The 144,179-nt window shown below is 32.9% G+C and overlaps 7 protein-coding genes and 1 long non-coding RNA gene across 15 annotated transcripts; 3 read left to right on the forward strand and 5 right to left on the reverse strand.

Annotated features, from left to right (window-relative positions):
* Positions 1-26,296: 26,296 nt before the first annotated feature.
* LOC120090534 (protein MODIFIER OF SNC1 11-like) lies at positions 26,297-28,959 on the forward strand. The gene is made up of 4 exons (XM_039048260.1): positions 26,297-26,645; positions 26,941-27,018; positions 27,105-27,377; positions 27,823-28,959. Exons 1-3 carry the CDS (start codon positions 26,347-26,349, stop codon positions 27,187-27,189), a joined length of 462 nt encoding a protein of 153 aa, XP_038904188.1. The 5' UTR covers positions 26,297-26,346; the 3' UTR covers positions 27,190-27,377; positions 27,823-28,959.
* Positions 28,614-31,660, reverse strand: LOC120090533 (probable protein phosphatase 2C 38). 3 transcript variants are annotated; one of them, XM_039048257.1, is made up of 5 exons: positions 30,688-31,660; positions 30,050-30,353; positions 29,567-29,934; positions 29,219-29,455; positions 28,614-29,094 (listed from the first exon to the last, which is right to left on the reverse strand). In XM_039048257.1, the coding sequence occupies exons 2-5, from the start codon at positions 30,327-30,329 to the stop codon at positions 28,867-28,869; spliced, it is 1,113 nt and encodes a 370-aa protein (XP_038904185.1). In that variant the 5' UTR covers positions 30,330-30,353; positions 30,688-31,660; the 3' UTR covers positions 28,614-28,866. The 3 variants fall into 3 exon arrangements, with proteins under 3 accessions (XP_038904185.1, XP_038904184.1, XP_038904186.1); XM_039048256.1 differs by having other exon boundaries at positions 30,050-31,658; XM_039048258.1 differs by lacking the exon at positions 30,688-31,660 and having other exon boundaries at positions 30,085-30,226.
* A 4,987-nt stretch (positions 31,661-36,647) lies between these two features.
* On the reverse strand, positions 36,648-39,234 carry LOC120092141. Its single transcript, XM_039050352.1, has 4 exons — positions 37,825-39,234; positions 37,634-37,679; positions 37,420-37,540; positions 36,648-37,301 (listed from the first exon to the last, which is right to left on the reverse strand). Exons 1-4 carry the CDS (start codon positions 37,841-37,843, stop codon positions 36,768-36,770), a joined length of 720 nt encoding a protein of 239 aa, XP_038906280.1. The 5' UTR covers positions 37,844-39,234; the 3' UTR covers positions 36,648-36,767.
* A 6,766-nt stretch (positions 39,235-46,000) lies between these two features.
* Positions 46,001-53,025, reverse strand: LOC120091750 (pentatricopeptide repeat-containing protein At2g37310). 4 transcript variants are annotated; one of them, XM_039049868.1, is made up of 4 exons: positions 50,180-53,025; positions 49,905-50,087; positions 48,061-48,142; positions 46,001-46,132 (listed from the first exon to the last, which is right to left on the reverse strand). In XM_039049868.1, exon 1 carries the CDS (start codon positions 52,990-52,992, stop codon positions 50,995-50,997), a length of 1,998 nt encoding a protein of 665 aa, XP_038905796.1. In that variant the 5' UTR covers positions 52,993-53,025; the 3' UTR covers positions 46,001-46,132; positions 48,061-48,142; positions 49,905-50,087; positions 50,180-50,994. The 4 variants fall into 4 exon arrangements, with proteins under 4 accessions (XP_038905796.1, XP_038905794.1, XP_038905795.1 ...); XM_039049866.1 differs by having other exon boundaries at positions 48,061-48,184; XM_039049867.1 differs by lacking the exon at positions 46,001-46,132 and adding an exon at positions 46,958-46,978 and having other exon boundaries at positions 48,061-48,184.
* On the reverse strand, positions 46,007-47,036 carry LOC120091752 (E3 ubiquitin-protein ligase SGR9, amyloplastic). Its single transcript, XM_039049870.1, has one exon. It carries the CDS (start codon positions 46,882-46,884, stop codon positions 46,033-46,035), a length of 852 nt encoding a protein of 283 aa, XP_038905798.1. The 5' UTR covers positions 46,885-47,036; the 3' UTR covers positions 46,007-46,032.
* Positions 53,026-64,181: 11,156 nt separating the features above from the next.
* LOC120089745 (protein ALUMINUM SENSITIVE 3) lies at positions 64,182-76,215 on the forward strand. The gene is made up of 3 exons (XM_039047120.1): positions 64,182-64,615; positions 67,595-67,840; positions 75,725-76,215. Exons 1-3 carry the CDS (start codon positions 64,382-64,384, stop codon positions 76,037-76,039), a joined length of 795 nt encoding a protein of 264 aa, XP_038903048.1. The 5' UTR covers positions 64,182-64,381; the 3' UTR covers positions 76,040-76,215.
* A 3,742-nt stretch (positions 76,216-79,957) lies between these two features.
* LOC120090132 (ABC transporter G family member 20-like) lies at positions 79,958-82,777 on the reverse strand. The gene is made up of 2 exons (XM_039047651.1): positions 82,349-82,777; positions 79,958-81,770 (listed from the first exon to the last, which is right to left on the reverse strand). Exons 1-2 carry the CDS (start codon positions 82,761-82,763, stop codon positions 80,023-80,025), a joined length of 2,163 nt encoding a protein of 720 aa, XP_038903579.1. The 5' UTR covers positions 82,764-82,777; the 3' UTR covers positions 79,958-80,022.
* A 50,018-nt stretch (positions 82,778-132,795) lies between these two features.
* Positions 132,796-135,794, forward strand: LOC120091657. 3 transcript variants are annotated; one of them, XR_005485769.1, is made up of 3 exons: positions 132,796-133,424; positions 133,505-133,920; positions 135,222-135,794. It is a non-coding gene; the product is annotated as an uncharacterized LOC120091657 (long non-coding RNA). The 3 variants fall into 3 exon arrangements; XR_005485768.1 differs by having other exon boundaries at positions 132,800-133,424; positions 133,528-133,920; positions 135,222-135,793; XR_005485770.1 differs by having other exon boundaries at positions 132,809-133,424; positions 133,713-133,920; positions 135,222-135,791.
* Positions 135,795-144,179: the final 8,385 nt, after the last annotated feature.

The raw sequence follows: 144,179 nt of genomic DNA on the forward strand, positions 1-144,179 counted from the left end.
CTAGCGTTCTATTCTTCCGGTTCTAAACTATTTGGATTCCAATAACATACTGTGCATCTCCTAAACAGTTTATTTGAAATTGCGATGCTAGTCATCTCTTGACGTCAGCAAGGAATCCTATCTCATTTCCAATAAGTAGGATAACATCAACATATAGTATTAGAAAAGCTACAGTTTTGTTGACAATTTTCTTGTAAATAAAAAGTTCATCAACATTCTGTTCAAAGCTATAAGATTTGATCGCAGTGTCAAATCTTATATTCCAGGATCAAGATGCTTGACCCATAAATGGATCTATTAAGCTTGCAAAATTTTTGCTCTTATCCTTGTTCAATGAACCCTTCTGGTTGAGACGTATAGATACTTTCTTCAAGATAACCATTCAGAAAAGCTATTTTGACATTCATTTGTCATATTTCATAATCATAAAAGGTGGCAATGGATAAAAATATTCTAATAGACTTGATCAAGGCAACAGGAGAGAAGGTTTCTTCATAGTCTACCCCCCTCTCTTTGGGTAAATCCTTTTGCCACGAGTCTAGCTTTGTAAGTCTGTACCTTACCAGCTTAGTCTCGTTTTCTCTTGTATACCCACTTACAACCAATAAGTTTTACCCCATCTGGTTGATCTACAAGTTTCCAGACTAAATTGAAATATATAGACTTCATTTCAAGATCCATGACATTTATCCATTGGTCTTTATCTACATCCTTCATTGCTTGTTTACAAGTCAATGGATCCTCTAAACCATCATCAAGTATGACGACCTGAGTTTCTATTAAACCCATGTACCGGTCAGACTGTTGAACAACCCTCATATTAGGTTGAGATATTTTCAATTCTTGAGAAAGATGTGACAGGCCAGTTTTATCGACAACTCTTGTTAAAAGACCAACATGATCTACAACTTTAGTTGATTTGTCTGTAGTTTCTCTGGACATCTCATTCAATACTACTTTACTGTGAGGTTGAATTTCTTATGTGGTCTTCCTCTAAGAATGTAGTGTTTATCGATACAAGCACTTTATCATCTTGAGGATTATAAAACATACCACATTTTGTTTCTTTGGGGTATCCTACAAATAGGCATACTTTAGAACGTCGTTCCAATTTCTCTGGGTTTTGCACCAACACATGTGTTGGGCATTCCTAAATCCTGAAGTGACGTAAACTACCTTTACGCCTTTTTCGTAACTCATACGGTGTTTCTGAAACATTTTTTGAGGGAACCATGTTTAAAATAATTATGGCAGTTTGTACTGCATATCTCCAAAAGGATTGAGGTAACTGGCATAACTCATCATCAAACGAACCATGTCTAACAGGATTCTATTTCTCCTGTTTACTACACCATTTTGTTGTGGTGTACTAGGTGCAGTAAGTTGGGATTGAATTTCATGTTCTATCAAATAGTTCTGAAATTCTAAATCCATATACTCACCACCTCGATCTGATCGAAGTGTCTTAATCTTTTTACCTAATAAGTTCTCAACCTCTACCTTGTACACTTTGAACTTTTCAAGAGTTTCGGCGATGCATTAGGTAAGCATAACCATATTTCGAATAGTCATCAATAAAACTGATGAAATATTCAAATCCTCCTCGAGCTCTAATATTCATTGTGAAGGAACTCTTATTCAAGAGTACCTATGAGCGGAAACAGATCTTTAAAAAAAACATTGTGATAGAATTACCATATTTACATTCTCACATACAGATATGCATTAACAACGCTAAATTACTGGCATGCTTAAAGGATAAATAAACAAGAGACCGAGAGAACATACCAGTTGAAGATTTTCTTCACAGTAAATCTCGCTTTCTTTGGAACGACAAGCTATCGTTCAGCAACACCCAATCATCTACCACGAACAATCTCCACACAAACACGACACCACCACTTGGAACCCTCAGTATTCTCGAAGTGAGAATCCAAAGAGTGGACTCTGTTCGGATTTGGTAGAGGGGAGGAGAAAAAGAGATCGTATACAACGATCAAACAAGTGGGAGAAAGACTCGTCTATCGTATAGACAAAATGCATGATCGTTTAGGTGAAGTATACGATTGTGTAGGAAAAGCTAAGTGATTGTCTATACGTTCGTTTAGTAAAGCTCGAGCGCTAAACGATCATTTAGTAAAAGATAAGTGATCGTTTAGTAAGTAGCACGCGTGGATGTAAACGATCGTTCAGTAAACAGCACTATCGTATAGGCTCTGATTTACTGAGCGATGACCTTCTCGAATTGCAACACATCATGAGCTATTTAAGCGTCTCAAAACGATTCTTCATCTTACTCATCAGTTACGAAAAACAGAAGAGACATGGGCCAATTATCCCATAACTATCCAATTAATAAAAAATAAATATAATCACATTATATTAATAACCTATGGTTTAATATCATATATTAACCATAGTATTTTTCCTCCACTAGATATAAATTATATTTATATCAAATTTCCTCCAAATAAATGTATCTCATACATAATGTCAATTATATCATATATAATTAACTAGTTCAATTATATCATATATAACCGAACTCCCTCTTATCAATTTGAACATTTCAAACTAACCCAAAAACTGATTCTCAACTTGTATCCAAGCTACCGAGGGGACCTTATGGACCTATGGCTCGAAGTTCCAACAGTACATGAATAATTGACTAAACTCTTTAGCCACGATATCCACCATCCGTTAACTGTCAGACATTCCACTAAAGACCCGTAGCTGAACTCTTCTTACCACAGATATATTTCTATATCCATCGAATATAACCAATCATCAATACGATGGCCCTTCACAGATGCTCGTAAGTAAAGTTGGGCCAATTTACCGTTTTGTCCCTGTAGTTACATCTTACTCCTTAAGTACCACTGATCCCTCTAATCAACAATCAACATATTCCTACTATGTGTGAACACCTCTCGGGCCATGAGAAGGGGTGTGGCGCTACATTGTTCAAGCCCCGGGATCAACTCTTTTAAGGAGCAATTTATCTACTTATCCCTACTTTGGGGAAGGAGTGGACTCCATCTTGTGTAGTTGAGTTCTCAGCTTCCAAATCAAATGAATCCTCAAAGTTGTTGGATCGATATGGCAACCCTAGAGAGGGTGAATAGGGTTTAATTAAACTTTTTTTTTCTAAAATAACCCAATTAAACTAATTAATACACTTTTTATAAATAATAAGAAAAATTCAATTTATGCAACAAATAAGATGACAAATAGTTTGATGATTTAATTCTATCAAATTTTAGCAAATAAATAAGAACAAACTAAAACATACAATAAATTGCTTAAATTAATTGCAAAAATAAAAAAAAATAGTTAGAGAAGAAGACACCATAATTTTTATAGTGGTTCGGTCAAACTCGACCTACTCCACTCTCCAAAGTGCCTCTTGGAAATTTGAATAAAATCTTTCCGACTTTTTCCATGGATTAGAGCCCAACCATTACACCACTACTCCTTTTACGGGTTCATGAGCAAACCCGATCCTTTCCATGGCTTAGGATCAAACCGTTACAAATGTTGGAATTTTTGAAGAACACAATACAACTCACTAGAGTGGATTTACAAGTTTAAGCACTCAACAAATTTATTCTCACAATACAATAACACTTTCTCAAGAATAAGATGAAAAGAAAAAAATTGGGAGCTTAAAGAGAGCAACAATGGAGAATTTTGAGTTTTGGAGGATTATGAAATATAAAATTTATTCATATAAAATTTGGAGAGGAAGATGGTTTATATAGAGATGGAAAAGGAAAAAAATTGAATTTAAATTGGACCATTGGATTTTGGAAAAGAAAAATCAATGGTGGAGATTTTAAACTAAACTAGTCGTTAAATACAAACAAAATATAATATTAAATTCCTTTTCTTTTGAAATTTATTTTCTTTTTAAAATTAATCCAAAAAATAAAAAACATATCATGTGTAAAAAATTAGCCGTTAGACACAAGCATAAAATAATATTAAATTCATTTTCCTTTTAATTCATTTTCTTTTTAAATTCATTTCTTTTAAAGTCAATCCAAAAATAAAAAAACATACCATGTGTAAAAATCTAACCGTTAGACACAAACATAAAATAATATTAAATTTCTTTTGAATTTCATTTTTTTAAATCAATCCAAAAATCAAAAGTCTATCATATGTTAATCTCTTAATGATCTACCATTCAACCAATATGCTGCCACATGTCTATATGCAAATGGTCTGGTTATGCCACGTCATCCACCACGGTATTTTCTTTATAGACTTGTTTCGGTCATATCGTTTTCATTTTAGCTCCGATTTGATTGATTCAAGAGGTGTTGGAATCGTTATTCTGAGCTCTACGCTATGGACAATAAAATTTACAGTAATTAAAAATTGAGTTTGTTATCATCAAAATATTGATTAATTAATTAATTAAAATTAATTAATTTGAGATTAAGGGCCAAAAAGCCAAAATCTCCCCATTTTTTATGATGACAAACCATTCAAGAAAAATAGCTTGAAATACATGTAAACCATATGTAGCACACAATAAAATTCAACATATCACCATAAAAATCATTCTTGAAATTCACTCAAAAAAATAAATTCTCTCCCTAATTAATACAATCAAAATCATAATAAATTTATATCATATTTTTCTTAAACTTCTCCCCCTTTGAAATCAGCAAAAAGAATAATTAAGAAAAATTTAGAACTACATAAATGTTCCCTTAAAAACATGAATATAAATTTAGCACAACTTCCCCTAAGAATATTAACACATACTTTCCATATCTCCCCCTATCAAAATGCCTTCTAAAAGATTTAACAAGTAAAATTATAAAATCAAGAGGCATCACAACGAATAATACGAGCTCAAGCCTATTTTTTGCAAAAGTTTTTCTTATTCAAAAGGCTTGGTAAAAATATCGCTAATGATTATTAGAGCCTACAAATTCAAGAGTAATATTATCATTTTGCACATGCTCTCTAATAAAGTTTGATGTCTCATATCAATATGCTTAGTCCTAGAATGATGTATAGGATTTTTAGTCAAATTAATAGCACTTAGTATTATCACAAAATATAGGCACATTATCAAACTTTAATCCAAAATCACAAAAGAGTTTATTTCATCCAAAGAATTGAGCACACAATTAGCAACTGCAATATATTCGTTCGTAATGGATAAGGCAACCGAATTTTGCTTTTTTACTAAACCAAGAAAACTAAGGAACTACCAAAATTGACAAGTCCCACTAGTACTTTTGTGGTCAAGTAAACTACCCACAAAATCCGCATCGGAATATCATACCAAATTAAATTCAACATTTCTAAGATACCATAAGCCTAAATCAAATAGTACCAAGCAAATATTTAAAAAATTATTTTAACGACATGTAAATGTGATTCCTTAGGACAAGATTAAAATCTAGCACAAAGACATACACTAAACATAATATAGGGTCTACGTAGCAGTTAAATAAAAGTAAAAATCCGAATCATACCTCTATAAAGTTTTTATATTCCACACACTTACCTTTTTCATCCTTGTCAAGCTTCGTGGATGTGCTCATAGGAGTTTTTGCAATTTTACCTTCATTGAATTTGAACCCTTTTGACAGCAATCCCTTGTGTATTTTTCTTGACTTATGAAAATAACCATTCTTGAGTTTTGGATTTGGAGTCCAAGAAAGAAGCTAAGTTCTCCCATTCTTACTCATCTCAAATTTACTATGCATACACTTAGAAAATTCTTCACACAAAAGATGGATTAGTAGAACCAAAAATAATATCATCCACATATATTTGTACTAAAAGCATATCATTTTTCTTTAGTCTTGATAAAAAGATAGTATCAATTTTACCCATTTTAAATTCATTTTCAAGCAAGAAATTTACTAAGTCTTATCATACCAAGCTCTTGGAGCTTGTTTTAAGCCATAAAAGAGCCTTTTTCAACTTATAGACATGATTAGGAAATCAAAACTTTTCAAACCCAGAGGTTGTTCTACATAAACTTCCTCCATGATATAACCATTTAAAAAATGCACTTTTCACATCCATTTGATACAAAATGAAATTCTTATAAGAAGCAAAGCAAGCAACATTCTAATAGCTTCTAATCTAGCAACGGGTACAAAAGTTTCTTTATAATCTATTCCTTCCTCTTGACAATACCTTGAGCTACAAGTCTAGCTTTATTTCTAATGATATTTCCATTTTCATCCATTTTAATTTCTAAAGACCCATTTAGTTCAATTATAGAAGCATGAGAGCTGCTAGGGACTAACTCCCAAACTTTATTCCTTTCAAATGATTTAATTCTTTTTGCATAGCTAATATCCAAAATTCATCATTTTTCGGCATCTTTGAACTTTTTGATTCAATTGAGAAAACAAAAGCAACATATTAAGAGAGGAACTTGTTTTCACACCTTTGTTCGGGATCACCAAGAATTAATTCTTTGGGAGGGAAGGAGCATACCTCCACTCTTTAGGCATGGATGAAGAACCAACTTCGTTCTTTTTTATTAAGCTCACCTCTTGCTTACTTGAAACAATTTCTTGCCTTTGTCACTAACAAGTAAATCTCCAAAATTTCCTTCTTTTCTTGTTGTCACCAAAGGTTACAAGACCGCCATCCTTTTTTTGAAGAGAGAGGACAAACTTGGATGGTCTTCCCGTTATGTGCCTCGAGCAACCACTATCCAAGTACCAGTTGTTTTTCTTAGAGGCTTTCAAACAAACCTACAAATACAAATGTTCAAGTTTTGATTCTTTGGTACCCACACTTGTTTGGGTCTTAGATGGTTAGCATTGACAAACTTGGGAATCCATTTTCATTTTTTGCATAGACATTTAAGGCATTGGATTTGACAAGTAAACAAGTATCTCTTACAACTTTTGGGAATCTAACTTGCCACATGAGAAACAAACATTATGGCAAAAGATTTATCTCTTACAAACAAATTTATGCACTCTACTTTTCTTGGGGAAATTATTCCTTGGAGCATTGTGAAACTTATTCCTTGGAAAAATTTCTTCTTGGAGGAAGTAGATATGAGCATATTTTCAATTTAAAACACTTAGGTCTAATTTGGCCTTCAACACCACAATAATGATTATAGGCACAAAGTTGATTTTTAACATGCTTAGACACAACTTTAGGCATATTAAGCTTAGACATATTATGAGATGCTTTAACAAAAGATAGTTTTAGAACTGAAGAGTAGAACATTCATCAATATAGTTTTTTAGAACTTGAAGGAGTAGAACATTCATCAATATAGCCTAAACCTCTTTTTATCACCAAAAGGCTTGCCTACTTCAATTATTCTTGTCTAATCTCTTGAAGCACCTATTGTCAACTTTTTAATAGATTCTTTTAGTCTTATCAAGTTCTTGCAAAGCACTAAATTCCTTTTCTTTGAGTAATTTAATCAAATTATCTTTTTTCAACAACTATCATGCTCAAGAAATTTAACTTTGTCAAGAAAGCATTTTTTTCTCACAATCAAAAGCATGCTTGTCACAAGAGATAATCATTTCATCGATATGCATAGCATCATGCTCATTCTCTTTTAGCAAGCAATTTCTTCAAGTAAAGGCTTATTTTTACTAGATAAAACATTGTATTTCTTTTTAAGCACAACATACTTAGAACTAAGTTTTTTCTAAATCATTTTGCATATTTTCAAAAGCTTCAAACAATTCATTATAAGAAAGAGGTTCTAGAGTTACCTCATCATTTTGTTCATCCTCTTTTGTCACTATGAGCCGTAAGCAAAAATTTGGCCACTTCTTCATTATCACTCCCACTTTCGCTTTCATCGCTATCATCCCAAGTAGCTTTCATTGCTTTCTTCTTGGATTTCTTGGATGATTTGAGAAAAGGACAATCGGTTTAATATTGACCCGGCTTCTTGCATTCATAGCATATTACCTCATCCTTTTTGCTCTTTTCACCTTTTGACTCTTTTTGGTTGGAGAGATGCTTCTTGAATTGCTTCTTTCTCTTGATGAAGTTCTTATACTTACGTGAAAGATAGGAAACATCATCTTCATCAAGGTCATCTTCATCTTGGGAGTCAACTTCTAAAGAGATGGTCTTTAAAGCTTACTCTTTTTTTCTTTTTTTCTTCTCATCCTCCATGTTTTTCTTGATCTTTATCTCATACGTCAACAACGAGCCCATGAGTTCATCAATAGAAAGAGATTTTGAGATCCTTTGCCTCTTGAATGGCGGTGACTTTAGGCTCCCATTGTTTAGGCAAAGACCACAATAGCTTCTTTATCTTCTCAAGATTTGAGTACTTTTTCCCAAGTCCTTCTAAAGCATTGACAATGTTAGTAAATCTAATAAACATATTGGAAATAGCTTCATTTTCATCAATTTTGAACATTTCATATTGATGAACTAACATGTCAATCTTTGTTTCTTTTACTTGACTAGTTCCTTCATGAGTAATTTCTAATTTATCCCATATCTCTTTAGCGGTTTTGCAACTAAACACTCTATTATACTCAACTTCATTCAAAGCACAAAATAAACAATTAATAGCTTTGGCATTTAAAGAGCATGCTTTCTTTTCATTTATTAACCATTCTTCCTTAGGTTTTATAGTGCTAACACCATCAACATCTTTTGTTGGAATTTTAAAACCTTCCTCAACAATATCCCATAAATCATAATCAATAGAAAGCAATAAAAATCTCATTCTATTTTTCCAATAACTATAATTAGTACCATTAAAGAAATGAGACTTTGTAATAGATTGATTATCGATAAAAGGGATAAAACCTAAAGTTGTCATAGCTAAAAAACAATTAAGTTTATCAAGAAATAAATATTTCAAGAAGAGCAACCTGCTCTAATACTAATTGTTGGATCGATATGGCAACCCTAGAGGGGGGTGAATAGGGTTTAATTAAACTTTTTTTCTAAATTAACCCAATTAAACTAATTAATACACTTTTTATAAATAATAAAAAAATTCAATTTATGCAACAAATAAGATGACAAATAGTGTGATGATTTAATTCTATCAAGTTTTAGCAAATAAATAAGAACAAACTAAAACATACAATAAATTACTTAAATTAATTGCAAAAATAAAAAAGAAAGAGTTAGAGAAGAAGACACCGTAATTTTTATAGTAGTTCGGTCAAATTCAACCTACTCCACTCTTCAAGCGCCTCTTGGAAATTTGAATAAAATCTTTCCGACTCTTTCCACGGATTAGAGCCCAATCGTTACACCACTGCTCCTTTTACGGGTTCACGAGCAAACTCGACCCTTTCCACGGCTTAGGATCAAACCGTTACAAATGTTGGAATTTTTTAAGAACACAATACAACTCTCACTAGAGTGGATTTACAAGTTTAAGCACTCAACAAATTTATCCTCACAATACAATAACACTCTCTCAAGAATAAGATGAAAAGAAAAAAAAATGGGAGCTTAGAGAGAGCAATAATTGAGACTTTTGAGTTTTGGAGAATTATGAAATGTAAAATTTGTTCATACAAAATTTGGAGAGGAAGATGGTTTATATAGAGATGGAAAAGGAAAAAAATTGAATTTAAATTAGACCATTGGATTTTGGAAAAGAAAAATCAATTGTGAAGATTTTAAACTAAACTAGTCATTAGATACAAACAAAATATAATATTAAATTTCTTTTCTTTTGAAATTCCTTTTCTTTTTAAAATTAATTCAAAAAATAAAAAACATATCATGTGTCAAAAACTAGCCGTTAGACACAAACATAAAATAATATTAAATTCATTTTCCTTTTAATTCATTTTCTTTTTAAATTCATTCTTTTTAAAGTCAATCTAAAAATAAAAATACATATCATGTGTAAAAAACTAGCTGTTAGACACAAACATAAAATAATATTAATTTATTTTCCTTTTAAATTTTCTTTTAAATTTCATTTTTTTAAATCAACCCAAAAATCAAAAGTTCATCATATGTTAATCTCTTAATGACTCCACCATTCAACCAATATGTTGCCACATGTCTACATGCAAATGGTCTGGTTATGCCACGTCATCCACTACGGTATTTTCTCTATAGACTTGTTTCGGTCATATCGTCTTTGTTTTAGCTTCGATTTGAGTGATTCAAGAGGTGTTGGAATCGTTGTTCTGAGCTCTACGCTATGAACACTAAATTTTCCAGTAATTAAAAATTGAGTTTGTTATCATCAAAATATTGATTAATTAATTAATTAAAATTAATTAATTTGAGATTAAGGGCCAAAAAGCCAATAAAAGTGGTAGGTTTGAGTCGGTGCTCTGACCACTCGCACCCAAGCAAATCAAAAGACCACTTTTAATGGCAGGAGTTCCCAACTCACTCAGGATTGAGGTTATGTTACCTATGATTATCCTAGTGAAGTGAAGTCTCTGTCATGAACAGGGTTATATGATGAGATATTAACACTTCATGGTCAGGTCTTGTACAAACTCTTTGTATAGGACGGCCCTGCTCGCATGTCCCCTACACGAATGATCAGGATCAGACCATCTGTGACAAGTCATAACACTTATAACTATTCAACAAAGCAAGTCACATCCGTAGCGTTACCAGGATACGGTTTTCCTTCTATATCTATATACTACATATCATTTTGGTAATCACTTAAGACATGATCTACTTGTATGTCACCATATACATGCTTAAGTTACATAAAGACAATCAGAGATTTTAAGTTTATTGGTTTGTGGTAAAGCAAATAAAACATCTAAATGTGCAAAGTCAAGAAGTGAAGTAAATACAATATATTATACATCACAAGCGTTCGTACAAAATCTGTTTACAAACTACAGGACACGAGACTTTAGGGCATCAACCTCAATACATTGGACCACAGAGATCTAAGTGTACAAGCTCTAGAGGTTCTTTGGCTCTTAGATCTTTTTTTGTAAAAGATCTTTTGGTCATTTACCCTCAAGGTATGATTCACATGGAGGTATGAATTATCTTCTAACTTATTTAGAAGTCCATTCTTTACTAACCTCTCAATCCTATTGAGATTTATATGTCTAAATCTTAAGTGCCTAAGATAGGCATTAAGAGAAATTTTTCCTTTCTTATTTTGAGTTTAAGTTGTTTTAAACATCTCTATATTTAAAATAGCTTTTTTCTCAGTTGGTTTTAACATATATAGGTTATTTTCAAGTTTAGCATAACATATTTGAACACCTTTTGAACTAATGAACACATTGATATATAAAGTTACTTTATGCATATGTTCTAATAAACATGAGACTGAAATTAAATTTCTTTTCATTTTTGGTACATAATATACATTTTTAAAAAAAAATGTAAGCATCTCTAAAAAATAAATTTAGATCTCTCACTACACGAGCCGAAATGACTTCACCTGTTCCCACCTTGAAAGTTATCTCGTTCTCTATCAGCTGTCTCTAGGAACTAGTTTCTTGAAAGAAAGTGCAAATATGGTTAGCAACGTCTGAATCTAGTATCCAGGTCAAATGAGAACTTTCCACTAAACATGTCTACAAGTAAATCAAATTTACCTTGGTTTGTCTTTTCAACAAGTTATTTAGGGCAATTTCTTTTCCAATACCCATCCCCACTACAATGGAAACATTTTCCTTTTGCAACCTTCTTGTTGCTTTTCTTTGCATGAGTCTTCTTTTTTCCCTTTTTCCTTCTTTTTCATTTGGATACTTTTATCCTTAGAAGTTCTGGCTTCTTATTAGAAGGTTTCGTCTTAGATGACGATCCCTTCTGGAATTTTTTTTGGGTAACAACGTTTGCTTCCCCTTCTTGATTCTTATTTTTCATCAGGGATTGGTAAGTCTAAAGCTCATTCAAAAGAGTAGTTAGATTATATTCTATTTTATTCATCACAACATTTGTGCAAAATATCAAGAAACTCTTAGGAAGAGATTCCATGATGAATTTGACTTGTCTCTTTTCATCTATGACAGCCTCGTTTGCTTCCGCTATATTGAAGTGGACCATAATGTCCAAGGTATGTTCTCTAATAGAGGTCTCCCCCTTCATACGGGAATTGTAAACCTATTTAATAGCATCATGTCGAATGGATGAGAACGATTGTCCAAACAGCGGATGTAACGACTTCATGATCTCCCTTGCGATGACCATGTTTTCAGGCTTCTTAGTTAACACATCAGATATTCTAGCTAAGATGTAGGCTCAGGATTTTTCATTTTCCCTGACCCACCTGTCATATGCATCCAGAACATTTCGGTTTGTAGTAGAGCTAGGAACTGAAGGATGTTCCTCCATTAAAATGAACCTTAAATCATCTACAACTAGTATCATATTGATGTTTGATTTCCAGTTTGAATAATCCTCGCGGTTAAATTTTTCGGAAGCTAAAAGTTGGATAATTGGATTTGACATGCTGAAACATAAACAAATTCTACTAGAAAATTGTATCAAAATCCAAATTTAATTTTAGGAAAAGTAATAATATATCCATATTTCATTATTTATATGCAACGATACTTTAATGAGTCAAAATAGATGCAAACGAGGGGCAATCAAATATTCCTTCACTGAAGCAAGACATTCTTGTCTAAAAAACTAATTCCAGAATAACTCTTTATCCCTTTAGTTATTTATTTACCAGTTTTGGTCAAGAACTTACTAACACTTAGTAATTCTTGTAAGTGTGACACTCCCTTTTCATTTTTTTATAGAACGGTATCAACAAGCCCCTGAAATGAAAGACAACGCTGAATATGGACTAAAAAAACCCTATTCATTTCTGAATTAAGTTGTTCTGATTCTTATGTTACAACCCTCAAAGGGGATAGACACTGGAAAAAATGACTAACTAATGCTGCCTAAAAGCGACAGCAAGCGCAACATAAGAATCTCATGGTTCAAACTAATGGAAGAGACCGTAGGATATGTTAACACATTTCCTTCACCCACTTACTATGAACAACTCCCCCTATTCACTTTGTTATTGACCCATGCAAACACTTTTCTAATGGAGCAGTCGCGGTAAAAGAGACAAGAAGTCGAACATGGATCTTACGGTGTGAACTTTTAGGGGACGTGAAAGCTAAAAACAATACATCATATATCATGTTAATCTCCCACTAAAGTGTTCTAATTGATTGGGTATATCATTAACTTAGGTATATGTAGGCTAAAACATCCAAAGTCTAGGTGATTATCCAAATATAACGATTATATTTGGATTTAACCTACGATGTCTAAGTGGTAAAACTATTTTATTACCCCAGACTGCTCACGCATGCTCATAAAACTGGGTTAACAATGCTCAATAATTCGGCTATAATCCCCAGGTAGCAGGTGTTTCATAAACCGTCAACTTAAGTACCTCTAGCCTTAGACAGGATTATAGTTCGATTGAGTTTGTAACCAAAGTTTTACACGATAACGACCTAGTTTAACTATTAAAACAAGTTGTTATTTATTAAGCCTAGGTGAGCATGCATCTTATCTTTGTTATAGATTTTAAATGTCTAATTCATTTTATAACACTTTTATAAAACTATATACATATTATAACATACACTAAGCATTCCATAATTTAATATAACAACTTATATTAAATACATGAAATCCTAGATCATGCATACTATATATTATAACATATTATAACATAATTTCAATGCATGAAACAAGCTTCCTATGGTGGGATTTTAAATCTATACGACATACTTTATGCACATACAAGATTTAATTTAATTAATCATACATTCAAAATACATAAATAATTAAATATACACTGAAATGGATTGATTTTGGCATTCTAAGCAAGAAAAAGCTTAAAATTATTACAAAATAATTTAATACAAGTCTTGAACTTCCCGAACCGGCTTCAAACCACCTGAACCTGACCACCAAGGAAAAAAATTGGGTTGAACTGGTCTGAAACAGGTTGAACCAGACCTCTAAGATACAAACTGGTCGAACTGATTTTGTTAAACCGTCGGTTGGTTGACGCGCATGCCTTCTGGGCTGGGATGAACAACGTTGCAACGCTGTAAGGCAGAAGCTTCACCTACTGTTAAGTATGCTTCGATTATTGTTCACTTACAACCTAATTGCAACTTTATTATCTCTAACAAAGTTACAGACTCTTAATCATACATTAAGGTTCATAAAAAAATTGGCCAGTTACAACAATTACTTCATAATTGAAGAGAAATCTAATGCCAAAACCATAATTTATCCATTTTAGCACCCATTTCATGCAACTCATGAAAAACATCCACCAAGCTAAAATTAACGTGAATTGAGTGCTTAAAACATGCTTTGATACAAATTGATAGAGTTGACGTTCAACATGTAGAAGAGATTTGGATCTTAAACACTCTAATTACATTAATTTTAGTACTGGTATGCATGTTCAAGAAAAACAAGAATAGAGTTTGTAGAATACAACCTTTGATGAATCCTCCAATCGACGCAATTTTCCCGTGAATTCTTTTCTACAACTTGTTCTAGACCACCACAAGGAACTTCTCTACTATTCACAGGCCTTGGATTGGATTGTGGGATCCAAATTGAGAAAGATTTGGATAAAAATTAAGAGTTGGAGTGAAGGAAATTTTTCAGAAAAATCACATTTGAAATTCAAATTGCATGAATCTAATTCATTCAAATTGACTTGTATTTAAGAAACTTGAACATACAAAATGACTTAATTGTGGTATTGACACTTAAAATTCCACTCAATTAATGGATTAGGTGTTTGAGTTAGTGGGAAAATCTAATTTTTCCCACTAATCTCATTTTATTTTAATTTTAAATGAAATTTCAAATTACTTCCATAAAATGAAATTCAATTTAATTTAATTTATTTATTTATAATTAAGTTAATTTAATCAAATTAAATTATATATCTTGAATTTTTTAAATACAAAAAAAATTTAATAAATAAATTATTAAGTAATTAAACAATTTAATTAATTAAATTATTAAAACACCTAAATCAAACATGAATCCCAATTCATGTTATGAATATTTAAATCTAATTTAAATATTTTCAACTCTTGAAAATTTGTTTAATTTTTTTTATTAAATGCTTGTTATATCGAATATAATAATCTAAACCCTAAATCAAATTTGAACATTTCAAATCCTCTCAACACGTTATTCTAAGGTTTTGATCCTTTTACGAGCTAGTAGCGGGACTTAATGGATTTACAGATCATGAACTCCAATGATTTGAGATTAATTGGCTAAACTATCTAAACTGAATTAATCAATATTCGTTAACTACCAAGATACTCCACTATAGCTTAGTAGTTGTCCTCTCCTCACTGTAGATATATTTTTGTCCACTTGATTTAACCATAATCAGTAAGTCGATCCTTCACAGGTTGTTCGTATTTACAACTAGGTCAAATTACTATTTACCCCTGTAATACATCTTGCTCTTTAAGTCTTCATTGATTCTCTAATAAACAATTAGTTTATGGTCCTACTAACAAACCAACTCCCTCTCAGCCAAAGAGAGGGTGGGGCCCCTTTTGTGCAAGACTAGGAATCAGTACTTAAGGGAACAATCTATCTGCTAACCCTAAAACAAGTAGGAGTGAATTCCGTCTTGCAAGACTATGTCCCTAGCTATCTATCTGATCTTAACCCTAAAATGGGAAGCTTATTGAGCGGCGATATTGAGCCACTCTCACCTATGCAGATTAAAGAATAATCTCGAATAAACATGAGTTCATAATTAGCTTAGGATTGAGATCAAATTACCTTAGGTCATCAAATTGAAAATGGTCGTTATAAAGAAAAGTGATTATTTCACTGTCCAGTCTTCATTTGCATAGGATGCCTCCACATGAACAACTTTGGGATCACATCGTTTGTATCATTATACATAGCGAGTCGTATCCATAGTGTCCCCAAGATAAGGTACCCAACTCTATCCATATACTTATAGACCGTTTTGGCTATATACTTAAACTTGATCATTTTTATGTTTATACATAAAGTTTAAGTATTCATGGTATAGCCATGAGTTCATTTAGTTATTGGATTTAGGAGTCTATAAATACAATTTATATGTTCAATAATAACTTTAATGAACTAATCTCAATAACATCTTTATTGAAAATAGAAATATGTTAAAGTTTATAAACTGTGGGTTTCATGACATATAACCCAACATACATGACACTTAATCAACTACTATAAAATTGGATTGAGTGGGAAATGTGGGAAAACTCCACTTTTCCCTTAATTTTCAGTTAATCTTAATTTATCATTTGAATTCTTAAATTCAAATTTTTAATAAAATTAATACAAATTATTAATTTTAAATAATTTAATTAATTTTAAATTAATTTTAAATAATTTAATTAATTTAAAATTAATTTGATATCACATATTTCATTATTTTTAAAAAACCAATAAAAAAACATGAATCCTTATTCATGTGGTCAATATTTAAATCATTATTTAAATTTTTTCTAACTCTCTGATACGTTTAATTTCATAATTATATGTTTAATTATATCAAATATAAGAATCCAAATCCTACCGAATTTGAACATTACAAATTCTCTCAATACATTATTCTAAGGTTTAATCCTTTTATGAGCTAGTATAGGGACCTAATGGACCTACAGATCATAAGCTCCAATGATTTGAGATTAATGGGCTAAACTTTTTAAATCAAATTAATCAATATTCGTTAACTACCAAGACACTTCACTATATCTTGGTAGTTGCACTATCCTCACTATAGATATATTTCTGTCCACTTGATTTAATCATCATCAGTAAGTCGATCATTCATAGGTTGTTCGTATTTATAGCTAGGTCAAAAACCATTTTACCCCTATAATACATTTTGCTTCTTAAGTCTCCACTGATCCTCTAATGAACAGTTGGTTTATGGTCCTATCAATAAACCGAGTCCCTCTTAGCCATAGAGAGGGTAGGGCCTCTTTGTTCAAGACTTAGAGTCAGTACTTAAGGGAACAACCTATCTGCTAACTCTAAAACGGGTAAGAGCGAAATTCGTCTTGCAAGACTATATCCCTAGCTATCTATCTGGTCTTACCCCTAAAATGGGAGGCTTATTGAGCGGCGATGTTGAATCATTTTAAAATTAATTTGATATCACATATTTCATTATTTTTAAAAAATCAATAAAAAAACATGAATCCTTATTCATGTGGTCAATATTTAAATCATTATTTAAATTTTTTCAAACTCTCTGATATGTTTAATTTCATAATTATATGTTTAATTATATCGAATATAAGAATCCAAATCCTACCGAATTTGAACATTACAAATTCTCTCAATACGTTATTCTAAGGTTTAATCCTTTTATGAGCTAGTATAGGACCTAATGGACCTACAGATCATAAGCTCCAATGATTTGAGATTAATGGGCCAAACTCTTTAAATCGAATTAATCAATATTCGTTAACTACCAAGACACTTCACTATATCTTGGTAGTTATACTCTCCTCACTATAGATATATTTCTGTCCACTTGATTTAATCATCATCAGTAAGTCGATCATTTATAGGTTGTTCATATTTACAGCTAGGTCAAAAACCGTTTTACCCCTATAATACATTTTGCTTCTTAAGTCTCCACTGATCTTCTAATGAACAGTTGGTTTATGGTCCTACCAATAAACCGAGTCCCTCTTAGCCATAGAGAGGGTAGGGCCTCTTTGTTCAAGACTTAGAGTTAGTACTTAAGGGAACAACCTATCTGCTAACCCTAAAATGGGTAAGAGCGAATTTCGTCTTGCAGGACTATATCCCTAGCTATCTATCTGGTCTTACCCCTAAAATGGGAGGCTTATTGAGCGGCGATGTTGAATCATTCTCAACTGTACAGATTAAAGGATAATCCCAAATAAACAGGAGTTCATAGTTAGCTCAGGATTAAGATCGAGTTACCTTAGGTCATTGAATTGAAATAGACAGTTTTGACAGTAAATGGTCGTTATAAAGAAAAGTGTCTATTTTGTGGTCTGATCTTATACAAACATCTTTTACGTAGGATGTCCCCACTCGCATGTCTCCACATGAATGACTTAGGAATCACATCGTTTGTACCAATATACAAAGCGGGTTGTATCCATCATGTCCCCAGATAAAGTACCTAACTCTATCCATATACTTATAGACCGTTTTAACTATATACTAAAACTTGATCCACTTTTATGTCTCTATATAAAGTTTAAGTATTCATATTGTAGTCATGGGTTCATTAGTTTATTAGATTTAGAAATATACAAATTCAATTTACAAATCTCAATAATATTTTTATTGTGAAGCAGAAAATGTTTAAAGTTTACAAACCACGAGTTTTAGGACATTTTCCAACAAACTCCCACTTGGACTAAAACTCTAGTGGGTTAAAATATATACAAATATACAATGTAGAGTATGAGAGAATAAATACAATAATCTAGGACATCGATATACCCATGAATTCTCCCACTTGCCCTAGATTTTTGTAGCTCGTAATGCTAGTCTGACTAGGTGACCCTCAAACACTTTAGTCGCATGGGTCTTTGTAAATGGATTAGCTAAGTTGTCTTCTGAGGCTATCTGTGTGACAATCACGTCTCCTCAGTGTACTATCTCTCTGATGAGATTATACTTGCGCTCGATGTGCTTTCTGCGCTTATGCCTTCTTGGTTCTTTTGAGTTGGCAACTACTCCACTGTTATCACAATAGAGGGTGATTGGTAAATGCATATTTAGAACCATTTCCAAATCGATTAAGAACTTTCTAAACCATACTTCTTCCTTGTCTACTTCACATGCAGCTACATATTCCACTTTTATGGTGGAGTAAGCAATACAACTTACTTCTCCATACGATAGCTCCTCCATTTAGAATGAATATTGATCCCGAAGTAGATTTCCTGAAATTCACATCAGTCTGAAAATCAGAATCAGTTAAGGATCAAATCCTTAGAGCCATACACGAGCATATAGTCTTTCATTCTTCGAAGATAGTTGATAATGTATTTAATGGCACTCTAATGACTATATCCACGGTTGGACTAAAACCTATGGACTATTTCAACTGCAAAGTATATATCTGAACATGTACACACCATGACATACATTAAGCTCCCCTGCTGAAGCATAAGGAATTCTTTTCATATCCTCAACTTCTTAAGGTGTTTTAGGACATTGTTCCTTAGACAAATGAATTCCATGCATGAAAGGTAACATATCTCTCTTACAATTTTGCATTTTATTTCTAGACAACATATTGTCTATATATGATGCTTGAGGTAGTACTAGCATTCTATTCTTATGATTCTGAACTATTTGGATTCTAATAATATACTGTGGATCTCCTAAATCTTTCATTTTAAATTGCGACGTTAGCCATCTCTTGACATCAGCAAGGAATCCTATCTCATTCCCAATGAGTAGGATATCATCAACATATAGTACTAAAAAAGCTACAATTTTGTCGACAATTTTCTTATAAACACAAGGTTCGTCAACGTTCTGTTCAAAGCTATAAGATTTTATTGCAGTGTCAAATCTTATATTCCAGGATCGAGATATTTGTTTTAACCCATAAATGGATCTTTTAAGCTTCCAAACTTTTTTCTTTTGACCCTGTTCAATGTACCCTTCTGGTTGAGACATGTAAATATTTTTTTCTAGATAGCCATTCAGAACGGCTTTCTTGACATCCATTTGCCATATTTCAAAATCATAAAATGGACTTGATCATGGCAACAGGAGAGAAGATTTCTTCATAGTCTACCTCCTCTTTTGGGTAAATTCTTTTGCCACGAGTCTAGCTTTATGGGTTTGTACCTTGCTAGATTGGTTTCGCTTTCTCTTATAGATCCATTTACAACCAATAGGTTTTACCCATCTAGATGATCTATAAGTTCCCAGACTAAATTGAAGTACATAGACTCTATTTCAAAATCCATGGCTTTTATCCATTAGTCTCGATCTACATCCTCCATTGCCTGTTTAAAGATCAATGGATCCTCTAAGCGATCATCAGGTTTAACGACCTGAGTTTCTTTTAAATTCATGTATCGATCAAGCTATTGAACAATCCTCCTACTATGCCGAGGTATTCTCAATTCTTGAGAAGGATGTGACGAACCAGTTTCATCAATAACTCTTGTTGAAGGACCAACTTGATCAACAACTTTTGTTGATCTATCTGTAGTTTCTCTAGACATCTTTTTTAATATTAATTTACTGCGGGGTTGATGATTTCATATATGGTCTTCCTCTAAGAATGTATACAAGTACTCTATCATCTTGAGGATCATAAAACATACCACCTTTTGTTTCTTTGGGGTATCCTACAAATAGGCATATTTTATAACGCCTTTCTATCTTTGGGTTTTGCACCAACACATGGGTTAGGCATCCCCAAATCCAGAAGTGACGTAAATTACCTTTACGCCCTCTCCATAACTCGTACGATGTTTTTGAAACAATTTTCAAGGGAACTATATTTAAAATATATAATGTAGTTTGTACTGTATATCCCCCAAAAGACTGAGGTAATTGCGCGTAACTCATCATTGAACGAACCATGTGTAACAAAGGTTCTATTTCTCATTTCTACTACACCATTTTGTTGCAGTGTACCAGGTGCAGTAAGTTAAGATTGAATTCCATGTTCTATCAAATAGTCTTGGAATTCTAAATCCATATACTCACCACCTTGATTTGATTGAATCATTTTAATCTTTTTACCTAATAAATTCTCAACCTCTGCCTTGTACTCTTTGAACTTTTCAAGAGTTTCGAACATATGATATATCAGGTAAATATAACTATATCTTGAATAGTCATCAATAAAACTAATGAAATATTCAAATCCTCCTCGAGCTCTATTATTCATCAAACCACAAAGATCTAAATGTATAAGCTCTAGAGGTTCTTTGGCTCTTAGTCATTTTTCCCTCAAGACATAATTCTCACGGAGGTAGAGAATTTTCTTCTAACTAATTTAGAAGTCCATTATTTACTAACCTATCAATCCTATCGAGATCTATGTGTCCAAGTTTTAAGTGCCAAGATAGGCGTTAGGAGAAATTTTTCGTTTCTTATCAGCGCCTGAATCTAGTATCCAAGTCAAATGAGAACTTTTCACTAAGCATGTTTCAATTACAAGTAAATCAAATTTACCTTGATTTTCCTTTTCAGCCTTTTTTCAGCAAGATATTTAGGGCAATTTCTTTTCCAATGCCCATCCTCGTTGCAAGGGAAACATTTTCCTTTTGCAACCTTCGTCTTGCTTTTCTTTGCAATAGGTTTCTTTTTCCTTTTGCTCTTCTTCTTCATTTGGATACTTTTATCCTTAGAAGGTCCAGACTTCTTGTCAGATATACTAGCTAAGATATAGGCTCATGCTTTTTCATTTTCTCTAACCCATTTCTCATATGCATCCCGAACATTTCGGTTTGCAGTTGAGCTGGGAATTAAAGAATATTCCTCCATTAAAATGAACCTCAGATCATCCACAACTAGTATCGTATTGATGTTTGATTTCCAGTTTGAATAACCCTCGCCATTAAATTTATCAAAAGCTAAAAGTTGGATAATTGAATTCGACATGCTGAAACATAAATAAATTCTATCAGAAAACTGCATTTAAATCCAAATTCATTTTACCAAAAGTAATAAAATACCCATATTTCATTATTTATTTGCAACAATATTTTAGCGAGTCAGAAGACATGTTACCGAGGGGCAGTCAAATATTCCTTCACTGAAGTAAGACATTTTTTACTAAATATTAATTTCAGAATAACTCTTTATTCCATTAGATATTTAGTTACTGTTTTCGGTCAAGAACTTACTAACACTTAGTAACTCTTGTAAGTGTGACCCACCATTTTCAGATTTCATAGAATGGTATCAACAAGCCTCCGAATTTGAAGACAATGCTGAAGACGGATCTAAGAAGCCCTATTCATTACTGAAGTTTGAGTTGTTTTGAATCCTATGTCACAACCCTCCAAGGGGATAATTGCTGAAAAACAACTAGTTAATGTAGCCTAAAGCCGACAATAGGCGCAACATAACAATCTCACAGTTCAAACTAATGAAAATGATCATAGGATATGTTGACACATTTCCTTCATCCACTTACTATGAACTACTTCCCCTATTCACCTTGTTATTGACCCATGCAAACACTTTCCAAATGGAGTAGTCGCGGTAAAAGCGACACGAAGTCGAGCATAGATCTCAAGGTGTGAACTCTTAAAGACGTGAGAGCTAAAAACAATATATCATATATATTACTAATCTCCCATGAAGTGTTCTATTTGTTTGGATATGTTTTTACTTAGGTATATTCTGGCTAAAAACATCCTAAGTCTAGGTGATTATATAAGTATAACGATTTATTTGGATTTAACCTACGATGTCTAAGTGATAAAACCATTTTTATTATCTCATATTTCTCATGCATGCTCATAAAACAGGGTTAACAATGCTCAATAATTCGGCTATAATCCCCAGGTAGCAGGTGTTTCATAAACCGTCAACTTAAGTACCTCTAGCCTTAGACAGGATTATAGTTCGATTGAGTTTGTAACCAAAGTTTTACACGATAACGACCTAGTTTAACTATTAAAACAAGTTGTTATTTGTTAACCTTAATTGAGCATGCATCTTATCTTTGTTATAGATTTTAAATATCTAATTCATTTTATAACACTTTATAAAACTATAGACATGCTATAACATACATCATGCATTCCACAATTTAATATAACAACTTATATTAAATACATAAAACCCCAAATCATGCATACTATATATTTTAACATATTATAACATACTTTCAATGCATGTTACATGCTTCCTATGGTGGGATTTTAAATCTACAAGGCATACTTTATGCACATACAAGATTTAATTTAATTATACATACATTCAAAATGCATAAATAATTAAACATACACTAAAATTGACTGCTTCTGAAGAATCATCAACAGCAGAAACATGCAGGTGAAGTTTCGACATCACAACGTTGCAACGCTGCCCTTGGAGCGTTATAGTGTTGTTCTTCAGCCAGCCTAGAAAAGAAGAAAAATCCCCATGGCGTTGCAATACTAGGGATGAAGCGTTGCAATGTTGTTCAATCCTTAGCCCAAAACGCACGCGCGACTACCAATGGTTCAACTGAACCGATTCAACCAATCGGGTCATGGAGGTTTATGTCTCAGACTGGTTCAACCCAAATTTCTTTCTTAAATGTCTGGTTTGAATGATTTGGAGCCAGTTCGGGTCGATTCGGGCAGTTCAAGACCTGTATTAACTTTTTTTTATAATAATTTTAAGTTTTTGTTTACTTAGGATGCCAAACATATGGAAGCTATTAGAATCCTAAGCATTCTAACTACATCAATTTTAGTGAATTAGCATGCATATTCATGAAAATAACAGAATTAGGATTTCAAGAATATAACCTTTGATGATTTCACGTGATTGCTTCAAATCTCCTTGAATTTCTCCCTCAATCTTTGAAGTAGACCACCATAAAAGTTTATCTACTATTCTCAGGCCTTATATTTGATTGTGGGAACCAAATTGAGAGCCCTGGTTTTAGTATCAAACTGAAATGAGGGAATAATTTTGTATGAAAAATCCGAATTTTTCAACCTCAAACCAGCTACAATTGAATTACATGATTACATGACACTTAATCAACCACTATAAAAATGGATTAAGTGAGAAATGTGGGAAAAAATTACTTTCCCCTTAATTTTCAATTAATCTTAATTTATCATATAAATTAAATTAAATAAAAATTAATTTAAATTTTGAATTCTTAAATTCTAATTTTAATAAAATTAATATAAATTATTAATTTTAAATAATTAATTAATTAAAAAATAATTTGATATCACATATTAAATTATTTTCAAAAAACCAATCCATAACATAAATCCTTATTCATATGTTCAATATTTAAATCATATTTAAATATTTTCTAACTCTTCGATATGTTTAATTCGATAATTAAACATGTCATTATATCGAATATAAGAATCCAAATCCTAAATTGAATTTGAACATTTCAAATTTCTTAATACGTTATTATAAGGTTTAATCCTTTTACAAGCTAGTCTAGGGACCTAAGGAACCTATAGATCATGAGCTCCAACGATTTGAGATCAATTGGCTAAACTCTTTCAATCGAATTAATCAATATTCGTTAACTACCAAGACACTCCACTATAGCTTAGTAGTTGTACTCTCCCCACTTTAGATATATTTCTGTCCACTTGATTTAACCATAATCAATAAGTCAATCATTCACAGGTTGTTCGTATTTACAGCTAGGTCAAAATTTTCGTTTACCCCTGTAATGCATCTTGTTCCTTAAGTCTCCATTGATCCTCTAATGAACAATTGGTTTATGATTCTACCAATAAACCAACTCCCTCTCAGCCAAAGAGAGGGCAAGGCCCTTTTGTTCAAAACCAGGAGTCAGTACTTAAAGGAACAACCTATTTGTTAATCCTAAAATGGGTAGGAACGAATTCCGTCTTGCAGGACTATGTCACAAACTATCTATCTGTTCTTACCCCTAAAATGGGAGGCTTATTGAACGGCGATGTTGAGCCACTCTCACCCATGCAAATTAAAGGATAATCCCAAATAAACAGGAGTTCATAGTTAGCTCATGATTGAGATCGAATTACCTTAGGTCATCAAATTGAAATAGTCAGTTTTGACAGTAAATGATCATTATAAAAAAAAGTGACTATTTCGTGGTCCGGTCTTATACAAACATATTTTGCATAAGATGCCCCTACTTGCATTCTCCACATGAACGACTTAGGGATCACATCATTTGTATCGATATACAAAGCGGGCCACATCCATACTGTCCTCATGATAAGGTACCCAACCTTATCCATATATGTACAGACCGTTTTGGCTATATACGAAACTTGATCCATTTTTATATCTCTATAAAAAGTTTAAGTATTCATGTTATAGCCATGGGTTCATTAGTTTATTGAATTTACAAATCTATTAATGCAATTTACAAATCTCAATAACATTTTTATTGTGAAATAAAATACATTTAAAGTTTACAAATTGCGAGTTTTAGGACATTTCCCAACTTTCAGTCCTGGGCTCATTTGGTTCATTTGATTTTGGTTTGTTTGATTGCTTTGGTTCATTTTACGTTTGCGAATTTATGTTCCATTTCAAATAAGTTGTTCAAGGGTTTTTTTTTTAGATCTCTCAATGAGATATTTGTTCTTGCCCAGTAGTTCTTATTCATTCTTTGTAGGTTTTGTTATAGATCTCTATATAAGGATCTATGTTAATAGTCCAGAAGGTTCTTGGTTTTGCTCTTCATGGGTTTTTGTTTCAGTCTAGAAGTTTCATGTTTTGGTTCTCCGTGAGTTTTTTATTCTACCCCAAATCTGCTAATTTGATTCGGAAGTTTTCTTCGCAAACTCAAGTTATTCGTCATTCTACCACCTTGAGTTTGAGGGAGGGTGTTAAAAAGAAATTAGGGTTTTTTTTCCTAATTATTTTATTTTTTTATTATTATTTTCTTTTTGGTATTTTTTATTTATGTATTTTCCTTTATTTGTTTATTGGTATCAATTTATTCACCTTGCAAAAGGATGATTGTGTACTCTCAATTACTCTGATTTTATTCAAATACAAATTTAACCGATACAAAATAGATAGCACGTATATACTTGAAGATGGCATTCGATAGTAAACGAAGTTTTTTTTTCTTTTAAGCATTATCACTTTTATTACATTAGTTTTTCTTTTACTAAATTTTAAACTTGCAAACTATATCATTACAGATCAATGATCATATTTATAACTCATTCCTTATCAACATAATTTTTGACCAATTTTTTCAATTAACTTAAACTAGTTATGATATAATTAGTAATTTATTTATGAGGCTTTTTTAGTATAATGAATTAATTTGAGACATGCTCAGGTTCAAGAGTTCAATGTCGTATCCGTAATATTTATTTTCTTTTGATTTAGTTTGGATTTTTTTTCAGTAACATATTACTATCACTTGTTTAGCGATTATCTTATTTTTAAAAGCAGTTTTACAAAATTCAACGACAACGTTGGTTTAACGCCGTTATCATATCTGAAAATGAAAAACGCCGTTATTTTTCTGCCTCAAAATACAAACCGCCAAAAAGAAAAGGAACGAACCGCCAAAATGGATCACAAACCGTTAAACCGGTCTGGCGTTGAAATGTATAAAGAAAAAGGGAAAAAAAACCGCTACTGCATCGAAAAGCTCACCGTCTTTATATTATCGATTCTAAATTTCGCGCAGGTCTCGATCTTCCTTCTTCAATGGCGACCAATTTCACAGAAGAACTGAGCGAAAACACTCTTCCAGGACCGAAACAAACCCTACCACTAAATTTAGGATTCGCAGCGGCTGGTAATGGCCAAGTAGATCAACACCAAAATCGCCGTTCCTCGGCTACAATTACAAAGGAAGTTATTGAATCTCAACATGCCGCCGTGGGGAGAATACCGGAGTATCATGTTTCTGTTTTTGATATCTTCAAGAAGATCCGTCGTGCGGAGCGATTCGGGATCCCCGTACGTTTGTCGGAGGCAGAAAAACGATTCTCTCGAGCTGAGAGGTGATTTTTCGGTTTTATGGCATTGTTTTTTTTTTTTTTTCGTATGAATTTGTTGTGTGTTCGTATGTCTAGGCTTTGAATGGCAGAAGCGTAGAGTTTGTTTTTGAAATTGATGCCGTTTCATGGATCGATAGTTGAATTTTTCAAGAACAAGATATTCTGTATTCTCGTTTTTCGAAGTGAATGCAGAAGATAGTTTTGAACTTCTTATTTCATCCTCTTTCTTATTTTTCTTTGTCGTGTCTTTTGACAATTTTAGAGCTTCTATTTCGTTTGCGAACGCTAAACTTTGCAGGTTCGGCATTGATTCAGTTTGTGGACCGGATGAAATGGTCAAAGCAGAGGAACTGAAGAGAAAGGCAAGAGCAGAGAGGTTTTTCTCTCTGCTTTATGGTATTGTGTTAGAAAATTTTTTATAATTCATCTTTCCTCAGTTCGACTATCTTTTCTGCTTTTCAGATTTGAGCTCTTAACTTTGTCTATGGCTACTGGCGAAGAGGCAAAGAAGAAAGCTCGGCTTGCCAGATTTGCCCCATTTTTATAGCGTTCCCTTTTGGTTGAACAAGAAAGCAACATCAACAATTCTTATGCACAACCAAGCTATTATCCATTTAACCAATTGGACGAGCCGAGCTATTAACCATTTAGTTCTTCGTATCCTGAACCCTTTCAATTTAAGGATGCGGCAATTATTTGTATTAACTCTATGGAATTCAACTCCATTAGAGGGAGGTGAAGTTTTAATTTCTAGAACTGCACCCTCTTCATCAAATTGAATGGCTACTTTCTTTCAGTTTTCTACATGCCCATTTTTTAAAAAAATTATCTACACTATTATTATCATCATTCTTCCAGTTCTCAAGAAAGCCCTTTAAGTTTGATCCGGGTAAACGGCGAGTGAGATGTTCCTGTTGGTTCCTTTTAAGTTGGCTAAGCAACTTGTTTGGTGAAGGCTTTTAATTTTCAATATAGCTGTACAGTCTATAGCTTATAATATCTCATTCTGTTTCTTGGAAGTGTCACGATTTTATGGAAGACAGAACAATCATCTAAAATAAGTTTTTCCTACTGTTTCATCCGTTGATGATCAACAAACTGCTGATTTGCCTCTTACAGACCTTATTCAACTTAATGAGCAAGGGAGAAATTATCTAATTGCTTTGTTTATCCTTTGCAGATTACACTTAATTTTCATGGGTGTTCCTGATTTGCTTCTTTCTCCACATTTTGCACGCTGAAATCCTGATGCATATCATTACTACTGTCACCCAGGTGCCTTTACTTGAGTCGTTGGATAAGATGTGATGGCATGAGGCTCTTAGCCATTCTTTTCTACAGTACCAAGTGTTTTCTTTTTTGTTTCTATTGCTCTTGAGGATCTGCAAGAGGAAAAAACAAAAAAAATTGTTGATTCACACGGCGATGGATTGAATTCAGAGTCTTCCTTAATTTTGACAACACATTTAAATCACCTTTGGCTTCTTTCCCTATCCCCTTGACAACTGCCTCATCATTTTTCTGCTCTGATTGTTGTAGTTCAAGAGGTATCAAATTGCAGGGGTCTTTGGTCTTAACCATAATCAAGAATGGCAGATGGAGTTCAGAAGCGGTTAGGATTTGCTTCAAAAACCTTGAGACTGCTTTTACTCTGTTTGAGTTACCCATATTTTTCTCAGTTATCACTTATAAGGGGTCTAGGAAAATCTTCAGTAGCCTGTCAGATGGGATAACGTATGGCTTGCTCTCTGTGTTTCAAGCTTGCTTTTCTTGGGGAACAGAAATGCAATTGTACTTCTTGGTGAAAAGGGCTATTAAGGTCCCATTTTCCACACACCACCCCCCACCACCCCCCCCCCCCCCCCCCCCCGAAAAAAAAATACATCATTTGATTATCCTACAGTTGCATCAGCCATTTTTTATGCCTTCTAATCTATAATACAGCAACTCACAAAACGAGAAAATAATGTGTTGATGGTAAAAAACTGGACAATGTTTATATTTCTGATGGAATAACAAGATTTACAAAGATGAAGGATGTTGTTTCATTTTGTTACATTAAGAAACAATTTACGAACTTTGTACATTTACATCCGTCATCTTCTATTTTACTTGCTAATAGAAGATCTTACAAATTGATAGATCTTTCTAAGAAGCCTGAAGTTTCTAGTTTTGTTTGTAAAGAAATTGAAAAGGGTATAAAGACATTAACAAAGTTTACCAGCTAGGAGTTTGCCGACGAGGGGAGACCTTCTCCTCCTTTGATTGACAAGGAACAAGGGGAGGGCCTACCATTGATCAAATGAGGATCTAAGAACACAACTACAACAGAAACGTCATCGTGGAAATGCCTTCTCACACCTCTATCTATCTTTTTCAGGTCTGAATATCTCATCTCTCTTTTTTTAGCTGCTTCTCGAAGTGCAGCCTTGACAAGTCTCCTTGCTATTCCCTGCAGTTTGCACCAAGTGGAACCATTAATTCAAGAAAATTTGGTAACAAATATGAAAGTAGATAGTCATCGATTCAATGTTACCAATCAAGAAGATGGTGGTTTATGCAAGATAGATTCTTACATTTCGGGGATAGCTGTTGACGATGTCAACAGCCTTCTGGTTGCTAAGGTGCTCCCACAGACCATCAGAAGCAAATATGAGATATTGGTCATCTGGGCGGAGTTTGTGGACCAGTATTGATGGTTCTGCGCTGAGGATCGGTTTGTAGAATGGCTCAGGCAATTGAAATTTTGGCGGCAGAGGAGGTCTGTTGAACTTTGCTTTTTTCAAATATGCATCACCAATGGATCTTGAAACCTGCAGGGGGTAAGCTATTGAAGATTCAGAATCTAGAGGCATTCTAGATTGCTTCACTTAACAATTAACATCTACCCTATCAGATTTCAAGAAAATTTCCAGGACACTTACCTGTATGAGACCTTTAACACGCCAAACATTGTGCTTTAGGATCACAATCTGGGGATCTTCTGGATGAACCATCCGAAGTTCATCTCTCACAGACTCTATGCTTGCATTGTGTTCTGTGGACAATTGAATGGCAATGACTTCTCTAGTGGCTCTCTCAGTTCTCCCAAGCACTACTCGTGAATCGCCCGCATTTGCAATATATAGCTGTCCATTGCATATGATCCCTACCAAACAACACGATCCAGCAGATGCAATCTTCGGTTCATTAAGCCACTGTTTCTGGACAAGAGAGAGAAATCCCTCTTCTGTTGCTGCAAAAGCCTTCCTGATAACGTTTTCTGAGATGTTTTGGTGTAAAGATGCATATCCTGCGCTTTGAAAAACCACAAAGAAACATCAAAAGCAGCTCGTGGGGACTTAAAATTTATACAGAAAACCAACAAAAAAGGCTGTACAATATTTGCAATGAAGATGAAAACCAACTTTTGAGATTGCTGAAGAGATTATCATTGACAAACCGTGAAGCTTCGGCTCCGCCATGGCCATCATAAACTCCAACAAAGGTCCCCTGCGGACCTGGATTGGTCATACTCAACGCCCCAGATTCAAGCTGGCTTTGATCTTCCACCACATTATTAGCTTGGATTACTGCCATGGAGAACTGTCCATAAACATGATGCCCCAGATCCTTAGACCACAACAACCCATCAACTCGTCCGTTTGAATCGCCATCATCATGAGGCTTCCAGCAGGGTTTAACCATTTTTTTTTTATAAAAGGCCAGTCACTGGACACAAAATTACAGGAGTTTCTGTTTCATATGTATCATCCAAATGAGCCAGCAATCAAAAAATTCATCATCCCAGATCAAGAACACGAGCTAGACCCACTCTCAGCTCCAGGTTTTGTTTATACTCAACACTTACAACCTCTATTCCTGAAACTACATCGACATCCCCCCCAATATATCCAGACACCATTAATATGAACAAAAGAAGAAATTCAGATAAAGACCAGACAGGTATGGGCTAAAATAACTGCAAAATGTCCCTTTGAGACAAGAAAGCAACAGTCTTAATACAAAGTTCAGAGAATATGGAGGTGGTGCTGGTCCTGTGTACCTTGAATCTGGGATTTATGGGTTTGGTCCTCCCTTCTGTGCCATCTTCCAGGAACAAACTGAGCTGTAAAAGCACATAACGGTTAAGAAAGTGGCAGGCGTTTGGTCTCAGATCAAAGAGGAGAGCCAGCCGATTGAATCACTGCAGGGTTTTTGGAAGCTTTTTCCACAGAGAATCCACCAGGTTAGTTTCTCTTTCTTTCCTTCTTTCTTTCCCTGTTTTTCTTTTCTTTTCTTTTTTTTTCTTATGCGATCTAGCATGGGGATAATAAAAACACACTAAACAAACTACAAATCTGACATTGCTGTCCCTCCCCAATGCCCAATCCCCAATCTCCCTCCTTTTCCCTTGTTCTCTTCTCTCTGCCCCTTTTCTTTCCTTTTCCCTTTTTTTTTTTTTTCCGTTTTCCTTTTTCTGTATTTTTATAGACAAGTGGTGGGCTTTTTTATGGGTTTGGGGCCTTTGGCCACTTCATGTCTGCACTGCAATTATAAAAAGCTCCAACTGAAATTTATGAGCAAAACCCACCATTTCTAATCACCTTATCATCATCACCCATAAACCCACCATTTCAGCCAAATTTTCCTAATTTTAAATCAGGAGGAAAAAAAAAACCCCTCTTTTTTTTCCTTTTTACACTATTTAAACTAACCTCCCCACTCCCCAATTGGGATTTTCATTCCTTGTAAATCCAGCAATCCTGCCTTGGTTTGTAATAACCTCTTTTAGGTAGAGTTTTTGAAGTGGGATTCAGCATTGGTTTCTTTCTTTATCCTTCCCCCCCCATCTCATTTGGCATGGTAGAGAGAGAGATAAGACATTATTAATTAGCCTGAGCTGAGATAAGCTAAACCTTCTTAATTAGCAAAATAAAGGAATTGATTGTGTGAGCTTTGTGGCTCAATAAATAAAAAAGATTGAATAAAACTACAAAAAATTTCTAAAAACTGTATCTCCCATTACAAAGCAACAATAAAGTGGTTGCGAAATTAAATCTGAAATGGAATTGCATAGCTGTCAGCATGGCCAAGCAATTATGAAAGAGAGAGAGAGAGAGAAGAAGAAGTTAAAAGGGAAAAGGATAAGAGTGGGGAATTATATTCTGTCAAATTCGACGCTCATAATTTGTCAATCAAAAGTCATACTACAGATTCCAGTGTCGTTATCATACTACTTATAAATTTAAATTTTTGTTCTTATAAAATTACAAACTACAATTTTAAGTAATTAGTTATCCGCAAAATCTTTCAAGATAATCCTTAATTTTCACTTCATTCTTATTTGGTCCTTGTTTTTTTTAAAAAAAAAAAAATCTAATTTAACCTTTATATACAAAATGTAATTAAATTATCTTTTTACTAAAATATTTAGATGCATGGACATGTTTGTCCATTTAACAAAACCTAACACACATCAATATAGTTCGTTCTTTCAAGTTACGGATATGTTTTGGAGTGATTTTCATTACTTTTGTCATTCTCAAAATCATTCTAAAAATATGTTTTAATTCATCTAAAATTAATTTTGATGATACAAACAACTGCATTTAAAAGTGAAATTAAATATTAAACTAATCTTGGTTGGGTAAAAACATGTCTCAAAGTGATTTTAAAGACAACAAAAGTTATTTTAACAAAAAAAAAAAAAAAAAAATTGTATGCAGTCCAGACTGCACATCAACACAAATATGTCATGTAACATTATTTAAAAAAAAAGATTTTTTTTTTACTATCTAAGGAAAATAAGATGCATGCTATTAGGTACTTACTCGCGACTATTTTAGTGATTTTAAAATCACTCTTCATGTAATAAGGTTGAAATTGAAAATTTTAGTTCAAATTAAACAGTAGTCGATATATCTTATTTTTGTATCAATTGACAAAAAATATAGATAAAAATATAACAGCAACTAGTTGCAACTTTTGGGGAAAAACATCTTGATTTCAATTCAATCAAAAGTCTTTAGTGCAACCAATAAGAACTCTTTGGAATAGTATGAGTTCACTGTTATTTATTTTAGGATTTCTTTCAATCGTACTTGTAAGTTGTTAACCGACATAAAGTAGTCTTTCTTTCACACTAATTTTTCAATATTAGTGACTCTGGATTTCCTATTCTTTATTCATAGCATTTTTCTCTCCATCTGTTCTTTATTTCTATTATTATCTTTTTTTATTTAACCTCCATTAGGTTAAATATACGTTTCAAGCTCTAATACATGAGTGCTTTTTTCCTCATGTTATTGAATGTATAAATTAAATGATGCTAAACATATATACATTTTGACAGGGAGAGAAACCACTTTAGAGATAAAAGTTGACATAAATTTTTATTTTTCTTTTTTCAAGTGGCCTAAATAACCATAAATTTTAGGATAGTTACAATGGATAGCATTTTTAGAGATAATAATCGAGTGTAAAACAACATTTTTAAAAAATTTGCAAATATAGTAAAGTCTATTAGTGATAAGCTTCTGTCACTGATAGATTTTTACCAGCGATATGGTCTATTATTGATAGATTCCTACCAACGATATGATTTATTATTAGTAAACTATTTAAATTTTGTCATATTTGTAATTTTTTTTTACACTATACTATATATGTTAATACTTTATGCCTAATTGTTATATTTGTAATGGTCTAAGCAAATTAGTTAAGTAAATGTAAGTTTATTATTATTTATAACACTGATGTAAACCAAATTGAAAGAAAATAATCAAACACTAAAGACAACAACATGTTTTTAGCCAGCTTTTTAAATATAATGCCAAACTTCTATTATGAAATTTTCAAATAAATCAACAAAAAATTTCTCATCAGACCCATAAAAATGAAAATTTTATCTTAACATATTAGGAAATGGAAAATTTTGCTATCTCTTTATCTGAAATTTGGAAAAGTATAGCCATAACTGTTTTAACCAAAAGGATGGGAAATTATTGGCTCTAAGGAAACTTCCTTTTTTCTTAATTTTAACCCTCTCATGTAAAGGATAAAAGAGAGCACATTCAAATGCTTGCTTTAGCATTTATTTGGAAAGTATCTGTTTTTTTTTTTTTAATAATATGAATATTTTATACAAAAAGTATAATTTTTTTGAAGTGATGTGAACACTACACCAACCAAAATGAGTGGTACATGCACAAGACCCTGTTTCTGAGATCAACTGATAGATGTTCCCTAGCATAATGTCTGGATCTGATTGATCATATTGTCCTGTTACACCCCCTCCCCTCTTTTTCTAAATATGTAAATATTTAGCTTTTTTGTACACGTGTTTGTTTTCGGTAGGGTAAAAGAGAGTTGTCTTTCGGGATTGGAAAGAGTCGTCCTCTATTTAAGTTATTTTAACCAAATTTAGATGAAAAATGTTGAGAAGATCAAAGGTTTTCTTGACTAATAATCTTGATTTGGTCTAGAAGATAAGTATATTCATTAGCTATGACGTGAAGATTTCATTGAAGTTGAAGGTAATTAGAGATGATCATAGAGTAGATTTATATAATAATATCAATTCATTGACAATGAGAGCTTGACTTGATTATGAATAAATTACACTAAATAAGTGCATTTGTTAACAATTATTACAAATTTATTGTCACATTTCAGATATTTGATAGAAGTGACAAAAGTATTCGAGATTCTCCAATCTGCATATAGATTGTTCAAGGATGAACAATTTCTATCGAGAAGAAATTGAGGAGAAATGATGTGAAGCAAGATCGAGAAGATACAAATAACATAATCAACCATAATAGAAACTAACAAAATTAAAACCAAATCAGCACCTAAAGACAAATATACTCTATTAGTTATTGAATGGAAATCTAACTCGACTTTGGGCAAATTAGAAGGCGCTGTATTAATAAATTTTCATAAGGTAATTAAAATATAATTCCAAGAATGGTACTTTGAGTCTCTCTAGATAGTTAGTTCTTTAGAAATAATTAAAATATAATTCCAAGAATGGTACTTTGAGTCTCTCTAGATAGTTAGTTCTTTATAAAAGTGTAAATTTAGTCTATTTTACTTTTTAATAAATCTCAAAATTCGTCTAGATGTGTCAATATTTCCATAATCGAAGATTTTGATATCAATATCAAAGATTAATTGATATCTTTAACATCTTTTATAGATACACATAAGACATTAGCTATAACTTAGTTTGGAAGTAAAAATGACTTAATTATCAATTTAAATTATTTTTATAAATTTCTCTATCGTAGATATGTTGATATTGATATATTTGTAAAACAGAGAGCTATTTTAAGCTTTGGTTCCTATTTTATATGTATTTTTTCAAAGAAAAAGATTTATATTAGTCTTCCTTCTATAAATTTTGGAAACGTTTGTACTTTTTTTTTTTTAACATTAAAGACTAATTTTAAAATTTATTAAAAATTAAAAGATTAAATTTAAACATTCGAAAGTAGAGAGATTAAAATGAAATGAAAATTATACTTTAACCTTTCTAGTTTAGATAACAATCATGATTTAAATTAATATAAATGTGTTAGAAATAAGATGGGGTTGAGGCTCAGGCATGATGATTTTGCTTTTATGTCTCAAAGGAAGCTTGGTTTTTGAAGGCAATATGGGATATTTCACCCTCTTTTTTAGAGCCTCAAAGGCATAAAGAATTTTTTTTTTTTTTAAAAAAATGATAATAAAACAATTATGAGTTATAATTGAATCCTAAGCTCTCTTCTTCCATAGTTGTTTGGTGGATGTTTTGCTTTGAGTTCACAAGTAGTCATGTTGGTGCCCTCTCCTCTTTGCAATGCCTTTCACATCCCACCTTGAACTTTCTATATAAAAGCAATAATCCAAAAAGATATAAGGATTTTAATAGAACTTGATTTACTATTACTAGACATACCATAAGGTTTGGCTTATGAAAATAAAATATATGGATTAAATTAAGACTTTAATCCCTAGTTTTTTTTTTTAATTACTTTCGGCTTTGCCTGCAAATCCTACTTCTTTATGGGATCGTCCAACTGAATTAGCGCATACAAAAAATCAATCATTTTATGCATATTCTCGATTGTGGAGGAGACTAAGTAAAAACAGATTCTTATGAATCCCCGCTTCCTTTATGTTGTTGATAGGACTAGATCCAATTGACTAGATATATGAGTTCCAACCAGATCTGATCGTAGTTTCAAGTTCAGGTGTCGTATCGCAACTAGATTGAAAATGAAAGGGTTTGTAAACCTCTATCAAGAGGCCAAGGTTACGTGCTAACTCTTAGTCACTTGTTAGAAGGAAGTGATATCATGTTTCAGTTTTGAGTCCAATAAGCCATGAAATTGCTATTAGGTTAGGAACTTAATTAATGTAAAATTAAAAGTAAAAAAAACTATAAATATTGTTCCTAACTTAAATATAAAATTAAAAATTTATGAACCTATTAGATACTTTTTAACTTCTAAGATCTCTTAGATACAATCATGAAAGTTTAGGGTAAATTTATCATTAACCAAATATAAAAAGTATAAATGAAAATATAGAAGTATTACAGAGAAATTAGAATATTATTTATTTATTCATCTTTTCCATATTAATAGGTAAGACACATGTATGCTAAAATATCATTTTGGTCCCTACATTACTATCAGTCTCATTTTATTTGTCTTCATATTTTCTACACTTTCAATCCCATCTCATTCGTCTTCATAGTTTCAAATAGCCAATTATAGTGATTTTAGTAAATCTTAATAATTCTTTGTCTTGAAGTTAATTTATGTCAAAAGCTATTGAATAATAATAATATTTTTCATATGAGAAGAGATACAATATGAATATATTGTCAAAGCTTATAGAGTATAGAGAAACGGTTAAAAGATATTAAAAAATATATATATATGATAAAGACTAACTTTAGTATTTCAATAATAAATATTAAATATAGACCTTTGAAAGTATAGAGATTGAAATTGGACGAGCCTCAGAATATAGGGATTAAAATGATATTTTAAACTAATATCCATTTTGTAAGTCTTATGTGGGCTGGGTCTAATGGGCTTTTCTATCGGGCCCATTTCCAAATCCAATCTCTCTCTTACACATTTGAGTTCAAACAGGGCTGACTTCAATCATGTTAACTTCACAAATCTTCATTGAGCTCCGAATCGTCTCTCGGGCGTGCTTCAGATCATTAAGAACTTCAATGATCCTTTCACTGATCAGCGGCTTCAACTCATCGCCGGTTTCTGATTTTCCCGGCGAGTTCACGGCAACGATTGCAAGTGAATCGTCGACGGAATCGAACTCCTTTTCACATTTTCCGATCTTCGTTTTCGAAGGTTCGTCGGAGCAAATTTCAGAAGCAGAGGAGTTTGAGCTTGTAGAACCACGAGCATTTCGATTCTCTTCTTCCAAATGAGAAATTTCACCAATGGCCTTCGAGTTGCTTAGCAGAGACGGAACTTCGATTAGGGTTTTTGGTTCATCTTCATCGCAAATTTCCGACGAAACTGAAGCCTCTGAGTTCACCATCGTGGTGGAAAGGTTAAGTGATCCGAGCTTTTTCTTCAGTAATTGAAGCTTCTTTTCTGCTTTTGTTTTCATTTGAATCTGCTTTGTGATCTGCTTCTCTAATTCTGTTGACTGCAACATGTTCGATAAAATGCTTGAAAGAAATACAATAGGGAAAATGAACCAAGTCCAAATTAAGACCTAAAGCCAATTAGGGTGAAAATGAGGAGAGTTTTGGCATTGGTAATACCCTTTTGCCCATGAGCTCTGCCTCCTCTTTGGCAAGTAACGATGCTTGCCTCTCTGCTAGCAATCTCCTTCTTAGGCACTCCATTGTTTTAGAAACTTCACCACCTTCCATTTTGTTGCCACTGCCACACAAAACCCACACCAAAATTTAGAAAAAGAGATAGATAGAACAAACCCACTTCACATTTTAGAGAGAGAGAGAGAGAGAGAGAGACCTCCATTTGATATTGGGTGCCATTTTCTTGGCCTTGGCACAATGGCCTGGATTAGAATACAAATAGTCATAAAAAGTGGAAAAATGAACTCTTTAACAATTTTTTAATTTTTTTTGTGAAGGAACTTTTTTGAAAATCTGTCTTCTTCAGATGCTGGAGATACTGTGCAAAAGTTATTTGGTAACTCTGACCTGATTCATCTACCTCCATGTTTAAACCTTCTCATTTAATTCATCCATTTATTGCTCTTTAACTACCAAACCCAACTCAACCCAGAATTTTAATCATAGACATTCCTTCTTTCAATAATAGCAGGAGAAAGCAATAATGCATTAAATATCCTTTCTCGATATTGGTTCCTGTTTTTGTCCACAGCTTGGATTGAAAGGGAAGTCAAGCTCAAATTGGACCAGAATAAAACCCATTTCATTTATCTGACCTTGGATAATGGAAATGTTTGAAATATAAAAGATGATTGAATTTTTATCATAGAGTGATAATTCCAAGTTTGCAAGTTTAGTTCAGGGGGGATTCAACAGAATTTTTAAAAAAATGTCAAAATTGATTTCATCACTTGAGATGAATTTGGAAATATGAAGCCCTACAAGCCAAAAAAAAAAAAAAAAAAACGAAAATTGGCAAATAATTATAAGGCTAAATCGAGAATGGTGGCTGCCCAGTTGGCTGATATGGGCTTTTTTGTCATTGTTGGGTGACCCATATGGTCCATGTGGGTCAAATGCCTTTGAGGCCGGTTCGACGACCCGAATCGGAAATGGTTAACCTGGGGAGAGACCTTGAGCCTGCGTGGTTAGTGGAAGGGTCTACGTCTAAGAGAGGTTGGTTATCCAAAATTGTGTTATGATTAGCCAAGGTCTTAAAAGAGCTTAAGCCTATTATTGGCCATGATCAGATAACGGTTCTAATCAATGCGCAGCTTGAGGCCCTCTTGAGACCTGAATAAGCAGTTCCTATTTGGCAACAACGCTGAAATCTACTTACAAATCTACTAAACCATTTTACAAACTCAATTCTCTTAACGGTCGAAGGCAGCTACTCTACTCTTGAACTTGATCCATTTCTCTGCATCAACAAAAACAATAGACAAACAAGGACTTGGAAATTTGATGTATCATGTACTTAAATTTATCATAACATACAAATTTTGAACTTTAAAATCTACAATTGATTTAAATCCTTGGAATTGAATGCTCTAATCTTCTTGGTGGAGCTACTCTACTTCTGGCTCTGGCTGCTTAGGGCAGGTGATGCCCTCTTCAATCAACTACTTGAATATAAGAAGAATTTTGGTATTTTTTATCCTACGTGTTTTCTTAGTAGTTGCCTGGTAGATTTGCTATTAAAAAGGCTTGAAATCTTTTTGTGATTATATATAGAGCTGAAAAAAATTTTGGAAAAAGTAAGCAATTCTGATACTTTGATTTTTTTTTCTACTGCAGATTCATTAAAGAATTTTCAACATAACTATCGAATAACTATAAATTGTTAATTGGACTCAAATAAATTATAAATTATTTATTGTATAACTTGGTGGTTAAGATATGTTTTACCATTGCAAGGTAGTTCGATTTATCCATTTTTTTTTTAAGAAAAAACAATAAGTTTGATATTTCTAAATAAAATAAATAAATAATTATAAATTGGTTTTTATCTTCGTCGGTGATTACAGGTACCACACTTCGGTGACATACTCCGATAACCACCTTCGGATGGCCAATTTCGAGCTCCAGCAACCACCTTTGACGACACCTCAACAACCAATTCTGATGACCACCTTCGTACAAAACAACTCCGATTTACACATTCGCACGACCAACTTTGATGAAGGACTCTGGACTCCATCAACCACCTCTAACGAAAACTCTAACGACCAATTCCAACTACCACCTTCGTGTGCTCAACTTCAGCGACAACTGATAAAAGTAAAAGGGTGGGTTTGATTATCCACCATTTTATCACTCTCACCCGTTTTTCCACACCTTTTCACTACTCTTCCCAACTCCGACAATTACTTTGTCATTTCTCTCTCTTGTGTGTCTCTTCATATTTACTCCTTTTCTCCCATCGTCTTATCTTCTTTTGCCTTTTGGTTTCCCTTTTTCATTTTCTCTTTTCTTTCTTTGTCTGGCTCGTATGAGTTTTATTTTCCCTTTTCTTTCTTAACTCTTCCTATCTCTTTTTTTATTTTCTTTCTTTGACTGTTCTTTTAGATCTAATTCTTCTTCTATTTCATTTTTTCTTAGATCTAGAAAATATTACATACGACGTCCTATTACTGTTTCACTAAACAAAATTAAACAACCTATCCCTTGATGTTTCCAAAGATTACATAATTTTAATGAAATAGTGGAACTTAAAATTATGGCTCAAGTTTTTTTTTTTTTTAAAGATAGTTTATACACTAATGCAACATAATAGTAGAAAAAAATAGACATTGATATTTCTAAAATCATTCCATCGATTTTAGAAAAAGGTAAATCCTATGAAGCATAGATACTTCATGTGAGGCAAAGAATCTGTGTCAGACACGTATTGGATATCGATACTTCCCAGATACGCATCCGACACACAATTTGATGTATCTGTTTCTATGTGTACTTTTTTTTTTAAAGAAAAAAGAAAGCAACTCATCTAATCTTTCTCAATCTAAAATTAGGAAATCTATTTAAAAAGTTCACTACTCGAGTCTAAAACTAAAAGAAAAAATAAATAACGAATCAAACCCTAGATTAGAATCATCTAATCTCCATCTTCACATTTGAATTTCCACCAAGTCGACCAAAAGATAAATCATTTGGATATCTTCAACAAAAAAGTTCTTCGATTATCTTCATACTTCTCCCTCTAATTTTCTTCTTCTTCTTTGCAATATGAATCACTTTTCTATTGCATTTTATTAACTATTGTACTTCAACATCTTAGATGTTTTTTTTTTAATTTTATTTCAGTGTTTGTATTTATTTTGTGCTATTGTTATTAATTTGTATGCTAAATTTATCTATATCTTAAATTTTTTTAAAGAAAAAGAATATGTATCTTCAATATATCAGTATCCTCATTTTTTAGAAATTGACGAATCGACGTATCTGTATCGTGTAGTCGTATCTATGTCTTCATAGGGTAAATCCATATTCCACAAATTGGTCAAAAAAGACAATCTAATAGTTGGTTTTATGATTTACATTGTAAGATTTTGGTTTTTTTTTTAAGATAAACATTTAAGTGTCACTTCTTCTATCTAAAATAATGTCAATAATTTCATTTGATGACATTAATCATTTCATTTTTTTTTTTTTAATTTTACGGTAATCAATGATTAAGTTGAGTTTTTTTAATGGAATAACCATTTCTATTTGAGTGTTTAAAAAATTGAATTCAAAATTTGGTGTTTTGTATATGAATACTTTGTAGAAATTTGTTATGTTGTGATAATGAAAAAGAATTTGACGTTATTTTGTTTTTATTTTAGAAAAGTTAGGAAAATACGTGTATAGTTAAAAATTAAAATTAATAATAACAAAAAAAAAATTAATTTCATTTACAAAAACAGATATCTCAATTCAATTCTGCCTCCAAACACAAACAATAATTACCAACTCAACTCTGTACATCAAACACATATAATATAACTCTTCGTATAATAATTATCAACTCAATTGTATGTTTTTATCGTACGCCAAACGCCTCTAAGAGTTTATAGATTAATTATCAATTGCCCAACTTACTAGTTTTTCTGCTTTGGGAACTCGACGTGTCGGAAAGTGGGGTCCGGAGAAAAATGATGGCCAACTACACGTAGTTTCTTTTTTCCAGTCAAGAGATGGGCCCAGAATATGTAAGGTTCGCCGACCTTCTCAATTGTACTATTGGGTGTTTCCGCAGCAAGACGATATGTCGAAACATGTGGTCTTGTCTATCCACTCCCAGATGAAGATACTTCCTCTTGAAGTTATCATCTTCCCATTTTTTGCAAACGACATGTCGTTTGTAGGAGAAAGAATTAGAAGCCTTAGTGCCCTCGATGAATCTTTTTTCCAATTTGGATGGAGAATTTTCATTTCAAACTAACCATAAGATGTAAAAAGAATCAATATAATTAGGATTTACAAGTACAATGAATAGGGGGATTCAAAAAATCTGAAGACCTGAAAAAATCGGACAACCTAACCCAATTTATGCGGTCTGGATTGAGTTAGATTGGATTGGATTCAAATAAATAAAAATTTGGTGGGTTGGATTAGTTTATGGATTCACATAAAATAACTCAAACCAGACTTATCATTAACTTTAAAATTTATATATTTTTCACTTATGATACAATTAGATATACATATATTTATTTTAGTTTTACTCAATTTCATTAGTTATTTGGATGATTTATTTTCCAACAACTCCTAGTTGCTTTTACCACTTTAAATTTTACATTATATAAATTGAAATTGAGTTATTAATCTTAATTCAATATATAAAAATAATTAAATCGTATTTTTACATATTAATATTTTACTTCCTATTAAAAAAAATCTAAATAAATGGTTGGGTTGGGTTCATTTTCTAATGATGGTTGTTTGGGTCGAAGAAATTTACAACCGAACAATTGGTTGGGTCTAAAATATTCTTCAATCCAATCCAACTCAACTCATGAAGACCTCTATTGAAGAATACCCATAAAACTTCAAATTTGTCTTCAATTTCATTTTATAGATTGTGTTCGTCCACTCAACTAGTTTTGGCATATATGGTAAGTCTCCACTTCCTTAGGACTCAGGTATGCAAGTTCCAGATACACAAAAAGAAGTTAGAGATGAAAGATCAGCTTATTAACTAAAAATGTTATTTGAAATCAGTAGGACACAAATTTCAATGCATTCAGTATAATATTTGTTGGTTCTTAAACTTTGAATCTTATTCTACGTCTATTTTAATAGAAAGTTGAGGTGACTTATATTTTATATGACTAAGATGCCAAATAAGTTAATCACCCTAAAAAACTAGGGTTTTGAATTCGAAATAGAGGACAAAGTGTTTTTTTTATGAAGAACGTAACAGTCACTTTGCCTTCCATATTTTAGTCATTCAATTTGCCTTCCATATTTTAGTCATTCAATTTGCCTTCCAAATTTTAATCATTCATTGAGGTATTTTTCCATATTCCACTCGATCCCTTCTTCCTTTTTTTTTTTTACTTATGTGATCCATTGAGGTAATATTTATTTGCAATTTCTTAGAGTTTATTTTCTATATGGATTGAACTTATTTGCATTTTTTTAGTTTATTTTACCTTGTCATGAGATGTTTTATTTTTGGGTTTGAAAGTTCTCATAACAGAATACAGTGGAGAAGAATACATAGAATATAAAAATATTAACGATTGAGGGAAAAAAAACTTTTACATCAAAAATGGACAAATCTCTACAAAACATCTCTACACTAATATGCCAGTTCTCTTATATTTGATTCTACCCTATTTTCTTCTGTTTTCCTTGGATATTCCAATTGAAAATAAATAAATAAATAAATAGGACTTGTAGTTTTTTTTTTTTTTTTTGACATAAAAAATAGTAGGACTTAAATCACCTCAACTTTCTATTAAAAGGTTAACGGAATCCTGACAGCAAGGACCAAAATAAACACTTTTTAAAAGTTTAGGGACTACGATAAACGTTTTTTAAAATTTAAAGACCAAAATAGAATAAGATTCAAAGTTTAGAGACCAAAATAGGATTTAAACTATTTTCTTTGTAAGACAACATATTTGAAGGAGAATATTTCAGTAGTGAATCTCTAATTTCGAGAGTAGATATCTCAATAGCATAATTGTATTAACGTTTTCTAGCTAGCAAAAGATAGAAGTTATCATATTAACTTCTAGCTGAAGGAATATGTGAATACCAACAGTGGAAAGATTGTGTCTCAATTTTTTTAATTTTACGGAACACCATTAATTTAGAGGACAGAAACAAATATACAATATTCTAACTAAGCATGCTTACACAATAATTTAGAGAGGAAGAAGAGATTAAAGGACTTAGCCTTGAAGATCAATGACCTTCACGAATCCCTTTGAATGTACTGCTTGAAGCGATTCGAACTCTTCCTCTTCTCTTGAACACACGAACACAACAAGTGGAATTCCAATTTTCAAACATCAACACAAACGAATCTTCGTTATTCTCAAGGTAGAGAATTGCTAAGAGGTGTGGACCTCAGTAAGATTAATTTTGGTAGGAAAAGGGAAAGTTTTTGTTGAGAAAGCAATTGCACATAGAGTTTTTCTTCTTCAGAGATCAATAGATACTTTATAAAAGATAGATACTTAGAAAAGAAGAAGACCAATTAAAGACTGATTTTTAATTTAATTTAATATATATATATATATCATATATTAAACCATATGTTATATCTAAGGTAACATATAACCTATAGTTTATTATTCTCTCATTTAACCTTTAATATGAATCATATTCATAATAATTTTAACTTATAATTTTAAATATGAATCTTATTCATATAATTAATATTTAAATCATATTCAAATATTTATTTTTCTCAAATAAAACTTATATTATAATGCATCACATACGTTATATTAATTATATTTTATATAAATAATTCCCTTCAATTAATTTGAACAATTTAAATTAATTCAAAATTAATTTTTATTCTCATTAATTCTTATTGAACTAACAATGTGACTTTATTGACCTATAGATTGAAGCTCCAATGGTGCTTGATTAATCTATTAGTCACTCCACTAAAGACCGACAGTTGTATTCTTCGCACTAGAGATATATTTTTGTGTCAATTAGATATAACCAATTAATAGTTCGTTGACCTTTCATAAATTGTTCATAAGTATAGTCGAGCCAAAATTATCATTTTACCCATGTACCCATGTAGTTACATCTAATTTCTTAATTACCACTGATTCCTCTATTGAGCAATTAGTTATAGTCTAACTACAACTAAACCCCATCAGGTCAAGAGTGTGGCACCACGTTATTCAACCCAGCCCTTAAGGGAACAATCTCTCTACTTACCCTAACAAAGAGTGAATTCTTTCTTGTGTAGCTGCGTAGATGACCATCTACCCTAACAAAGAGTGAATTCTTTCTTGTGTAGCTGCGTAGATGACCATCTTCATAGGTAGGAGTTTACAACTCACTCAGGATTCAAGTCAAGTCTCTTCTAGGTATTATATAGGAAGACTATTCATTTCTTGGTATGATCTTAGTTTACAACTCACTCAGGATTCAAGTCAAGTCTCTTCTAGGTATTATATAGGAAGACTATTCATTTCTTGGTATGATCTTAGTCAAGTCACTTATGGTCATCTTGGTGAACTGTAAGTTTCTTCTAAATGTTACATAGAGAGATTATTCATGTCTTGGTCTGATTTTATACAAATTCTTTGTATAAAATACCTTGCTTACATGTCTCTACATGAATGATCAAGATCAGATCATTTGTAGCACTTTACAACAATTGTAACAACTACAAAGCGGATCGTGTTCGTAGTGTCACCAAAATTAGATACCTAACCTGATCCATTTACTACAGATTGTTCAAGTTATCATTTTAACATAATCCACCTATATATTTATACATACATGTTTAAGTTACAACATATAACCTTGGATGCTAATTTATTGGTTTCTGGGTTAATTCAACTAAATATCGAATAAAATATCTTTTATTTTATTACATAAATAAATTATTTGTATGAATACAATTACAAATTACAAAACCATGAGATTTATGACATCAACTCCAATAGTAGCAAGCTATTCAATTGACAATGACTAAAAGACAACACTTAGATTAATTGGTAAAAATGAAAGTTCTTCTCTTTATTTATTAAATAAGCCATTTTAAAAAGATCACAACCCACTGTCATTCAACTTTTTTTTTTAAAACATGTCACAAGTTCAACTATTATCAAATCTTGTTAAAGAAATCAATTTTCTAATTACTTATCTTACAATTGACACACTTGATCACTAAGAAGATTGAGGTGTAAGGTAAAACAAAAAACATTCACTTATAAAAGCCAAATATACAGTTCTAATATTCTGTATTAAAAGAAAAACGATGAACTAGTTAAATATTTTACATAAAACATAAAAATACTTTATTAAAAAAAAAAACCATCCCTCAATTCCTACCCTAAAAAATAAAAAATACAAAGATTCATTTGAATCTCACATGGTGAACCACACGTGTCTTTATCAAAGCCCATCTTCTCCCCTTCCTCCCATTGTAGCTCATACCTTACAGTCCTCCAGTTTGCTTTACACGTGTAAGTTAGTCTCACGTGTTAGTCCTATACTCTGCATCCGGTTCTATGATAATTCCATGAAACCGCTCAATCTTGGACGTCAATCTCCATCAGATGTACACATCGTGGAGCCCACCTTGAGGAGGATCTCCCACAGCCGTTGGATCTCTCCGAATATATCATCAGTGGGAAGCTGAAACCTGCAACAGGGACACGTGTTCCTCTTCCTCAGCCATGGCAAAATACAGAGCCAATGGAATAAGTGGTCACAAGGCAATTTACACGCGTCTCTTCCTTCTACCATCTCCTCTTTACAAATCACACATTCCACCAACGCACCGCCACCACCCACCGCCACTGACGGCAGTTCCACCACCGCCACAGGCGACGCCGCCACCTCTCTCCTGGCCTTCCCTCCGCAACTCCCAACAAACCCCACGAATTTCCAACACCTCACAACCGTCTCAATGTACGGAATCAAAGCTCCGCCCCCCCCGGTGGCGATTCCGGAGATCGTTAAAAGGGAATCGGAGTAGATTCTACAGAGGGTCGCACGCCATTTGGTGATCGGAGTTCGGAGGGCGGCTGGATTGTGCTGCCGAACCTCGCAGAGGAGGAGGAGGAGGACGGCGGCGTCGAGGTCTTGAGGGGAGATGGTGGCGGTGGAAGGGTGGTGCGGGAAGAGTTTGGATTGTGACTGGAAGGGGCAGGAGAGGCGGCGGAGGGTGGAGAGGAGGAAGCGGGCAAGGAGGAGAGATTTGTGGGAGAGAGAGAGGGAATTGAGGTGGCGGAGAGTGAGGGAGAAGAGGGTTGGGGAAGAGAGGATGAAGGTGAGGCGGCGGCGGTGGAGGTGAATGTCGGAGAAGATGGAGTGGGAGAGATCGGAGAGAGAAGGCGGAGAGAGGGCGGAGAGGGCGGCCATAATGACAGTGGGGGGTTCTAATTTTTCCATTATGGAATCTCGCGAGTGTATTGGTCTTTCACTTCGGAGAGAGAGAGATATAAACCTTTTTATGTGGATCCCAATTTACTCATGGCATATTAGGCTGAAATATTAATATTATCTTACTAACCGAACTTAGTATTAAAAGAAAAAAAAAATACCATTGAAATTTAGATGAAGAAAATCTACAATTAATTCTGTTCTTATTTTATTCTTAAAAAATAAATTCTTGTTTTGCTGTGTACCAAGTGAGTAATAAGGTTTTCATTTTAGTGTCTTGTCAATGGTTAACCATGGATTCTAGGGAGTGAGGTTGCTTAGTCTAAAGAATGATTAAATCTCAATGGTTAAATCTCAAGAGTTATATAGAATTTGATTTGTTTGCACTGATTTGAAAAAAATTGTATTCTTCAAAAAACTCATTTTTATTTAAAAATCGATTAAAATACATTTGAAAAACTATTTTGAGTGATTGTTAAACAATTCAATTTCTTTCAAAAACGGTTTTTTTTTTTTTTAATTAAACACTTGAAAATGTATTACAAATACATCTTTAATCGTGTTCAAAGTATAAAAAGTTAATAAATCATGAAATTGATGTTTTTAATGGATTTAAGAACTTGTCAAATAAGGAACGAAGTTAACAACTTATATTCCTTGAATCAAACATGCCTTTAATGTCTTAAACAAGTGGGTGAGCATGTAGGAGTTCAAGTTGTTTTTCTATCGACATTTGCTCTAAGGATCAATAGACCACTCCAATGTCTTTTTATTTTTAATAATTCTAAAATTTGGTATAGAGTTAAAAGGAATGACACGATATTTAATCAATATTGACTAAAAGTCAATTATAGAATATGAAATTGCACATAAATTTAAAGAGAACAAAACAATATTTGATTGATACTGATGGAAGATTAGGTTATGAGCTAAGAGGATCTTGTTTATCTAAACTCCTGTCATGGGATAAATTTTCAATAGAATTGAGTTCTCCATGAGTTACGCTCTAAAAAGAGTTACAATCTTACAATAAGATAGATCTAGATTATCAACATAAAAAAAGGTTAATCTATAGTAAGAAATTAAAACTCTGAAGCTTCTTCATCAAGTTCATAAAATGTTTGATTGAACATCGGTCAAAATTAGGCATGATTGAAGCAAGAAAAGAAATTAGGCATAACTAACCTTTTTCATGATAAGAAGACATGCTTTCTTTTTCTTCGAAAATCCTTAGAATTTACCATATTATGTAGCTTTCCTTTTGCACCTGATCATCAAAATGTGAATAAATTGTTCTTCCCCATGATATCTAATAAATATGAGAACGAGAGTGTTAGCTACAATGTAGAAACCATATTAAATAAATACAAATTCTCTTAGTAAAAATGGAAATGAACGGAAGGGAGAAGGATAGTATTGATACACATCCAATGTGCAATATGTTAAAAGGTTGATATCGACAGAAATGTCCATGTGTTAATTTTATGAAAATGTCAATGAAAATATTGATAAAATGTTTGTTGATAGATATTTTGAATATTTCTCAAGAAAAATTATTTTAAAAAAATAACAAATAAACACTTTAATTTTTAAACAAGTTAACATGTCTACTATTTATATTATATTTATATCAATGACATTTTGTTACTTATCTTTTATGTTTGGTAGATTTTTTTGATATAGTGGATATATTGATTTATCCTTCACGTCGATGTCAACATCAAGGAAACGTAGAAATATCGACATGTTAAAAGAAATTTAGCCTAACATAATGACTACAATTATTAATTTAGTTAAAAGAAAGGGCCAAATTCAAGCTATAATTCACTCCCTTTCATTTCCATAAGCTGATAGTCATTGCCTTTTTTCTGTAAAACGCAACAAAACAAACAGAAAAGAGTAAAGGGAAGGGTGGCCCATCCATGGCTCTTCCTTTTGTCCCCTCCAACCTAACACACTTTCGTCAAAGCCGGTGGAATTCCACAAGACCCAACCACATGTGTAATCTCTCTCTCTCTCTCTCTCTCTCTCTCTGCACCAATCATGGCCCCCTGTCTGTAACCTTTTCTTTCCAATTTCCCAGCTTAGCCTTGTGTTATGGGCAATATACATATATATATATATATATATATGTATGAGCAAATTGCTTAGTCCCACATGGTTGACAAATCATTGCTCTTTTCCATGTGTCTCAAAGTTTCATTTCTCCATTGTGTTTAGTTTCAATCTAAGGGTGTGAAACCTAGTTTACAACCTTGAAATGTTGGGCCTTAATAATCTCTTTTGTCCTTTGATTGGAATTTTCATCTCTCAATAAGGAATGTAATTAAGGATATTATAATGGCATATTAGTACTTAGTTAGGAAAGTAGTTAGGGAGATTAATAATAGATAGAGGGTGGGAAGGGATGAACTTAGACATGATTTTGGTGAGTGAATTAGGATTTGGAGAGATCCCAAGAGGGAAGGTACAAGTACCTCGAATTACCTTACTTACGACGTTTCCTACATTTTTTGCATTCTAATACCTAACACTCTCAAAATTGAAATTCAAAGATGCATATTATGTATTTGTTTGTAGGTGTCTAGTTAGGGTTTTTTTTCCCTTTTGAAGTTCAGCAATTTGGGAGTAGGGAACATACTTAATGCCAAGTTGAGTTATGCTTGTGTTGGTGTACCTAGTAATTCGATCAATCTATATAGATGATGTTGTGACAAAAAGAAATGAAATTATACGGATATAAGCTAAATGGTAAAATATAGCATCAAGAAAAAAAAATAACGAGTTAGAAGCAATGAAGTTTATATCGTGGAAATTGAAGATGATATAGATCTATCCACACAAGTTCCAAGATATCTATATTCCATGATAAATCTAAGAGAATAAACTACTTTTTAATATAAAATATTATTGTCTGTTATACTTGGCTAAATCAATACATTTATTATAGTTTATAAAGCTTGAATTCTTTCAGGTATTAGTGGCAGTGGTATGAAAGAATTTAATATTAGAACGTTTCCTTTCAATACCTGCAAGCTGCTGCTTGAGGGAAGTTGAGTTGTCTCAATTGGGAATGGATTCACCAGTCTCATCATCATGGTAAGTGGGACGGAGATTTTTTTTAACTTAAGACATGATGATTGAGATATCTGAAGCAAGCAACGCAGTGGCCAATGGCACGCGATCAAGTCAAAGATCAGAAAATAGGTACCCTGTTAAGATCTCAAACAGTTAGCTGAACTTTATCGAAAAAAGGTAGGAGGAAAAAGAAAAGCACAAAATAGAGCCCAGTCACCATTCTTACTTTTGAAAATGAGAAGTGTCACCCACCTCCGTTGAAAGAAATACTAAAGTGCATTCCAAAATCACCTTACAATTATACAGAGCATAAAGTGTTGCTTTTTTGGGGTTATGGAATACTATATACAGTAAGCATCAATCTGGGTCCGTTTTCAGTATCCTTTGGGAATCCAAAGTTAACGAAGCCTACGAACTGCAGTGTTGTCTAGCTCTCGACTGACGACATATAACCATCTTCATCAGTCTACTGATGCATAGAATTAAATGGTTCAACTCGTCACATACTTTTTTCTGATGTTAGAAATTCAATCTTGAACTCTTTAATCATACTATTGTGAACTAAAAAATCCTTATTACCCACCAGCAGGGCCAAATATCTGATTCCTTTTCATTTGTAGTTGCTTTCGTAAATATTTACCTCTTCGGGTTGAATTCTAGCGGCCTTCAACATTATGCTCCTGTGAACATATTGTCCCTCCGAATATCGCTTGGCTCATAAATAGGGAAGGAAAGTTAATTGCCAGTATAAAGAACAACTGTGGCCAATGAAGAAACCAGTTTGCTGCAGCTAGGTAGGTAACACACAGTTCTCAATTGGCATGGTGAGATTGAAATCTTCAAGTCGACAACATTTCAAGGAATAACTAATGCTAGGAGGAATAACTAATGCTAGGACTCTCTTGTCAAAAAATAAGACCTCTAATTCTAAATAAAGTGGTTTATCTTCAAGGAGCATGATTCAAGCAGAGAAATGGCATGCAAATGTGCTTCACAGGTTGTCTTGTTTTCTTGCTTCCTTAGACATCTATGGGCCACGCACTAACCACTGCCACAGTCGTCATCTATCTCATGTTGCAGAATGATTCCTTCTTCTTTCATCAACCCGAGTAATCCTTCCAACATTCCATAAATCTCTGGAGTCCTGTTATTAGAAGTGTCTCTAGCTATGAAACTCTGTAACCCTCCCCTTGTTTCTATCCAGCTATTTCCTGGGATCTTCTTCAATCCAACTTCCTTCATCAAATCCCTAACCTTGTCAGCTTCTTTCCACCTTCCAAATTGTGAATATAAGTTAGCCATGATGACGTAGTTACCAGTATTTTCAGGCTCAATCTCAAAGAGACGATCAAAAACATACTTTCCAAGTTCAACATCACCAGCAACGGAAGCCCCATTGAGCAAAGCACCCCAAACTTTTGCCGTGGGTTCAAATGGCATTTTAGAAATAAATTCAACAGCATCAGAGAGCTTTCCTGCTCTACTAAGGACTCCTACCATGCAAGCATAATGCTCGACTGGTGGTTGAATCCCATACTTTGGTAACAAGACATTAAATATCTTCCAGGCTTCATCTAACTCTCCTGAATGGGCACAGGCAACCAATACTGATGTAAAGGTTACTGGGTCAGGCTGAATCCCGTTTGCCAGCATCTCATAGAAAAGACTAAGAGCCACATTGGCATCTCCATGTGCAGCATATGCTGAGATTATTGCTGTCCAAATGATTAGACTCCTGCCTTTTAATTGATCAAAAACTTGTCGTGCCCCATGGAGGTAACCAGACTTAGCATAAGAATTAATGATGCCAGTGGCAACATAAATATTTCCATCGTAAGCTTTTCTAATGGCATAAGCATGAATTTCTTTCCCACCTTTTATGGTTGAAAAATGTGAGAAAATGGGAAGAACGCTCGCAAGTGTCACAGTATTTGGTCTGCAACCATGTGACTGCATTGCTCGAAATATATCTAGAACTTCATCTTGCTGGTTGTTCTGAACCAAACCAGAAATCACGGCATTCCATGTGCTCAATACTGGCCTTTCCAGTTCTCGAAAAAGGTCCATTGCTTGGTTAACAAAACCATAAACCATGTAGCCTGATATCATCGAACCATAGGTGACCTCATCCTTTTTAGGCATTTCTTCAAACAACTCCCGAGCATAATCCAAGCTACCACATTTTGCATATAATCCAATAACAGCATTGCATAGTGAAACATCCATTTCAATCTGGCTTTCACTGACGAATCTATGAACTTCCATTCCAAAAATGAGATCATTGGACTGAGCACAAGCTTGCAAAACACTGACCGTGGTTAATGCATTAGGCTTCAGCTCCACTGAACTCAACATTGCTTTAAATAGTTCCTTGCACTCCTCATAGAACCCGCCCTGAGAGTACCCAGCCACCATCGCATTCCAAGACACTATATCTTTCTCAGGCATTCTATCAAACACAATTCTCGCTAAAACCAGCTCATCACACCTCGAGTAGAAAGTAATCAAAGCATTCACAACAAAAATATCAAACTCAAGCTCTCGTCGAAGAATGAAACAATGAACTTCCTTAGCCAAAACCGAATTAGAAAACAAAGACGCCAACGCTTTCAAAACACAAGTAATCGTAAACTTATCAGGCTTCACATCCGTCGAATTTGAATTAACCAAAGACGAAAACAGCCTCAGCATATCAATGTGCATATTGTGAAGAGTGTAGCTGATGAACAAAGCATTCCAAGTGAAAATGTTTTTGTGAGAAATGTTACCGAACACATTGTAGGCATCTCTAAGGCTGCCGGATTTTGAGTAGAAGGCGATGAGTTTTGATCCGAGGAAGTTATCGGGAGCGACGGATGATAGAACAAGACGAGCATGAAGCTGCTTACCGAGGCGGACGAAGAGTTGGTCGGTGCAGTGTTGGATAAGGCGGCCATAAGCGCCGTAGTTCATCTCGTCGGTGCGGCGGAGCGCCTGTAGAGCCCATGAAAGACAGACGGTGGCGGGAACCTGAGGTTTGAAGGTTTTTGGGCTTCGCATTCCTCATTCATTTGTTGGCCCGTTTAGGTGGCAGGAGGGTTTATATTGAAAATTATTGTGGATTACTTTACTATGCAACTAATATTTTTAAGATGTCCTAAAATTTAGATTTTTTTTTTTAAAATAATGTTATTTTAATATATATTGACAAAAATATGGTAGGATTGAAAGTATTTTTAAAATAGGGATAGGATTGAAAGTATTTTTAAAAATAGGTGTTGTGTTTGTTGAAACTATTGACAAAATTAAGGTAGTGAAATTATGTACATGGTACACGATTGTCATGTGGCAAACTCGTGTACTGGGTACACGAGTACCATTTAATCCAGTCAGCACCACGTCGGCTGACTGGTTGACTGGTTGTATGGAAACTCGTGGACCATTTGTTTTTCTTTTTTTTTTTTAAAAAAAATATATTGACTAATTTTTTTTAGTGGGAGATGTACAACAATATCAAGACTTTAGGAACGGATCCACAAATTCCTTCATCATTAAATTTAATTATATATTTAATCTACAATGAAAACATAATTATCTTGTACTCATATAAAAAAAATAAAATTGAAACTTTTGGGTGGCCCATTAGGCCCAATATAGTAGAGGTATGGTAATTTTTGAAGAACCCTAATGAAGCTGTCGTCCACTCTTCCTCACTTTCACCGCATGATGAAGCTTCCGCCCACACCTCTCATTTTCATTGCCCATTCTTCCTCAGATGAAGGCTTCGTTAGCTGGCGCATATACCGCCTTGCCATTCATTCGCTCCTCCGGCGACCGTGTAACGATGGTCTGATGCTATTTCCGGCGAGTTCCCACAGTGAGATCGACTTTTTTCAAGATATGTTTTTTACAAGATATGCAAAACAGATACGCTAAATCCTTTTTTTTTCAAGATATTCATTCGCTCATGGACATATCTTTTTTCAAGATACGTAAAACAGATACGCTAAAACACAAATCTGACATGTATCTGAATCGTATTTGGACGAATCCGTATTTGATACAGATTCCATTACATAAAAAGTATAAGTACATACAATATACATATAAGTACATAAAATATACAATTACATAAAAAATACAAGTACGCTCTAGGTTCAGTCCAATCAATTTCCTCATTATTAATTGAGGCAAGAATGTCCTTATGTTTATCAGAAATCAAGCAAATACCATCTCTTCGGGTAAATACTTAAGGTAAATAGCAAAAGCAAGGGTAATAGCAATGCAAGGGTGGCGGCAGTTTAATGGGGAAATGAGTCGTGTACTAGGTAATCATATACCGGATACACGATTACCTCCTGCATGACTTGACTACGCGCGTTAGATCAACAGGTAATCGTGTATCGGGTACACGATTTAAAAACTTATTTTTTACAATACTTTCAATCCTACCCTACTTTTATCAATATATATTAAAATAACATTATTTAAAAAAAAATTAATTTATCAATGTTTTATTTAAGTAAATTTTAGGATATTTTTAAGATGAATTCTTTCTAATCTTTTAATTTTGTAATATTTTAATATATATATCATTTTATGATTTAGAGATTTTATTTTTTCAAAATATTATTAATTACATTATCTTTCATTAATAAATTTTTTAAACATTTAATTTTTTTCTAAATTATACAAAATACCTCTAATTTTATAGTTTGTGTAAAAAATATCCTTAAAATTTCAAAAGTTTAAAAAATACTCTCAAACTTCCAAAATGAAGTAAAAAATATCCTTGCTATTAGTTTTGGATGAAACCGCTAATATTTTGCGTAAAAAATAGCCCATCTTACTTCTCTATTGTTCTCTTTTTTTTCTCCCCTCTCTTCTTCAATATCCTCTTAGTCCACTTTTGTTAATTGTTTGACATTTATTTATCTAAAATAATAATAATAAATTTGCACACTTCAATAAATGTATATGACTTATTATAAGATAAAAGAGAATAATATAAGCACCAAGATATTTTAGGACTTAAATATGTTAACAAAGTTGTATATTGGTAGTTTAGTGCATTTTAATAGTCATCATTGTGGATGATGAAAAGTGTAAGAATAAAAATAATAGAATAAGAAGGAAAGAAAAAAAGAGAGTATCGGTATAATTTGTTTTAAATCTGGTTCTTTTCAAACAAAAGAGAACTTTAAATATATTAATCGACATACTAATGGTATAAGCATTTTTGGAGGTTTTTTTTTCTTAAAAAAAATTGAGTTATTTTGGAATGAGTTAATAACGATTTTTGTTCATGAAATAACTGTGAGGATATTTTTGAATTTTTTAAATTTTAGGGACATTTTTAAACTTCTGAAAGTTATATTTTTAACACAAAACTTTAATAGTCTAAATCCAAAACTAATTTTTTTTTAATTTAAAGATATTTTTTAAACTTTTGAAAGTTCATGGGTATTTTTGACACAAAACATAAAGTCCAAAAGAAATTTTTATAATTTAACCAATTCTTTTTTTATTAGTATCATTTATGAATATTAACATTGTTATTATTATCTAGTAATTTCAAATAAACTCATTTGATGTAGGATATTTCCAATCAATATTTTATTCATTTTAGGATATTTCTTTTATGTTCTTCTGTATTACTAGTTGAAAATCTCTCTCTATTAAGATAAGGGGTGTTCATGGGTTGGGTTGAGTTGAAACCTTTTTAGACCGAACCTAATTATTCAGGTGGTAAAAATTTTCAATTCAAGTAACTCTTATTAAAAAATGAATCCAACCTAACTCAACCATGAAATATTTGGGGTTGTGTTGGTTCGGGTTAATCGGGTCATCTATTTAAAATGTTATTCTAAAAAGAAGCAAACGTAAATATGTAAAAATCCAATTTAATTATTTTCATATATTAAATTAAGATTTACAACTCAATTTTAATTTATATAGTGAAATATATGTCAAATATATTGGAAAATGTAAATAACATCACATATATTGTTCGGTCTACCAAACGATATATTGTACATACTGTCTTATTAATTCACCTATCAAATATATCATGGTTTATTTTTAGAAAATTCATATATAAAGTGCTATGTATATATTAAATATACACTATTTTCTCCTTTGAAGCTTCGTGTTGTTTCTTACTTTCATTTACAAAGGACAACAAGTTTTGAAAGTTTAGTGAAACTCTCCTTATTGTGCATGTCTTGAAAAAAGAAAATTATTTTGAGAAATCTATAGCCATGAGAAATTTTCTTTATGTGCTTCTTTTGGAATTAATATTATTATATAAATTTAAATGAAATTTTGAATAACGAGAATTGAAAATGTAAATTGGGTCAAACATTTGTGTATAACAATAACTCATTAGGTTATTCATGTAAAAATAGAAAAGTCTAGATAATTGTATAATTAAATTAATTTATATAAGCAATTTAGACAATTGTGTGATTAACTTTATTTATCTAGGTTATATATGTAGAAAGTTTGTTTCTATTTGGTTTGTTGAAATGCTAAATTTTGTCTCAATAAATTTTGGAACTTTAAAAAGTGTTTAGTAGGTTTTTTTTTAAACATGTTCATTACAGTTCATAAATTTTAAAGTGTTAAATAGATTCTTAAATTTTTAATTTCTTTTGTTTAATGTATTGTTAAAAATTTTCAATTTTGTATCTAGTGTTTTTTTTAATCTAGTCAACATATCTTTTATATATATATATACAAAAAGGTACATCTCGATCAAGCATTTATCTTTATGCATCCTACCAAATTGTTCAATCATAATTTTTGTTTAAAAAGAAATTGTTCAATCATAATTTGTCCATGAAAAATATTTAGGTATATCATGAATGACACCTATCTTTGTACATCTGACCAAACTGTTCAATCATAACTTAACATGTGGCAAAATTTTCTCATTTCTTTTTTGAAATATTTTAATTCATTTTGGGTGTGAGTGAAGAGAGTGGGATGCACAAAAATGGTGCATTTTGGGATTCACCAAAATATTGTCCTTTGCCACATGACAAGTTTTTCTTACTTTTTATAAAATAATAATAAATAATATATAATATAATAATATATTTATATATATATATTGTGTGTATGAAGAGAGTTGATGAATAAAGGTGGGTTGCACTTAAGTATTACCATTTTTAAAATTCACAAATCCACTCAACATAAAATTAAAATTTTAAAGTTTCATTAAAGATAAAATTTATTTTTGTATCAACTTTTAAATATGTACCAATTAAAAGTATCTATCAAGTTTGAATGTTCAGCTTTATGTTCAAATTCTCCGCCCTTTGGAGCTTTAAAACTTTTTCAATTCTAATCTCTAGACTTTCAAATTTTCAATCTTGATATATGAATTCTCAATAAATCTCTCAAACTTAATACATGTTGCTAGTTTATCGTTTATTTTTCTAAAAACACTTCATTATCTATGAGACTCTCCACTATAAATTTTGGAAACATATTACAAAATATATTTTCCTGTATGTTAAAAAATCATGTGAAAGTAGCCCATAATATAAATTTTAGGTGATGTGTCAAATTAAAAAATTAGTTGGCAATGAGATGAGTAGCCCTCTTTCTTGTAAAAAGTATAAGATTTCTTGATCTTTTCAATGTGATAACACAGAATCTTATCACAAAACCAATTGACAATGAGAGGAGTAACTAGTCTATTTTATAAAAACTGTGAGGTCCATGGATTTATCCAATGTGAGATTCTCAACATGCCTCCTCAAAATAGTGTCTCTTTTAGGTTCACCATTCTTTATATTTTTTATATGAGAAAAAATATATATTTTTTTTTCATTAACACCCATCACTTTTTTTCCTTTCCTTTTCCCATCACCCCTTCTTGTGCTGTTTCTCTATAAATACTCTTTTCTTCTTCACATTCCTCTTGTTCATTCAAATATTTAACAAATACTTCTAGAAAAAGTTAAACCATGAAAATCTAAAAGCAACCAAAACTTTTTTTTTTTTTGGTAGAAAGAAGAAAAGACAAAAGAAAAAGGGGGACTATTACGTTGGTTTGTGCTAAAGAACACGTAGATTTTCCACCATATAATATATTCAAAATATTAACGCGACATATATATAAAAAGAAAGCATATCATAACATGCGAACGGTGGACCATTTCTTATCCCCTTGTTATTTAGAAAAATTTTCAACCAAAAAAAATTATTTACACAAAATAGTAAAATTTAATCTTTTTTATAGAGACGGATAGATTTTGATAGAAATTTATCAACGTCTATCAATAATAAAAATTGATAGAAATCTATCATTGATACTATGTGATAGACAATATCTGTATTTTTCTGTTATTTGTATAAATAATTTGACATTTTTTCTATATAAAAAAATTTCTTTAAAAATACTAATCAATCTAGATATAAAAATTATAGAGGCTTTAAAATTAGAAATTTAACTATCTCATCTCACATATTATCAGAATGAGATTATCAGAAAGGAAAAAAAGAAGGAATGAAAAGAAAAGGACAAAAAAAAACAAAACAATCATAACAAAATTAAAAGGTCACAAGAACCTCCCACGGTGAAAAAAACTCACGTGTAATCTAAATTAAAAGCTCTCATCCATTTTTTTAATCACCCACTAGGTAATATATAAATAAATATATAAAATTTTAGTGGTGTGTTATATTTTAGAGATAAAAACCAATTTTATGTTAATACATCAGTTAAATCTTAAAAATTTGGTTGAATTTACAAAGCAGTCCGTTTGACACAAAATTGAAATCACTATAATAATTTTTATCTATTTCGATATTTTTTTCTGACGCATATATTTTTATTGACATAGACGTATTTATCCTGATGAAAATTCAATTCATCGGTCAAAATAGAGCAAGTGTACATTTTTTTAAAAAGAAAAAAATTATGTTGATAAAATTTCGGACTTATCCCAACGAAAATATGCATAGACAAAAGTCATTAAAAAAACCTACACTTTCCTTTTTCCCTTTTTTCCTTTTTTTCAATTTTTCCTTTCCCAATTTTAATCAGAGTGTACTAGACGATTAATTTTTCATATGAATTTATAAAATTTCATTTGAATCATAAAAATTTATAAACTTATATAACTTTATAAAACTTACAAAAAAATTTCAAACCAAATGATGAATTTAAAACCACACAAAATTCGTCTGGATATTTCCCCCGACTCTTCCTTTCCCTTTTACTTTTTCTTTCCCCTACTTTCCCTTTCCCCTCCATTTTTTTACACAGACGGTCGTCGCCACGCACTGTTGAACTCCGATGCTCCAACTTCTTTGAATATGCTTTTTGTTGGTTGAACTTTAACGCCCCAACGCTGCCGCACGCTACCTTCGAAGGCGTTGGTTCTCCTTGTCTTTACTTTTTTCTAACAAATGTGTCTGTGGATTGTGTTTGTGTTATCATTCTGATAAGAGATTTTTATGTTAAAAAGCAAAATCATGAAACAAGAACATAAGTAACTTTTCTTTTTAATCCCTTTTCCAAATCAACGGAGAAGCAATTAATAGACTCATATGTCATTTTCACCAAAAATATGTAGAAGTTTGTTTTTAGTAGAGAACATATTAAAAATGAACTGATTCAGAATCTTTTTCCCTTTTGCTATCTAGGAGTAGAGATGCAATATAGATAATATTTCACATTCATACATTCTATCTCCTCTACAAAGTATTTTGCATTTATGTTATTAATACATGCTCAGTGTTAGTTTGCATTTAATCTCTTTTAGGAAGAACAAGTTGTTCATGACAAAAAAAAATAAATAAAAAAAAATTACCCTTATGAATGAAAGTAAAATCTACAAATCAGTACTAAATATATAATTTTTCAACTAGGAGAAAATAAGAGTAGTTGAAACATCAAGCAATTGATGCTAAAAAACCATTATAAATATAGTTGACAATATAAGAGGAGATTAGAAAATCATCACAAGATGGACTTGAATCAATAACGGAGGAAATTATTTGTGAACAGGTTTTGGGAAAACGATCAAGCCACACTAAAGGTATTGAATGGAACCCAAAACCCAATTTAGCTACAAGTGGTACATCTTCCTCGCAAATTGAGAAAGATATTGGGAATAAGTATGAAAAACTTGAGGCGAGGTGATAAGCTTAAAGGAAGAAAATACCATGTTGAAGTCAATAGTTTCAGGTTTTCAAAATCAATTGACTGAAATCACAAGACAGTTTGTTGCGCAACAAAAGCAAGGAGATGAACCTTCGAACAACTAGGTATGTTATGATATTTTCAGTTCTTGGTTAGTGGATTTAGGAACTTAATTTGGTTGTTATGTGGCTATCCTGCAGTTATGGTAGCCACGTCAAATATGAGTATTTTAGTGGATTTAGGAACTTCATTTGTTTGTTTTGTGGCTATCGTGCAGTTATGGTAGCCACTTTAAATATGTATATTTTAGGGTATTTGTTGTCATTTCGTAGTTTAAATGGCATTTAGGTGGAACTAGGACACGTTTGTAGCTTGGGAGAGGGAGATGTATATGTTGTAATTATTTTTTAGATCATCTTGAAGTCTAATTGTGCACTTTAAAGGAACTTTGTTCTTAGCTTATTTGTAGGGTTCCAAGAGTTGAGTTATATGCTTTTAGGACCATCGGATGACAGATTTAGTCTTGAAAGAAATTTAAATAGATTTAGGGGGAGGGATTCACTTCGACACTTTTATATGTTTGTTGCTACTTGTGGTTTAAATAACATTTAGGTGGGACTAAGACACGTTCGTAGCTTGGAGGGGGGAGGGGGGTGTATATGTTGTAATTGTTTTTTAGATTATCTTGAAGCCTAATTGTGCACTTTAAAGGAACTTTGTTCTTGGCTTATTTGTAGGGATCCGAGAGTTGAGTTATATGCTTTTAGGACTATCGAATGATGGGTTTAGTCTTGAAAGAAATTTGGGTGGATTTAGAGGGGAGGGGTTCACTTCGACGCATTCTATGTATTTGTTTCTACTTTATGGTTTTAATGGCATTTAGGTGGAACTAGGACATGTTCGTAGCTTTGGGGGATGTATATGTTGTAATTGTTTTTTAGATTATCTTGAAGCCTAATTGTGCACTTTAAAGGAACTTTGTTCTTGGCTTATTTATAGGGATCCTATGCTTTTAGGACTACCGAATGACAGACTTAGTCTTGAAAAAAATTTAGGTGGATTTAGGGGGGAGGGATTCACTTCGACGCTTTCTATACATTTGTTGCTACTTTATTAAGTGACATGATTGTAGCTTGGGGGGGAGGGATTCACGTCTTAATTATAACCACTTTATAACATTTTAGATAGTAAAATGATTGTTCGTGGTGTCCATGTTTTAATTATGAACATTGGCGACATGTTTGTAGTTTGAAAGGGGATCATTTCTCATAACCATTTTAAACATTTTATTTAATTCTTTGTGTGGTTGTTAAGATCTTTTTGTGCATTTTTCTTTTGTTGATTTTAATAAATCTTTCATAATATTTGTTTTTCCTACTTCAAGTTTTTAATGTAAATTCTTAAAGATCATTTTTTGGAAAATGCGAGACGATTTTGAGATGATTACTTAGTTTGGTTTAGTATCTCATTTAGTTGGGCTTAGGGAAGATTAAACTTTTTGTGTGTAGGAGATTTGTAAGAAGCTAGAAAAGCTCAAATTTAATTGTACACATAGTTTTTGTTTGTAAAATTTTATAGCTTATGTATTGAATGTTAGTCTTATTTTTAAATATATAATTTAGTCTTATTTTTAAATGTATAAGCTTACTTTTGTTATATTTGTCTCCAATTGATTTGTTTGAAGATTAATTTTTGTTTTTGCATAATTAGATATTGAGGAAATAAAAATTTGGTTGTTTAATTGTTACAAAAAATATACAAAATTATAAACAACTTATGCCGATGCATATGAACGTTGGTAGAAATCTGTCAATTGAATTGAAAATTTTTGTTGTTTAGAAATATATTTTGTTGGGAATTACATATGCCAACCCAAAAAAAAATTGTTAGCAAAACCTATCCCGATATTTTTAGTACCTTGCTGGCGTTTTTTGCGTAGATAAAGGTAAAAATTCTTGTAGTGTAATGAGATTATATTACACATAAATACTTATTTTATATTCAATAGAATCATAATTTTCTTGAGTATGTCTCATAAAGTTCAAAAACCTATTAAGCACATTAAAAAATTAGTATATATAAATAAACTAAACATGTAATTTGACATTTTATTTATTAAAAATAGATTAAAATACCATTTTATCCTCGTACTTTGAGTTTTGTAAAAGTTTAATTGATGTGCTTTCAATTGTCAAATTTTAGTTCATGTATTTTCAACCATCTTAAAATTAGTTTATGTTCTTTAAATAAATCTTAATACTTAATCATTCCATGTTAATTTTTATTAAAATTGATTAATAATAATAAATTTCATTAAAGAAAAAACAGTACTTATGTAAATATATATTCTCACAATTCATAAATGGAATGCTCAAAATGACATCTTTTTATTGAGAATAAACAAACAATTAACAACTAACCTCACTAATTTTAAATTTTATTGAAAATATATCGATTATAATTCGTCGATTGGAGAAGGAAATATACAAGTTAAAGTACCATTATGGTCTCTATAATTTAAAGTTTGTTTAATTTTAATTAATGTATTTTTAATAAATCTTAAATTTAGTCCCTCAAAATTAACTTTGATCAATATTGATTAAATAATAATAATAATAATGTTCATACAAGAAAAATGCAAGATGTATATATGTTTTCGAAATTGTGAAAAAACTAATAGATAATAAAAAAAATGGTTAGAACCAAAACTAGACAATTAAAAATACATATATCAAAATATAACAAAAATAAAATACAAAGACTAAGTAGATGTTTGGACCTCAACTTCAAATGAAATAGCTCACTCCATGTTTGATACTCCAATTATAGTAACTGATGTTTCTAATTACGATGACCTACAATTAACTACATTATAACTATTTCAAATCCATTTATGTTACAGTGTTTACTATTTCATACTCGTCCTTTCTTTCTCTATTTATTACCATATTTACAATTTGGTATAGTTTGTACCCTAAACACAAACTATTATAAATTAGGAGGTGTTTAGGGCATTGACTTAGTCATGTTAGTTTATGGTTGTTATAATCTATAGATTATGATAGTTCATGTTTGGGTTGCAAACTATTTTAGTTTGGATAGGAAACAGTAAACATTGTATCAAAGAGAATAAATAGAGAATGAGTAGGAAATAGTAACACTTATATATTTTTCTAGTATTAGAGGAGTACCATACTCCCCTTATTCACACTATAAATTTGTGATAAAAAATATTTATTTGTGGACCCATATTAATGTTAGTGGGTCCCACCCTACTTTTAAAAATGTGTTAACGTAGATTGGATTAGGATGAATAGGGTTGAATGCTTTTTTAGACCAAACCTAATTGTTCGAATCATAAATTTCTTCAATATAGATAACCATCTTTAAAAAATGAACCCAACCTAACACAACCATGAAACATTAGGGTTGGGTTGGTTCGAGTTACTCGGGTCATTTGTTTACATTTTTTTTCTAAAAGAAGTAAAATGTCAATAAGTACAAATTTGATTTGATTATCTTCATATATTGAATAAAGATTAACAATTCAATTTTAATTTGTATAATGTAAAATATCTTTCCAAAATGCTAAAAATTATTTTTAGGAGTTGTTGGAGAATAAATTTCCAAAAAACTAATGAAATCAAATAAAACTAAAATAAATATATGTATATCTAATTGTATCATAAGTAAAAATATATATATATATTAACAATAAGTCGGGTTAGTTCGAGTTGGTTTAAGATATTTTAAGCAAACCCATAAACCAACATAATATATAAAATTTTCATTTTATTTGAACTAAATCCAACCCAAATAAATTGATAATTCAATTCAAATCATACAAGTTGAGTCGAATTGATCGATTTTTTTCTAGTTATCAATTTTTTTAACACCACTAATATGTGAGGATAATACGGAATATTGTCCATACTATGAGAATATAGGAAAGAGGACTCGAAATGGTATTCCGTAACTAATTATAGATTATAATGGATGCCGAAACACCCACTATTCTAACACAGAGACTAAAATCACAGACAACACCCCTTAAATGATATTTTAAGAGGAGAAATTGCGGGAGAAGCAAATATATTGAAATTGGGAGAGTTGATGACCAAGCCCTACGTACCAGGGGGAGGTGGGAACGCAACGCAATCAATCAATTTCTGACACACGTACACACACCTTGTAAAATACCTCATTCTCCACTCCCAATGTCCAACACAAACGAACAAATCTCTCTTTATTTCTCTCTCTCTCTTCCCTTGATTTCTTCTCTGAATTCCTATGGATCTCCAATGGCTTCTCGATTTCCTTCAAGGAATGACCAAGCCTTTTCTCGCCACCGCCATTGTCGCCCTCGCCGTTCTTCTCTCTTACTTCCAGAAACTCGGCCTCGAAGGCGAAATGATCTACGCCATTTTCAGAGCTTTTCTTCAGCTCTCTGTTATTGGCTTTGTTCTTCAGTTCATCTTCAACCAGCAAAACCTTGCTTGGATCCTTCTCGCCTATCTTTTCATGGTAACCTTTTTTCTGCCTTCAAACTGTTTGATCTTTGGTCTCTGAGGATCTTTCATTCTTACTTTTACATCATTTTTTTAAAATTATACTCCAAATCAACTCACTGAAATTTACTTGGATCCACCAAAATTTGGTATAATTAGAGTTTATGGAAGAATTTTAAGTTCAAAGAACATTCTTGATTTGTGAATTCTCGTAGTTGCTTAAATCTTTCAATTGATTGGTAATTTGAATTTCTAAATTCGAACCTCCTAAATCATTTCCTCCTCCGATTCATATTGATTTTTACTGGCTTGGATATTCTATAAAATTTTAAGCGGAATTTTTCTTAACCTACCATCTTATTTTTTAGTTGATCGATGATTTAACCTAGAGTTAAATGATAATATAATATTATATTTGTCGATAATTTTATCAGCTTAATGTGTTGGGTTGGGTAATTATTACAGAATTAAAGTTTAAATGCTATACTATAAACTATTTTTTAAACTAAAACTAATTAAAATATTTTTAAATTTTGGAAATTATTAGATGCACACATTTGTAATTTATCCAGTTTTCCTTCTCTTCTCTTGAGACTTTGGGAAATATATAAGTCGGTTCTCTTATGCCTTCCTGATTTGTTTTTCATTTCCTAAAACAGAGCTAAAAGAGTTAACTTCTAGAAAGTTCTTTTTCTTTTTTCGAGATTATACGACTTTCAAATATTTGCAACAGGTCATATTAATTTCTTTTTTTTAATAATTTTAATTAGAAGGTGATATAAGTTATATCACTTAAGTACAATTGGGTTACACCAATATTTTGTACAACCTACGCTGCATCTAATAAAAAACTATCATATGTCAATTTTATTTATTCTTTTTTTGTATGGTAAAGAGAAGAATCATATAAATTGCACCTAATGATTCTTTGTTTGTGGGTGTCGTGCTCATGAGCATTTTTTTTAAAAAAAAAATAATAATAAAAAGATGATATTATTGGAATTAAAATTTGAAGCAATTTTTTTTTTATTTTTTTTGAATAATTTTGTAAAAACTTTTTTGGATGCTATTGATTTCATTCGGGAATCTTTATTTCCTTCTTTAGTTGAAAGTATCTTATCCTTTGATTTTACTTTTTATAAATAATAAAAAAATTGATTTTATAAAATAGTTTTCCGCGTTTGTGTAGAAAAGACTAAGGTGTAACTATATTATTTTGGTCATATATTATGATTTTTGTTTATTTGGTTGTTTCATTTTAGTTTAAATATTTTCTTTTGTTCATTTTATCAATGTATTTTTGGAATGTTTATTTTTAATTTTTATATTTATGAAGAAAAATAAAGTGACCCTTTTGTCACTTTATTGTCATTTTCATCCCACATTTTCTATCAAAATTTTAACATGACATTTTGTTCACTAATGTAAGGAGTTATTTGGGGAAAAAATGATGTTAAAGTGTGATGGTCAACTTGGGACTGATCGTGACCATGTGCAAATTTTATGCGCTGATTATAAATATCAAAGTCTATAGTCCAAATTTGGGGATTTTAAATTTTGATGGTAAATATATAATTCTTTTATGAGGCAAGTTACAAATTTAATCATTATCAATTTCAGGTCAACTTTAATTCAATTGTTGTAGGTGTTTAGAATATTGAGATAATATATATTTATTGTTTTATACGTTTGTATGTATTATAATCTTATAATTTGATTAAATCTCATAAACTATTTTCGTCGAAATACCTGACATCATTTTATATATTTATTTACATGGTTGTGTTTTGTTTTTAATTCAGTTAAGATTTGTGCGATATAAAATATGGAGAAAATGAGATGTTTTGTGATCTTTAGTTTATAAGTTAACATATTTTTATTCTTGTCCCATGTGGTACAAATTAGTTGGTAAGTATATTTTTTTTTTTTTGTCTAAAAAAGATCAAAGGGGAATCGGTTGAATTAATGGTAGTCACCTACTTAGAATTTAATATCATATGAGTTTCTTTAACATCCAAATGTTGTAAGGTTAAGCGGTTGTCACGTGAGATTAGTCGAAGTGTACATGAGCTGACCCTGACACTCACGAAATAAATATATATATTTGGTTTGAAATTTATGTATAAATTGTACATTTGGGTCCATACAATTTGGACATATTTTCATTTTGATTATTTTCATTGAAAAAAAGGTTTCAATTTAACTTGGTCTTAATGTTAATTTACTCCATATGGTACTATAAAATTTTTAAGCTTTTATAAAAGCTATCTATTACACACTTGAAAAATCTACATATTTATTTCTTTGTTTTTTTAGCATAACTCTAAACTTTCATACAATCAACTAATACAGTTAAGCAAACAGGAACCATCATCCCATTTTCACAAAAATCAATCGATCAAGTTGGTAATCTAATAAAAATTGTTTGTCCAATTTGATGAAACTGTGGAAACTAAATTAAAATGAAACTTTTGAAACTATAGGAATCAAATTAGAATTGAAAATTTAAAAATTATAGATTCCGTTTGGCAACTATTTTGTCTTGTGTTTTTTGTTTTTAAAAATTAAGTCTATTTTTTCCTCAATTCTTATAATGATTTATCTATTTCAGTGGTTGAAGTCTTAGTTAAATTCAGAAAACAAAAAGAAGTTTTGAAAAGCTTTTTTTTTTTTTTTTTTTCAAATGTTGACTTAGTTTTTTAAATCATTGGTAAGAGGAAGATAACAAAGGAAGAAAATTTGAGGTGAAAATAGTGTCTATAGATTTATTGTCATAAACAAAAACTAAAAATCAAATTGTTACTAAATAGTATCATAGAGATTAAATTTAGAATATATACAAAATTTAAAATCTATTTGAAATGAATTAAAACTTTTTAGTTCAACAACATGCAAAAATGTGTGATACAAACTTTTTTTATTTTTTTTGTCTACCTTACATTGCGTTAACAACCAAAATGATATAAAATGAAACCGTGATGTTTGTTGTGGCAAGGTGACGGTTGCTGGGTACACAGCAGGGCAGCGTGCCAAGCACGTGCCTCGAGGAAAGTTGGTGGCCGGAGCTTCGATTTTGACCGGAACTTCAGTGACTATGGTGATGCTTGTGGTGTTGGGGGTCTTCCCTCTCACTCCAAGATACATAATCCCCGTCGCCGGAATGATGGTCGGAAACTCCATGACAGTCACCGGAGTCACCATGAAAAGACTCCGAGATGATATCAGAACTCAATTCAGCCTTGTAATTTCTCTCTCCCTGTTAGTTATCTCGCTTTAATTAACTTTTCAATTTTTTATTTTGTGAAAATTGATGAATCGATGAAGTCTTTATACATTAAAAAAAAATTAAAAAAAAATGAAGTTGCGTGGTTAATTTTTGAAATTAAAATAAAGATAAGGAACAAAATAATTGTTTTTCTTAAAAGTTCATTAACTAAATAAGATATTTTCGAGGTAATTATCGATTTTGATCCAAAAACTTTTTTTCATTCAAAAGTAACCTTATCTTTAAATTCTACTTTTCTTAACTATTTTTCCAACGGTTCAGACTTTAAATGGAGGATCCACCACGTAAAAAGATAATTTTACCCTCAATAAATGATCATTTCAAAAAGTTAAATCGAATCTCTTTATCTTCTCATGGAAGTTAGGGTTTTCTATTCTTCTTTTCGTTGAGTTTTCTTCACCATTGTTGGACTATCTTCTCGCAAAGATTCCCCTACCCTTATAAAAAAAACCTCTTTTTTCGTCTTCCATTACTCCTTCGTCTGATTCGGATTTTGACAAAAGGTACCTTTTCCATTTTCTTTATTTCTAAATGTATCGATTTTATTGTTTATAGAGGGAGAGTTTGCATGATTTCTAGTAGGAATGTGTAGTGAAAATCCAAAACCCTTTTTTTTTTTTTTTATCATCTTTAAACTTTAACAAACTTAAAAGAACCTGTAAGATACATGGGGTAAGAGCTATATGTTGGTCTGGGTTTGATTTTATATTTTTTGGGTGTATTGAACTTCACGAGACAAATATCTCGTGAAGTTGTTGCGAATATTTGTCTCGTGAAGTATTCGCAACGGTGGGAGTTCGTAAAATGGTTCGAAAGCTCTCTGTCGTTTGTCTCATAATGTTGTAAGTTTGTCTCGTGAAGTAATTTTACGAGACAAACCGTAGAGAGTACAACTCAAGCTTTCTTATAAACTTCACGAGAGTTGTTTTTTGGTGATGACTCTCTAGCTTCTTTCTCGTGAAGTTCATCCTTTTTAAGGGTATTTTCTTTCATTAGGGATTTTAACATTGTACCATATTTTATGGCACGTATAGGTAATTATTATGGAGCCAAGGATTGAGCCAGCATGATACTTTAAGACTTCATTATCTTCGTCTTCTCATCTAGCTAAGACCTGTATGGTGATCCGGATGAAGTTAACGAGGGTCCAGTTAGACATGTTTAGGCAGACCATATTCAGACCTATATTAGATAGTACCCTCTCCCTCAATGGACAATCGATACATCACCTACTTCTAAGGGAGGTCGTGGATGATAGATCGAATGTAATTTCTTTTAATCTGTCCCAGTCTAGGGTATCGTTCAGTAAGGATGAGTTTGACCTCGGACTATTATTAACGCCTCTTCTTTAGACCACCAAGCTTTCATATAACTAGTATTGACACCATATTCCTCCCGCATATACTGCGATATCCTTCGGCCTATACGTCTTACCAACATTCGTGAACTTGGACTTAACCAGATGAATGACTAACTTGCTTCTAGCTTGATGGTAGTCGTGATCCATTAATTGCTATGAACATATATGGACATCCTGATACCTTGTTATTTTGAACAACTCTGAATCCTTAAGCTTTCGAGTTTGAGTCCTCCAATGACAGACATCATGTCTACACTTAACAACCAATAGTGATTTCATGGATTTGTGTTCTATGTTCAAAATTCTGGCGTATAGCGAAAAAGGACAACACAAAGATCTCCATTTGAAAAATATATCTGCCCTACCTTAATATTGATGTCCTCGCTTTCAAACATCTGACCTGACACAATCATTTCCACTTCAAGACATGCACTCAAAGGTTCTGCATGAGTATTTTCCACGTACAAATTGGTATCTTTACATTGATGATTACTACACTCACCCTCCATTTGAACGTCCCTGTCATCATCTTCAGTCATCTCATCAGACTCATGGACTCATCATCCAATTCCTCTGGTAATTAGGATTGTATCAATAGCAGCGGAAGCACAAGGATCATCTAAGCATTCAAATTCATTAATTTTGGTAAAATATAAAGCATGCTTTTGCAGAAAAAGTGAGTTTCAAGACATATCTCTTATAGAACTTCTTCAAAGCTCCATCTCTAGCTGCTATCTTCTCCATATCTTGTTGTAGATCACCTCAAGATCTTCTTCACTATTCTCTTGGTGCTCTAGATTGAGTTGTGGGACTCAAAACAAGCTCAATCAAAGGATGAAGGAGAAAAACTCATTGTTGCAACTTTGTTGAAGAACCTTTCTTCAAACCAGTTTTTCTCTCAAAACTCTTTAGATTGCATGCCCAATTTTCACTCCAATCTTTTCATTATATTGTAGATCAACATGCAAAGAGAAAAGCTGCATCTCATGCTTGGAAAAGACAAGGCAAATAACGCTTCATGTGTGAGCTACTTAGGTGATGGATAATGGAAAAATCTATTTTTCCATTTTGTGTTTTTGTTTTTCAATTTTTCAAATTTTATCTAAAAATCAAAATTTGATTTTATAAATCTATTTTGATTTTAAAAAAATGAAAATTTAATTAAATTCATAAATTAATTATTAAATAAAACTTAATTAATTTAATATCAAATATTAAATTAATTTTAACACATCTCCATCTTTATATATTTAAATCATATTTAAATATATAAATTATCGTATTCCGTTTAATTCTAAAATTAAACATGTAATTATATCTCATATAATTACTAATTCCCTTAATTCTAATTTGAACGTTTCAAATTAACTTATCACGCTATTCTAGAGCTAGTCCGTTACGAGTTAGTAGGAGGACCTCGCGGACCTACAGATCATGGGCTCCAACGATCCGAGATTAATTGGCTAAACTCATTAGACCAAATTAATCTCCATTCGTTAACTAATGGGTAATTCCACTAAATCTCATAGTTGCACTCCCCTCACGGTAGATATATTATGTCCACATTATTTAACCATAATCAGCAAGTCAACCCTTCACAGGTTGTTCGTAATAACGGTTGGGTCAAATATCTGTTTTACCCCCTGAGATTACGTCTTATTTCTCAAGTCCCTACTGATCCTCTAATGAACAACTGGTTTGTGATCCAATCACCAGACCAAACTCTCTCAGCCCAGTGAGAGAGTGGAGCCCCTTGTTCAAGACCTGGATTCAGTACTTGAGATAACAACCTTTCTCCTATCCCTAAATCGGGTAGGTGTGAATTTTCGTGCACCCTATGTCCCCAGCTATCTATCCGGTCTTACCCCTGAAATGGGAGTCTTATTGAGCTGGTGCTGTTGAGCCAACCCTCAACTATGCAAATCTAAGGGAAATCCCGAATAAAAAGAAGTTCATAGTTAGTTCAGGATTAAAATCGAGTTACTTAGGTCATTTAGGTGAAATAGTCAGTCTTAAATAGTAAGCAGCGTTATAAAGTAAGAGTGACTTATTTCTTGGTCCTGATCTTATGCAAACTCATTGCATAGGATGCCCCCACTTCTCATGTCATAACATGTACGAATTAAGATCACATCGTATGTAGCACTTTACAACTCTTTGTAACAACTACAGAGTAGGCTACATCCAATGGTGTTACCAGAATAAGGTATTCAACCTCATTCATGTACCATAGATCATTTTGACTATTTACTCGAACCTGATCCACTCTTATGTCTCCACATAAAGTTCAAGTACTCATACAATAGTCATGGGTCTTAGTTTATTGGATTTAGACTTTCATACAATTTATGAGATCAATAACAAGTATATTGATAATAGAAAATATTTATCATTTTACAAACTGCAAGTTTTAGGACATAAAACCCAACTGGTAGTCTGAATCGACTTCAATTATGTTCTCCTCTGGGTTCACGTTTCCCTCTCATACACCATGCTAAAAAACTCCTTCAACACATACATTTTCATCTTCAATCTCATTCTCATCACTTACATTATGCCTAAACCCCCCTATCTACACAACCAATATCATCCTCATTATATATTGAGGAGGATGGACCATTATCCTTAGGATTATATGGATAAACAAAGAAACTGTCGTTGGATAGTTTATATGGGGAAACATTATTATCTAAGGGGATTAGTGATGTAGCATAGTTTAAAGGATAATTTTGTTTGAAGGAAGGTTGTGTAGGATAATAGGGGGTGGATATTCTTGGACTAAATTATATGGAAAGCTTGATTGGTATGAGCAACTGGGGTTTAAGTCGTTGTCATCATACCTGTTTGGATTTCGTTGATAAATAGATAGAGGGCCTACATACGTCCTCCCCATTTTTTTTAAAAAAAAAAAAAAAAAAAAAAACTTAAGTTCTTGATCATTTCATATTAAATACGTAGGAACCCCGGATCCAAAATTGTATAGACATCTTAGGGTGAGATCGTGGTTTTTTGGGTCAATCCCACTTAGATTATACAACTCCAATAAGAAGTTTTGAAAGAAAATGTCACATTTTACATCCAAACCCCCTAGATTACCGCCTGTATATTCTTGTTCATCCTTATTCCAAATACCGCCATAGCAAACAAAGACACGAGACATTTTGCAAATAAAGATAAAACTTACTGGCTAGAAAAAAATGTATAAATAAATATTTAAAAAAAATAGAAGAAAGTTGACTTTACGAGAGAGTTGACCTGGTCAATTTCACGAGACGGCTCGATTAGTTCAGCTGCACGAGACAAAAATTGAACAAAAGAATTGTCTAGTAAAGTTGGACAAAGTCATCTTCACGCGAAAGGCAACTTCACGATGATAGAGTTGACAATCAACACATGTAATCTATTAGGATCCTAAGCACTCTAATTATATCAATTTTAGTGGATTAACATACAAGTTCATGATAATAACAGAAATAGGGTTTAAAGAATACAACCTTGAGTGAATACACTTGATTGCTCGAAATCTCCTTAAATTTCTTCTTCAATATTTGAAGTAGACCATCACAAGAGCTTTCTTCAAGTTAATTTGTATTTAAGTAATTTGAACATGCAAAAAGATTCAATGTGGAGATTGATACTCAATCATCCACTAATTAAGTGGAATAGGTGGAAGATTATGGAAAAAGTGGGAAAGCCACTTTCCATTTTAAATATTTTTTTTTAATTTAATTTCAATTTTTAGATAAAATCAAATCAAATTAAAAAAACTTAAATTCTGAATTTGAAATTTGAAATTCAAAATTATCTAAAATACTTTATTTTAAATAATTAATTAATTATATAAATTTAATTTAATAATTTAATAATTTAATATCAAATCTGTCTCTTATACACATCTAGATGTGTATAAGAGACAGCTCTAATGAACATAAATCATAGTCCTACTATGACTGAGTTTTCTCTTTCAAAGAGAAGTTGTGGCTACTATGTTCAAGCCCCGGAATCAGCCCTTCAAGGAGCAATCTCTCTACTTATCCCTGCTTCGGGAAAGGAGTGAATTCCATATTGTGGATTGAGTTCCAAGCTCCCATATCAGACAAGTCCCGAAAAAGGTAGGCATGTTGAGTTGGCAATCTGGCCACTCTCACCCATACTAATCAAAGGCTGTCTCTTATACACATCTAGATGTGTATAAGAGACAGGTATAGGACACCCCCGCTCCACGTCTCCACATGAATGGTCAGGATTAACCATCTGTAGTAGTTTACAATACTTGCAAACCTCTACAAAGCCTGTCTCTTATACACATCTAGATGTGTATAAGAGACAGTTAATATACACTGCACGATTGTTTAGCTCGCACCTACAGGATCGTTTAGTTCGCCCAGCCGTCGTTTAATAAATCTGTATTTACTTGACGACTTTCATGAGTTTCTTTTCGCCGGAAAGAGAACTCAAATTCTTTTCAAACTTTTGTGAAAACTTCTGTAAAAACTCTTTTTCAAAATAGGAAACCGATTTCCTTTTAAACTCACAGTTACCATGATCAATAACCACCCAAAAGGTATTAATTATCTAATAATTAATATTATTATAAACATAAATGATAACCAACTTATCATACTATATTTATAACCTATAGTCTTAATATTGCATCTCATGAAACATATAAACCATAGTTCTTTTTCTATTCCATGGTACTTAATGTAAATCTCATTTACATTAATCCTCCACTAGATGTATCTCATACATCATACCGATTATATCACATATAATCAAAATACCTCTTGTCAATTTGAATTTCAAATCAACACTAAGAACTGATCCTTCAACATGAATCCAAGCTACCAAAGGGACCTCATAGACCTGTAAATCCGAAGCTCCAACAGTATGTGAATAACTGACTAAATTCTTTAGTCACGGGATCCACAATCCGTTAACTACCAGGCACTCACTAAAGACTGATAGTTGAACTCTCCTCACTACAGATATATTATGTGTCCATCTTAACCAATCAGCAATGCGACAACCCTTCACAGATCGTTCGTAAGTACAGTTGGGCCAATGACCGTTATGCCCCTGTAATTACATTTGTCTCTTGTACCACTGATCCCTCTAATGAACATAAATCATAGTCCTACTATGACTGAGTTTTCTCTTTCAAAGAGAAGTTGTGGCTACTATGTTCAAGCCCCGGAATCAGCCCTTAAGGGAGCAATCTCTCTACTTATCCCTGCTTCGGGAAAGGAGTGAATTCCATATTGTGGATTGAGTTCCAAGCTCCCATATCAGACAAGTCCCGAAAAAGGTAGGCATGTTGAGTTGGCAATCTAGCCACTCTCATCCATACTAATCAAATGACCGTCCTCAAAGGCAAGAGTTCACAAAACACTCAGGATTAAGGCTGTCTCTTATACACATCTAGATGTGTATAAGAGACAGCCCCCGCTCCACGTCTCCACATGAATGGTCAGGATTAACCATCTGTAGTAGTTTACAATACTTGCAAACCTCTACAAAGGCTGTCTCTTATACACATCTAGATGTGTATAAGAGACAGCCTCTACAAAGCGGGCCGTATCCGTAGTGTCACCAGGATCAGATATCCCACTTAATCCTTATACTATAGAATGATTTAGGTTATCACTTAAGACATGATCCACTTGTATATCACATATACATGTTTAAGTTCACATAAGATAACCAAGGAGTTTTGTTTATTGGATATGAGTAAATGTCAGAATTAAATAACACTTATTTTTACGACTTTCTTTTAAAAAAAAATTTTTGCTCTATTTTTACGACTTTCTGAAAAAAAAATAAAAAAATTACTTTTCAACATAATTGTCTCTTTTGGAACTCTCGAAAAGGAAAGAAGTTGTTCCTCTGAACTTGAGACTCTCTGAAAATAATTATTCCTCTGAAGTTGGGACCCTCACCTCACGTAAAGCATTTCTATTATTGCAAACAAAATGTGAAACTGAAGATTGAAGTTTCCATTTTAAGATATATGAATTAGGTAAGTTAGAATATTTAATATTCAAGACAATTGAATGATCATTTGTTGAGGGACTAAATTGTCTTTTTACGTGGTGAGTCCCTCCATTTAAAATCTGAAACGTTAGAAAAAGGGAAAAAAAAAGAAGTAGATATTAAAAATGAAGTTAGTTTTAAATGCAGAAAAAGTGTTTGGGTCAAAATCGACAATTTTACATATTTTAAAAGCTTAAATGTTTAATAGCTAAAATGAAAATTTAAAAGTTGAAGGACTAAATCAGTTTAAAAAACTTTAAAAATGTTTCAAAATTTTCAGTTATGTTTAATAAATTTATTTTTCGTTAACTCCAAATTAGTGAATCCATCTACAACATCCTAAAATACTATGGTTAATAACAAATACAACATTCTAAACTTAACCGTTGAATCAAACAACGATTAACCCTAATTTTTTATTCATCTTCTCGACACATCTGATTCAGGTGGAAACCGCATTAGCTCTAGGAGCAACACCGCGACAGGCGACGCACCAGCAAGTGAAGAGGGCGCTAGTGGTAGCACTGTCGCCGGTGGTGGACAATGCGAAGACGGTGGGGCTGATCTCGCTGCCGGGGGCGATGACCGGACTGATAATGGGCGGAGCTTCACCGATCGAAGCCATTCAGCTGCAAATTGTGGTAATGAACTTTATGATCGGAGCTTCCACAGTCAGCAGCATCATGTCCACATACCTATGTTGGCCTTCCTTCTTCACCGCCGCCTACCAGCTGGAAACCGCCGTCTTTTCCGCCGCCTGATTTCTTTTCCCTTTCTCAGTTCAGTTTTTACCCATCCAAGACGAAGAAGAGAATATATCATTCAAGCTTTGTGATTCCATTTCTTTTCTAATGTGTAGTTTTCTTTTTGGAGTTTTTAATGTAAATTGTAGGCTACTTTTGGTTTTTGTTCATAAACTTTTTAGTTTTATATTTTATTAGGGGGCTAAAGTTTTGATTTTGTTTGGTATTTTTTCAATTTTCTGAATTAGATCGCTATGCAATGAAAAGTTCTAACTTTTCACCAAAAATTTAAAAGTAGTTAAACAATTTACCCTCCATTATTATGTTAGTTAGCTTTGAAAAAAGACTTTACATGAACTTGGTTGTGGGTCAGATTTTGATTAATGTCCAAGACCAAAAGGACAGCGCCCATGGAGACCTTCGAAGACTACGTTGACATAAGATCTTCAAAACCTACGTTGACATGAGAAGAAAAGAAGTCCTTGAACAGTGAGTTAGATGTACGTTTCAACGATCATAGATGTGAGTAGTTAACTATTGCTTAAATTCTATCAAACACTTCACTTTACTAATTTAGGTATCAAAGTGTGTGAAACGATACCGAACCACTATGACATCTTGTACATGTTAACTTGGCTAGAAAGCAATCGCACAAGATCGACCTACAAGATTCACTCACCAACAAACTTAAACATAAAACCTATTTTTGAATATGCTAAATTGAAAACTCATGTTGACTTCACACAAGAACAAGATTTTTAAAATTTTTGATTTGTGAGAATTAACTTAAATTTGGTGTGAGCTTTGTTCACTTTGGACCCATCCTTTGGGTCTATTTGGACCTTAGCCCAATTTCTGAGTGGACTTGGACCTATTTAAATTTTGGTCCTAATCCTATCCTATCTACTATAGAACAACTTGAGCTTTGAGTTGAATATAATAGGTACAATTACAAATATAACAATCGAGACTAAAGTATTGGTAGTCATAGTACAATGCAAAAGAATTGACAGATATAAAAAATTTAGATCCAACTCTCGAAGTCTATTGACGATAAATTATATCGCTGATAGGAGTCTAGTTTACTACTTTATTTTGTTATATTTACAATCTTTTAAACATGTTGATACACTTGATTATTAGCCCTCAAAATGCTACTCATTATAACTACCTAATATAACAATACAATAGTTCTAATGTTCGTCACCTTCAAATCATGGAATTATGTTAAATTGAAACAACTATATCTATATATATAATTGTATTGGATGAAAAAACACAAGTTCCGATTAGGTTGGGTTGATCGAGTTTTTCGAGATTTTCTGAAGAAACATTTATAAATGTTGAAAGATAATGTTACAACTTACACAATAGTGGACTATTTTCTGCATTTATTATAATTTAGCCAAATTTAAAATAATTGACTAATTTCTCATTATCAACAACACTAGAATAGGATATTTAACCCCAAAATACAAAAAAAAAAATGTAATTTGATTTTTTTTTTCCCTTTTTTTTATTGAACCATTATTTGAACTTCACAATTTAACTTTTTCTTAGAAAAAAAATTATAGTGTAAAAAATCATAATGATCATGCATTCATCTTTGTAGGGGAAAAAATACTCAAATTAATCGCTCTCAAGATTCTCATTCCTCTCTGGCCTGATAAAAGCAGGAATGCTGAAACTTGAAATCCGCCGAACGAAACGAAAATCGTCACCAGAAATTTAAACAACTTCGAATCTTTCAATCCATGGCGAAGAAGACGACGGAGAACACAAACACGATAAACAATAACAAAAAAAGAATTGGAAAAAATCCATAATAAATGACTTCAAATTAAAACATATCCAAACAGATTTCCGGCGATTTCCGGCGGCGGAGAAACTCAAACCGGTTTCTCATTCACATAATTTCCTGGCGGATCGTACTCACAGATCACCAGCAACTCACCGTTAACGCAATTAACTCGCGCACAGCCCAATCGGAGCGATTCCTTCCAAATAATCTGCGTGTAATGACCGCACATTTGGCCGGCGGCACATTCATTACTGTTCAGATTGTAAAATTTGTTTTCGCCCGCCCATGATTCCACCACTTCCGTCGGCGTCCAGTGCTCTAATTTCCCCCAAAACATATTCTCGCCGTACGGACCGTACGAATGGATCATTTTACAATCCGCGGCGCGTTTCTCGCCCCACCGCCGCGCGAATCGAGTCAGATTCCGGTCCCATTTCAACGGCGGAAGTTGAAAAATCGATCGGAATTTGTTGTGCGCTTGAAGGAATTCGCGTACGTAAGATCCGCGTCGAGGAGGAGCAGGTGCAGTCGTCGCGTTTGTGGAGGCGGAAGCGGATGCAGGCGGAGGCCGGGGTTGGACGCCCGCAGCCGCAAGATGTAGGAGGAGGAGGGAGAAGGCGGCGACGGCGGCGGCGGGAATGTAGGGCGGCGACATTGATGATGATCTGATGGGCGGTGGGCGTTTTTGATTGGCGAGGGTTTGCAGGAATTCATATTCGAAAAAGAGGAAACTGAAGCAATGGCCTCGTTGGCTTTTCTTAATTATAGAAATTACTGTTTTTTCTTTTTCTTTTTTTAAATATTCTATGCAAACGCAAGTATTATTAGGGATATAATTTACTCTTAACGATACAATATTAAATTTACCTATTAATCTAAGCTTCTGTTTCAATAAATATTTTATTTAAATCCTGGATTATTTATTAATTACTATTCATCTCGATCCTTAATTACATGAATTCAAACATTTAACCTATTAATTTAAATAATAATTATTCGACTTGTTGAATGACCTAATTAATAAATATGAATTATAATATTATTTTGGTCTTTATACGTTGAGACTTGTTCAATTTAAGTACATGTATTTTTTAGCGTTTAGTTTTAGTCTATGTGCTTTTAATCGATCCTAATTTTTTCATAAAAAATCTTAAATTTAGTCATTACTACTAGTTTGTTATTGAATTAATATATATTTTTTTATTATCTATCAACATTTTCGAAATGTATTAAGTTATTGTAATTACTTAACCAATATTGATATAGTTGACTTTGTGAGACTAAATTTAAGATACGAGACATCTGAAAGTATATGGATTAAAATCGAATAAAATAAGTATATTGACCAAAATTATATTTTTAACCAAAACCATGACTATATTAGTTTTAGTATATAAACTTATATTAGTCAAGACATCTTTTAATCTTTTTCTTTATTGTGTCTACACTGTATAATGAATAGTATAATAAATGTTGATCTCGAGATTGTAATATATGTTTGATATCAATTGAGCTATGCTCATTTTGGTTGTCATTATTTGATCACATTCACTTAATTGTGATACTACGATGAATGTTGTTTTTAAATTAGTAGCTTAACCGGTGAAAAATGCTTTTAAAAACAAAGTCACTTTTTCTAGTATCTTAATAAAAAATAATAATCGGATAATAGAATGTGATGCACAAACATAAGTGTAGACTAAGATGTCCTAAATATTTGTAAACTTACATCATTCATTAATTAACCCATTAACTATATAGCTAAATGGTTCTATAAATAAATAAAATATATAGATCTCGTTTGGTAACCATTTCGTTTTTTAATATTAAGCCTATTTGCTCCAAATTCTTATAATTATTTACATTTTTCTTAATTATAATTATTGAATTATTGGCCAAAATTCAAAAAAAACAAAGCTTTTAAAAACTGCTGTTTTTTTTTTAGTTTTTAAAATTTAGCTTAATTTTCATGGAAGTAATATCTAATGTTTATAAGATTAATTTTTAAAAATAAAAAAGACTAAATGATTATCCAATAGAATCATATATTCCATTCATCAAGTCATCATTAAGGTTTAAAAAATGTTGATTGCGATGGAAATATCAAATTCTTAATTTTACGAAAAATTTTATGAAAATATCAATAAAATATGGAGAGTGGATGGCTATCATAAATGATCTTCTTTATCAAAGTATATTTTCAGTTTCTCTTGTTTTTACTACCAAACAAGAGAGCAAAGTAAAACAGAATCCTGAAAAAGAATCCCCAAGCCATACTGATCCAAATGCAATTCCATTTGCTCAAATCCGTAATCCCCTGTTGCCTCAATACATCAAACCCAGTAGTAACGCAAGTGGATCCAGTGATGTTAAACCCCAACGTCTTCCCCATGCTCTTCACCAGCTCCATCTTCACCGTCGTCGGCACCGCCGCAAGCGGCGTATTGTCGAACATCTGAACGCCGCGGATGAAACACTCCGATTCCTTCCCAAACTCGTTCTGCAACACCGCTTCGTACGGATACTTCACCAACGACATGTAATGGAACCAGATCCAGTACGGCGGCATCCGATCCCGACTGAGGAAGAAGCCGCTGAAGAGAAGAAAATACGCTAAAATGGCGACCACGACGGTGTAGCCCAACATTACATGAGAAACAACACCGGATAGAAAGGTTACAAACGAACTTCCGGCCCAAAATGCGCTAAGTACGGCGAAGAAGAAGAAAACAAAGCCGGAGAAGCCACCAGCAAGACCGACGGCGAAATACGTCGTTCCGGCGAAGGTTAGAGAAAGGATAATCAGTGATGGAATGGAGATTAATGAATGTGCAAGAACGTATGAAGATCGACGGTAAGCGTTGTAAGCTGTTTCTCTCATGAAAATGTATCGTTCTTGAAGGAAAACAGGGATGGCCTCTGCACAGGTGTAGAAGGTTGTGGACATGGCGAAGGCGAAGAACCCTAAGCGTTCTTGAATGCCTTTAGGGGAATTATCGAGATGCCAAAACATGGTAGCTAAAATTACTCCAGTGATTAGAACAGCGCCTAATCTAATTCCAAATAGCTCTGGCATTCTCCTTGAATTCATAATCGATCGTTTCGCTATCACTAAAATCTCAGTCCAAAGAGGATTTGAAAATTTGGAGAACGAAGATGAACGATTCGAATCAGTTGGAGCGCCCGAGACCAATTTCCCTTTAGAAATGCTCGCGCTAATGGCGTCTTTGAGACAGAGATGAAATCGATGAATCTCGTTACCTTCAGAGTGAATCTTCGTCTTCCTCTGCCACGATTTGTTGTGTTCAACCATGGATTTCGTCCCACCAGCGGTTTCTTCCAGATCTCGAACCAAATCCAAGGCAAATTCCGTCCGATTTTCGTTTCCTGGAATCGGATGTCCAAACTCGGCCAAAAAATTAGGTAAATCCATCGGAGAGCCGCTATAAACAGTTTCTCCATGGGAGAGGAAGATCAATCGATCGAGTAAAGAGAGGATTCGGTAACTTGGCTGATGAATGGACATTATCACAATGCTTCCGCTCTGAGCGATTCTTTGCAAAACTTTGACAACCATGAAAGCGCTGGTGGAATCGAGGCCTGAGGTAGGTTCATCGAGGAACAAGAGTATCGGATCGTGAATAATGTCGATTCCGATTGAGACGCGGCGCCGTTCTCCGCCGGAGACGCCGCGGTGGCCTTCGTCACCGATGACGGTGTTTGCGGCGGTTGTTAGACCTAATTGATCGATTAGGGCTTGAACTCTAGCTTTCTTCTTGGATTTTGAGAGGGATCGAGGTAGCCGAAACTCGGCCGAGAACATGAGAGTTTCTTCCACTGTTAGCATCGGAAATAGAAGGTCGTCTTGCATAACATACGCAGAGATTACTTTCAATAATCCAGATTCCAAAATTTCATTGTTTAATCTCACTGTCCCTTTCAACTTCCCTGGTCAAAATTACAGCTCAATTTTAATTTTGGTTTTATTAGGGAATAGTTCATAACTCACAAACTCACAAAATTTAAACTTTGATTGTTATGCACAAAATTAATTTTTTTATAACCTATTACATACTCAACAAATTTTGCCAACAAATTAAATACTTCTTCCAAGTTTAGGAAATAAACTTCTACTTTAACCTTTTAAATATTGATTATCTCCATTAGTTGGAAAAAAATATATATTCTTCAATTGAGTTATTTGCACGTAATTCATGCAATTATTTTATTTTTTCTAATCCAAGATGAATGAGAAAAGAAAAGAGAGGTTGTTAATGTGAACATAGCTCAATTAACACTTAGTAAGAGGTCAAACATAACTTTCACCTCTATTTCTTATTTTGTTATTTTCTACAAATATTTTTAAAAAATCTAAGAAAAAATTAAAATGTAAATTTTTTTAAAAAAATTAGAGTCTTTGTTATTTGATTTTTCATTTTTGAAAATTGTGCATATATCCTCTAAATTTGAAATAATTATGAAACGGCCCTATAATCATACTAAAGTAGGCCTTAAAATAAAACTACCTTTTGCAATCCGATCGGCGAGAGCATCGATGAGCGTAGATTTCCCAGACCCACTAGCACCAAGCACCGCCATAATTTCCCCTTCCCTCGCCTCGCCGGAGATATCATTAAGCAACAACTTCACCCTTCCACCATTCCCCTCCGCCGCCAAATTCTCCGGCACCGACGAACCACCTCCTCTCCGCCGAACTTTCACACTGTAACTCAGATTCCTAAACGACAGCTTGAAAGGATACAACAACGGCGCCGCCGCCGGGTACCTACACCCATAACTAACGTCGAGGACATGGTGGTCCGGCGACTGTGCATCTTCCACTCGCTTCAGGAGCTCGCCGAGAGTGGGCCGCCGGCCGAACTCTCTGAGCTCCAATTCGTCATTGAAGTACGGCAAATCGTCGCCGCCGGTGACAGCCATTTCAGCGGCGTTGTGGTTAGAGGCGCGGAAAAGGGAAATTTAGTTAGGAAAGGCACTAAAATCGAGGAATTTATAATGTGGGGGAGAGAAGTTTGGGTTGTTGAATTTGGAGTATCAAATTTCCAACGGCCGGAGAATATTAAGAGACGGCAAGGTTTCCCTTTTCTTACCAATGTCATACATAAATCGACCCAACTTCCTCTTTCTTACATACATTTACATTCTCACGAAACCTTAGATATTTTTTTAATTGGTTAAAAAAATATCATTTTAGCTTCATAATAGTCTCATCAATTTTAGTTCCTACCATCTTCAACGAAAATAACTCAATATATTTTCAAATTTTATAGTAAAAATGCAAAGGATAGGGTTTTTTTTAAAAAAAATAGCAAGGACTAAATTTGGACAATTGAAAAATATAGAAATTAAAATTAAATACACTTTAAAATATATGGACTATCATAGTATTTTAATCTTTTTAATTAAATAATGTAATTTTCTTTATTTAAATACTTATTTGGTCTCTATACTTTTGACTTTTATTCATTTTGGTCCTTGTACTTTTAAAATATTCATTTTGGTCTTTATACTTTCAGCTTTGGTTTATTTTAGTTCATATACTTTTAGAAAGTTCACTTTGATCCTTGTACTTACAACTTTTGTTCATTTTAGTCATTGAATTCTAAAAAAGTAACTATTTCTATGCATTAAAAATGAAGTAAAATAGAAATAAAGGGACCAAAATGATCACTTTTTTAAAATGTGAGGATCAAAACAAATATTTTGAAAGTACAAGGACTAAAATGAACCAAAGTTGAAAGTATAAGAACAAAAATGAACAAATACTAAAAATACAGGGAACCAAAATAGTATTTAAAGTGCAAGTAGATTAAGTACTTATTTGACATAAAATTAAAAGTTTAAGGACATATTATTTATTTTATTTTATTTCATTTTTAAAGTCGATGAACTAAATTTATAATAAAATCACTTTATGTCTCAATGAGTTTGGATTTTGTTATATTTTGGTCAAATTTTTTAATTGTTAATTTTGTTGTGAACTTGAGTAGAACAACAGGAACACGAATACCAATATAATATAATATAATAAATAAATAAATAAATGTTAACATAAAGTAAACATAATATATAAGTAAATTAAGTAAAATAAATGAACAAGATATGAAATAAGAAAATTCTCTAAAATCTCCAGTTTCTCCAATTTTCATGAATTTTGCCCGATGTGTGTCTTTTAAAACCCACGAAATGCCACTATTTATAGAAAGTGGATTACATACACACTAATAATGTATAATGTTGAGACACATAGACAACATTTTGAGAAATGGGGGCATGATATATGGTCGATGGACACTAAGCATGAGCATCTAATGGTCATCTACTATCATAACATTTATAATGCTCCCCCTTAGATGCCCATTATATATATAAAATATGTCTCCTTAAAACCTTATTAGGAAAAAATCCAAGGGAGAAAAAAATCATAGTGAAGGGAAAATAGTACATATTTCATATAATTTATACTCCTAAAAAGTATATTTACTCCTCCCCATGGAAACATTGCTTGAGATCTCTGAGTCGCCATATTCCAATGTTGTGCACTAGTTTTTCAAAGATTGCGGTTGGTAATATCTTTGTAAATAAGTTTGCCATGTTATTTTTTGAACAAATTTGTTGTACAGTGATGTAGTCATACAAGATCGTAAGCATAGAAAAGTTTTTGTGAAATATGTCTTGTTCTATCTCATTTAATATATCCTATTTTGATTTGGGATATACATGTTTTGTGTCTTCGTATAATAAGTTTCATAAATGTGTTGAGTCATTAATCTTAGCCATACACATTATCTATTAACCTCGTGAATTGCAAGAATTTCAACACGATTTTAGGAAGTAACCGTTATGGTCTGTTTCACTGACTACCACGATACATAATTCTTCCAAATGTGAATAGATAACCTGTTTGAGATCTAGCTTTGTGTAGTTCAGATAAGTATCCAAAATCTGCATAACCAACCCGATCAAAATTCGACTCATTTGAATAAAACAAACTCATATCGATCGTTCCTCAAAGATAACGGAGTATATGCTTAATTCCGTTCCAATATCTTTTTATTGGAGAAGAACTATATCTTACTAATAAATTTAGTGAAAATGCAACATCTGGTCTTATATTATTAGCAAGATACATAAGTGCACCAATTGTACTAAAATATAGTACTTCAGGACCAAGAAGTTCTTCATTATCATCTCGAGGTCAAAATATATCTTTCTTCATATCTAGTAAACGAACTTCAATTGGAATGTTCAATGGATGTGTTTTGTCCATGTAAAATATTTTCAAAACTTTTCCTATATAAGTTGACCAATGAACAAATATCTCACCTGTTAAATGCTCAAATCGAAAGCCAAGGAAAAATTTTGTTCTTCCGAGATCTTTCATCTCAAATTATTTCTTAAGATATTCTATTACCTTTGAAAGCTCTCCAGAAGTTCCAATTATATTTAATTCATCAACATATTATAATAGCAAATCTTGACAGTGATTTTTTTATGAAACACATGGACATATTGGATTATTTTAATATCCTTCTTTCAACAAATATTCACTCAAGCAATTGTACTACATCGTCCTGATTGTTTCAATCCATACAATGATCTTTGTAACTTTATTAAATACTCCCGGAAATTTGATTTATATGTTTCAGGTCCTTAAGTCCTTCTAAGATTTTCATATAAATATCATTATCAAGAGATCCATATAAGTATATCGTGATTACATCCATTAGATGTATGTCCAGATTTTCATACATAGTCAAGCCAATTAATTATCTTAGTTTAATTGCATCCACCACTGGATAATATGTCTTTTCATAATCAATACTAGGTCTTTATATAAAACCTCGTGCGACTAGTCTTTCTTTATATATTGTGACCTCATTATTTTTATTTATTTTCCTCACAAATACCCATTTTTATCCCACAGGTTTGATACCTTCTGGTGTTCGGACTACTGGTCTAAAAATATGACGTTTTGAAAATGAGTTTAATTATGTCTTGATTGCTTCTTTCCACTGAAGCAAATCTTTTCTACATCGACATTTTCCAACAAACTTTGGTTCAGGATCCTCACTTTTAGATATATATTAAGAGCAACATTACGCAAAAATATTGTCAATAACTCCATTAGTTCGGTTTCATCTTTTTCTTGTCATGACATAGTTTATTGAAATCTTATAATTATCTTTAGGTATTTCACCTTCCCCACTAGTCGTGTCAAGGATTTCTTCATGGGTATTTACATCCTCAACCAAGTCCTCTTCACTATTAATTATTTTTCTTTTTCGAGGATTTTTATCGTTGCAACCCACTGGTCTACCACGCTTCTAGCGTGTTCCAGACTCATTAGTAACAACTTGCTGTGTTAGGATATCAAATTTCAATGGAACATTTGCAGCTGGTATATGTGACTTAGTTACTTTCTTTGCATCTATAAATGCATCTGGTAACTAATTTGCTATATTTTGTAAATGAATTATTTTCTGAACTTTAAGTTCACATTGATCTATATAGGGATCTAAATGAAACAATAACGATATATTCCATGTAATTTCTTTTTCCAACTTCTTAAATCATCCCCCTAATGTTGGAAAATTTGTCTCATTAAAATAAAAATCAGCAAATCGTGTAATAAATACATCATCCAGGAGTTCAAGATATTTAATAATTGATAGGGAATCATATCCAATATATATTCTTAACCTTCTTTGAGGACTCATCTTAATATGTTGTGGTGAAGCAATTAGAACATATACTGCACATAAAAAAAAAATTCTCAAATGGTAAATATTTGGCTCATGGTCATAAGCTAATTGTAATGGCGAGTACTTATGATAAGATACTGGTCTAATGCGTACAAGTGAAGTTGCATGCAAAATAGCATGTCCCCATACAAATGTAGGAAACTTAGCTCTTATAAGCAATGGTCTAGCAATTAAATGTCACCGTTTTATGAATGATTCTACTAAACCATTTTATGTATGAACATGAGCTACAGGATGTTCAATACTTATCGCAATTGGCATACAATAATTATCAAAAGCTTGGGATGTAAATGTTGGGTTTTATGCCCTAAAACTCGTAGATAGTAAATGTTATTAATTGACTGTCATTAATAATGAGTTATCGATGTTAGTTCAATAAATGTTATTGATTATGTTGTATTTTATTTTGTCTTAATAACCCTAAATCCATTCAACTAACTTTCAGGATTGCCTTATGAGTTGAATTTTATGTGGAGACATATAAGGATCAATGTTCAAGAAATAGCCTAGAAAATCTATAGTATAGGGATAAGGCTAGGTACCTTAGCCTTATCCTGGTGGCACTATGGATACGACCCACTTTGTATTTGATACAAACACAATGATCCAAAACGTTTGTGTAGGTGATACGCGAGTGGATGTATCCTATGCACTGAGTTTGCATAAGATTGGACTACGAAATAGTAACCACTAGATGTAGTGTCATTAACTAGTTAGGTTCCTATTTTAATTGGATGACCTAAGTAACTTAGTCTGAATCCTTAGTGTATTATGAACTCCTATTCACAAGGTATGGTCCTTTGATTTGTATGAGAGAGTGGCCGGTTCGCCGACTCAACATGCCTACAATTTGGGAGACAAGACCGAGTGGGGAGCTATGAACATAATAATACAAAATGGAATTCACTCTTTCCCACTTCAGGGTAAGTAGAGGAGTGTTCCCTTAAGTGATGTCTCCAAGACTTAAACAAAGGGCTCCACCCTCTCATTGGCTCGAGAGAGATTTCTGTTTATTGGTTGGACTATAAACAAGTTTTTTATTAGAAGAGCACTGGTACTTAAGGAGTCAGAGGTAACCTAAGGGTAAAACAGTGATTTGACCCAATTGACATTACGAACACTCGTGAAGGATTGACTTGCTGTTATTGGTCTATATCCATGGACACAGTAATATATCTATAGTGAGAAGAGTGCAGTTGTGGGTCTTTATTGAAATGTACCCATAGTTAACGAATATTGATTAATTTGATTAATTAGTTTAGCCAATTAATCTCATAGTTGGAGCGTCTGATTTGCAGGTCTACCAGGTCCCCTTATTAGCTCACTGAAGGATATTAAAGAGGAATGATTTGAATTGTTCAAATCAATTTGAGCAAACTATATTAATATGATTAATATGTAATTGATTATGGATGTGATCTATAATTTAAATTAAGTTGGAAAGAAACATTTGAATGAGATTCAAATAATTAATTCTAGTGAATTAGATTTACAAAGATTAATAGAGAGGTATTGCACAAAGACATATGATGTTTATGATAATTAAATAGATATGTTAAGTTGGATTTAATGTATAAAGGATTATTTAATTAATATGCTAATTAATTAGATGAGTGTTATTTAATTAATTGTGCACAAGGATAAATTGGGAAAATTTTGAAGAAGGGGCTAACCATTTTCCATATAAAGTCTTTCTTACGACCTTTTTAGGGTAATTCCATTTTGCAATTTTTATCCTAACCACCAATGAAATCCTCTTTACTCTCTCCAAAGAATTCTCTCCTCTTCACTTTCTTCCAATAGTTGGATACCACCTAGCCTTCTTTTAGACTCTTAGAGAATAACAAGGTTATTCTTGTGGTTGTGTTCAATATTGTTCGAGGAGATGTTCGTGTTCGAGATCGTATTCGTTGGAATAGCGAGAGGATCGTTGTAGAAGCTTGGGAATCTTCGAAGGTAAGAATGGTTATTCCTTCTTATTTGCCTTTTCTCAAGCATGCTTTTAACATGTTTATCTTTCTATATTCTTTTTAGAATACTGTTTTTTGTTTCTTTAAATGGAATTTCGAGATGCAAGACGTTCACATGCTTCCATTGGAGATTCGATCCCAACAACTGGTATCATAGTCAATTTTTTACATCTTCATTCTTCATATTTTTTAAGCAAAAATCAGTTTAGAGGTGGGGTTTTAAATCTGCATTTTAAATGAAGGTTTGCAAGATTGGACGTTTCAATTTTGGCACTTAGATTACCTTTTAATGTGATTAAAATGCAATGGCCCGTTGTATTTTTGGGCATTTTAATTTTTGCTTTGAGTCTTTAAGTCCGTGTCAATCGATAGAGCAACTATTGTTGAAGAGATCGGGAGAAACAAAGGTGTTCGAGGCAAGTTCGGAGCAAAAATGCACAAAAAGGGGTATTCTGCCTTACAACGTCTCGACACTACAATCACAGTGTTGCACCGCTACGAGGTGAGGTGCAACGCGAGGAAGTCATAATGTCGGGATGCTATGAACTTTGATGGATCTATGGTTGAGCACACGTGAGGAGGTTGTGGCTGAAGCTGTTTTTTTTTTTTTTTTTACCTAATTTGCTTATGTAATTAATTAGTATTAACTAATTAAATGATATAATAGTTATATTAATTTTGCATTAGAGTGCCAAAATTGATCCAATTTTTTCTTTTTAAATTAATTTAATTATACATTGGATGTATATTTAGATTAATGTTTGAATACATATTACATATTGTATGTCATATAAATTCAAAAAATTTCTACCTTAGGATAAACATGTACATGCATCATAATTAAATATAAGGGCTATATTTTATGGATGCATGATTATAAGTGTACGTGCATTCTTATAACATAATATAAGTGTTATGTTATAAGGACGTATGATCACATTAAGCATGTTCATGCATCATGCTATGTTATAATTATTATAATGAATGGTGGAATGATGTATGTGAATGCTTGATTTTCATGTATGATTAATATAAGTACTATATTTATCAAATGAAATTGAAATTTGTATTGAGCATGGTATTACTTAGATAAATATAATTGTTGTATTTAACCAATGTCATTAGATGTAAATTTATAGGTTTTAGTAAAGTATTAAAATATAAGTGTTATGTTTTTAATGAGATAGATTAAAATCTATAATCAAGATTTGCATGCAAATATAGGTCCAAATTAATTTTCAATGGTTTAAAATTAATTCACCTAGACTTATGTTGGAAGTTTTTCTACTGAGATTAGAAACAGATTAATCTTTTAATTTATTTTAACAGGATTAAAATGAATTTCGTTAAAAGATTAATGTATAAAATAATTGCCATAAATGACCTTTGTTTGAGGAACGTTCTGTCTAGGCGGGGATATTTAAGTTGACAGAAATGGAACACCTCCACCTGGGAACCAATCTAGGAGGTGAATTGAGAAAATATTTTATAAGCATGCAATAAATGATTGATTTTATTAAAGAGTTTAATGAATGAAATTAGGTATTGTTAAATCATTCAATATAAATATTATATTGAGCAAATTAAAAGGATTTAGCTAAATTCATTAGCCCGTTTTTAACTAAGTATAATAAAATCCTAAACATATTAGAATACTTTAGTGGGAGGAAATTGGTATATATGATATATCAAATTTCCGTTCTTGCCTCCTTAAGAGTTCACACCGTGAGATCCATGCTTGACTTGTGTCGCCCTGGGCATAGCCTCCCTTCGGAAAGTGTTTGCATCGGTCAATAGCAAGGCGAATAAGGAAAGTGTTTATAGTAAGTGGGAGAGGGATGTGTGTCAATGTATCCTATGGTCTCTTCCATTGGGTTGCACCGTGAGATTCCTATGGTCCGCTTGCGTGTCGTCCCAGACCGACCATCCTTTCGGAGGGTCTAATCATATGAGTTGGAACAATGCAAACTCCAACAATGGATAGAGTTTCTTAGGTTAATCTTTAACCGTTTTATTTTCTTTCAGCAGTCTGTTGAAGCGTACCTCTATGATCCAAAAATGAGAGGCTCACACTTACAGGATAAATTAAGCTAGTTAATAAATCCTTGACCGAAAAACGACAGCTAAAAACTATAGGAATAAAAGTTATTCTGGTATTAGTGATTAGCTGAGATTGTCTCAATTCAGGGGAGGAGTAGTTGATCACCCTTCGGTGATTGTTGCTCTAAACCTCTGAAGTATCATTGCAAAAACTAAATCAATAGTTTAATTAGGGTTCTATGATTATACGTGTTTTTAATAAATTGATTGGATAATTAAGTAATGGGTTAAGACAAATATAACTAATACGATCAATTGTTTGTTATTCATTTCAGCATATCTTCCTTAATCATTTTCCTTGCTTAAAATTGAAAAATTAATTAGTGGAAACCATGCGACATGGAAATCTAACCTAGATACGATTTTGGTTATTGATGATTTACAGTTTATCTTGACGGAGGAATAACCTCTAGTCTCCACCCGCAATGCATCCCAAGTGTTGAAGGATGTTTATGACTGTTGGACAAAGGCTAATGACAAGGCCCGAGTTTGCATCTTGGCAAGTCTGTCTGACGTTCTTAACAAGAAGCATGAGGTCATGGTGTCTGTGCGTCAGATTATGGCTTTCCTCCAGGAGATGTTTGGACAACCGTCCATTCAGATCCGGCATAAGGCCCTCAAGTACATTTATATTGCACGCATGAAGGAAGGTTAGTCAATGAGAGAACATATTCTTGACTTGGTGGTCCAATTTAATGATGCCAAAATGAACGGTGTGGTCATTTACGAGCAAAGTCATGTGCCTTTATTTTGGAATCTCTTCCGAAGCGTTTCCTTCAATTCTATATCAATGCGATTATGAATAAAATATAGTACACCATGACTGAAGCAATCAGACATGAGGATTTCCATGAGCAGCAGAATGATCGTTCCAAATTTCATTCGAAATTGAACATAGACAATTACAGTTAAGAAAAGAAAACTTATAGGTTATGCACAACACGAAAGTACAACATGCTTTACCAGATAATCAAGCGAAAGATTAAACATACCTTTGAAGACTCATCTTCAAACTCACTCGATCACGAACGCTCGTTCAGTCTCCAAAACAGCAACACACAAGCGCTCGAACACTACGACCGAAACACAGTACGATCAATCAGCAAACACGAACACAATGAATTCCAAGATCACGAACTCAAAGAACGGCCTCAAAAACCTCGAACTAAGTTAAGTTGTGTAAGACACCACCACAATGGCTACCTTGGTATCCTCAGTGTGAGAATCCAGAAGCATGGGCTCTGTATGGACTTGATTAGAGGAAGATACCGGAGGAGTAACAATCATGTAAACAATTGAGCAAGTGGAAGATGACAAAAGTTTATCGTATATACGAATGCCCAATCGTTTAGCAAATGCTCCGCAATCGTTTAAAAGACGACCAGCTGAGTGAACTATCGTGTAGTGTCACTTTACGATCGTTTAGTCTCTCTTTAGCTTTCGTTTAGTGAATCCAATTCACTTGACAGCAACTCCGTGAGTTTTTCCGAAAATAGCAACTCTTGGAAATATCAAACCTTACTAAATTTAGGAAAATATTTTTTCCTTTTATCTCACGGTTATCATGAAACCACCAATAATTATTATAAATATATATGATAACCAACTTACCATATTATATTTATAACCTATAGTTTTAATATTTCATCTCATGAAACATATAAACCATAGTTCTTTTTCTATTTCATGGTACTTAATGTAAATCTCATTCACATTAATCCTCTATTTGATGTATCTCATACATCATACCGATCATATCATATATAATCGATTTCCTCTTGTCAATTTGAACATTTCAAATCAACACCAAGAACTGATTCTCAACTTGAATCAATTGAGATACCAAGGGGACCTTATGGACCTGTAGCTTGAAGCTCCAACGGTATGTGAATAATTGATTAAACTCTTTAGTCACGGGATCCACCATCTGTTAACTGTCAGGCACTCCATTAAAAACTGACTGTTGCATTCTGCTTACTACAGATATATTTTGTGTCCATATTAACCAATCAACAGTGTAATAACCCTTCACAGATTGCTCGTAAGTACAACTAGGCCAATAACCGTTACGCCTCTATAGTTACATCTAACTCCTTAAGTACCATTGATCCCCCTAATGAACATAAGTCATAGTCTTACTATGACTGAGTTCTCTTCCAAAGAGAAGTTGTGGCCACTATGTTCAAGACCCAGAACCAGCCCTTAAGGGAGCAATCTATCTACTTACTTCTACTTCAGGGAAGGAATGAATTCTATCTTGTGTAACTGAGTTTCTAACTCCCAAATCAGAAAAATCCCCAAAAAAGTAGGCATATTGAGTTGGCAATCTAGCCACTCTCACCCATACTAATCAAAGGACCACCCTCAAAGGCAGGAGTTCCCAAAACACTCAAGATTGAGGTCATGTCACCTATGGTCATTTAGATGAGATGTAAGTCTCAAGTATCAACAACGTTATATAAAGAGACTATTCATCTTGTGGTTTGGCCTTATATAAACTCTTTTCACAGGACACCCCCGCTCGCATGTCTCTATGTGAATGGTCAGGATCTACCATTTGTAGTAGTTCACAACACTTCTAAACCTCTACAAAGCGAGTCGTATCCGTAAGTTCACCAGGATCAGGTATCCTTCCTTAATCCTTATACGATAGACCTCTTTAGGTTATCACTTAAGGCATGATCCACTTGTATATCTCATATACATGCTTAAGTTTACATAAAATAACCGTGAAGCTTTGTTTATTGGATATGAGCAAATGCTAAATAAAATAACTCTTATTTTATTCATAGCAATGTGTATAGTTTACAAACTACGAGACTCCGGGAGAATTAGGACACCAATCCCAACAATCTCCCACTTGTCATAATGCCTCGAGAGACTAATGTCAATACAAGATAAATACAAGTACAATATACAATAAACTAGGGCATACTCTATACCTCAGTATCATCTCCTACTTGCCCTAGACAAGATGTCACATTTCCCACAGACCCAAACTCTCTAGGTGACCCGGAACACTTTAGCCGTGAGAGCATTTATAAATGGATCAACAACGTTATGCTCCGACACGATCTTCGTGACTATTACATCACCGCGATCCACAATCTCCCTGATCAATTGGTAATTCCGTTCTATATGTTTACCTTGACGATGGCTCTGAGGCTCCTTCGAATTTACCACAACCCCGCTATTATCACAATAGAGAGTGATTGACAAATCCATATTTGAAACAGCTTCCAAATCTGTAAGGAATTTCCTCAGCCAAACATCCTTCTTAGTTGCTTCACAAGCGGCTATGTATTCGGCTTCCATAGTGGAGTCCACGATGATCCTTGCTTGATGCTTCGCCATACTACAACCCCTCCATTCAAAGTGAACACTGACCCTGATGTCGATTTATGAGAATCTCTATTAGTCTGAAAGGCAGAGTCTGTGTATCTTGTAAGGGCCAAATCCTTATCTCCATACACGAGCATGTACTCCCTCGTTCTCCAAAGATACTTGAGGATCATCTTGATTACTGTTTAGTGATCAAATCCTAGATTGGACTGATAACGACTGACAATCCCTATTGCATAGCAAATGTCAAGTCTGGTACACAACATTGCATACATTAAGCTTCCAACAGCTGAAGCATGGGGAATTTATCTCATCTTCTCAACCTCTTAAGCTGTCTTAGGACATTGATCCTTAGACAATATGATTCCATGTCTGAAGGGTAATAAGCCCCTCTTTAAATCCTGCATCATGTACCTGATCAACATTTGATCGATGTACGATGTCTAAGACAAGGCTAACCTCTTGTTCTTACAATCCCAAATTATATGGATCCCTAGAACATACTACGCCTCACCCAAATCTTTCATTTGGAACTGGGCAGCTAGCCACTTTTTAATGTCAGTAAAAAATCCTACATCATTTCCAATAAGTAGGATATCATCCACATATAGTACCAGGAAAGCTACTGAGTTGTTGATGATCTTCTTGTAAACACAAGGCTCATCAATGTTCTGATCAAAGCCAAACGATTTGACCACACTATCAAATCTAATGTTCCACGATCTAGACGCTTGTTTCAGCCCATAAATGGACCTATTAAGCTTGCAAACTCTTTGCTCTTGATCTAGAACTATGAACCCCTCTAGTTGAGCCATGTAGATGGTCTCTTTAAGATTACCATTAAGAAAGACAGTCTTGACGTTCATTTGACATATCTCATAATCATAAAATGTGGCTATGAACAGGAGTATCCTGATGGACTTTAGCATGACAACAAGTGAGAAAGTTTCCTCATAATCCACTCCCATGACCTGGATATAACCCTTTGCCATGAGTCTAGCCTTAAAAGTTTGCACCTTTCCATCTATACCTCGCTTTTGCTTATAGATCCACTTACACCCTATAGGTTTTACCCCATCAGGCTGATCCACAATCTCTCAAACTTGATTGAAGTACATAGCCCCCATCTTTTGGTTCACGGCATTAATCCACTAATCCTTGTCAACATCCTCCATTGCTTGCTTAAAAGACAATGTATCCTCAACCCCATCATTAGAAATGATGTTTTGGGCTTCAGTCAAACCCATGTAGCGATCCCGTGGGTTCATAACCCTCCTACTACGTCGAGGCAGTCTCAACTCTTGAGCTGGTTGATTAGATGTACCGACCTCAACAACTCTTATTGATCTATCAGTTTGTTCAACAACTCTATTTGAATCCTCAGTAGTCTTGGTCTCACTAGAAATCTCACGTAAAACAAGCTTACTTCGTGGTTTATGATCCCCAATGTGGTCTTCTTCAAGAAGATAGCATTTATAGAAACAAACACTTTGTTTTCACTTGGATCGTAGAAGTATCCACCCCTCGTTTCCCTGGGGTAGCCTACAAAGAGGCAAAATTTCGAACACGATTCCAACTTCTTCAGGATAGTCACAAGCACGTGAGCCAGACACCTTCGAATCCTAAAGTGGCGTAAACTAACTTTACGGCCTCTCTACAACTTAAAAGGTGTTTCAGAAACACTTTTCGAGGGAACGTTGTTCATAATGTAATATGCAGTCTCCACTGCAAAACCCCAAAACGAGTCTGGAAGATGATCAAGATTCATCATAGACTAAACCATGTCCAACAAGGTGTTGTTTCTCCTTTCTGATACTCCATTCTGCTCAGGTGTACCTGAGGCCGAGAGTTGGGACGTAATTTCATGTTCTATCATATAGTTCTGGAATTAGAGGTCCATATACTCTCCACCATGATCGTAGTGTTTTTATTTTCTTACCTAACAAGTTTTCAACTTCAGCCTTATACTCCTTTAACTTGTTAAGGGCTTCAGACTTACGTTGTATGAGGTAGAGATACCCGTACCTTGAATAATCATCTATGAAAGAGATGAAATATTCATACCCACCTTGAAGTCTAATACTCATCGGACCACAGAGGTCAGAATGTACAAGCTCCAAGGCTTCCTTGGCACTGTAACCTTTTCCAGTAAAAGGTTGTTTGGTCATCTTACCTTCGAGGCATAATTCACACACCGACAAGGAGTTTTCTTCTAAACTCTTTAGAAGTTCACTTTTCAGAGGTTGATGTGACCTAACCTTAGATGACAAAGATGGGAGTTTTCCTTAGGAGAAACCTTTGGTCTTTTAGTTGTTGTCGTTGTACTGAACATTTCAGTATTAAACAAGGCTTTTATGACTAACCACTTTAGTACATATAAGTTACTTTCCATTGAACCAAAACCAATCTCCATTCCATTCTTAAAAATAAACACTTTACTCTCAGAAAAGAAGACAGTATAAGCTTGTTCAATGAGACAAGAAACCAAGATCAAGTTTCTCATGATATGAGGAACTATAAAAACATTATCCAGTAATAGATAACGTTTTTTTGTCCAAAAGTAACTTCAATCTGCCTACAGCAACAGTTGAAACAACCTCACTAGTACCGACTCAAAGAGTCATCTCTCCCTGTGGCAACATTTGCCAGGAACTAAATCCGTGGTAAGAGGAACTAATATGATTAGTAGCACCTGAATCAAGGATCCAGGCAAAATCATCATTCTCTACCAAACACGTCTCCAAGACCAATAAATCATATTTACTGTATTTAGACTTCTTTCTTTTTTGGAGAGTAGTGGGATTTGTATCTGAACCTAAATAAGCTCCAAGTTTCATTTAAGAGAACATTTCTCTTCTATGAACTTTAACAGAGTCAATAACACTTGCTTTCTCTTCCTAGAGTTTAACTTAGGAACTTACACTACTAGTATTGTCATCCATCCCTTTGTGCTTGAAAAGTAAGAACTGACGTTCAAACAAATCTTACAATGAGTCCATGATCTAAGATGCCATGACCATGTTCTCAACTCTTTTGGCCAAAGTATCAAGTATGCTAGCCAAAATGTGAAGTCGAGACAATGAATTAACCCTCATCCACACATCATATGCATTACGAACACTTCATGGTGCACCAAGGGTTGGGACTTGAGAACACTCCTCAACCATGAAAAACTCGAGGTCGTTTACCACGAAATACGTTTTACAAGAATCTTTCCACTATATGAAATCGATCAAAATAGAGGCATTTATCGGAAAAACAAACATATTGCTAAAAACAAAAACACATTGACCTACGTTAGGTTTTAAGCAAATACCCGTTGAAAAACTACAACATCTAATACAGTTTAGCAAAACTAACATGAACCTCGTGTGACATCTAGTTTCACAATAACACTCCAAAGGTTTAGGAAAAAAGTCATCGAATAGTGGTTAATTTATACCTCCTCTGAATTGAGACATTCTTGACCAGTCATTAATACTAGAACAACTCTTGGTCCTATAATGACTAGCCATCATTGATTTGGTCAAGAAATCATTAACTTACTCAACAATTTTCCGTAAGTGTGATCCTCCATTTTAGGCCCTAAAGTTCCGTCCCAAGCAACCAATCCAAAGGGAAAATATCCGATTGGGCAAAAACTAAAGTGACCCTATCCATTTCTGGAGTTCACCTTGATATTGACCAACTGCACAAAATCCATCCGAAGGGGAATGCTCCCAGGGCGCCGCGAGGGAGTACAAAATGATCTCACGGTGTGAACCAATGACAAAGATCGTAGGATGTGTTGACACACACTCTTCATCCACTTACTATAAACACTCTCTCCGTCCACCTTGATATTGACTCATGCAAACACCATCCGAAGCGGTATGCTCCCAGGGCACCAGAGGCCAAGCATGAATCTCACGACGTGAATATTCAGGAAGAAATGTGAGTGGAACCATTGACATATCAGATACATCTCTTCCTCCCACTAAGTATTTTATAACCTAATGTTTAGTTTACTTAGAAAAAAACACGGCTAAGAATTTTAACTAAGTGACTTTTTAGGTTTGCCCAAAGAGTAACTTTTACCTTGGATAGTTGAACAACTTTTAATCATCATCCATTAAACTTTTTAACGGATTCTTTGACCAACTGTCGCATACTTGCAGAAAATCTATCTAATTCATCTTTTCAGGTAGGTTCCCAAGTATGGGTGCTCCGTTTCCGTCAGTTTAAGTATCCCAACCTAGACAGAGCCCGCCTTAGACAAAAGGTCCCTTATAGATAGATTTAATATATTTTAATCTTTTATGTCAATCAATTTAATCCTATTAAACCGATTTAAAAAGATTAAACTAGATTGCTAATTCCATTAAAACCTTGAACTTAGGTCTATTTCAATCCAATTTTAAAACCCTTTTAAAACATGAGTTTTCCTAAGTCCGCATGCAATTCTTTCTTATCAATTTTAGTTCTAATTTCTATTATAACGTTTGTAACAGAAGCAACCAAAACCATTCATAACACAAAGCAAAACACATACAAGGCATTCATAACTCTTACAAACAGCCTAAGTGTCATGCTCCATACATTGTTCATTCATTGCTATTTTTTATATAACACTTATACAAAACAACAATGAACCAAGCAAGTATGCTCCCATTCATCCTTATACTATAGTGCTTATAATATAAAAATGATTCATGCATATGCTTACTGCATGCATAAATATAACTCTTATATTTCATGATGCATGCTCATGCTTTCTTGTAATTTCATCAGGCCATATTATAACACTTATAATACGTGATGCATGAATAATTGCACAACTTAAGGTGGGTTTCAAATCTATATGTCATACACTATGCCATATAAACTATATACATCTCATGTGTATTAAGAAAAAATTGATGAACCGGGATAATTGGCCTCAAATCCACAAAACCAAAAGCTAATTATTACAAAAGCAAAGAGTCATCAGCGAACCGGGTCTTGAACCGTCTGGTCGAAGTCCGCGTCTCCACTGATCGTGTACCAAAACACCAAGTGATCGTCTACACAAAAGAGTAAATGCTTTACTCAATCGTTTAGCAACGATCGTGTACCTTTTACTATGCAATGAAGCATAAGGTATGCGATCGTGCAACGCACCATGCATAACGCAAACCTTAAACGATCTCTAAACGACAATGATGCGATGAAGCACAATTGTCTAAACGATCGCTGAGCAAGCGTCTAAGTATCGAATATTGCGTGATCATGTAGTCAGTGACTATGCGCTGAGGGATGCTAACTACACAATCTTTTAATGCGCGCATCTTTTATTAAACGATGAGCATCAAATGCTCCCACTCGATCATTTACCTCCAACGTCCATGCGATCGACCAACCAACGCTACATGATAGAGCAAACACTTTACTCCATCGTTTAGCATTTGTTAAACAATCATTTAGTAAATACTATACGATCGCGTAGAAAAATCTACACGATCATTTAGCCAAATCCCAACGATCGTTTACCTGAGGCTAACGATACGACCAACTCTTGGTCTTCTTCTTCGTTGAGAACCACATCTCCATGCTTCAAAACTTCATCACGAACGACTCGACAAACTCAAACACTTTGAATTACATACTCGATTGCTTGTTAATTATGCCCAAAAACACGTGGGCCCTTACAAATTAACACTTTGTAATCAAAAGAAAGCTTTAAACAGAGGCAATTGGCCCGTAAACATTCATCAACGCCATCCACAAATGCATTTGACATTTAAATGCAATGTAGAAAACCCACCACGACATGAGGATTTCCAATTGAAATATAAGAACAACTTGGCTTTGATACCAATTGAAGGAAATTAGACATGAGGATTTTCATGAGCAGTAAAATGATCATTCCAACTTTTATTCGAAATTGAACATAGATAGTTAAAGTTAAGAAACAAAAACATACAGGTTATACACAATACGAAATTATAGCATGCTTTACCAGATAATCGAAGGAAAGATTAAACATACCTTTGTAGACTCATCTTCAAACTCACTCGATCACGAACGCTCGTTCAATCTCCAAGACAACAATACACAAGCGCTCGAACACTACGACCAAAACACTGCACGATCAATCAGCAAACACAAACACAACGAACTCTAAGATCACGAACTCAACGAACGGCCTTCAAAACCTCGAATTAAGTCAAGTTGAGTAAGACACCACCACAATGGCTACCTTGGTATTCTCGTTGTGAAAATCAAGAAGTGTGGGTTCTATGTGGCCTTGGTTAAAGGAAGAGACCGAAGGAGTAACAATTGTGAAAATGATTGAGCAAGTGGGAGATGACAAAAGTCTATCGTATAGACGAATGCCCAATCATTTAGCAAATGCTCCGTGATCGTTTTAGAAGACGACCAGCTGAGTGACTAACGTATAGTGTCACTCCACGATCATTTAGTCTTTATTCAGCTATCATTTAGTGAACATAGACAACTACAATTAAGAAATGAAAACTTACAGGTTATGCACAATACGAAATTATAGAATGCTTTACCAGATAATCAAGGGAAAGATTAAACATACCTTTGAAGACTCATCTTTAAACTCACTCAATCACGAATGCTCGTTCAATCTCCAAGACAGCAACACACAAGCGCTTGAAGATTACGACCGAAACACTGCACGATCAATCAGTAAACACGAACACAACAAACTCCAAGATCACGAACTCAACAAACGGCCTCTAAAACCTTGAACTAAGTCAAGTTGAGTAAGACACCACCACAATGGCTACCTTGGTATTCTCCTTGTGAGAATCAAGAAGTGTGGGCTCTGTGTGGACTTAGTTAGAGGAAGAGACCGGAGGAGTAACAATCGTGTACACGATTGAGCAAGTGGAAGATGAAAAAAGTCTATCGTATAGACGAATGCCCAATCGTTTAGGAAATGCTCTGTGATCGTTTTAGAAGACGACCAGCTGAGTGAACTAACGTGTAGTGTCACTCCACGATCATCTAGTCTCTCTTCAGCTATCGCTTAGTGAACATAGACAACTACAGTTAAGAAACGAAAACTTATAGGTTATGCACAATACGAAATTATAGCATGCTTTACCAGATAATTGAGGGAAAGATTAAACATACCTTTGAAGACTCATCTTCAAACTCACTCGATTATGAACGCTCGTTCAATCTCCAAGACAACAACACACAAGCGCTCAAACACTACGACCAAAACATTGCACGATCAATCAGCAAACACGAACACAACGAACTCCAAGATCACGAACTCAACGAACTGTCTCCAAAACCTCAAACTAAGACAAGTTGAGTAAGACACCGCCACAATGGCTACCTTGGTATTCTCATTGTGAAAATCAAGAAGTGTGAGCTCTGTGTAGACTTAGCTAGAGGAAGAGACCGGAGGAGTAACAATCGTGTAAACGATTGAGCAAGTGGGAGATGAAAAAATTCTATCGTATAGACGAATGCTCAATCGTTTAGCAAATGCTCCGGGATCGTTTTAGAAGACGGCAGCTGAGTGAACTAATGTGTAATGTCACTCGACGATCATTTAGTCTCTCTTCAGCTATCATTTAGTGAATCTAATTCACTTGACATCCACTCCGTGAGTTTTTCCGAGAATAGCAACTCTTGCAAATCTCAAATCTTGCTAAATTTCAGAAAATATTTTTCCTTTTATGTCACGGTTACGATGAAACCACCAATAACCTCCCACTCAATTGGTTATTAGAGAAAAAGATATAATTATCCAATAATTAATATTATTAAATATATGTGATAACCAACTTACCATACTATATTTATAATATATAGTTTTAATATTTCATCTCATGAAACATATAAACTATAGTTCTTTTTCTATTTCATGATACTTAATGTAAATCTCATTTATATTCATCCTCCACTTGACGTATCTCATACATCACACCGATCATATCATATATAATCGAATCGTAAGTATAGCTAGGCCAATAACCGTTATGCCCCTGTAGTTACATCTAACTCCTTAAGTACTACTGATCCCTTTAATGAACATAAGTCATAATCCTACTATGACTGAGTCCTCTCTCCCAAAGAAAAGTTGTGGCCACTATGTTCAAGACCCGGAATAAGCCCTTAAAGGAGCAATCTATCTACTTACCCCTGCTTCGAGGAATGAGTGAATTCCATCTTGTGTAACTGAGTTCCCAGCTCCTAAATCAGACAAATCCCCAAAGGGTAGGCATGTTGAGTTGGCAATCTGGCCACTCTCACCCATACTAATCAAAGGACTGCCCTCAAAGGCAGAAGTTCCCAAAACACTCAGGATTGAGGTCATGTCACTTATGATTATTTAGGTGAGATGTAAGTCTCAAGTATCAACGATGTTATATAAAGAGACTATTCATCTCGTGGTCCAGTCTTATACAAACTCTTTGTACAGGACATCCCCGCTCACATATCTCCACATGAATGGTCAGGGTCTACCACTGTAGTAATTCATAAACACTATCGCTTAGCTCCATCGCATAGTACTAAGCGATCGCTTAACACCATCGCCCAACGCCTTCATGTCATCGTTTAATATCCGTCACAGCTAAACGATTGCTTAGCTCCATCATATAGAACATCATCGCGTCACTTAGCATTTATCTACACGGTCGCTTAGCTCCGCGACCAAACGATCGTTCAGTGCTATCGCGTAGCACTTCATCACATCGTAGCTAAACGATGTATAGCGCCATCGTTTAGCAAATTCAACATATCGTTTAGTTCCCACGACAAAGTTAAACGATCGCGTAATGATATTGTATAAAAAATAAATGTATCGCTTAGCTTCTGTAAGTACACGATCGTTTAGCGTTCAACATCACAACATCCAGCACATATTGCTAAACGATCATCTAGATTTTCTTCTCATCATGTAACATCTAGAGCTAAACGATCGCTTATCAACTGGACCTCAACAACAAGTTTAAGCAGAAGCTGAAAATACTAGAACAGCAGCTCAGCCTTCTTCGCTTGTTTCTTCGATTACATCTGAATTTCAACTCTAATGACTCCAAATAAATTACAGACTCTTGCTAACACACAAAAGCTCATCAAACAAGAGCCAATCACAAATTTAATTGAGAAATTAAAGAGAATTAATATGCCAAAACTCATAAGACCATAGCAATACATCAATTTCATATATCTCATGAAAAACACCCATTTTGCCAAAATTAGGTTGAATTGAAAGCTTAAAAAATGCTCTAATACCAATTGAAAAAGTTAAATAACATGCAGCAGAAGTATCAAGGATCCATAAGCATTCAAACTCACTAATTTTGGCAAAAACTAAAGCATGCTTTTCTAAAAAATGGCTTTTAAAATCATACCTTTCAAGAATTCTCCAAGAAACCGAGTGTACAGCAGCAGTCTTCACTTGATATCACTGTGAACCACCTCAAAGCCTTCCCTACTATCCTCCTGGAGCTTTATGCAGAGTTGTGGGACTCAAGAACAGCTTGAAAAGGTGAAGAACAATGAAGAACTCACAGTAGCCGACAAAAAGACCATCTTCTCACAGTAACTTTTCTCTGAAAAATTCTGCATTCCTTCTTCTTAAATGATTCTAATCTTCTTTATATATTGGAGATTAACATGTAAATAAGTGAAATGCATGGCTTGCAGCTCATACTTGGAGAATCAATGAAGAGAAGATAATGGCCTTTGTGTGAGCATGAAGATGAAGGTTAATGGAAAAAATTCAATCTCCGTTTCGTGCAACATGCATAAACCGTTTTTCACTTTTCTTTTAAAACATAAAATGATTTCAAAACCATTTTAATTAAACATTTATTTTCTTAAATTAATTTCAGTTTAAAATATTATTTAATTTAATATCAAATATTAAATTAATTTTTGCACAATGATCATCTTCATATATTTAAATCATATTTAAATATATATTCTCTTGTTCCGTTTAATTTGAACGTTTCAAATTAATTTCTCAAGCTAGCCTAAAGTTTTTCCATTTACAAGCTAGTAGGGGGACCTCGCGGACCTACAGATCATGAGCTCCAACAATTCGAGATTAATCGGCTAAACTCATTAGTCTGATCTAACCCTCGTTCGTTAACTAGTGGGACACTCCACTATAGCCCATAGTTGAACTCCCCTCACTGTAGATATATTATATCCACTTAATAACCATAATCAGTAAGTCGATCCTTCACAGGTTGTTTGTAATCACAACTAGATCAAAAATTCCGTTTTACCCTAGTGAATACATCTTGTTCCTTAAGTTCCTACCGATCCTCTAATGAACAATTCTGATTCATAATCTCTATGAATGAAATCCTTTCTCTATCATGAGAAGACGGGGCCCTGATTGTTCAAGACCTAGAGTCAGTACTTATAGACCCTAGATGACCTAATATGTCATGTCAAATTGTAAATATATTTGGATTCATGAACTTCAAGTTCATTATTACATTTAATCTAGAAGATAAAGCAGGTAACTCTTCCAGGTTACGTTTTTCATATGAAACAATAGGTATGATATAAAGACACTTCATACTACTTTTTCTATCAGTCTCAATATGATAACTAATGCAACGTATATCTTTAAAACTAAGTAGATTTCTCTTTAATTGACTATATAACAATCCATTATCAATTGTAAATTTTGTTCTTCTAGGCAAAATAATTTTTTTTTTCCCAAATCCTTCAATCAGGTTTGCATAACCTGATATTGTATTGACTCTTGCTTCCACAAACTTGTAAGTATTGTATGTGTAATTGCACTGATAGATCTTCTTCACTGATTTTTTAGTCACCCAATATATGGAAATGATCCAGACTTCTTCATTAAAAGAAAATGATTACAATAAGAATAACAACATTTGAAATATACAAAGGTTAACATCTACTAAGAAAAGAAAAAAAAACATGGAGATGTAAAAACTGAAGAATACAGTGAAAGTCCTTGAGCGGAAACAGGGATTGGACCCAAATCCCAATTTTTGCAGAATAGACAACTTTACATAAAAGAACAAAACATTATGCATTTAATCACAAAAATACAGCATATTAAAATAAAATTAAAGGAAAGAGATAATTCGGGGAAGAAATACTAACCCTTGACAAACTTTTCTTCTCGTAAGATTTCTCCTCTGCAAAATGGCCACAAACTCGAAACCCTAATTTTTTACCCAACTGGTTTCCTCTGTATTCTCTAGGGTAAGAATCACATAAGTTTTACGGGTTTTTTATTTTTTGAAAAAGAATGGAATTGGAATTGAGAGTATAATTGAGATTGGGAAGAAAAAAAAATCTCTGGGAATTTCTTTGCAAAAAAAAAAAAAAAAGTAATGTGTTACTCCCTCTATCAAACGAAGAAGAAGATGATCACTTCCCAACCAGCTACTCACGATACGTGGGTTGAGAGAGAATAAGGGAGGGAAATTATTTCCCTCCCATTAATTTAAATTAAATTAAATTAAATGATAATTAATGAATATATATATATATTAGTAACTAATCTATTGTACATATATACATAACTATATGTTATATCCATATAACATATAACCTATAGTTTCTACATTGTCGCAAATACAATATAACCTATAGTTTCAATTCTCTCACCAATGATATTAATATAAATCTCATTTATATTAAATTTAATTATATGAATTTAATATTGAATCATATTCAAATATTTATTTCCTCTCAAATAAACTTTATATTATAATGTATCAAATACTTTTTAGTAATTATATCAAATATAATTAAATTAAATTAATTATATCACATATAACAAATTCTCTCAATTAATTTGAACAATTGAAATTAATCTAAAATTGATTTTCATTTAATCTATGTTGAGTTATAGAGGAGACCTCATGGACATATAGCTTGAAGCTCAAATGGTACTTGAATAATTAAATAAACTCTTTTAATTATATTATTCAACATCCATTAACTGTCAGATAATCCACTAAAGACCAACAGCTACACTCTTCACACTATAGATATATTTATGTATCTATTGTATATAACCAATCAATAGAAATATATTTAATGGATATAACCAATCAATAGTGCGATGACCCTTCACAAATTGCTCGTAAGTACAGCTAGGCCAAAATTACCATTTTGCCCATGTAGTTACATCTATCTCCTTAAGTACCACCGATCCCCTTAAAAGTCATAGTCAACTATGATCAAACCTTTCTCGAGCTAGGAGAGGGTGTGGCGCCACATTGTTAAGTCCTAGAATTAGCCCATGAAAGTGCAATTTATCTACTTATCCCGACCTCGGAGAAAGAGTGAATTCTGTTTTGTGTAGTTGTGTTTTCGGCTCCCCAATCAGACGAATCCCCAAAATGGTAGGCTTGTTGAGTCGGCGATTTGGCCACTCTCACCCATACAAATCAAAGGATCGCCTTCATAGACAGAAGTTCACAACTTATTGAGGATTCAGATCATGTCACTTATGATCATTATGATGAAATGTAAGTCTCTATTATGAACGGTGTTATATAATGAGACTAGTCATTTCATGGTCCGGTCTTATACAAATTCCTTTGTATAGAATACCCCCACTCACATGTCTCCACATAGATGATCAGGATCAGATCATTTATAGCAGTTTACAACAATTGTAACATCTACAAAGCGAGTTGTACTCGTAGTATCACCAGGATAAGATATTCAGCCTTATCCATCTGCTACAGACCATTTAGGTTATCACTTAAACATGATCCACCTATATGTCCCTATATACATGTTTAAGCTACAGAAGATAACCTTGGATGTTAGTTTATTGGTTTGTGGGTTTAATGCTACTAAATGTCAAATAAAACATCTCGCATTTTATTAAATAAATAAAATGTTTGTATAATACAATTACAAACTACAGGACCCTAAGAAATTTAGGGCATCAACCCCAACATTATATTTAGATATTTTTAAAGTAAACGATGTTCCATTCTTTCTGCTGATTTTCTCTTCAGGAAATTCAAAGAAGTCCGTCATATCCAAATTTTTCATATGTTATGGGTCAAATATGTCATTATTCTGGTATGCAAAATTTGTTCCACATTTTTTCCTTTTTCCTTCAGGGAGACTTGGTAGAGATTAACTAAGTGTTTTGACGTACAACAGACATGTGACCAATGCCTAGTCATTCTACATCGGAAACATTTATTTTCAACACTTTTTAAACTCTTATCTTATGAGTTTTTCCTTTGTAATTATCATTTTGTGTGGTTCTTTTGAAATTTGAATTATTAAAATGATCACTACGAAAATAATAATTATTTCTTCCTTTGCCACGGCCACGACCGCGACTGCGACCACTACCTCAACCATAATTATTAACACTCACAGCATTCACTTCAAGGAATGGTGTTGTTCCAGGTTGTAAATGAAGGAAATCGAACACGAGGATTTCCATGAGCAGCGAAAAGATCATTCCAAATTACAATCATATATGAACTTTACAATTACAATCATAAATAGAAACATACGGTTATGCATTAATTACAGAAATTACAACATGATAATACAAAAGATCAAGAAAAAATGCTACACACTTTTGTAGACTCATTGCCAAAGCTCATTGATCACGAATGCTCGATCATAGCAACCACGAACTTTCGTCCAACACGACCGCTACACTGCATGAATATCGCGCATTCGAACTCAGTGATCGCCTAGGTCACAAACACCCTGAACAACACGAACGACCTCCACAGAACCTCGACAGTGTCGAGTTGAGTATGACACCACCAAGAAGGCTACCTTGGTATTCTCGGTGTGAGAATCTAGAAGGTTGACTCTGTGTGGACTTGGTTTGAGGCAGAAGACGGACGAAACGAAAATCGTATAAACGGTTGAGTAAGTGGGAGATGGCAGAACCTATCGTATAGGTCAATGCCTAACCATTAAGTAAAAGCTGAGAAATCATCTAGCAAAAGTTATGCGATCGTTTAGCTCATCGCTTAGCTAACTGTCTGTCGCCTACAAATACTCCACGATCGTTTACCCTATCCAAGTTGTTGTTTAGTAAATCCTATTTACTTGATAACTTCCCGTGAGTAATTCCTAGATTGGAAATCTCAAATCCTTACTTTTTATTTATTTTTTTAATTAGGAAAATATTTTTCCTTTTATCTCACGGTTACCATGAAACCACCAATAACCTCCCACTTAATTGGTTATTAGAAAAAAATAGTTAATTATCCAATAATTAATATTATATAAATATAAATGATAACCAACTTATCATACTATATTTATAACCTATAGTTTTAATATTTCATCTCATAAAACATATAAACCATAGCTCTTTTTCTATTCCATGGTACTTAATGTAAATCTCATTTACATTAATCCTCCACTAGATGTATCTCATACATCATACCAATCATATCATATATAATCGAATTACCTCTTGTCAATTTGAACATTTCAAATCAACACCAAGAACTGATCCTCAACTGAATCCATTGAGCTACCTAGGAGACCTTATGGACCTGTAGCTCGAAGTTCCAACGATACGTGAATAACTGACTAAACTCTTTAGTCATGGGATCCACCATCCATTAACTGCCAGACACTTTACTAAAGACCGACAGCTGAACTCTCCTTACCACAGATATATCATGTATCCATCTTAACCAATCAACAGTGCAACAACCCTTCACATATTGCTCGTAAGTACAACTCGGTCAATAATCGTTATGCCCCTATAGTTACATCTAACTCCTTAAGTACCACTGATCTCTCTAATGAACATAAGTCATAGTCCTACTATGACTGAGTCCTCTCTTCCAAAGAGAAGTTGTGACCACTATGTTCAAGCCCCGAAATCAGCTCTTAAGGGAACAATCTCTCTACTTATTCCTGCTTCCAGAAAAGAGTGAATTCCATCTTGTGTATTGAGTTCCCAGCTTCCAAATTAGACAAGTCCCCAAAAAGGTAGGCATGTTGAGTTGACAATCTGACCATTCTCACCCATACTAATCAAAGGACCGCCCTCAAATGCAAGAGTTTTCAAAACACTCAGGATTGAGGTCGTGTCACCTATGGTCGTTTAGGTGAGATGTAAGTCTCTAGTATCGACGTCGTTACATACAGAGTCTAGTCATCTCGTGGTCCGGTCTTATACAAACTCTTTATATAGGACACCCCCACTCGCATGTTTCCACATGAATGTTAGTTAGGATCTACCATATGTAGTAGTTTACAACACTTGCATACCTCTACAAAGCGGACCGTATCCGTTGCATCACCAGGATCAAGTATCCCATCTTAATTCTTATACTACAGACCTATTTAGGTTATCACTTAAGGCATGATCCACTTATATATCACATATACATGTTTAAGTTTACATAAGTTAACCATGGAGCTTTGTTTATTGGATATGAGTAAATGTCAAAATGTAATAACAGTTATTTTATTCATAAAACAATGTGTATCATTACAAACAAGGAGACTCTAGGAGAATTAGGACACCAATCCCAACATTCTAGATTTATGATTTTTCATCAATAACTCGTTACGAGAAGACATAAAATTAGTTCAGAATATTGTTTAAAATCTTTCTCTCGATATTTCTATTGCATGAGCATATTCGAAATGTAGAAAAATGTCTTCTCTAATATATTGATTTAAAATTTTGGAGCCTCAAGTGCATCCATTTACGACGAGCCTTAGGAAGAAAAATTATTTTTAGATGATCACATTTTTATGGCATCTAGGTATATTTTAGCATCAAGCACTAATGACAAATAATTATTACCATTAATATCAAATGCTACAAAATCTAATTTTATAATATTTTCATAGTAACACTATTACAAAATATTATATTTATATCAGAAATTTAATATATATCAAATATGTAAAACAACATTTAATTTATTAATTATAACGAAGAGAAAAAAATCGGCATACCTTTAGGACCTATCTTTAGTGAGGAAAACGATAGAAACTCGTGTTGATAACTTGTTTTGAACTTGAAAAGCACAATGGGAATACAGATACCAATAAAATATAATACTAAAATGAGTATAATATAGTATAATAATACTAAATAAATATTAAAATAAATTAAACATAATATATAAATATATGAAATTAATAAATAACAAAAGTAAATAAAATAAAAATGGACGGATTTCTCAACTTTATCTAATATTTTTGAATTTTCTCAATGTGTGTATTCTAAAATCCACCCAATGTCACTATTTATAGGCAATTTGGCAAGTAAGAGGTGAATTACATGAACACTAAATATGTATAACGTTGAGATACATGGACAACACTTTGACATTAAGCATGAATATTTAATAGACATCTATTATCATAATATTTATAATAAATTTTAGTTAATTGATATTGTGGTTATTGCCGTTTATTTTATGATCTAGATATTTTCTTTAACTTAATACTTTTAAATACATGCCCATATTAGTATTTTTAACCACATACTCAAAATTAATCAATCGATTTATTAAAAGCAAATAAAAGTAATGAACCAAAATAATTAGGTTTTTTTTTTAAGTTAAAAGGACAAAATTGGAATTTAGAAACATCACAAGTAATACTTGCCAAGTTCTTCACGCCAATCATGCATTTATTCTTAGAAGTAGTTTATTTGTTGTTATGATCTATATTTATTATATCTAATAGATAGGTATGGCATACTTGCAACTTTTTAGCAAGTAAAAAAATTGAAATAGGAAGACATTAAGAAATAACCCAAGCACCAAATAATATATTTCATTATACATATAATTATATTTCGCGGTACATATATTTTAGAATTAAAGTATGCCAATCAATTAAAATTTTTGCTATTTGAGAGGAAAAAAAATTTAGATTCGCCATAATTTATACACATCATTTTGTCATCTACTCAAATTATAGAGTAAAAAAAATCCACAAATATTTAAGAGATAAAAAAAAGAAAGAAAATAAAAATTTGTCGCACGAAAATTATAGCTGGCTAATTATTATTATTATTATTATTAGATTACACCCAAATATTGCTTATCCGAGAGATACTTAGTAGTTAAACATTAATACTTCGACTTAGCAAAAAAAATTACTTTCTCATAAGCTAAAAGGGGCAACATCAAAATGAATTTTTTTTAGAATCTCATATGGAAAAAAAAAAAATCAAGAAACCTCGAATCTCCATATGATAGATGAATTATTCTTAATATTATTAGGTTGTGAGAAAAACCTCGTGTTATCTAATAAATCTTGTATTTTGATGTGCTCAAAAGATTATTATTCTTTTTACTTGAAAATGTTTTTTTTTAATTAAAAATGTTATTTGAAGTGCAATTCTCCAATCTTAAATAATAAATTAATATCCGATAAATAGAAAGAGACACGTGTCTACCAACTATGATGTTTTCCACACGCTTTCGTTTGTTCAATATTCTGGAAATACCCATTAGGGAAGAAGTAATTGATGTTAGCATTAGGTAGGTATGTTAACCCAACCCCCCATTTCGTATCCTTGTTATTATTCAAATTAAATAAATAAATAAGGTTCCAATACTTTTTTTTTTAAGACAAATACATAAATTACGACCTAACAAAAAACTCTTTTTAGAGCGAAGAGAGACTTTTAAATAATGTCAAAGCTGCGAAAGCATGAACAGCTTTGTTCTCCTCACGAAAAAACATGATAAAAACTCAAGACATTAACAGATATGCCAACAAAAATAATGTATTTTACAAAAGTTATGACATTAGACATGAAGGAAATCACCCCGTTTATGAGATTGATAACTTCCGACGAATCCGAGATGAGCTCAAGCGGAGATTAGACACTTGTCACTCTAGATTAATCGCTTTTAAGCCCTTTAAGAATGTTTCGACTTCCAACAGAGCAACACTCCTCCTCTCGTGGGTTGCAACCGCTTAAGATCACCCAACCATAACGATCTTGCACGATGCCACTAAGACCTCCACGACCCTCATGTGAGGACCAATACGCTTTTGAGTTTCTATTATTCTTATAATTCATTCTCAACACAAATCGTTTCAACTTTTACCAATTTCATAAAATATTTTATCTAGTTATGTCCTCAATAAATAAGTATATATTTAGATTAAAATATCATTTTTGCTCTTGCCTTTTATTGTTTGTGTCATTTTAATATTTGTACTATTCAAATTTCTACTTTTAATTTTTTATCTTTTTAATAAATCTTAAAATCAATCCATATAATTAATTTGTGATTAGTTTTTTTTATAGATTTTTGTTGTCTCTATTAGTCTTTTCGATATAAATTTTGAAAAAAAAAATCCCATCATATTTTTACTTAAATAGAAATTATTGTTATTATTTTACCAATTTTTTTAAAAAAATAACCATGACTTCAAAATTCCAACAAACAAAGAAGGTTGATTCGAAGATTTATTGAACTAAGGCCTATGGCATTAAGTTGGGCCGTTCGAACCAAATCCACCCGTGGGCTCCAACATTAAAATGGGCCAAGTTCAAAAGTCTTTCGGCTTTATTGGGGGAAACTAGTTTTATCTTTTCCGTTTTAGGTTTAATTTCTATTTAGTTCTTAAAATTTAAAATTTTACATATCTAGTCTTTAAATTTTAAATTTTCTTTCAATTTAGTCATTTTTATTTCAAAATTTTACAATTTTACTATTGAGGCTTGAATTTTGTTTTAATCTGGTTCATAAGTTTCAAAATTTAATCTTTTAACCTTAATTTTTTTACTAAATAATCATTGTTCTTCTTTATTATTAACGTAGGTCATTTAGTTTGAAATAACTCAAATAATTATAACTAATTATTTTCCATCACTGAGAAAATTAATTTTGAAATTTTACTTCTTAATTATTTTGAATTAATTAATAGACATTGATCTCGATGACTGAAAGTGGGTATTTAATGAAAAGTTAATATTAAGAGTACAAAGTTTTAAGAATTAGAGATTAAATTGAAACAAAATTCAAATATCAATAATAAAATTGTACCATTTTAAAATTTATGGATTAAATTAAAACTAAACTTAAAATTTAAGTACTTAATGCATAACCTTGTGAGACATAAAGACCAAATGAAAACTATATCAAAACATATGGATAAAAAAATATTTTTCCTTATTATGATTATTTTAACTAAATTTATAATTTAATCTTACCATTACACAATCCACCAAATTGGAAAACAAATGTTGAAAGTGCAATAATCTTATCCTAATATTAGAAAATCATTCCATTTGGTCCTTAAATTAATGTCTTCATCAAATAGTAAATACGATGACTTGATATCTTTAAATAAAAAATGATGATGCAGTGTTTTTTATTTTAAAAAAATTATTGTATAACAAAGTGCACATCATATTTTTCAAAAATTAATTTTAAAATATGGTAAAATTTTAACATTTTTGCATGCTTAATTATGTACACTTATGTAACTCTCATTCTACTTTTAAGAACAACAAATCTCTCTATCCATTTTTTATGCATATGATATAAATATATATAAATCAGTCCAATATAACTAAATAAATATTCACTTATTGACATTTATCAATGATATACGTGTATATCACTCAAAGATTTGATGGTGAAAAACAATATCAAACATCTATCGCAGGTACGAAGTTGCGATATGGTTTTTTCACCCTTCAAAATTGTTGTATTTGGATTTGTCTTTAAATTACGTTAGATTTGTAAATTTGATTGTCAAAATTTGCTATTATTTTAAGGAAAATTATTTTAAATGATAAAACTGTTGAAAATATTTACAAATAATAGCAAAATATCGTTGTTTATCACAAATAGACTATAAATTTTGCTATATTTACAAACATTTTAGTTTATTGTTCTATATTGAAAACAACTCATATTAACATATAGACGACTCTCGCAATTATATTCATATAATTTTAGTATTATATCTATCCAACTTCAAGTGTGTTAATGGTATTGTACTTCCATCTTGTCTTTAATTAACGGTTCTCACAGAAAATTTGATATCTTAATTTTTTTTTCCGCAAGGAATGTGTATATATATATATATATATAATATATATATTATTATAACTCATACCAACACCAATTAAAATCTAACTTAATTGGTTAAGACTCGTATTTTTAATCGTAAGATCAGAGTTTAATTGGTTAAAACGAAATCAATATCAAAAAGAGCTTAAATAAACATTGTTATAAAAATAAAGGTTCACATATAAAAGGTTGTTTGATTCAAGGTTTTAAAGATGTCTGAAAATAAATGATGCTTGGAATAGAATATCTGAGAATGAGATGTTTAAAAAATCAAATATGACTGTATTTAGTTGTATATGAAAGATGCTTTAAGAATTTCATGAAAAAAACCGTGTTTGTGTTTAATTTATGAAATCAAACATGACAATCTTCTATGATTTATAATAGAATAATTAATTAAAAAATAAATATCATTTAATGTATCGATAAAAGTTAATTAATCCATAATCAATAACAATTTTAATTATAAATATCTGAAAATCGAGTAATTTATAATGAAAAATAAATATTACATTAATTATAATATAATATCTAATAATTTTATAATTAATTAAGTTAACATTATAAATCTTAATTTAAATTAAATAATATAAGAAAATATATTTTAATAAACAATATATTATATAAAAAGTAAAAAATATATAAAAATATGATACATTAATAAAAAAAAATTAAATTTTTTATAAATATATTAGGTTAATAATCAACTGAATGATACAAATTAATCACAATAAATAATAAACATATTTAAATAATTAATAATGATTATATATTTATAATGAAATATCAAATTAAACTTAATTTTAATAAATAATTGTTTGAATAAAAAGAAAAAATAATTAATTATTATTATTGAATAATTTTTTTTATACTAACTAAATTTATCGAATCCTAATTTATTGATTAAATATATTTAAGATATTATAAGTTAATTAATCAATTAGCATTCATTTAATAAGTTTTTATTGAAAAATAAGTTAAGTGAATATTTTAATAGATTATTATTGATTTATTAAAATAAATATTTATATTAATTTTTATAAAATTATTATTAATTAATTAAATAATTATATACCAGATGAAATTATATATAAAATTAAAAAAAAAAGATAGAAGGGAAAAAATGAAAAAGAGAATTCACCGCTTTTTAAGGGAATAGAAAAAACCTTTCTCGAGAATAGCACTGTGAAACAAAAATCTATTTTGTACGTTGATGTCAATTCTTAGGCAAAAAAAACCCTCTAATTAGACGATCCCTACCTGTTTATGAAAGTCCATTTATATATATATATATATATATTTATATTTAGTATCACTAATAAATAATAATAATGTCAATAAAATAGTATCCTAATAGAAAAAATAATGTCAATATTAGACCGTTGATTTTACTGACAAAAATAAATAAAATAACAGGCCCTCGGATCCATTTCCAGCTTCAATTTACGAGAATTCTCCCAAATTTTCCTTATAAAAACAAACAAATCAATAATAAAAGGACATATCCGCCAATGCTTCCGATCCTCCTCGCCGTTCTCCGCCATTAACGATCATCGGAAAGAAAAAAATAATCTTCAAAAAAGATGAGCACCGTCTGCACAACGAAGTACTGCATCGGCACCGCCGGCAGTAGCCGTCCACCGCGCGCGGCGTACATCAACCTCTACAACTGGACGGATTCAGACAACGAGATCGTGAAATCGGCGATTCCGAGAGCAATCCGCAGAGTTCCGGTAGTGGATGGAGTATCGTGCAGGCAAATGTACTTGAGGAGCTATAAATTTTCGACGAAGAAGGAATCGGTGCCGGAGAAAACGAGGAGGTGTTTGGGGAAAGTGAAGGAGAAATTAAGTCAGAGAAAGAGGAGAAGATCGGGCGAAAAGAGGAATCTGAATCGGAATCGAAAGAGGAAGAGGAAGTGTTTGATTTGGAAGAAGATGAAGGAATTTTCATGCAGTTTCATTCTGTTTGGGATTTTTAGAAGGATTTTGTCATGTGCTGCGAGTATTGATGTGGTGGAACAGAGCAGTGGAAGAAATGGTAATTGATTCTGAATTTAGGGTTTACTCTGTTCTTTATTCTTCTTCATCTTTCTTCTTCCTCCTCTTCTTCTTCTTCTGTAATTGAATTTGATTGTGGATTGCGTTTGTGTTTAGTTCATTAATTTCTAGCGAACTTGATTTCTTTTAACAGATTGAAAATTGAAATCATCTTCATTGCTTCATAGTTCATTCTGATCTTTCTTCTTCCTTCTCTGTTGAAAGTATTCACCGAATAGTTGGTCATCTATGAGCCTTTAATTTTTTCTTTGTTACGTCATAGGTCTGCACTTTAATGTTAATTAAAGAAGAAAAGTTACAAGACTGGTTCAAGAACAATTTAATAAAGGTTTGAATTTCTAATTTTTTTTTAATTTAATTAGACTTTAAAAATGTTTATAAATTTTCAATTTTACACTTTTTTTTAATGGGTCTTTTAAATATAGAATTGTACTCGAAAAAAAGTGAAAAGTTAACTAATACTCTTTGGTAACGATCTTATTTATTTTTTTCTTTTTTTCTTTTTCATTATTTTAAATGAAGTGAGTTATTTGATAGTTATTCTTGTGTGTTGTTTCTTAATTTTAAGAAACATTTCTAAAACAAGGGTTAAATTTAAGAAACTACGACTTTTTTATTTCTTCTTTTAAAAAAAGGAGTCGAGCATTCAAATGATTATGTAGAGTGATGAAAATATAGTAAGAAAAAACAATTGCGAGACAACAATGATAGTTTTGAAAAAAAAACAAAGGATTAGAAGTGTACATGGATTGGAGTGAGGGTATTTTTTGGACCAATTCGAATTTCGAGTTGGTTAGATTGACAACCCAAATGACCCAAATAAAGTTTCCAACCCAACCTTTAAAATTCGAGTTGAGTTGGATTGTCGGGTTATAACTTATTTTTTATTTTTAATGAAAAATATGTAAATTTATTATACAACATATGACTAATAACTAAAATCTCATAAAATTCAAATGTTAAATACCAAATATCTATGATATTTATTGCAAACTTTAAACAAAGACAAATATCATAACAGTTTTAAAAGAAAAATATTAAAAATTTACAAATTAATCAATACAAAGTAATCAAAATTTAAACAAAGAGGAATATATATATATATATATATCTATATCTATCTATATATGATATAATTTGGGTTGGGTTGGGTCAACTCAAATTTTTTTTTAACCAACGCACATCCAATTCAACCCAATAAAAATATAAAAACTCAACCCAATACAAGAACAAAACTAACCCAACTCAATCTTTACATTTTAGGTTGGATAGTCCGGATTGTTCGAGTTATTTGAATAAATGACTATCAAACCAGACTTCAAGTTATAACCAAATTAATTTTGGTTTTAGTTACATTTTAAAGAAATTATGATGGCTTGAACACGATATTTTAAAAATATTCTTCACCTTTACCCAAAACACATTTTAAAACTTAATTTTCTGAAAAACAAATATCATTAATTCATTATGCTTACATTTGCCCTTTTGTTAAATAGACCATTAAAGAAATTACTACCAAAGGTAATATTTAAGTTTTTATTTAATATCTATCACAAAAAGATGACAAGATACATTTGGTAGGCTAAAAAAAATCATAATCTAAAATTCTAATGATTATTTTAATCAATTAAAAAATCAACCTTAAATAAACATAATGTTTTAAAGTAATGGAAGTTAATTCACAACTAATTTTTTCCCTCTCGTTTTTATGTCTTCCCTAGTTAATATTAAATATTTAAATATCAAAAGAAAAAAAAAAAGAGACTATTTCAACCTCTCTTTTTACTAATAAAGAGAGTCAAAAAAATAAAATCAAATCAAATAATTAATAAACTTTGTTTTTTCAAACGTAATAAATAGATTTGAAGGAATATTACATAAAGAAAAAGTTAAAAGCAAAAAATGGAAAATATTACTAGAGGGGATATGATTTTGCTTAGGATTCTTTTGGTTGAAAAAACATTTCCACCCCTTTCGTGGGGCTGGTCTCCATACTTGGACGGAAATTTTATATATTTTATAATTTATTTACCTAATTTCTTTTGCCTTTACCGAAAAAGATAAAAATAATAAAAAATACAAAATAAAATTTATATTGTACGAGTTTAATAATTCAACTCAATGATTCAAATACATTTTCCTAAAAGCCCCACATTAATGTATATGAGAATCAAAAGAGTCCAAAAGAAAACTCATCAATGCTTTAATATTACCAAAAATGTTACCATTCAAACCATGTATAAAGATTTTGGTTAAAATATTTTATTACTCCTTATAAATTTTATTTCATTTTAGTCGGGTAGTTTCAATAAATCTTAAGATTAGTTTTTAATGTTAGCTTAGTGTTATATATATATTATATAAAATCTTTTAGATCTTCCTCTATTATTTTTTGACATTTGTATCTCACTTTGCATTGAAATTATTATTATTATTAATGAACTTCGAATAATATTATTCAACCTATTTTGATAAAAATAAACTTTAAAGGAGTACTTCGAAATTTATTAAAAACGATTTAAATTTTAACATTTAAAAGTATACAAAAATTGATATTTTAACTAGAATTTTAACTTATAATAACAAAATTAAATTTCTATCATGGTTTGACATTTCCACTACTTGTAACAATTTGATAAAGCATACAAAATATCAACAATAAATCACAATTGTGCATAAACATGTTAATAATAAGAACCTTTGATTTAGTTAAAAATGATAAGAATTCTAATTTGTTATATTTTTAATCTTCTTTACACAATTTTTATTCATATAATTTTATACATAACAATCTAAAAATCTCTAACCTCCAAAAAAAAAATATATAATTATGATTGAGTTGAATTCATTTTACACTTTATACTAATTATATTAAGTTCACATTAATTATAAAAGTTATTTAATTAATTGTACATGTGAAGGTGGAAAACCATTTTCGGTAAAGTTTGTTAATAATTAACCGGAAAAAAATTTGGTCAAACTCTTAACTTTGATTACTATTATTGTAATAATTGCCCATATGAAAAAAAAAAAAGTGATTAATTTTATTTTTTTAATGATGGATAATCAAATATGGGACCTAATGTAAATTAAAATTAACTGATTGGAATAATGTCACTATCAATGATGACTTAGCATAAAGAGCCTGCTTGCTTTTCAAATTCAATAGGGTTTGGTATAAGATTGTTGACATTTTTTGAAGATGATTAGAGATTGTTACATAGTCAAAAGAGTGATTTTATTAATGATGTTAGTCAAAAGGGTGATGTATTAATGATGTTAAATTTTGATGTGTATGTGTAAGAAGTGGGGAATTGTCTGAAATAGTTTAGAAGGTTTGGATCTTTTCACAGATAATATCATACTTTTATTCGCTAATTGTTTTATTGGATCATTTTAGGAGAAATTTTGGACCAATAAAAAATTGTCACGTCATTTATGACGAAATTCAAAATCATCAAATTTGGGACCAATTAGGAGTTGACATGTATCCCAAAATGAAGTTGAATACAAATTCTGATGATGCCACGTGGTTTCATCGTGACCGTTGAATCAGATAAGATTAATTTAACCCAATTTGATATTATTGTTTAGGTTAAGATCCAACTAAGACAAAAAAAAAAAAAAAAAAAGAATTTGACCCAAATGTCAAAACAAACCCAAATCAAGCGTTTAGATTCCTCAAATCAAGCGTACGCATTTGAATGAGAGAGAATTAGAGGAGGATCAAATACTAGAGATCGAACCACATCGCATTAAACCAACATCAACATCAAAATCAACTCAAGTTCAACTTCAAGAAATAAGATTTCTCAAAAAACCTCGTACGAACAACGATCATCCAATAAATCATCAAGCCTGAAGATCAATCATCCAAGAAGATCAACAAACTCAAAGGCCAATCATCCAAGAGGATCAACAAGCTCAAAGGTCAATCATCCAAGAAGATCAACAAGCCCAAAGGGCTAATCATCCAAAAAGATCAACCACCTCAAAGATTATAGTTTATTTTAAAAGCATCAAAAGATTATGTATTAGAGATTGTACTTGCTATACAAAAATCAATACAAATACAACGTTCAAATTCCACAAATTAGGTTTCTTTGGAAACCTCGTGCGAACAAATTGCCACACCTGGTGAGATCTCTCTACCTCTCATCTCTCACTCAACATTCAAACAAATCAATGGCATCAAAGCAAGCTGCATCCAAAGTTACCGTCGGAAGCGACACTTACATAAAGTTTGTCATCTTGGAGAAAATCTGGGAACAACTGATGGAATCTCTTAAAGGCGGAATCGTCATCAGAGAAAATCCTTTGTTTGACAACTATGCTTCTACTTTTGATCCATCAGGGAAAGAATCATACTTTGATGTAGTGTTTGTCATGATGACTGATGTAACGACTGAGTCGGCCATGACAGAGATGGAAAAGAAAATAGATCTCCTAATGAAAGTTATTAAAGAGCGAGGTCATGAAATCGCCGCCTTAAGAGATCAAATGCAGGCTCGATAAATTGCAGAGACAAGTCAAACTCCTATTGTCAAAACCAATGATAAAGCAAAGACTATCTTGCAGGAAAGTCAGCCACCACAATCCACCTCTGTCGCTTCCTTGTTAGTTCAACAACTGCAGGATGTGATCACAAACTTTATAAGAGCTTAGTACGGAAGATTGTCGCAAACTTTTTTTTTTGTACTCCAAGTTGTACACCAAAAGAATCAATAACTTGAGAATGACAGCTGCGTACCAACCTCTAAAGTGCCAACAGTTTAATGGAAAAGACAATCCAAAACAACATGTTACTTATTTCATTAAAACTTGTGAAAATGCAGGAACTAAAGAAGACCTGCTAGTCAAGCAATTTATCAAAACCTTAAAAGGGAATGTTTTTTATACTGGTACATTGATTGGGATCCATAAGTGATTGACAGTTGGGAAGAGCTAGAAAGGGAGTTCTTGAACCGCTTCTACAGCACAAAGCGCACTGTTAGTATGATGGAGCATGAACACCAAACAATGGAAGGGAAAGTCAGTCATCGATTACATCAACCGATGGAGAGCTTTGAGTATGGATTGCAAAGATAAACTCGCTGAATTATCTACAGTGGAGATGTGCACCCAAGGCATACACTGAGAACTTCTCTACATTCTGCAAGGGATAAAGCCTCGTACATTTAAGGAGTTGGCAACACGCGCTCATGATATAGAGTTGAGCATCACCCAACAGGGGGACTAAAGATTTCCTACTCCCTGAAGAGAGAAAGGACAAGAAAGAAATCAAAGGCACTAAAAAGATTGTGAATAGTGCCATAACAGAATCTATGATCGTAAATACGATCTCGCTAAAATTTGCCTTCAAAGAAAAAGAAACAAGGTTTGAAAGAAATCATGATGGTGGCCAGAAGCATCGCTCAACTTTAAAAGAAAGATGGGAGAAAGTTTTTCCATTCTCTATCTTTGATGTTGCCAACATGTTGGAGCAATTATTAGAGAAATAACTTATTCAATTTTCGGAGCAAGCGACTAGAACAAGCAGGAAAAGTAAATGATCCTAACTACTGTAAGTATCACCAAGTCGTTAGCCACCCAGTGGAAAAATGTTTCATACTGAAAGAGAAAATTCTAAAATTGGCTCGTGAAAAGAAGACTGACTAGATTTGGATGAAGTAACTCAGACAAATCATGCTACAATAGCAATGCCTTCCAATGTTCCAATGTCGACCACGTTTTATGACCAGAGAGAAAGCATAATCCAGTTTTAGACCTTCGAGTCTATAGTTGTTCGGTTCCAACAAGAGATCCAAACGATAAACTCCCAAAAGAGAGATGAGCATGTTGAAGATAACGACAAAGGGTGGATCCTTATGACTCGTTAAAAAAGAGGAAAGTCGAGTTCCATCCAAAAAGAAGTTGCACTTCCGTCACAATTACAGAAGAGGAAGCAAGACCCGAAAAAAGAAAAGACTAAAGAAGGCATGGAAACCTAAAATCATGCAGAAAGAAGATAATGACTTCCCCTAGGCCCTAACTTTGACGACCGGTAACTTTGGCAGAATTCCTCCCAAGAAGTTTCCTCGATAATCGTCAAGAGGAAGTATTAGAAGTTATTGCATGTCACGTTGTCGGCATAGTGGAAGTCGACAACAATCATATAACTACTAAAGAAGTCGATGATTAAAAAGAAATTGAGCAAAGAATTTATGTCTTCGATCGTATCAAGCCTTCAAATACTCGATCTTCAGTCTTCCAAAGATTAAGTATGGCCACGATAGAAGAAGAAAGCCAATGTCCAATGTCTATTGCAGCTCAAACTTCAACTTTTAAGAGGTTAAGTATCTTCACATTAAAGAAAGATTGACCTTCAACATCTGTTTTTTATCGTCTTAAGATGATAGGCGATCAACATAAAAAAAAGATGAAAACCTTGAAGGTAATACCATTTCATGAAGAAAACAATGACGAAAAGATTCACAGTCGTGTTCTTTCATGCATGAAGAGGAAATTGTCTGTTGATATAAATATAGAAGGTTCCTTGATGGTGAAGCCAAAACTCATCATATTGATGAATCCTATAAATGAAGTGGATGATCAAAGCCATGATGAAATAAGAGCTTTTGAAGTTTAAATATAGAAGCTCCTCATCGTAAGAGCCTAAACTGCATGTTGCTCCTAGCCCGCATGAGCTTAAAAGGTGAACGACAAAAAAAAAAAAAAAAGGATTTTACTACGTTATGACTTGATCCCTGTCATTGTAAAGGGTACGTAGGCAACTTGAAGGAAACTTTAAGTTCAGTCCAAACAAAAAAGAAAAGGAAAAAAAAGCAATAAAAAAAAACCCTCATGAACTTCATGACTTGATCCTTTTCTTCAAAGATACATAGACAACTTAAAGAAATTTAAGTTCAATCCATCAAAAAGTGGCATAATCACCTTATGTCGACGATATAAAAAAATTTGATGTTGTTCATTTCTACTGGGGGGCAACAGATGTTCATCTCTGTTGAAGGCAACACAATAAATTGAAGATGTTCATCCCTACCGGGGGCAACACAATAAATTGAAGATGTTCTACCCTGCTAGGGGCAACGCAAAAAATTGAAGACGCATATCGTCTGCACGATTCTACACAGGTTGGATGTGTACAATAAGGTTATCGCTAGAAAATTCAATTATATTTTCGCTCACTTAAATAAAGAAGTAGTGATGGGCGTTGCTTACTTCAAGTTCGAAGCATCACTCATCTATAGTTCAACTCTTTATATTCAGCTATAGAAGTTCTTCAAGATCAATTTCAGAAGTTTTGTCGATGCTTCTTTAAATTAAAGATTAGAGGCTTCGTTGATGATTTTCCATCTTCAAGTTTAGAGGTTTCGTCGATGCTTCTCCATCTTCAAGTGCGAAGGGTTCGTTTGATGCCCCTCCATCTTCAAGCTTAGAGGCTTCGTCAATGCCTCTCCATCTTCAAATTCAAAGGCTTCGTTGATGCTCCTCCATCTTCAAGTTTAGAAGCTCCATCAATGCTTCTCCATCTTTAAGTTCAAGGGATTCGTCAAAGCTCCTCCATCTTCAAATGTAGTGGTTTCATTGATACTCCATCTTCATGCTCAAGTTTGGAGGCTTTGCAATGTCATCTTCATTCTTAAAGTCACGAAGTCAAACTTAATGTGGAAGATTCATCGGTGCGTCGTCAAAATCAAATGCGGAGGATTTGCCAATGCTTTGTCAAACTCAAGTGCAGAGGATTCGTCGACGCTTCGCCAAGCTCAAATGTCGAAGATTTATCGATCTTCGTCAAACTCAAATGCAAAAGATTCGTCAATACTTCATCAAACTCAAATGTGGAGGATTCTCCGATGCTTTGTCAAACTCAAGTGTGAAGGTTTTGTTGATGCTTCTCTATCTTCAAGTTCAGAGGCTCCGTCGGTGCTCCTCTATCTTCAAGTTTAGAGGTTTCTTTGATGCTTCTCCATCTTCAAAGTTCAGAGGTTTTGTCGATGTTCCTTCATCTTAAAGTTTAAAGGTTTTGTCGATGTTTTTCCATCTTCAAGTTCAAAGGCTCTGTCGATGTTCCTTCATCTTCAAGTTCAGAAGCTTCGTCAATGCTCTTCCATCTTCAAGTTCGGAGGCTTCACCACTTTCTCTTCGAAGTCAGGTTTGGATGCTTCGATTCCTCTTCAAAATATTGTTACAACTTCTTTCCTTCTCCAAATTGTCGGTACAACTTTGCTTCCTCCCAAAAAATGTTGGTAAGGCTTCGCTCCTTCTCTAAAATGCTGGTGCGACTTCACTCCTTCACCAAAATGTTGGTGCAGCTTTGTTTCTTCCCAAATAATGTTGGTGAGACTTCGCTCCTTCTCTAAAATATTGGTGCAGTTTCACTTCTTCTCCAAAATGTTGGTGCAACTTTGCTTCCTCCCAAATAATGTTGGTGCAGCTTCGCTCCTTCTCCAAAATGTTAGTGCAACTTCACTCATTCTCCAAAATGTTGGTGTAGCTTTGCTTCTTCCCAAAAAAATGTTGGTGTGGCTTCGCTCCTTCTCCAAAATAAGGGTGCAACTTCACTCCCACCCCAAAATATTGATGTAGCTTCGCTCCCTCTCCAAATATGTTAATATAGCTTCACCTTATATGCAAAATCAAGTTTGTCTGCTTGGCTCCGTCTCATACGCGAGAACAACTCTAGTCTGTCTGGCTTCGCCTCATATGCGATCCGATCCACCCTACTCAAAAGCTTGATAGCATATTCTCCCCATCTTCAAAGTTTGATAGCATATCCGCCTCATTTTAAAAACTCGATGGCATATTTGCCTTATCTTCAAAGTCGAATCAAGAAGTGATCAAATAGGGTTGTTGGACCTTTCCGAGGTCATCCCTATGTTGATTGACAAACAACGATATAATAGGCTAGACCTTTTCGGGGTCATCCCTATGTGGATCAAATAGAGATTGTTAGACCTTTCCGGGATCATCCCTATGTTGATCGCGATATAATAGGGTAGACCTTTCCCAGGTAGAGATATAATAGAGCAGACCTTTCCAGGCATCCACATGTTGATCAAATAAGGGTTGTTAGACCTTTTCAGGATCATCCCTATGTTGATTGAAAAACGACGATATAATATGGTAGACCTTTCCGGGGTCATCTCTATGTGGATCAAATGAAGATTGTTAGACCTTTCTGGGGTCATCCTTATGTTGACTGAGATATGATAGAGCAGACCTTTCTGGGGTCATCCCCATGTTGATAAAATGAGGGTTGTTAGACTTTTCTGGGTCATCCCCGTGTTGATTGAGAAGCGGCGATATAATAGGGTAGACCTGTAACGACCCAACTTTTTTAGTACTATGATAAGGGTCGTTACTCATAATTACACATTTACATTAAAAAATATTTTGACCATTGAGGAAACTAAATTTAATTAAAATAATAAAGACATTTTTCTAAAATAAATAACAAATAAGTAAAACCTTTGTCCAGGGCCCCTAAAATAACGAAGAAAAAATAACATAAACAAATAAAATGTTGAACAACATCGAATTTCAAATCAAAACTTTAAATAGCTTGAAAACGTAAACTGAGGGGAAGCGATTTACATGTCCCATATGGAACGATTATAGGTCTCTCTCGTCACCCATCGGTCCGTTCCTATCCTTACTTGAAAAAGATAAATTAAGAAAGGTTGACTATAAAATACTCAGTAAGTGATCCTATTACCAGGATCAGACTATGCATCCACGAGCAGAGAATGATGGGTCGTGGCTCAAACAACTACATCTATCTTAGATGATGAAAAGAAACCAAATGACGTTCTTTCTTGCCTTGACTCCCATGTCTAGTGGCCTGATGGCACACCTCAAACATGGAAAAGTATCATAAACGTGAACCTGTCGATTCGTATGTCTAGCGGTCCATAGGCACATCGTCAAACATGGAAAAATAACATAAACGTGAATATGTCAATTCACACATGTTTAGCGGCCCGAAGGCACATCGTCAAACATGTAAAAATAACATGAATGTGAACCTGTCGATTCACACATGTTTAGCGGCTCGAAGGCACACCGTCAAACATGAAACTAGACCCTTCGATCCTCTGAAATAAAACATGCATCAAGGCGAGACGGTAAACTGTCCTATTGGTTTAATCATGCATCAAATACATAATTTCAATACTGTTTAGAATTTCAAACATGCTCATAATACTCATAACTGTCATGCAACAAGTATATCACAACGACAAAATCATGCTTCTAGAGTCCATTAATTAACTTTAAAAATCTAACCTAGGTTGCCTGGCACGAAGGCACCAGTAATAGTACCAATTACCTCAAATTAAGTCAAGGACAGTTATCTCGACAATTAATTTCAACAATTTACTTGAACTAATACCAACGAAATGATCGAATGATTGTAAATCCTGCTAGAAAGCACGCCACTAATCTCCCAACTTTGAATAGTAAATGTTCAAAAACTCGTTTCCCTCATTGGATAGTGACTAGAAATGCTCCCAAACTTCAATCTAGAAGCGAAATGTATCAACCAATTTGGGCCAAAAGTTAATTGGTGGTCAAGAACCTCCAAGAATTCTAAAACTTACCTAAAATATCAATTTCGGTGACAATGACATCAGCGGTGGTGACAACCATAGCGGACGGCATAAATTGTTTAGGCTAGTGGTTGGTAGTGAGGGTCTTGCATAATGAGGGTTTGCGAGGGTGAGAGAGAAGGGGAATTTCTAGTTTTACAAATTTTATTTAGCAGCGATTACGAACAAACCAGAGCTTCGAACAACGATCCAACCATTCAAAGTGAAACTCTATGTCTCGAACAGACTGACCAAATTTGAGTATGATCCAACGGTTCAAACTCCAACAATTGACAATTTTGTGGAAGCTATCGTTGAAAAACCGACTAGCTTTATCCCCGATTTTTGGCATCTTCTCACTCTCATTTAATTTCGAAAATTCTCAATCCTTCCAAATATTTAAATCAATTCAAAACCACATGAAATTAATTATCTCCTTAATTTTTTTTTTATTTTTTTAAAGTTGACCCTAAAATTCAAAATTCAAGATAATTAGTTCAAATATCTAATAATTAAATTCAATTTAACTAATAAAAGTTTTTCAATTATTTCAATTTAATCTCAATTTTCCAAATGAAAGGAAAATTTAAACTCAATAATTTTAGATAATTAACTTAAATTTTCCTGAAGTTCAGGATGTTACAAGACCTTTTCGGGGTCATCCCTATAAGGATCAAATGAGAATTGTTAGGCCTTTCCAGGGTAAAGGTCCATGTTAACTGAGATATGAAAGGGTAGACTTTTCCGGGGTCATTTTTATGTTGATCAAATGGGGATTGTTAGACATTTTCAGAGTCATCCCCATGTTTGATCAAAATATAATAGGTCATCCCTATGTTGATCAAATGAAGGTTGTTAGACCTTTCCGGGGTCATCCCATGTTGATCAAAATATAATCTGTCATCTCTATGTTGGTCAAATGGGGCTTGTTAGATCTTTCCGGGGTCATCCCATGTTGAACGGGAAGTGGCGATATAATAGAATAGATCTTTCTAGGGTCATCCCTATGTTGATAAAATGAGGGTTGTTAGACCTTTCCGAGACCATCCCCATGTTGATCAAGAAATAGTGTTATAATAGGGTTATTTATACCTTTCCGGGGTCATCCCTATGTGTTAAGCAAGCGGTAACATAGTGGACCATTACTGTAAAAAAAAAAAATAGTGATGAAAAAACTCACCCTTTGTAAAATAATAATAATAATAATAATAATAATAATAAAAGACTGACAAGTTGGCAAAAAAGAAAAGGATTACTCCTTCGATTGAGTAGCTGTAGCTTGTGTAAACAAAAAAAAGGGTAGGGCAAGTTAGTATATATATATATATAAAGTAGGAAGAAAAGAGAGACGGAGGAGTGGAAATGAGAATGAGAAAAATGTATGTGGTGAGCCCTATTTATAAAGACCAAGGTGAACTTAAATTTCTAATTTAATTTGGATTTCCTACTAAAATCTTATCTTTAAAAAAGATTTTGATAAGATTTGAATCAAAATATCTTATCTTTTAAATTTGAATTTAAGATTCTCGATGAGTTTGAATGAATAAATCAAATGACATCAAAATCCATTTACATCAATTTTAAATTTGGGCATATTCCAAATTTTATCTCAAATTTATTCCAGATTAAAATTTGACCATATTTCAAATTTTATCTCATATTCAAATCAAATTTAGCTTTTATCCTCAATCCAAATCAAATTTTGGGTAAAATCTCAAATTATGTCAAAATAAAATTTGGCCATATACCAAATTTTATGGCAAATTCAAATCAAGTTTAGCTCTTATCCTATTTCCAAACCAAAATGTGATAAAATCTCAAATTAAAATTTGGTCATATTCCAAATTTTATCTCATATTCAAATCGAATATAGCTTTTATCCTCCATCCAAATCAAATTGAGGGTAAAATATCAAATTATCTCAAAATAAAATTTAGTCATATTCCAAATTTTGTCGCAAATTTAAATCAAATTTAGCTTTATCCTATTTCAAATCAAATTGTGATAAAATCTCAAATTAAAATTTGATCATATTCTAAATTTTATCTCATATTCAAATCAAATTTAGTCTTTGTTCTCTATCCAAATCAAATCAAAATTTAGCTTTTATCTTCCATCTAAATCAAATTGACATTTAGCTTTTATCCTCCATCTAAATCAAATTGTGGGTAAAATCTCAAGTTTATTTCAAATTAATATTTGTCCATATTCCAAATTTTATTTCGTATTCAAATCAAATCTAACTTTTATCCTCAATCCAATCAAATTGAGGGTAAAATCTCAAATTTATTTCAAATTAAAATTTGGTTATATTCCAAATTTTATATCATATTCAAATCAAATTGAGCTTTTATCCTCCATCCAAATCAAATTGAAGGTAAAATTTCAAATTTATTTCAAATTAAAATTTGGTCATATTCCAAATTTTATCCAAACTCAAATTGTTCAACTTTGAGATTAAATTACGAATAAAATGTCAAGTTAAAATTTAGTCATATTCCAAAATTTATCCCAAGTTCAAATCATTCAAATTTAGCCTTTTATCCTCGAAGCAAAATTAAATTTGGGATAAAGTTTCAAATTTATCTCAAAAATAAAATTTAGCCATATTCCAAATTTTATCGCAAATTCAAATAAGTTTAGCTTTTATCATATTTCCTAATCAAATTGGGATAAAATGTCAAATTAAAAATTGGCCATATTCCAAATTTTATTAAAAGAATTTCAAATAGTTCAACTTTAAGATTAAATTGTATATAAAATCTCAAATTAAAATTTGGACATTCCAAATTTTATCCCAAATCTAAATCATCCAAATTTAGACTTTTATACTCAAGTCAAATTAAATCGATGATAAAATCTCAAATTCATATAAAATTCAATTTTGAGCGTTTTTCAAATTTTATATCAAATTCAACCAAATTCAAGTTCCAAATTTGAGTTAAAACTTATATACTAAATTCCTAGTTTGACTAACACATCCATTGAGATCAAATTCAATAATAGATATATTTAAATTTCGATTCTAACTTTATATTTTTCGAGATTCATCCACCATATATGTGCATAAATCTCGAAAAAAGTATTTGTTGAATGATAAATTCTGGATCAATCACAAATTGCCACGTCATTCATGATGAAATTCCAAATCATCAAATTTAGTATCAATTAGGAGTTGACATGCATCCTAAATTGAAGTTGAATACAAATTCTGATCAAGTCATATGGTTTGATTTGAATCAAATAAACCCAATTTGATATTATTATTTGAGTTAAAGTCCAACTAAGCCCAAAGATGGGTTGAATTTGACTCAAATGTCCAAACAAGTCCAAATCCAACTAATCAGACCAAAGCCCAAGGCCCAGGCCAATGGACCAATCAAACCCAAGCCCACAAGGTTCACTAGAGAACTCTATGAATAAATGACCTTTCTCATTTGTCAATACTATATTCTAGAATACCTAGACTTTGATGTTGACCACAATTGAAGATGGAAGTCGTTTGAAGTTCTTTGGAGATACAAGCATTCTTCCAAAACTTCAACTCCAAGAAAATCATACACTTCCTCAAATCAAATCAAGCGTACGCATTCGAATGAGAGAGAAAATCAAACCAAGCATACACATTCGAATGAGAGAGAATCTGAGGATCAAATATTAGAGATCAAACCATATCGCATCCAGTCAACATCTAAATCAACTCAAGTTCAACTAAAAAAAAAAAGTTTTCTCCAGAAACCTCGTACAAACAATGATCCTCTATGAACTCATCAAGCTTCAATGTCGATCGTCCAAAAAGATCAACAAGCTCAAAGGTCGATAATCTAAGACGATCAATAAGCTCAAAGGTCGATCATCCAAGAAGATCAACCACCTCAAAGATTATAGTTTATTTTGAAAGCATCAAAAGATTATGTATTAAAGATTGTACTTGCTATACAGAAATCAATAGAAATACAACGTTCAAATTCCATAAATTAAGTTTCCCTGGAAATCTCGTGCGAGCAGTGTCATCTCGGCCTTGATCGATACCAAAATCAATACAAAACATTTTTTTTTTGGACACGTTTGAACTACCAATCTATTGCTTTCTTGGTGGCATTCAAGACGAGGATAGAGATTGAAAAAGGAACAAATAGTGAAAAGCTTATTGTACGGTTTTTTTTCCTTGACTATGAAAATTGAACAATCATCTCGCTCCTCGTGAAAGAACTTTAAAAAAACAAACATCTTCATAATATTCCAATCAACAATGAATCCAATATAGTAAATTTTCCTCAATATTATGTGAAAAATAATTTAGGATTCGTATCTTCGTCTTCTATCAGACTTACTTATTTGTGATTAAATTGCAAATCTAATTTCCGAACTTTGAAGTTTGAGTCTATTTAATTATTGAAATTTCAAAATCACAAAGTTAATCTCTAGACTTTTCTTTTTCTAAAATGCACGAATCTACTAGATACAAAATTAAAAGTTTCGAGCTCCTATTAAATATAAAATTCATATTGCATCTAATAATCAAATTAATTTTAAAAAATATATTTTTCATAGACAAAGTTTGTAACATGAAAAAATGGATTCTTGGGACTAACTACTATGTAATGGATCGGATTAACGAGTACGATATTAATGAGCAATGTTTTTAGATTTTTTTTTTCTTCTCAACTAAACTTCATTCTAAATTTAGTGCAATCTTCTAAGCATTTTGGTAAGCAACATTTTAGAATACAGTTTCACCTTAAATGCATTAAACTGTTTAAATAACACCTTACCATAAAAAAAAAATTATAAAATTTGTGAATAAAAAGTTTATTAACACTATTTACATATCGATCTAAACATAGCTTACTCAATTAAGATATTATAACTTCAATCAAATTGTAACCTATCAAGTCATCTTTCTTAAATAATAGGGAAAAATATAAATATAACAATTAGATCTAGAATGTTAGCGGATAGATATAACATAATGCAATAAATTTGTAGATATAGTAAAATTTAGACCAAACTCTCAAATCCATCACTGATAGATTTTACTATATTTACAATTGTTTAAAATGGTTGCTATTCATTTAATTATTAGTTTTAAAATTACTACCTATTGCAATTACCCTAAATAATAATAGTAATAAGAGATTTTTAGATAAATAATCATCCTTGGGTAATATTTTTCAAAAATATTTTTTCTTTTGTATTTTTTCAATGAAGGTTTTTTTTGTATTTTTTGGACAAATTTGCCTTTTTTTTAATTTTGTTTTTCATCATTGTTTTGTGTATAATTATTTCATTTTTTTTCCTTTTTCTAATCTTCATTTTATATCATTGGTTTGTGTCTAATCATTATTCGAGCCACCTTTTATTATACTTTGTATATTGTTCAATGTGCCTAAGAATGATGTTTCATATTCTAATTCATTTCTAATTTTTTTTGTGTAAAAAACTCTTTTTAATGATTCTTGTTTTTGCTCTTCTTCATCTCTCTTCTTTCGCAATAGAAAGGTGTATGTTTCTTTCTCCCTTATTCAATTTTTTTCATGCATTTTCTTTCTTTCCATTGTCTCCATGCATTATTTCTACCACTCTCCTCGTCTTCATCTTCGTTTTTTCACATTTTTTATTTCCAATTTCTTCATTTTTTTCGTGCTTTCAATTTCGTTTTCTTCATGCATTTTGTCTTTTTTTTCAATTTGTTTCTCCTTTATTTTTTCCCTCCATAACCCTTATGTATTTTTTTATGCATTTTTTTGTTTTTATTTATTTATTTCGATTTTTTTTTACAAATTTAATAGTTTTTTGCACGTTCTTCCTTAGTATTGAAATGAGTTAATTTGAAATGTTCAAATGTTGTGTATACATTTTACTATTTGTAATTTCTATTATTTTTGTTTCTATACTGAGGTATATACTGTGTGCGTGTGTATGAATTTGTTTTTATAACTGTTTGTCTATTGAGATATATATGATATATGAGTAATTTAAATAATCATTTTGCATTTATGATTTATTATGTACTTCATTTTATAGGTACTCGTTTCAACGAGAGAGATAACTACATTAATTACAAAGTAGTTTAAATAGATTTTCATCATCAAATGTCATTTGTTTAGTTTCAACAATTAGTAGGTGATATGATAAGTAGTGTAGGCAATTATGGTAACATTGAAAATTTTGCGTGCGTTGGCTCAAAGAGTTTTATCAGAAGGATTTGAAATTCAGAGAAGATAATGACGTTAAGTAGTTGTTTTGTCTAATTTTAAGTGGTGTCACTACAAGAAATATACTCTTTTATAGCTTTTAAATATAGTCATTTTAAAAATAAGCTATAAAATCAAGTGAGAAAACATGGAATAAAGAAGAGAAGAAAATATTTACTCATCGTGCCCAAAATTTTAGTATTTTCCACACGCACGACCCAAAATTGAAGCGATCGTTTCTCAATCTCCCTTCTCCTCTTTTGTTCTCCAAAAGAAGATTTTGCACGTAAAACGTCTAGGACATCTGAAACTTCTCTCCAATTTTCTCCTATTTCGTTTCTCCTCTTACTACTCGTTTCCTTGTCGTTCATCTATGAGCGGCGAAGAAGAACAAAGGATGATACACCATTCACATTGCAAATGTCCTTAGACCACATTTTGTGAAAAAACAACGAATTTCCCTTCCTTTCTTCACACGAAATCGAACTTTTCTTACAAATCGAAGTTGCAGCTATTGCCATGGTTTGTCTTCTATCCCTTTGATTTCCCCTTCAAAACAACGTCCTTTGATTTTTTGAGTTAGCGATTAATCTTCAATTTAGGGTTTTGTTCTTTATTATCGTAGGTGAAGTATTTGAGGGAATCAGACAATTCCAACAAGATTAGTTTTCTTTTCCTACACTTATAAATCTTGTTTGATTTCTATTCAAAGCTCTTCATTCGATTTGTTTATTGCCTACTGGGTTTGCTTTTTTCTGACTTCAGTTAACTCTTCCTTTTAAACTAACACTCGATCACTTCTTTTTTCAGCCTGCAAAATTCATGGCTCGAACATCAGAGTCTACTTTAAGGTGGTCTTATCCACTTCGTTGCTCTGCAATCTTTTGGAATACAATGAAAACATCGAAACATTTATGCACAATTGATTTCGATCTTCAAGCTTCTAGCCCTTGTCGTCGAGCATCGTCGTTGCTATTATGGATTATTACCGTTATTGTTGTTGCTCATATGTTTTGAGGTATGTTTAGAGGTTCATTATGTTTTTCCCGTCCATTCTTAATTTATTGTCGTTGCTCTTTCCATAGAGGTTTAGAGGTTTCTCGAAGATTTGGTTCCATGGATATGTGGTCTCATTGTTGTATTGTCACTTGTGATTTTAGATTCGGACTTTTTGATGCACAATTTGGTCTCCGTTAGTTCTTGTTTGGATTTTTAACTTTGATGGTTTTCATTTATGTTTGTTTGGTATTCATTTGTGGGTTTAGAGTTTTCTAAAGAGGTGCCCTGCATAACACATTCCCAAGACAAAAAAAAATGTAAATTGTTTTCTTTTCTTGAAAATGTGGTTATTTGATTGTTAGTCTTGTTTAATTGTTTTACTAAAGAAGACATACTATTTTGCTCTGTTGTAAGTTACTGTTAAGGTTGAGAGTTCATTGAGTTTTTGGGCTCTTTTAAGTTTGTTTCTCTTTAACTATTGTATTTTAATAATTAGAACTCTTTTTTAGTAATAAGATTTGTGGCTTGATTGAACCGATTGGTCGTTTTCTATGAAAGTACAATTCTTTTGTCTCACAATCCATTAGCTCCGCTCAGTATGGATGTTTTGTAGTATCGTCCCATGGATTGAGAACTTCGAGAAGATTTGATTGCATATGACTACTGTAGGTATTTTCCATTTATAAACCTATATTAAGAAGAATTATAATGATAATATTGAAAATTTCGTCTAGAAAATTTTCATACATGTGTTTTATTGAGTTTTGCAATGCCATGGAATGATTTTGTTTCAATTTTTAATTCATGTGGCCTACATCTCGAAAAATAATGATTGGATTTTGTTTTAGAGATTTCACTTGAAAAATATTAGCTCGTGTGAATTAGGGTGGTTTTTTGTTGTTACCTGAGTGATTACCTAATCTCCATGTTGCTGATTTTTGTTGTTATTTAAGTGATTATCTAATCTCTAACTTGCTGAATCAATAAAGAATTGAAACGGTTGATTGAGGTGGTTTGTCTGTATATTCATTTTGTAAACTTATTTGGTTGTTTGGATTGTTGCTAAAGTTTTTTTTCTCTTACCAATCTGTGTATTAATCCGTGATGCTTTGGTGAAAGTTTGGGGATCCATGTTGATTCCTATCCCTCTTTATCTTATTACTTGGTGAGTTGATATATGAAAACCTTACTTACTTTTGTTAATATTTTCGGTGAGAACAATTTTATGTAGTTTTTAGGTTAATGATGGCTCTAAAAAAGACCTATTATTCCTAGCTTAATTTGGACTTGTTATTGGATTTTTTGTGTTTATTGTGTTAGTTTGTAGGTACTAAGCAATCAAGAGGTAAAATTGGCGATTTGGAGCTGAACGGGGTTAATTTGAAGCAAATTAGAGTTGATTTGAGCATCCGAACTTCAAATGAGTTAAAAAGATCAAAATGCCTCTATTAGAGCGTCGCAACGCTCGTGATTTGCTTAGCCCAAATGCTCTACGTTGGAAGGCAGAATGCTATGGTGCAGGGTAGCGTTGCAACGCTACGAACATTGAGACGGAGATGCCCTCATGCGCATGCAAGTGAGCGTTAGCCCAACGTTGCGCCTCTATGTCTGACGCTTGAGACCAGTCGCATTAAAGCATTACAACGCTCTATCTAACGTTGCGACACTGCCACTTTTCTATAAAACATCCCTTCGGTTTTTAGGTTAATTTATGCTGAAAATTCATGGCGACTGAAGGGTTGTGAATTTAGAGAGGCTATGGAGGCTGAGGAGAGGCTTTACTATCTTCTTTCCCTTTGATATTTTTGGTATCGTTAGATTAGATTTTAGTTTTAATTTTAAATTGTAAACATGTATTGGCTTGAACTCTTGAATTTGTCTATGAATTTATGAGTTAATTTTCATGTGGTTTCTTGGATCAAGAATTTGATGTCGATTTCATGAGTTTTCTGTTTTTCAATTGAATCTTACAATTCAAAATTATGTTTTTCTTTGAATCTGTTTAAATTCCCAAGCATGATTATTGATGTCGACTTTCATGCTTTATCGTGCATGCTAATAATTCTTAGTCTCACTAAGGTCTTAAGTAGCAACAATAGTGAGACATTTGATGGCTAAGAATCCTAAATCTTATGCATGTGTTTCTAATTTTTTATGGCCGCTGAGAACCCAATTGAATTTAGGAGTATGTAGATTAGTTAGGGTATGGCATTTCCGACCTTAATCAATGATGGATGCTTGATTGATTTCAATTTAGTTAGTTGTCAGCCTTTGTAGAGGCTAGTTAAATTGCATCAATTTGGTAGTTATGCATGCATAATTTGAACGCAGAAAACAATGAATGAATTTGCATCGAATACCTATCCTGATCTGAGGTCTAGATGAACCAACTACCGTTTACCTTCATCTTTACAATTTATTTTCTTGCATTTAAGTTTTTCATCAATCAAAACCAAAACCCATTTTTATCGCTTTTCACAGCCAAATTTAGCTTAAGAGAAATTAATTATTTGTCTCCCAGTGGTTCGACCCACTCTTGCTCGTTTTAATAGTAATAGGAGTAGTACAGTTTTATAAATTTTCTTTTGACCAAGTCTTGGGCTTATTAACAACGTAAGTTTCAGAACCTATCAAAATGGCGTCGTTGTTGGGGAGGCATGCCAAAATCTCTTTTAGTTGAAATTGACTGTTAACTTTAAAAACCCAAAAATAATTTTCTTTTCTTGTGTCTATTTTTTTTTTTTTTTTTTAATGGCAGGCGATTTGAATATCTATTATGCGCTTCAAGCAAAGTATGCGGCCCACTGTAGAACAAGAGGTAAGTGAGTTTAATGAGCTTAAAAGTCAAATATTCGAACTAACCTTTATTGTTTAAGTTTTGGTTACTAAACAGTTTCGGGATTCGCGTGGTTCTGAACGCGAATATTATCCCCATGGGGAAATGCCTAGCCAAACTCCATTGTCGATGCAATCTCTTTTTGCCAATATAGGTATTTTTTTAGAAAATCTGGTGTTCATTGCTATTGTGATTTGCTCTAGGAGTGTATTGTGTAAAATAAATTGGAGAAATAAGTTCTAAGTATAAGTGATGCGTTTAAGTAAATGTAACGCATTGAGGCGTCAAATATTTGCAGCAGAACGCACACAACTCCTTCTAATGACATTCAAGTTTTCCTAAACTAGACCCAAGTATAAATCAAATTTAGGTTTTTGATAAGTCTAGGGTCGAACTCAGGGATTCAGTTAACCAAACGCAGACCTTGCGTTGTGTCTACTATAGGGGTTTTCCTAAATAAATGTGAGAAATGTGTTATTTACACTAAATTGTTGTGCCTGTGCAAGAGATACAAAAGAGTTGAGTGTTGAATGATGAATCATGCGAAAATGGGATTTAAGGTAAGTGGACGTGTTGGTCTAAGATGAACATACACAACTAGGATGTGATATGGATGAAATGGAGTGATTTGCTTATCTTTTGTTTATGCTTTAGACTTCATTCAACATTTCTCAACGCGAATGACATACAAAGCCTATCTCTAGGATGCATGCATCTAACACAAAATGCAATAGACATTAGTAAGTTAAAAGATGTTGTTACCAATTTGTCAAGTTGGCTTGAGCTTTAGAATGAAGTTGTGCATAAAGTATTAATGCATTCAACATAAACAAGAAATAAACAATGACAAGTATGATGGATCAAACATATGAATTTTATAAAGAAACAGAGAGTCTTTACAAAAGCAACATTTAATAAAATGGAATGAAGTGATAAATGAGAAGAAGGAAACTGAGTCGAGCCAAAGAAATACAAAACAAAAGCAACGAGATTGAGCCAAAGAAATACAATCTCTTGTATTTCTTTGGCTCAATCTCATTGTGTACAATCACTTGTTTAGGAATTGGATGGAGTATCTTTCTCAAAAGTAGCTTCCTCCGCTCCCTGACCGGCGGTGGTGGTGGTTCTCAACCCTTCTGATCGTCTAGCACCACAGCACAGCCTCTACAGAATTAAAACTATGACTACAATATACAGAGAGTAAAAATCTTGATAATTTTCGAACTCCTTAACTCTGGAGGGACTTCATCTATTTATAGGCGTTGGTCACGTCCACTTGGTGAATGTGTAGCATTAAAGTCCATATCCTAGTCAGCATTAAAGTCCATGCCCTGATTAGCCGCCTGACTCTCGGAAGCTTTTCAGATGCCGCCTGCTACAGGTGCCCATACTTGCAAGTGGTGATATGACACAATCAACATGGAGCAATGAATCTTCTCTGTGTTGAACTCCCTCCGACGCATGGCCCATGCGTTAGAGCTTTTCTTGCGACACTTGTCTAATGCGTTAGCGTTAATCCTTGCGTTGAAATCCTGCAATACAATGCGTTAGTGCCGCGATATTTGGTGATAAAACTTCTTTTGCATGAGTTTGCTAATGTTTGAATAAATTCATGCATTTCTTCTAAAAATGAGGAGAATCTATCATTAAAAACCTTAGTTGTTCCAACTTAAGAGCAAAAATAACTTGTATTTCTACAAGTTATCATCTGGTTAGGGAACTTTCTAAATGCTCTAGTGAGTTTGCGTAGGAACGTCCCTACAGTTATTAAGAACCCTCGAGTCCCCAACAGGATAGCTTCTATTATGAACATGATACTAGAACTGAGTTTAAGAATTTGTGTGACCTTGTTGCTCAGATTACTAAATCAGTTGTGAGACTTGAAGATTCTTGGAAATTTGCACTGGGGGAGCATAACACATCTTCTGAGATGCTGAGTTGAGTAGTGGAGAGACTAATATTGATAAGTGATAACGGACAGAAATGCACATTATTACAGCGCAAAATTATAAAAGAATGCAGGATTGGGATGATAAAAATATACAATATTGCGTCCAAAACAATTAAGTTTACAACATTGCGATCGCATGCGTCCATCGCATTAAAACAACTAACTTATGTATTTTTGTGTAGAAAATGCACAACATGGAAATGCGGTCCAAAGAAATTAACGTCCGAGCACATTAAGAGATTGCGTTGACGCAAGGTTATGCGATCATTTGCGCTCGTGAATATCTGCTCAAGAAGGTGGCCGCATAAAGCCGGCACATCATGGTGGGCACTTCTGGGTGAAAAGCATAATAAATCATGATGGGACAGAAAGCTGATGACGGTCGATTCTGAATTAAGTGGGACAGAAAGCTTATGACGGTCGATTCTGAATTAAGTTGACAAGCCGTTAACGACCACTGTAGCAAGTACACTCAACTTTTCGGTGACAAATATTCGACGCATCAGATAGAGAATTAATGTCATCTCATCAATGCAATCATAAGAGAGAAGAAGCTTCTTATCCTGAAGTCTATAAATACCAAAGGCCACCTTCAGTGAAGGAGTTCGTTCAGTTAAATAATTTTCCCTTTAGATAGAAGTAGCCTTGTTCATAGTTTTCTTTTACTTAGAAGGCGGAAGCGAGCGAAGGGAGATTATACCAAGAGATCATTCCGGTGAACTTGGAAGAGTGCCGGAAGTGTCGAAACCAGAGAGAGGGCTAACTCTTGTAGAAGCAAGAACATCTTTTGGGTGGAATAGAGATAACACAGTGTAAAAGCCTTGAGAAGCAAGGAATTACTACCAGGCTCTCTACCCTTATTTCCATTGTCATTTTGTACTCTGAATTTATTTATAGAAATGGAAATTGCATCTTTATATTTGTTCACTCTCTGTATATTACGCATGAGTAGCTAAATCTGTCGAATGGGTTGAGAAATACTTAGCCAGCATAACTTGGGATCTTCATTCTATGCGATTATCTTATATTATGTATGCGTCATTCATCCATTAGAGATACTCGGGAGGGTAGTCTAAGGATAGAATCTAGGCTTGGAAAAGTCAAGTTAGAATATAGGCTCGGGAGAGTCAGATTAGAACGTATAATCAAGAGATAGAAGCTTAGGAATAAGTTCTGTTTCCTATTAACGCATCGCATGCACCCTAGAGATAGATTATGATTGAATGCGGTCACTTTGTCCTTGTGTGCATCATGCATCATCGCATAGGCAAGAAGTAGAGACTTAGAAATAAGCTCTATAGACATTAACGCATTCATCGCATGCGTCCTAAAATTAGGAGTCATCGCATTTGCATTGGAAAATGATTTATGGTCGCCTGAGTGTAGCATGTCGCATAGCTTGAACGCATTCTCAGGAAACGCTAGCTAAAGACCTTCTTAACCCGTTCCTATGCATACTTAGTGTATCTGTCGCATAATTACTCTTTTCTCAAATCTGCCGCCTACTTTTATACTGTAAACAAAAAACCAACCAACTCCTTGATTTATTTGTTATCGCAAAGTGATCTAAAAATTACCACCGCTTATTGTTTTCCTTAGTCCCTGAGTTCGACCCTGGGTTTACTAGGCAACTCAGTAGGATTTATACTTGGATCTTGCTGAGAAAACTTGCTTGCACAATGCATTTCCACCAACAATCCTTACCATTATTTCATCGTATAAAATAACGCATCAATGACCCCGTAGAATGGTTGGTTCCTCGAATTTCCGATCAAGGTAATGAAGGAACTCTTATCAAAGAGCACCTCTGAGCGGAAGCAAGATTGTTCTGAATTCATCGTGACAGAATTACCACATTCACAATCAAACTGACTAGTTATGCATTTAAAAACAAATTACAACATGCTTTGAATTTTAAACAACAAAGAGAACAAGATACATACCAGTTGAAGAACCCTTCTTCGCCTCAAATCTCATTCTCGGGAAAAGAATGCACCTCTCGCTCTCGCTGAGATCATCCAAGCTATTGTCCACCAAATCACTGTCGTCGTCTACCCACGAATAGGCTCCTCACGAACTCGGCAGCAAAGAAGACACTACCACTCGAAACCCTCAATATTCTCGGAGTGAGAATCTAGGAGGTGTGGGCTCTGTTGGATTTGGTAGAGGGAAGGAGGAAGAGAATCGTTTACTACGACCAAGCAAATGGGAGATATCGGGTGTCTATCATATAGACGGATGCTTGATCGTTTAGGTAAAGGTGGACGATCATGTAGTAAAAAGGGTGAGATCGTATAGACGATCATTTAGTAAAACGCTTGGGCACGCGATCACGTATAAAACACTAGACGATCATTTAGTAAATTCTATGTAATCGTTTAGGAAAAGGCGCGCGTGTACACAATCATTTAGTAAACACTGAGTTGTCGTGTATGCTCTCGGTGTGCTATGCGATAGATAGTATACACAGTCGGTGAGCGAATTTCTGATCCTTTGCAAAATGAAAACAATTTTCATTTTATCCTTCAATTACAAAAACTGAATGCAACCTCCCACTAACTCATTCGGTTACAGAGAAAAACTGCCACAATTATTCCATAATTGTTAAATTAAAAAATAAATATAATCTTGTTATATTTATAAACTATGGTTTAATATTACATCATATGCAACATATGAACCATAATCTTTTTCTCCTCCATTAGATATAAATCATATTTATATCATTTTCTCTAATTAATGTATCTCATACATCATGTCAACTATAACATATATAATTGACCATTTCAATCATATCATATATAATCGAACTCCCTCTTGTCAATTTGAACACTTCAAACTGACCTCAAAACTGATTCTCAACTTGAATCCATTGAGCTCCAAGGGGACCTTATGGACCTATGGCTTGAAGCTTCAACGGTACGTGAATAGCTGACTAAATTCTTTAGCCACGAGATCCACCATCTATTAACTGTCAGACATTCCACTAAAGACCAACAACTGCACTCTTCTTGCCACATATATATTTTTGTGTCCATTGGATATAACATATAACCAATCAATAGTACGATAACCCTTCACAGATGCTCGTAAGTATAGTTGGACTAATTTACAGTTTTGCCCCTATAGTTACATCTAACTTCTTAAGTACCACTGATCCCTCTAATGAACAATACAACATAGTTCTACTATATGTGGACACCTCTCAGGCCATGAGAAGGTGTGTGGCACCACATCGTTCAAGCCTCGGGATCAACCCTTAAGGGAGCAATCTATTTACTTATCCTTGCTTCAGGGAATGAGTGAATTCCATCTTGTGTAGCTGAGTTCCCAGCTCCCAAATCAAACGAATCTCCAAAGTGGTAGGTTTGAGTCGGTGATTTGGCCATTCGCACCCGTACAAATTAAAGGACTGCCTTCAAAGGCAGGAGTTCCTAACTCACTCAGGATTGAGGTTATGTTACCTATGGTCATCCTAGTGAAATGAAGTCTTTGTCATGAACGACGTTATATAACGAGACTATAACACTTCGTGGTCCGGTCTTATACAGACTCCTTTGTATAGAATGCCCCCGCTCGCATGTCTCCACATGAATTATCGGGATCAGACCATCTGTAGCAAGTCACAATACTTGTAACTATTCTACAAAGCAGGCCGCATCCGTAGCGTTACCAGGATAAGGTTTCCCTTCTATATCCACATACTACAGACCATTTTGGTTATCACTTAAGGCATGATCCACCTGTATGTCTCCACATACATGCTTAAGTTACAAACGACAAATAGGGATCTTAGCTTATTGATTTGTGGTAAAGCAATTAAAACATCCAATGTTTCATAGACAAAGTGAAGAAAATATCATATATTATTACATTACAAGCGTTTGTTCAATACTGTGTTTATAAACTACAAGACCCAACGAGAATTGAGAGCATCATCCTCAATAGGTAAGGCGTTGGATTCCTTAATATGTGAACTTGCTAACAGTTTTTCTTAGTGTAAGCAGGAGTTTATTGAGTTTCACCTGGAGACTTAAACCCTTGTGCTAGTTGAGGTTTCTTTGAACCCTCATCTTGCATATTCAGTGCTGACCTTGGAGAATTATTTAGAGCTTTGCATCGTCTGTGGCACCGAGGGCGACCTTATTGAGGAATTCCCTTGGACCGATGATGATGACGATGTTTATCCCATGCCATGTTTAGAATAGGTTAGTGAGGTTAAGTATGAATCCGAGCTTTACTTCAAGGAGTCTCAGATTAAAGAGTTAGAGGCTTTCAAGCCTCGATCTGTTCTTTCTTTTATTTTTGAATATTGCTCATCTTTACCTTGTGAGTAAGTTAAGCCAAAGTCTTTATTTTCTGAAGAGTCGGTTCTTGAGTCTTTTGATTCTTTATTTTTCCCTCATTTGAAAAAATTTAAAAATCTCAAATTCGACCTGTCTGGTTCTTTTCAAAAGATGGGAACACTTATGGCCTTACCAGGCCATATCGACCCATCCAAGAAAGGAACAGAGAAAAACGAGATTTTCTTTGTATTTTGATAGGGGGCGTGATGTTAAAAATTTGCATTTCCTAGAGGTAACCAGGATAAATTTTTCTTTTAATTTTAATTTTCTAGTTTTTTTTCTTTCCTTTTTAGGATAGTTTTTAAAATTAGTTTTTAAATTTTAGGTTAGTCTTTCATTTTTAGTTTAAGTAGGGTAATTAAAATAGAAATAAAATATAAAAATTTGTTGTGAAGCAAAACTACGTTAAAGCGCAGTTTTGCAGTGTCGAAGGGTCATCTTTTCATCTTCCACTTTTGATTTCAACCCATTTTCTCTCAAATCTTTCCCCTTTCCTACACGATTTCTTTGCTACTTTTCTGTGGATTTGACCGTTTCTTCAAGTTTTCTCCACTTTTCATCCTTAAATTCGTGGGTTTCATACCCAAATCGAATTCTAGGGCTTTTTTGTGTAATCTTGGGATTTCTTCACTTGAGGTAAATTTTGAGCTTTTCATTATATATTTTTCTATAGATTTACTGAATATGTTGAAATCTCCTAGATTGTGTGGATCTATGCTTAATTTGAATTGTGTTAAAAATTTGGTTGATGATATTTTTATTGAAATTGAAATACATGTTAGGATTTTTTTGTGTGCAAGTGAAATTAATCTTAATTGTTAATATTTTGTGTGGGATAGGTAGATTTTTTAGGATTTGTTGGATTTTGCCTTGTGAAACCCGATTTTGTGAGTTTTTCCAATTAGAGAAACTTTCATGGGTCCTAGGCGAGAATGAAGGAGAAATGACGCTAGTTCTAGTTGGGGTGGACGTGACCTAAATCGGTTTTCGAGCACCCTAGGTTAAGTTCTCAAAGGGGCTTATATAGATATCATTATATCGTTTCCTCTAGGAACCTAGTCCCTAAGAGAGCCTTAACCTTAGAGTTCGGTTTCTATCCCCACATCTCTGCTGAGATACAGTGGAGAGATTGGGAAGCCTTGGCT

Source organism: Benincasa hispida, chromosome 11 (assembly GCF_009727055.1).
Source record: "Benincasa hispida cultivar B227 chromosome 11, ASM972705v1, whole genome shotgun sequence".
Taxonomy (NCBI): Eukaryota; Viridiplantae; Streptophyta; class Magnoliopsida; order Cucurbitales; family Cucurbitaceae; genus Benincasa; species Benincasa hispida.

Bases quoted from the DNA above. Each gene is read 5' to 3' on its own strand.
- LOC120090534 (XM_039048260.1), top strand. From the start codon at position 26,347: ATGGCGACCAATTTCACAGAAGAACTGAGCGAAAACACTCTTCCAGGA. The intron at 26,646-26,940 runs GTGATTTTTCGG...TAAACTTTGCAG, and splicing joins CGATTCTCTCGAGCTGAGAG to GTTCGGCATTGATTCAGTTT. The intron at 27,019-27,104 runs GTTTTTCTCTCT...TCTGCTTTTCAG, and splicing joins AGAAAGGCAAGAGCAGAGAG to ATTTGAGCTCTTAACTTTGT.
- LOC120091752 (XM_039049870.1), bottom strand. From the start codon at position 46,884: ATGGAAAAATTAGAACCCCCCACTGTCATTATGGCCGCCCTCTCCGCC.
- LOC120090533 (XM_039048257.1), bottom strand. From the start codon at position 30,329: ATGGTTAAACCCTGCTGGAAGCCTCATGATGATGGCGATTCAAACGGA. The intron at 29,935-30,049 runs GTTGGTTTTCAT...TTCAAAGCGCAG, and splicing joins TCTCTTCAGCAATCTCAAAA to GATATGCATCTTTACACCAA. The intron at 29,095-29,218 runs GTAAGAATCTAT...TGCAAACTGCAG, and splicing joins TCAACAGCTATCCCCGAAAT to GGAATAGCAAGGAGACTTGT.
- LOC120091750 (XM_039049868.1), bottom strand. From the start codon at position 52,992: ATGCGAAGCCCAAAAACCTTCAAACCTCAGGTTCCCGCCACCGTCTGT.
- LOC120089745 (XM_039047120.1), top strand. From the start codon at position 64,382: ATGGATCTCCAATGGCTTCTCGATTTCCTTCAAGGAATGACCAAGCCT. The intron at 64,616-67,594 runs GTAACCTTTTTT...TGTTGTGGCAAG, and splicing joins TTCTCGCCTATCTTTTCATG to GTGACGGTTGCTGGGTACAC. The intron at 67,841-75,724 runs GTAATTTCTCTC...CATCTGATTCAG, and splicing joins TCAGAACTCAATTCAGCCTT to GTGGAAACCGCATTAGCTCT.
- LOC120090132 (XM_039047651.1), bottom strand. From the start codon at position 82,763: ATGGCTGTCACCGGCGGCGACGATTTGCCGTACTTCAATGACGAATTG. The intron at 81,771-82,348 runs GTAGTTTTATTT...AATTTTGACCAG, and splicing joins CGCCGATCGGATTGCAAAAG to GGAAGTTGAAAGGGACAGTG.
- LOC120092141 (XM_039050352.1), bottom strand. The intron at 37,541-37,633 runs GTCTCTCTCTCT...TTTGTGTGGCAG, and splicing joins GCACCCAATATCAAATGGAG to TGGCAACAAAATGGAAGGTG. The intron at 37,302-37,419 runs GTATTACCAATG...AACATGTTGCAG, and splicing joins CAGAGCTCATGGGCAAAAGG to TCAACAGAATTAGAGAAGCA.